The sequence below is a fragment of the Biomphalaria glabrata genome, chromosome 2, assembly GCF_947242115.1.
Source record: "Biomphalaria glabrata chromosome 2, xgBioGlab47.1, whole genome shotgun sequence".
Lineage (NCBI taxonomy): Eukaryota > Metazoa > Mollusca > Gastropoda > Planorbidae > Biomphalaria > Biomphalaria glabrata.
This window is the reverse complement of record NC_074712.1, coordinates 60,305,020-60,415,816: the sequence shown is the minus strand read 5'-3', so window position 1 is coordinate 60,415,816 and position 110,797 is coordinate 60,305,020. Positions and strand designations below refer to the sequence as shown.

The window sequence follows — 110,797 nt, the reverse complement described above, 5'->3', positions numbered from 1 at the left end:
TCTCTCTCTTTCTTTTCACCTGTCCTTTAGTCCTGTAGTTACCCTTTTTTTTTTCCCTGTGACCCCTTAAATGTATACAGTCAAAACTTGCCCTCGGACCCCGAAGTGAAAAAGCTACATAAATACATAGTATGTAAGTTACAAATGTGTATAAAAAAAACAACAAAATACAGATTGTTGAAGGAGTGTTTATTTAGATTATAATTTTGTTTAAAATAAAATTTAATAAAAATAATGATGTTTATGATTTTTTTTGTTTTATGTCTGACTTTATATTTGTGAGTAGCAACAGCAAATTCCACAAGCAACACATTTCTAGTACCGGTAGTTTTTTTTTTTTTTTTTGATGAGGTTCATTACCAGTGGCGTAGCATCCATGGCGCGAAGGGTTCAATGAACCCGGACCCACGACCATTAAGGGGCCCACACCCGTAACAGCCATGGAGCCAGGACTGGCTTTATCTCTATGCAACATAAGCTCTAGCTTAGGGCCTCCAAGAAATAGTTAGTAGTTACGTACAATATCTGGAAAATATCTCAAATGGCTTAAGGCATTTTCAACTCTAAATAAGGCTCTGCATGGCGTGTAGGGGTTTCATATCGCCTGGTCCCCCCATGACTAATGACCAATTGTGACGTAGGGAAACGTTGAAGATGTTGAATTTTTAGCTACTTATCGTGACTGAATTTAAGAGGAGGTTTCTAACAAAAAATAATTTAAGATAAGGCCATAATTACATTCAATTTAAGTCATTGGTTAATATGCATGACTAAATGCATGACGCGTAGGACGTAATCATCTTCTTTTTTGAAGTAACGTCTGTATTATATAAGATAAGATAAGATCGTGGAATAGTGTCTCTCATTTGAATGGCTGCTTTGACGTCTGGTATGTGCACTGGAAAGTCGTTCAGATGGTCTCAATGGTCTCGGGTGTATACCCTGAGACAGCACCAAATCGTCAAAAAAAAATAAAAAAAAATACACGAACACACATGTCGAGATATTTATTATATCCAATAATATTTTCAAATGAAATTTGCACAGTGTCTTCAGCATGTTATTCCAATAACAATGAGCTACAATTATTTTAGTGTGGGAACCATAAAAATGTCGAAACTGGTTGTGGTAGGGGTAAGTATTGAGGCCAAAACTTTAAAACTACTTAATAGATTGTAATTCTGGTAGCATGTTTTGTTTCAATATAGACATAGAACAAAACTTCCAAATTTCATAGCTCTAGCTTGCGACTCTCTAAACTTAGTGATTTTTCTAATGATGTTACTCTAATAAAATTTGAATAGTAGTCCTATATATCTCACAACTTTATTTTCACAGTCTTTCTCTCTGTAATTATTTTCCATGATCCGACGGACTTATTAATTTTGTTCATTTGTAGTTCAATTCTCTTTCATGATTAAACTTCTATAACTTTGTTATCAGAAAATGTTTTATTTGGTATAGAATTGAAGGGAAATGCAAGCTCTTTTTATATTACACAAATTAATGTTTATTAAAAAAAATTGGATGGGTCAAATCAACGATGGTATCGTGAAATAGGAGAGAAAGAGTTAAATAAAATACAGTCATGGGAAAAAAGAAGGAGGAAAGGATTTGATGCAATGTGGCTGCGATACAATGAAAGCTTAAGAAAAATATTAGGGAAAAAAAGGTAAATGTTCCCTTTCAGACCTTGCGATCTCTAGGGCAGATGATGTTTAGGTCATCTGCTTCTTTGACCAATGGTTAACGAGCAGGGTGTCATATGTTGCCTGAACCACTAAATTCAAAATCCCAGTATTCACCGAGATTTCAACTCAGGATCACAGGTACGGAAGCCAAGAGCTTAACCACTCAGAAGATTTAAAAAAAATGAGGATTGATACTTGAGAGAGAGAGTTTGAATTAAATAGCCTGCATAAATAAAGCCAAGGACGCTAAACAGAAAGATTACTCTAGCCAATTAACCAATTAATTAAAAAAAAAATTGCATCAATCGCATGAGCTTGGATATTTGATTCTACAGTGCTGAAAAGTGCTAAACAATTATTATATCTGTGCTATTTAGCGTCTCAACTGTATATCTTTAAATTTGCAACTTCTCATGTGACTAAATAGGCCAATCCTTGATACACATTCACGGTCTCAGCCAGGTTTGTCATTTGTAATTACAATACGTTGAAGCGTTTTCAATCATTTCCCCACGTCTACACCATCTGCTATCCATGACCTGAGCCGGATTTAAGGCTACAGCGCCAGGACCTTCACAAGAAAGGGGCATCCACAAAAGAGATATAAATATATACACATTTTCTACAGGTCAGAAACGTTTGATTTTATTCCTAACATTTTTTCGCTTTTTTTTTTTTACGGCTGGCAAAAATATGATTAAGAAGTGTACGCTTGTAGCATGCTCGGAATAAGTAATTGCAGCTTCCGATTTTCGACACTGTGTCTACCAAGGGCCTTACCCTCCACAAACTAAAAAATATACACTGTTTAAAACTAAAATATTCTTATAGATATTTTTTTGAAAGGAAAGTGAGATTAAATTTAAAAGAACAGTTTATTTCTTCTAAAATATAGAATGCTTTTAGATATAAATATTTTCATTCATAAGTGGATCTTTATTAAAGCTTTCAAAAATTTGAAGGGGCCTCCACAAAAATTCTGCCTTCACATGCTTTTATCCGGCCCTACTTGCGCTCCATGTGAGCCCATGTGGATCTATGCTGTACTTCTTTCTCCCAACTGTTGGTTTCGATTCTATATTACACGTAGATCTATATCTATATAGTTTATAAAAATACTTCGCTTATCCATACTTTCCGTCTTCTCTATATCGGACACACCGAAAACCTTGCGATTTGCCTCCATATATGAAAACTATCTAAATTTTCCCGCTAATCAATTCATAAATATTGTATAGGTCAGTGTGTTTAAATTATTTACTCCGTAGCAGAACCATAGACAGGATAATGTACTTCAATTTAAAAATATGCCAGAAAGCCATGTATTATATTTTAAATACTATTTGAAAAGTATCAGGAAATAATTTTTTAAATTGATATTTAAATAGATAAATTGAATGTAGCTATAAATTGAAATGAACATTAAAAAAATAATTACAATAAATAGTCTAAGCTTATTCAAATATTTTTCTTTAATTTTGTATTTCAAAATTTTGTCTAAAGCATTTGTTAAAAAAAACTAAATCTGAAAATATCCTTAAATTGTAAAGAGAGCAATATTTCTATAAATATAGATTTTTAAATATATATATTTTAAAATTTCAATCTCTCTCTTTCTCTATATATTTTTTAAAGTTTATTGTTAGATTTTTTTTTTTCGAATTTAAAAAAAATAAATATATATATAATTTTTTTTCTAAAGTTACTTGATCACAAGAAGAAATCTGGCAACATAATCTCGTCCATTTCCTAGCTAGTCAAGTCTGTTTAGGCACAATTTGATAAAAGTGTCTAATAGAATCTAGCAGAATAAAACTAACACAATCATGGGAAAGAAGGGCGCAAACAAACAAAAGGTAAATATTCGTTTATGTGTTTGTTATAAAGCTAAAGTATACTGCTTAGATACATGCTAGATTTAGATCTAATATGTAAATCATTAAACGTTGACAAGACGCGCAAGCACGTGTTGTAAAATAGTTTTAGTAGATTGTAACTTGTTAGTATACAATACAGACACCCACGTGGCTGTGTGACAGTGTGTCGCGTGTTGAAAGATTTTAAAAAAAAATAGCTGATCTAGATCTAGAACTAATCAAAATATAGTATAGAACTACAGCTTATTTAGAGTAGATATAATATATAGACTGAATATTTGAATTTGGGCTTTGTAACACTTTGTTTAAATTTAAAATTAGATTAGTTACAGTAACTTACGTTTATCGAACAAGTTAAGCTCATTCGCCGACATTTTTTATGTTTGAATTTGTGTATCTCCGTAAAAATTAGACCTAGAAAAAAACTGATTGTATCTGTGAACTCCTCATCCATTTTTCTTAAAAAGTAGACACGTTTTATTCTATTACTACTCATAGTTAAACTTATATTTGATGTTAAAATGGGTCAGGTTGATGATTTCAAAAGCTTAAATTATCGAACACTTTTTTAGCTTTATCTTATCTTATCGAACATATGAAGAACTTATCGAACACACGAGAAGTATGGTGTTTTAAAAGTGTTATAATCCTAAAATTTTGTGAAAAGTATGGTGTTTCAAAAGTGTTATAATCTATATTTTTTTTTATTTATATCATTTTCTCTTTACGCCATGTCAAGAAAGACAGATTTTTAGTCATTTTCAAATGGTCCACATCGAAGGAATCTATCACTGATCAGCTCTGCTTAGAAACTGACGGTGCTAAGCCCAGTAACGCATTACCGTAGTACTTATTTAGGTCTAAGCTATTTTGAGACATAAGGCCATTAATAAATTAAATCCAGATATTATTTATTTGAGGGAGAGCCTAATAAGCTTTGGTAGCCAATAGATAATCCCGCCCTCCCCAAGTCATTGCAGGACACAACAGTTTACTTGGTTGACCTAAAAACAGATACGGTACGCGGCCCTACGTAACTAGCCGCCGATCTAGCACGCTCAGTGTATGTAACAGCCTAAAAGTCAGTGCTAGATATTTTTCGATCTGGGCGGGGAGGGGGGGGGTGCTGAAAAGCTATGGTAGCTTGCAAGCTGTGTTACCTATAGATGTAGATAAATCCGCCCTCCCTAAACCACCTGGTTGACCAAAAAAAAAACAAAAAACAACGTATTTTAGAGCACGCTTAGTATTTGTCACACACACAAACAACATAACTATATATACTACGTATCTATCATGCCTAGTGTTTGTGACCTAATTAGCGGCTTGACCGTAGGTACTCGACTGATGGCTCCTCCCCCTTTCCCCTCAACATTGTTCTTACTACAACTTGAACAATGTTTTGGGGCTGTGTTGATGGCCTGGTTTACACCTGTGTGTTACGCTATCACTGACCATTTTTTTTTTTTGTTGTGTGTTAGTCTGGTGGCTGCGTTTGGATTGAGTCTTGAAATTTACGTTGTTACTTTGCACTGAAAAAGTGTGAATGTTGGAGAGTGGAAGCGCGGGTAAGGGGGTGTAGGCAGAATAGGAGAGTGGTTAAATGCGTTATTGTTATTATTTTTGTGTATTTGTGATGTTTCAAAGGAGTGTCTTTGTAGCGCATTAATATATATATATACAGGGTTCGTAGCGCTCCTAAAATCTCCTAAAAAATGAAAAGTCTCCTAAAATCCTAAAATTCTCCTAAAAATTGCCGAAAGTCTCCTAAAATTTTGTCCACTCTCCTAAAATTTTTACCCAATATTTTTTTAAAATATAATTTTGCTTATTTCTTGCTAAAAATGTGAGGGGAAAAACAACAGCGTAACTAGGCATTCTGATCGCATGACCTTACGGGCTGGCTGTGTTAATGAGCTGACCAGTGACGCGTCTACACCGCCTTTCACCTTTAGTGAAGCGCGACCTCGTGATTGAAGATGGCCTTGGCTCAAGCAAGCATTTCACCTGGCAGTATTTTTCTGAAATCATTTATTGTTACCACTAAAGACGCGCTAGATCTAGTCTGTAGTGACTATTGCCTATAATTAGAGCAATTACAAGACTAATTTGTAGGCTACACTCCTCCGGGCCCTCCCTCACCTAAAATCTTCTTGTTGTAAGTGTAAGACTAAGAGTGACTTCGCGTTGAAAGTCCGTAAATCTTCTAGATCTAGCTAGTATCTAGTAACTGTAATAGTATTTAGATTTAGATCTAATTTAGATCTAGTGAAGATAATTCGCACCTAACCTGAAAACTCCGTGAATTTTTGTCAATTTAATGATCTCGATACATCTAATGTCTAGATTACTCTAGAAATACGCTAGATTCTAGATTTACGCTAAATCACTTTGAGTCTAGTGAAGATAATTAGCACAAAGAAGTGAAAAGCCCGCAAATTTAGACTCTAGATCTACGGTATATCCAGTGAAGATAATTCGCATACTGCCGCGAAAAGTCCGCAAATTTTTGTGACTTAGATCTAGACTCTAGATCTACGGTATATTCAGTGAAGATAATTCGCACACAGCCGCGAAAACTCCGCGAATTTTAGTGACTTATGTCTAGACTCTAGATTTACTCTAAATCACTAGAATCTAGTGAAGATAATTCTCACACAGCCGTGAAAAGTCCGCAAAAATTAGTGACTTAGAGTTAAAGTCCGCGAATTTTAGCGAATTAGCTTTAGAGTCTAGATCTTCTGTAAATTTAGGGAAGATAATATTCACACAGCAGTGAAAAGTCCGCGAATTTTCGTGACTTTGATCTAGACTCTAGATTTACGCTAAACCACTAGAATATATATTAGTGAAGATATTTCTCTCACAGCCGTGAAAAGTCCGCGAATTTTAGCGACTTAGATCAAGAGTCTAGATCTACTGTAGATTTAACGAAAATATTTCTCATTCAGCTGTGAAAAGTCCGTAAAAATTATTTCACTCGTAAAAAGCCAGGGAAACTATATGGTTGAAAATGATTCTGCTAGGAAAAAAAAACGCGAATAGGTCTAAATCCCCCCCCCCCCCCCAATCCAAAAGCCATTTTTTAGTAAGCAAATGTCAACTAAACATTCAAATAGGTCAATATTGCCCTATATATTACTGGCTCTGTTTATGAAAAGGATTTAAGTTAACTAATAGAAGAATAAAACATTACCTCAAATGCACACCATGACTCTAGTATCTATAAGATACACATAGGAACTAAAAATGTATATTTCCATCACAGAGAATATACATCATGAATTAGGCATCTCTAAGAATGTTTCTAGTTTAAAAAAAAATTGGAAAAGTAACCATTTGTAATGTTTTTAAATAAATCTTTGAAAAAAAAATGGTTGTTTGAGGTTTTGGGATGACAGTCAAGTTGTTACTAGATTAAAAGATAACTTTCATTACATTTTCTGTGGACATATGCACAGCTGATAACATTGTTTCTGTGGCATATTGACAAGATATTTATTATTTTAAAAATCAAATAACAATAATTGATTTGATAAATGCTTAGTTTTGTGTATGTTTTACTATGTATCACACAAACGGATAGGAAACACACACACACATCATACATTTCATCCTTAAAAAACCTCTTAAAATCTCCTAAAATTTTTTCATGGAAAAGTGCTACTAACCCTGTATATATCTATCTATATATATAAATAATTTTATAGACCCGGTGCCACACGTCTAGATCGAGAAGCACAACTGACTCTATGTATTTGAGGCTGACGTCACATTCTAATGGTCGATCAATTATTGATGATCTCTGGATACAGTGTCTTGACTGTTTCTCTCCTCCCCCCCCCCCCCCCCCCCCCCCCGTTTTATTAATATCTCTTCACATCAAGCACATGCGCTAGGTATTGGTTTATAACACATAATTCAGAAGTTAATAGAATGGGGCAAATTCAGAAGTTAATAGAATGGGGCAAATTCAGAAGTTAATAGAATGGGGCATCTGAAAAAGAAACAACAACTGAATACATTCCACTGTGTTTCTCCCGGCGGCATGGTATTGATACTATTAGCATCTAGCTATAATATATGTCATAAAATCAAGCTTTTAAAATGGGTACAATTAGTGCATATATCGATGTAAATCTATTTACTTAAAAAAATATAGCACATTTACGGTAAACCACAAATAACTGATACAAATTGTAACATATGATTAATTTATATCTGTACTTTGCATTACATTATTTAAAAAAATAACAATTAAAAAATATATAATTTAAATATTTTGTCTTCTTTGGGTTATATCCCTTTGATGTTTATTTTTAACATTAAAATGGCGTTCGATATCTTACGAAGCTGAGATTGCTTATATAAAAACTGCTATTATCGAACACCCCCTTTTTAAACCTCAATTTTCATGTTTAGGTAACAAAGGACACTTTCAAATAAATAGTTGTAAATATTTCTCAGCCTAATTAGAAGCGTATTATATAGTTTTTTTGAGCTGAAGCATCATTAGCATTAAAAAATACCCTTAACCCGAGACTCACTCCACTCTTCCCAAGAGTTCAAAAAATGTGAAATTTTTATACCAATATTACCAATGCACTTTGAATATAAGTAAAAAAATGATCCTCGGGTGAAAATGAAACTAATTATAACTTAACTATAAAGAAATGGACGATGCACAATAAGAATGGACTAGTTTCTTTATAATCATCGAAATAAAGGTGAATTTTAAAAAATACAATGGGGTGTTCGATAAGTACCTTAAAACGAAGGTGTTCGATAGATGTAAGTTACTCTAGTTAAGTCTTGACTCTAGACACTCTCTAGAGTCTAGTCAGACGACTAAGTCTAACTAAGTGATAAGTGTCACTAACTTCACTAAGTTAGTAACTTAAGTAGATCTACTAAGAGTAAGAAGGTCTACTAGACTGAAGAACTAGTCTGTGACTCTCACTAGTCTCACTCTGTCTAGTCGACTAGTTACTTATTAAACTGTTCAAAGGCTAGCTCTAGAATAGTTTATTTAATCTGGACATCACATTACATGAATTTGAACGCTTGCTGTTTTTGTGGTCATTAAATTTTTATTTTGATATTTAATATGAAACTAGTGTGCTGTATAATGTACTTGTCTTGTCCATTTTCCAATGATTCTGACCCAATTTCCTTCCATTTAGCTGTCTTTTTATGTAAGAAAAAAGAATTTCAAATGTGTAAGTTAGGTTTTTCTTCTCTGTGTCGCCTATGTTACCCGGATGACTACCTCTTCAATCTTGGCTCTTCCTAGCAGACCTAGGGTTAAGACTATATTTTTTGGTTGGCATAAGTCTACTATGCTAATGAGCCCACCAATATTTATTGTTTTTGGAGCTGTTTTATTTGATTCATAAGTCAAGATGTTTGATTCCATACAAAAAAAAAATAATAGCCTAATAGGGTGTTAGAATTAAATTACAATTTTCTTACCAAAATTTATTTCTAACAGCAAGTTTTGGACATCAATGTTAAAGATCTCATATATATTATATATATATATATATTTTTGTTTGTTGTTGTTTTTTTATAGAAAATTAATGGGCTAATGTTTGGAGTAGGCTTGGTACATTGAATGAAGTTAAATGCCTAGATTCTAGATCTAGTCAATAATAGATAGATCTAGATTTATATAGAGAGAAAATAAACTTAAATAGCTATTTAGGCAAGAATGGCTATCCTAACCTGTACTATACTACAAAAGATCATCTGTATTAGAAATTTATTAAATTAATAAACAAAAAGCACAAACATTCAACATGCAAACATAAAATAAGTCTAAAAGTCTGTGTAGAAGTCATTATCCCAGTTAGCTAATTTTGGTAGAATATGTGTGTTCATACTTTTATTTTTTTGTGTTCCTGTTTATGCATTATTTGAAAACGTTTGATTTCGTGTGAGGGGCTATCCTGGTGATCTTAAAATTTAGTTAACGTAAATATAGAATTAAAATCAGAGTTTATTGATACCTAAATATAGAGACTGTCTGAAATAAATTATGGTGTCCGGTATCAAATTATGTGGGTCAACTTTGTCTGAATTAAATGAAAACACATGGCCTCTTTGACCTTAAATATAACAAATATAGGTTAGGGGTACACATATAAGTAGTCATCCTTATTCTAGAAGATTTTGATACTTCATTTTCTTTTCTATGTCGAACCATTGTCAAAATAATACGCTGTCAAAGTCATTGAAATTTTGGCCTATAGGTGTCCGAATAGCATAAACTACTCAAGAATCTAGTGTCTAGGAGAGCACAGCGAGTACTGTATAGTCATGTGAAATACTGCATTCCTCATTAATCTTGACAAATTTTTTAGATTTAGAAATTTTATAGCTTTAGAATCCATCTAGTCTAGATCTAGATGATCACAACCAAACATGACTAACACTCAGTGTGATAAATAAAAAGCTGGCACAGACTGCATAAGAGCTTAGATAAGATCTTGCTCAGCAACAAAAAAGCTAACAAAATATCTATACTGTCTAGTCAAATCTAGTGTCATCTTGATTGTCTATATCTATCTACATTGGATTGAACTAAAGAAAATAACTCACAGATTCTCAGATCGCTGGTATCTCTGATTGCAGAAGCACAATCCAACAATCAATCAATATCGCTGATAAAAAGAAATAATGTCACAATCTCTAAATCAAATTTACATATCCAGATTCACTAACATAATAGAAAACAACCCTCAGTCAAGAAATCCAAAATAATTGAAGTTATTTAAACACTAGTTAAGGTCATTAATGCCCAACAGCATAAACATAAATCACCCAACTTTGCAAGTGGACAAAATGGTTAGTCAGGGAGGAACAGGGCTACAACAATACATTAAAAAATAATGACAGAAAATTGTAAACTCTACACTAGTAGATAATTTTCTTTAAAAATGATTTTGATTCTTAGTGCAATAGTCTAGTAGTAGTTGGTGAGTAACCATTTCATGGGTGACCATTCCTTGTCAGTCCTGTCCCCAACAGAATTGTAAATAATTTCTAAATTGCTTCTCAGGCGGCAGCAGAGGCTCCTAAAGCTAAAAAGGCAGTACCAGTTAAGGCTGTTGAATCAGATGAAGAGGATTCTTCAGAAGAGGAGGAAGTAAGTTTGTTTTTCCCTTTTTGTTGAATTTAAAAGCTTAAAACAAAGGTGGGATAATAAGTTTTTCTTTTGCACTGTATTGCTTATGCATAATATGTTTTTTGCCTGTTTAACAGTTAGTTTTGTAGTGATATAAAATTATTTTTTTTTGTAGCATTTTTTACTTTATTTAAAATACAAAATTTAAAATACAATGCATTATTTATAATTATAGGAAGTTGTAAAGCCACAAAAGAAAGCAGTTGCTGTTAAACCTGCTAAACAAGAAGAGAGCAGTGAAGACAGTGATGACAGTGAAGAAGAAATGGAAGGTTTGTCTCTCTCTCTCTCTCTTTTTTTTTGTTGTTTTCAATCTATTTGTTAATTTTTACTTTAAAATTCAGATCAGACACAGATACCATTTTTTTCAGCTCCTAAGAAGCAGACTGTGGCAAAGTCAATTAAAAAAACAGTAGTAAAAGATGGTTTTGATAGTAGTGATGAGTCTTCAGAGGAAGAAATGCCACCAACCAAGAAAGCCAACATCGTTAAAGTGGCGAAAACACAAAATGGTACTATGTGTATTGGATGTGTAATTTGAATGACACATTTGTGTAGTCATCTTTGTATACATTACACACATGAAAATACCTGTATCATCTTATTTTTTATTTTATTTTTGCCTAAAAATATTTAAGCATACATGTATCTCTTAGTGAACTGACAGCACCACCTTCAACATTCTACTGCCTATCCATCTAATATGTAGCCTCTCATTAGTCTAAATTGCACTACCTGGGGTATTTATTGAATACCCATTAACCTCAATTCTGAGTGCAAATTTTCAATGTAATTTTTTCTGCTTTCTCTTATTAATGTACAGCCTGTGCTTTAGACACTTCATAGCATATTCTTGTAAGGTTAGCATTAGAGGGTTGTTGAGGTTTACAATGAAATAAAAAAAATTTTAGCTATCCTATTGTTCCATAATTTTTCAGCTATGATTCTATCGATATTTTAAAGATAAGATTAGATATAGTTAACATTTCTTTCAGCCCCAAAGAAGCAGACTAAGGCACAACCCACAAAAAAAGTAGAAAAAATGGATGTTGATGATGATGAAGATAGTAGTGACGAATCTTCGGAAGAAGAGAAGCCACCTGCTAAGAAGACGAATGTTGTTAAAAAGGCAGAAAATAATGGTACTAAAAGTATTGGATGTGTAAATGAGTGATACATTTCTGTAGTCATCTCTAGTTTGCATTACACACATGAAAATACATGTATCATCTTTGAACTTGAAGAAACAAACTAAAAAAATATTTTTTTTAAGTTGTATTTTTGCTTTCCATTTCAGTTCAACAGACTAAAGTATCTCCCAAAAAAGCCAATGCTGGTACGTTACAAATTTAAACAAATTATTTCTTTTACCATAATTTTGCAAACATCTTTATTGGGTGACTAGGTGGATACGACCCGCATCCTGTGAGCCTCAGTTTGGGTATTAACCCATTAGCTCCTTCTGCAGATGGAAACATTTTCCCGTTTTTTGTCCTAAATAGTTGTAGAGCGTTTCTAAAACCCCCTATTTATACTTGATTTAAACTTTAAAAAAAAATTTACTTCTAGTCTCGTAAGCGTGATTACAAATCATTTTGGTGATTACCAATTCTATTTTTAATAAAATCGGGAAGATTTTTATTGTTAAAATAATTTTTCAAAAGTACAGGCCCATAACCCACCATGTGGGAAAATGGGTATTTTGAAGCTTTTTTGAATTATTATAGTATTAAATGTATATATATTTTAAAACTAGACATGTTCACATTGCTCATTTTCATCTGCCCCATTTTCTCTATTATCTTCTTTCTTCTATTTTATAGGCAAAGCTGCCAATGGAGCTAAGGGCAAAGCAGCACCTGGTAAGTTTTTAATCATGAAGAGTATTGTTTTCTAAATCCTTACCTTGTTTTATATGATTGCATTTCACTAGGTAAATCAAAGTAGCGTTTGGTTTATGTGGGTTCGTTTACTTTTTTGAAACTTGAAATAAAATATTTAGTTATTGTTTTTAAAATCAGTAATTCAAGCTAGTTGTATTTCAACTATTGACTTAACTGTTTAGTTGGTATCCTATGTAAGTTCACTAAATATAAACATTTTAAAGCAATTAGAACTTTCATTTGTTACAATGTCAGCTGACTTGCTTGAAAAGAAAATGGCTGTTGTACATAAAGCAGACCTGCATACCGTTACGCAAAATGCATATTCATTACGCAAAATCTCCCAAAAATGACAGTATGCAAATACGCATTTAACCTGTCGCGTTACGCATTTCGTATCTTTTTTTCCCCCCTCTCTTGACTAGGCCTACGAAAATTTGGAGTAGACCTACGTTTGTAGCTGATCTTGAGCCCAGATCTAGAGTAGATTATATTCATTATATAGACATAGAAAATGACATAGATCCAGATCTAGTCTAGATATCATCTCTATTGTCATATTAATCTAGATTTAGATTGTAGATCTTATCATGACATTTAGATCTAATCTGGTGCCAGAATACGCATTTTGACCATCAGCGTTACGCATTTGGACTTTTTTTTTTAGTAGGCAGGTCTGATAAAAGTGACTACGATATCAATCATTCTGATAATCTGTTAGAGAATTTTCTTAATTTGATACTTGTAAATAATCTTAAAAACTCAACATGCAAAAATCTTTTTTTTTTTCATCTTAGCAAAAGTTGTAGAAAAAGACAGTGATGATGATGAGGATGATGACGATGATGATGAAGAGGAGGAGGAGGAGACAAAACCAGCACCCAAAGCTAAGGTTACACAAGGTTAGAGATTTTCATTAGCTTTTCAGACATGCCTAATGTTTTGCCTAACATCCAACAAAATCACCAAAAATGTAGAGATGTTCTGCATAGTTCCTATGACTTCTATATTTTAGATCTAAAGATGACTACTCTATAGCCAAAGAATTAGATCTAAATTTAAATCTATTCTACAATGCTAGATCTAGCATTAAATACCTGAAGATTAGTCAATAGATCTATATTAGATTCTATAATTTTTAGAATATTCAGATCTAGAATCATTTATGTTCTATTAAGTAAATCTAGATATTTTTCTGAAATTTAAATCTAAGGTGTAGATCTAAAATGTCTTATTAGACTCAATATTTATGTATTATTTAACCATTAGATCTAGTTAAGGCAGTTAAACACATTATTTTTATATATATATATTTATATATATATATTTATATATATATATATATTTATATATATATAGTTTGAACTATCGATTTCAAACATATGACATAATTATGATACTTTAAACAGGTATTCATAGATTTTTATACTAATTACATCTAGTATATAAGAAGCAAGCTAGCGTTGTTATTTATGTAATAAAGTTTTATATATTTATCTCTTATTTAGAGGAGGAAGAAGATGATGATGATGATGATTCAGATGATGAGGAGGAGGAGGAAGTAAAAGCTAAGCCACAAGGTTTGTAACACATAATTTTGTAGTGTGCATTGGAATCTCTTAGGCTCATGTTTAATCTAAGTATACATTTATCTACTTGAGAAAATGTTTTATCAAGGGAAAAAAAACAACTAGTAACAATGAGTTATAAACATGCTGACCAGGCTTGTGATGCATTGTGGCTTTTTAATTACAAGGATGTTATTTAATCTTGAGTTTCTAGCATGAGCAACTATGTGCCTTTTTTTTTTTTTTTTTTTTTCTGTTAATTGCAAATAAGATTTTTAACCATTCTTGATAATTACTTTTGTTTTAGGTAAATCTGCAAATGGTAAACAAGTGAAAGCTGATTCTGATGGTAAGTTAATGCATTAAGATTAAAGACACTTTACATTTAATTGTAAAAGTTATAAGAAAAAAGAAGTTAATAACTTTCATAACTAATTTTAGATGATGATGAAGATGACGACGATGAGGAGGAGGAGGAAGAAGAAGAAGAGACAGTGAAGAAAGCAGATTCTAACAAGAGAAAAAAAGAGAAATCAGAAAAGAAAGACAAAAAAGCCAAAAAACAAAAATTAGATGGTAACTATTTTTCAATTCAGATAGCTCTAGTTAATTGAATTCAATACTGGAAATAAGAATGAAGTGTGCCTTACAAACAATGTTGTTTTTATTTCAGAATCTGTAAGTGGCGAAAGTGTAACATTATATGTAGGAAACTTAGATAAAAATACCACAGAAGACGAAATCTCAAATTTTTTCAGTGAAAAAGACATCACAGTTAGTGAAGTTCGCAAAATACCCAACAGGAGGTATGTTTTAAATTGACACATGTATATTTATATTTTTACTATATCGTACCAACTGCATCTCGGTGAAAGGAAATGTAGTAATAGTTATTCACCTAAGATTGCAACCTTTTATTTATGCAGAAATTCTTTTAAAAAAAAATATTTTTACCTATTTGGATTGTTTTTTTTTTTTTTTTTTTTTTTAAGAAAAGTGTTTATGCTCATTTAATTGGACACTTTTTTTTTTCAGCAATGGTTTTGTGGATGTTTCAAGTTCAGATGCTGAAAAAGCTTTGGCCTTAAGTGGAAGCTCATTTGGTAAATTTAAAATTACTGTTGAGAAAGCAAAGGCTAAAGGTCAAAAGGAGGCCAACAAATCCTTCAATTCTCCAGGCGGGGGAGGAGATGCTAGCGACAGTAAGTTGCTTTTTTTTTTTGTTTATCTTATTGTATTATGTTTGTCTATTATACAAGATTAATATAATAAATTTTTGTGTTGTTTCTTAAACAGAAGACAGTAGAACTTTGTTTGTGAAAAATTTACCAGAAGATGCGACCACAGAAAGTCTTGAAGAAATCTTTGACACAGCCTCACAAGTTAGAATTCCACAGAAAGATGGTGCCCACAAAGGGTGAGGATTAAATAGCTTTTCTTTCCTTGCCATATTAAAAGTGTGTATTATGGACACCTATTTGCTATATTAATAGTAGAGACCATGATACAGCATATCCGAATATATAGTAACATGCTTTATATTTTTATTTTGTTTAAGTTAAACAACATATTATTGTCTTGTGCTAAAGATTTACATTTATTACAGCTTTGCTTTCATTGAATTTCCTGATGTTGACTCATTGGAAGCTGCCATGTCTGAGAAGCAAGGAGTTGAACTCAATGGCAACTCATTGTATCTAGACTATACTGGGTCCAAAAGTAACTTTAACAAACAGAGAGGTGGAGGTCAACAAAGAGGAGGCAGAGGGAATGATAGGAGAGGAGGTCGTGGTGGATTTGGAGGAGGAGACAGAAAGAGTAATTCAGGTTTGTCTACTTCTTTAAATTAGTTAACAATGGATATATTCAGTGAACAAGCCTGTTGAAATATCATTTTCATTTTTTTTTTTTCTTGTTGTAGGTTTAAGGGGTGAATCAAAAGTATTGTTTGTCAAGAACCTCAGCTACAACACAGATGAATCATCCTTGACATCTGCTTTTGATGGTGCTGTGTCTGCTAGAATACCAACTTTCCCAGACTCTGGCAAACCTAAAGGGTGAGTGTGATATGGGCATGGTCTAAAACTTTTTACTGTTAAAAAAATTTATGATATATTTTTGGACACATGACCATTGGGCTTTCTCTTATCTATTATGTTCTTTAGGTTACACTTCTTTTACTAAGTCATAGCTTTTCTGAATAGTAAATAGCACATGTTTAAATCAAATATATAGCTTCTTGAAACAAACAATTTTGGACTTCAGCATGTTAATCTTTGTATTTGCTTTTCCCTCCACAGTTTTGCTTTTGTAGATTTTGAATCTGCTGATGCTGCTGCTGAAGCGTTTGACTCAATGAATGGCCAGAGTATTGATGGAAGACAAGTTACTCTAGACTTTGCTGCTGACAAAGGCAGTGGGGGTGGTGGTGGTGGTTTTAGCCCTCGTGGTCGTGGTGGCCGAGGTAAGTGATGGAACACTTAAATATAGATAGTTTTCCAGCTTGTGTGCACCAGTATCTTAATTTTTGAAAAAAAAATGTTTGTTTCAGGTGGAAACTTTGGCGGAGGTCGTGGTCGTGGAGGTGACCGAGGTGGCAGGGGAGGAAGAGGTGGTTTTCGAGGAGGAAGAGGTGGAGGAGGGGGATTTAACAAAGGTAAATATATGAATGATGTCAGGGCTCTATTGAACAAATAAATTTTTTTACCTTACACCTATTTTCAAATATGAATGACGTACAGAATTAAGAAGAAATACTTAAATTAAAAAATATTTCATTGTTATGCATATGTTTGATCCCAAACAATTTATCAGCACAAAAATATTAACTAATTCAACAGACTTGACTGTTGCAAATATGTTGGTCGCAGCCCTAGTACATACTACATTCCTCATTAATCTCCATATTCCACAAGCCTTATTATTAATTGATGACACCAGAACGCATATGCTATTAAAACAAAATTCAGTACTCTGACTAGTGGAGCTTAGATTTCCTTTAAACTTTCTAATGAAGTGGCTCATCACTTTGCATAACATGTTTTTATTGATTTGCCCAGGCCAGGCTGTATTTTTAGCAGCCCCCGAAAGAGGGAAAAGATGCTATTAGTTTTGGTGTGTCCGTCCATTCTTTTAGTAAGGCCAGTGACACCAACATCAAAATATTTTTGACCATTCAAAGGTCTGATGCAACGGCTACTTTTTTCTTTTCTGAAAGCGAAAAATCTAATTTTTTAAATCCCTTATGCAAGCATTTTTTTTTTTCATAAAAATACACCACTTTTATAGTTAGTAACAAACACTTGAGGCGCTTTATTATGGGAGGCGATTATTTACCATATTTTTAACACATTTATGCAAACAGTTGTAGTTTTTTTGTCAAAAATTATTTTTTCATTTTTATTAAGTTCTGTTATACTAAGTACTATTACTATATTTACACACAAAAAAAAAATGTTTACTATTTTTTAAAGAGAAAAAAATCTAATTAGTATGCATACATGTCAGACATAATTTAAAACAACAAATAAGTAGTTTGTCCACATTATGACATTATTGTGTTTCCGCATCAACTGTCTAACCTTGTTTCCTTACTAGTTGTTGCAAGACTAGAATATTTTCACTTTTATTTCCAATATTTCACTGCATGACTCAACAAATGTTTCTTGTGTTTTGTTCCACAGCCAGGGGAGGTATTGTGAAAAGTGAAGGCAAAAAGATGACCTTTGATGATTCTGATTAATTGGGGGAAATGTTGGGGAAAGGGGCGGGATTGGGTTTGGAGAGGGAGGGTCCTATGGGCTAAGGGTGGGTGTGGGAAGGGGGGAGGGGTTGTTGAAAGTATGAATTTTATCATATTTTAAACTTTTTTTTAATGGCATACAACATTTTGTGTTCATTTGTAAAGTCTATTCATTGAACAGTTCTTTTTAGACTATTGCCATAACTATCATTAAAAAAAAACATTTTATTTCTCAAACGCTTGTTTGTCAGGTTTTTTTAAAGTCATTGATTACTTCTTTTTTTTTTTTGGTCTTTATTGGTGCACTAGACTAACCTGCTATCATTTAAAAAAAAAAAAAAAAAGTTGTATAGACTAAAACAAAAAAAAAGGTGTGCACATGAAACACAACTTCCTTAATTTCACCAGAGTGGATGCCTTTATATTCTTATGAACCTCATTCGCCAATCGTAACCAATTTTGTCATGTGATAATATTGATAAAACAACGATAGCCATTGTGTATTAAAATTTAGATCGTAATTTGTATAGAAGAGAGAATCACGTGGCTTAATGTTGTTTGGTGAATGAGGTCCATTATTAAAGACAGTATCAAGCTCATCCGGATCAAGAAAGATGGCAGAAGAAAAGCAAGGCCAGTGGCTCCAGCTGGAATAACCTGCCTAGTGTGCAGCCGAACATTCCGGGCTCACATAGGTTTCACCAGCAACATGAGTAGGCACAGAAACCCCCTGGATGACATCATCGAACCACGATGGACGAACTATATTTATTATAGCCAAACTAAGGCCAACGGGTTAGATTTTTACATTAGAAGTTTTGCAGCTACAACGCTTTAGTTGGACTAGCTGTCGAAGCTACAACCCAAAGAGTATCAACACTACACAAAATGCACATGTTCGGCATGGGGTTAACGAGAGTTTCGGGTCATTTGAAAATGTCATTGGTCAGTCAACCATGCAACTTCCTATGACTCCGAGTCACATGCCGAAGCGTCATGATTGTGTATTGCCTATGGAAATCGTCCTGAGCGGCTCGGGACAAGGGCGGGTCCAGACTCAAATGCTTATGTTCTGGATTCTATATAGTACACCTTTGTTAGGATTGTTGTTCATCCTATTCTCTGGGAAGGTCAATAGTCGAGCTGGTCTACAAACAAAGGATTTCCCCAAAAAGGTTAAAGACGACATAAGGAATTTAGTATTAAACTTATTATGATATAATGCCAAAAATAATTCAACAATTTGTTTTTAGCTTTGCTTCATTGGAACGTCAATAATAGATAATTAAATTTATTGTTTATATATAATATTAATTTATGTAAGGTATCTTAACTAGTGTGAATACATACATTAATACTAAAAGAAAATAAAATAACTATGGTATTGATCCAAAACAAAAAAAAAACATAAGTAATTTTATCTACTACAGTACTTTTCATTGTTGATATTTATTATTAATACTATTTTAAAGTATAACACGTTTATCTTTAATAAAACAATTTACAGACAATTAAAGAGTTACCTACCTTTAACAGATTTCATCCAGAGCAAATGAAGAAACTAATAGTGAATAAAAAAAAAAGAGAAATGGACAAGCTCTCAGCCGAATCACAAGAAAGATGATGCCTATTATAAGCGATCCCGACAAGATCAACGTCTAATCTTTCGACTCAGGACCGGACACAACAGAATGAGACAACATATGTACCGGAAGCTCAAAATTGGAACCAGTGAAATCTGCCCATGTGGAGTGTCACCAGAGAATGCTGACCATGTCCTTCAAAACTGCTCTCTTTACCAAGAGGCCTGTACAAGACGCTGGCCCCAAAACACCAAAATAGAAAGAAAACTATATGGAGAGCTCCCTGATTTGGAAACCACTGCGCAGTTCATCTCATGTATTGGTCTAGTCATCTGAACGCACCAACATGAGAATGGGTAGGAAGAAAGTCAGTATATTATAGGGTTTAAATATTTGTACAAAGCTTATATCAACCCACCTCTGTCTGGTAATCAGTATATATTTCTCCGTCACCCACTCAATCTCGGATCAATTTGAAATTTTGCCCTAATTTCTTTTACCTGACACCACAATCGATACAAATTAAATTAACCAATAAGTTTATTTTGCTAGGTATCTCGTACAAATGGTAATATATTGTATTTGACTGGAGTGGTGATATAAGCTGTGTTATTCCCCTTTATATGTCTCAGCTCTAAATTGAAACACTATACAACTATACAATCTTCTCTAGTAATAAGTACCCCACAAACAAGTCGGCCCTAGGATGCGAGAGCCACGTGTTGGAATTTTTTTTTTTTGGTAAATGCTTTAATTATAGCCAAATCCACACACAGATAACCCTTTCTTTCTGCCCCCCCCCCCACCTCCCCAATTTTCCCCAAAAGGTCCAAATAAGTGATAGGATCATAGCATTCTCGGTATTGAGAAAGCTAAAAGCATGAAATAGCGCTAAAAAAAATATTGGTAAAAATATTAATTGCATAGATAGGCTATATTGTTGTTAGTCTAGATCTATTACAAATTTATTGACATGACTGATTCAAACTAATTGATACCGGTGCAACTACACTTCCTATATGCCTTTTTTAAAAAAGTATTTGTTGTTCTTGTCTCGAAAATGGGACGACTTTGCCTTCAAACTTTTTGAAGAGAACCTTTTCTTCTAAAATTGACATTTAAAAAAAAAAAAAGTGGCAATAAATAGCATTAGAAATTTGTTTCTGTTTAATGCTCGGTTTCTTTTAAAGTAATCAGTTATAATCAAAAACATTTATCCTGTCAGGGTATAATAAAGGCTTTTAAAATGTCAAAAAAATGGAGCAACAACTCAAATTTTACCACTACATCGACTCAATATCGCAAGTACCGGTAACCCATTCCATTAGTTGGCCACATTGAATGTTTACAACCCCCCCTCTTTTAGAAAAACAACAACAGCAAAAAAAACGATACACTATTGAGAGAATTAAGTCTGGAATAAATATTAAGAGAAACTTTCCAGGCAGGCGGAGAAATTAAATATTCTAGGAAAAAGAAGAGGCAAGCAGAGAAAGTGATGGGGAGACAATATAAAAAGAATGGACGGGCCTGCCAAATGAAAGAGATAACTATCCAAGGCAAAAGACAGAGAGGAATGGAGAAAGACGGTCGACAAATCTTGTGTGGTGCCCCAGACACAAAGATAGGCGAAGGTACTGTGGAAACTATGGAGGAGTACATCTTCGAGGTAAAATTAAAATGTTATTCTTCAGGGGCGGAGCCATACATCAACCCTAATTTGGGGGCTAGGGGGGGGGGGGCTTGACCTCTTTGGGGGCCCTTGCATTTTGCGTAATATTATTTTTAATGTAAAAATCATTCATTTGGAGGACCGGGTGGATTTTCAAATTCTCCCCCTCATCCCCCCACCCTAGCTACGCCACTGGTATTCTTCGTTAGTAGTTTCCGTATTCCAATAAGTTGGGAAAAATATCTAAAACTTGTAAAACAAACGAAAAAAAAACCATCTAGGAATAGAAAGTCAGGGTACAGCTTTAACTTGCGATCCATAGTGCAGAGGATGTTATGGTCAACTGTTTCTTTTGCCAGCGGTTAGCGAGCAGGGTGTCAAGAGGCCGGCACAACGACCAACCGCGTTTACTTTCCCCCAACTAAAGTCAGGTACCCATTACAGTTGGGTGGACTCAGGGGCGCCCTCATAATCCCGAAATTCAAAATCCACGTCTTCACCGAGATTCAAACAAAAGACCCCAGGTTCAGAAGCCAAGCGCTTAACCACTCAGCTAATGCGCCCCCTTACAGCTTTAACTAGAGGGGAGGAAAGGTTAGGGTAAAGGGCATTTTCGTTTTAAACCATTTTTTACTGGATCTCTACTAAGTACTATATTAGAAGTGAAACAAACCTAAAACTTAACTTGATCTCCACTTGCTACTCAAAGTGTGCATGTTAAGTCTACTTCTACTGGATCTCTACTAAGTACTATATTAGAAGTGAAACAAACCTAAAACTTAACTTGATCTCCACTTGCTACTCAAAGTGTGCATGTTAAGTCTACTTCTACTGGATCTCTACTAAGTACTATATTAGAAGTGAAACAAACCTAAAACTTGACTTGATCTCCACTTGCTACTCAAAGTGTGCATGTTAAGTCTACTTCTACTGGATCTCTACTAAGTACTTTTAGAAGTGAAACAAACCTAAAACTTGACTTGATCTTCACTTGCTACTCAAAGTGTGCATGTTAAGTCTACTTCTACTGGATCTCTACAAAGTACTATATTAGAAGTGAAACAAACCTAAAACTTGACTTGATCTCCACTTGCTACTCAAAGTGTGCATGTTAAGTCTACTTCTACTGGATCTCTACTAAGTACTTTTAGAAGTGAAACAAACCTAAAACTTGACTTGATCTCCACTTGCTACTCAAAGTGTGCATGTTAAGTCTACTTCTACTGGATCTCTACTAAGTACTTTTAGAAGTGAAACAAACCTAAAACTTGACTTGATCTCCACTTGCTACTCAAAGTGTGCATGTTAAGTCTACTTCATAATTATTTTAAGTAGAAATACAGTAGCCCTAATACTAGATCATTATTTAGTCAAGACACGAACCAGACAGCAACCCTAAGAAATGACTTGTGTTTAGAAATAGCTCATCGATAGGAAAAGACAGATGCCAGACCGGGCGATGAAGTACAGCACATGCTGACAGATACTGCCGTTGATTTGATTTTTTTCATGGCGTAATGGAACTTGCAAAATGTTTTTTTTTTTTAAATTGTTTACTCTTTAATGAGTTGGGAGTGATGTCTTTGCTTTGTTCCAACTTCTAGGATACAAGATTGCGCAGTGATTATAAACCTTTTCCTTAATCTGTAACCAGGTACATATTTCTATAGCACAGCTTTATATAATTTGACAATTACCGCCTCTTGCAGTTCACGCGATAATATGAAAAACTACTTATTAATTGTTGTTTTAATTTATGTCCAACTTATATGAATACTAAATAGATTATTTCTCTTTAAAAAATAGTAAACATTTTTTGTGTGTAAATATAGTACTTAGTATAACAGGACTTACATAACTTAACAATAAAAATAAAAAAAAATAAATTTTGACAAGAAATCTACAACCGTTTGCATAAATGTGTTACAAATATGCTACATCTTTCGCACTCTTGATAAAGAGCCTCAAGTGTCTGTTACTATTAATAGTGAATAGTTGTAAAAGTGGTGTATTTTTATTAAAAAAATGATTGCATAAGTGATTTAACAAATTTGATTTTTCGCTTTCAGAAAAGAAAAAAAAGTAACCGTTGCACCAGACCTTTGAATGATCTAATATATTGTGATGTCGAATTTTCACTATCTTTTCTAGTTACGAGATCTAAACGGGACGGACGGACAGACAGACTAATAGCGTCTTTTCCCTCTTTCGGGGGCCGCTAAAAATATCTACCTCATATGGTTTGAAAAACAATGGCACAAAACATTCTGAATAATACACAAAGATAAAAGCTAATTTTTTTTTAAATTCCATATATTAGAAAACATTACTATTCTGGAAACGGCCACATGCTTCCGTCCCGAGTTTGTTAATTTAAAAAGTAAAGTATCTGTTGAATGAGAATATAGTTGCCTATCGACCCCTGTAGACAACGGCTTTGTCTGCGTTAAAGTAACGGTGCCACCTGTCAGACCTTGCGATCAATGGGGCAGATGATGTAAACGTCATCTGTTTCTTTGGCCATGGTGTAACGAGCAGGGTGTCATGTAGCCAGCACAACGACCAACCGCTTTTTCTTTTCCCTAACTAGTGTCAAGCACTCATTAGAGCTGGGTGATCTAAGGAGTATTCTAAAAATCTCGAAATTCAAATCTTAGCCTCCACCCAGATTTGAACCCGAGACCACTCATTTCGGAAGCCGAGAGCGTTACTACTCAATCTCCACGCCCCTTATGTCTGGGTCAAAATATAGAAGATTTACATTTCATAGGTCTTATCGCCTGTATTGTGAACCTGTCGATATCTTACTAAATAACTTCCAAGTGAGATTCATAACAAACGAATGTTCACATTTAACTAGAGTAAAACCTTTACTAAAATCACTGAATTTAGAAAGCCTTCAGGATAGAAGACTCAAAAGTAAAGTAGCAATTATACATAAAACACTAAACATACTCTTCAAATGACACAAAGATAAAGGCACGTTCTTAGTTCCATATGCTAGGACAAATTTGTACAAATATTCCTTCTTTCCTAGCGCTATTAGAGCATGGAATGGGTTTGAGCTAGCCAGGAAAACCAGTGACTTGGCAGAATTTAAGTCATTGGTTAATATGCATGACTAGATGAATGATGAGTAGGCCGTAACCATCTTCTTTTTTTGAAGTAACGTCTGTATTAAATAAGATAAGAAGATAAGGGTTTATCCCCGTATTTATTAAAGTTTCCATTTCAGAGCTTGCGATCTATGATCAGATGATGGTCATCTGTTTCTGTGACCAACGGTTAACGAGCAGGGTGTCATGTGGCCAGCACAGCGACCAACCGCCTTTACTTTTCCCAACTAATGTCAGGTACCCTAAAAATCCCAAAATTAAAAATCTTAGTCTTCACCAGGATTCGAACCCGGGATCCTACTGTTCGGAGACCAAGCTCTTTGCCACTCACCCACGCGCCTCCAAACAAACAACTAAAACAACAGTCAACAAACAGCTCCTACTAAAACAATAGAGTCATGTTTTGTGTTTGACAAGATTCCAAGTCTGGGTCGCTCACGCTGATCTTTCCAGCAAACTCGAATCTAACGCCCCTCCCCTGCGCTCATCTTTGTCGCCTCTCGGAGCACGCCTACACACGTCACGCGGGTAGATCGATAGTGTCCATGAGTCATGTTGTCTCAACTAGGTCGGAACTGGCAAAGGCATCAGTAGTTTTTTTTTTTTTTTTTTTTAAAGATGCTCCAAGAAATTAAAGGGAAAAGGGTGAGGTGGGTGAAGGGAGACTTCAGAGCCTGGCAGGTTTGGGGGGGGGGGGGGGCGGGGATGGTGGGATTCTGATATCCTTGAAAGTCTGTTGAACCTGAATTTATTGGAGACAAGTCTCCCACCCCCCCCCCCCCTTTTTTTTCTCTCTCTCGGTTCGCTGTCATGCGTGGTGACGCTGCAGCTTGCCGGCGTGTGTTCGTGGGAAGCGAGTCTTTGCTACACAGCACCACAAGTACTGACATTGGCCGAGACTGACTCCTAATGTGTGTGCGTGTGTGTGTGCCTGTGTGTGTGTAAAAGAGAGATAGACCGACAGACAGAAAGGGAAAGAAAGAATAGTGAAAGATATATTAGAGCTAAAGAGTCATACAGGATTAATGTACTTTTCAAAGCGTGTAAATTAGGAAACAAGACATTCGATTCATGTTATTTCCACGTGTATGGTTAATGTATCAAGTTGAAAAGTGCATCATTCGTTAAATTTGTTCCATTTACCCTGTCACATTCTTATCTCCCTTATTTAGTACATGAAAGAACATCAGTTACAGGTATTTACAATCAACAAAACAACAGCTTGATGGATGATAATGTATCAATAGAAGGTAACAGATTTAAAAGATTCATTTCGACTGCAACAAGAGATGATACAAGGCGCACGAAGATACAGCAGCATGTAGAAATGATTTTTTTGTGTGTGTGTGTTCTACACCCAATGCAGGGGCGTAGCTAGGAATTTTTCATCGTTCGGGAGGCTTGACCTCTTTGAGGGTCCCTGCATTTTAATATTCAATTTTTAATGTAAAAAACAACAACACTCATTTGGTGGCCTCCGGGAGATTTTCAAATTCTCCTCTCCTCCCCCCCCCCAGCTACGCCACTGACAATGGTTGACTTGGTGAAGTAAAGGCAGGTCTTCGGGTATGGAGACGAAAAAAGCCCTGGGTAGATCTGAATGGAAAGAGATGTTGAACTAGTCTTGGCCCCTCCGTGGGCTGCTCTGCCACTGGAATGAATGGTTATCCAAAGCTCAACAGCATTTTCCCACCTGCGGGCCGTAAAATGTTTCTGATACATTTGTTGCGGGCCACATCAATGTTAAAAAAAAAAGAAAGCGTTGAGTCGAGACCAATCGTTACAGAAGGCCTGAGCACTAAAGTGTCGACGTCACCGAAGACCGGCGAAACTTTAGGCTCAAGACAACTAGTGTGTACTGTGTTGTCTACAAGAGTGAAACCGCTTTCTGCACACGATGTGTAAATGTTTCTCTTCATAAGATTAGAACCTTGTATACTCTATGTGTTTTATCTGACTCGGGATGTTTGATAACACGCAGCCAGTCACAATACAAATGCCACACATGTGCCGAGTGCAAACATCACATTGACAGTACTGAATGTCACAGCTCTGAATGTCACACGTCACTTCGCTAGTGTCGTTATGACCACATGCCAGAATATTTTGCTTTCTTGGCACAACCTGAGTAGAAGTCCAGGCTATACACTGTTTTTAATGAAGGGAATGTATATATAATGTAGGGAATGTATATGTAATGCATAGGGAAGTAAATGTCATTGGGATAAAATAGAAAGGGATTCGAATTCTGGGGGAATTAAGTGTAATGGTCTAATCATCTTTTGGTTTAAAAGTGTGGGACAGTGGTTCCCAAACTGTTTTGACTCATCCACCCATTGGAAGTCTTCTTAGACTTTGGGGGGGGGGGTCTACATAGACCACTTATAGACAAATATATACATATATGGCTGTAAATGTGAAGTTCTTCCCATCAGATAAGATTTGCTTTTTCATGGAAATGAGACGAATGCCTGGGAATTAGCTATGGTCAGGACGATGACGCCCACACACCAGTTCCCCCCATCCACGCAGCTTATGTATTGTTACGATTCTCTCTCCTAATCAGGCCTTCTGTAAACACTGCCAAACACATAACACATCAACACATCAAGAACCTGACAACAAGAGCTCCACAATAATCTGGTACTTTAATAAGGGTCAAATAAAACAGCCAATATGACACAATTGGCAACACAATCAAACTGTAATGTAGACTGCATATCACGTACTAAACTCATAAACTCTACTACTGTCTCTTCCTAGACTCGTACGTTTCACCAGGACCGACTTCATGGTTGACTAACAGTCCCGGTCTCAACGCTCTCCGGTCTTGAACTGCCGCTTTCCTACACACTGTGTCTCTGGTCTGCGCAGGCCTATGATCAGATGACCATAACACGGGCGCTATTCACGTGCAAAGTTCATGCCAGTACTGTCCCTTGCCTTTCAATATAGCACGCTAAACTGTATTACTGGCCTGTGTCACCTATGTCAGCTGATCACACACAGTTAACCCTTTTGCGTCGCGAATAGGGTTATAACAGTATTATTGAATGCTGCGGCAAGTGCCGATACAGTTTGGGGGTCAGCGGCGTCGCAGGCTCTGCCAGGGTGCAGCACTGAATGCAGCCTGCCTGCATGCCGGCTTCTGACTTTTCCTCAGAATTGACTTCCAAAGTCTTACCAATGATAGGGTATAGCTGCAAGACAACAGAGGTTTGAATTCAGAGTTTTCTTTCTCCTGGGTTGGTAGCATGCCATGGCCAATGAGCCAATCCCGCCCGACGATTACTATTAGGCGCCAGTTACTCGCCTTCGCCCCTTTACCTGTAAAGGAAAACAGCCCCGCCGGCCTCAATATCTGAGCCACACGTGAAGGCCAGGAGTTGGACTGGTTGTCAGAGGCTATTTGAGACGCATGTCATTCGTAAGCATTTTATAGGTACGTAGTTGAGTGCTTATTTCCATTACCACTTTTGGCCATGACAACCTAGCGGAACAAGGTAAATTATCAGTAAGTAATGTGTTACCAGACTCGTCCAAGAAAAAGAATGACCTTTTGTGTAGTATGGGGAATTTGGTGTCGAAATCGGCTCTGGCGTTAGTGTAATATGCGGTCCATAAATCACGTACCATATTAGGTGCCTGTTCTCACAAATATGTGAAGGTCTAACTGCCTAAAACATGACGTATAAATGCGTTGGTTTACGTAAGGTAGTGTATTTTGTAGCCTAGATGTCTTAGAGTTTATTGTAGAGCAAGGTCAAGGTCCAATGGACCTCATTCACCAATCGTAAACAAACAACATTTAGCCACGTGATAATATTGATAAAACAACGAAAAAAAAACTCACGTGATATCTATTGTGTATTACGTGATTTATGTAGAAGAGATAGAGAATCACGTGGCTAAATGTTGTTTGTTTACGATTGGTGAATGAGGTCCATCGACGGCATAGTGTGCCAGCCCATTGCGCATTTGCCCGAACGTCCATATAGCCAGTCCGCCACCCATCTTAAGAAATCACGAACAATCGGGTTAAAGGTTAAAAATTTCTTTTTTAGGGGGGCGGAAAGGGGGAGGGGCGTAATTTTAAGGTCCTTTAAAAAAAAAATTAGCATTAATCTAAGTCACCTCAATTCATTTTGTTTTCACTGTTGATTTATGGAAGACACATGTCTCTTCTTGCCTAACAGTAGGGCTATTTTATCAGATATTAGAGCTGGATCTATAAACCTGAGATATATTTAGATTTAGGTCTATCTGGCATCGAATTACCATCACCTGGCCAGAACACCATCAGATTAACAGCTAATTTGAAACTCAAGCATAGTCGGGTGTGCTTCTTTTAGTTCCTACTCCCCGTGGCTTAAAACTGAAGGGCGCCAGTTTCTAGCCACAGGGTTGATCACATTGTTGGTTAATATTTCAGGACGCCCCAGCGCCGCTCTGTTTCCCTACTCTCGACCTGGTGGCAGTGGCGTAGAGGGGGAGCCCGTGGGACCGGGTTCAGGAATACGACATTTGGCCCCTCCTCGTGTAAGTTGAGTGTGACTGAACCCAAACGGAACCATTGCTCATGTGTTAGGACGGTCGTTGACTTGCGGAACCAAACTGCTGGTAGACAACTTAACCGTATTATATCTTAACTTGTAAAGCTTGAAATAACAATACTAAATACAACTTTCATTCTAATATAGACACAATTAAGTTGATATGAGATAAAATAAATTTACTAGACTTTAGTAATAATATTTTTTAACAAAATCTATCTCACTACAATAACACAACCTTTTAGTCTCACGTTCTGGAGTCGTCTCCCCTAACTAAGACCAAGTGACGACATTGCCACCTATGTTGCATCATTCACAGCCAATCGCTAACCTCTTCCCACCGTCACCATAGAAACAAATTAACACGAAAGAGTTCCCCAACATCAGAATGTCGCTATCAAAACTTGAGTGAGGCATGCTGTAGTGAATCAATTCAAATATGTCGGTCAATATTTCTTGTGATCAGCAGTGGGTGATACGCATATATTTTCCATTTGGTCGATAGAACACCAACGTCATTGTAATTGTATTAGCTGTTTACCTTACTTTTACCTATCCCTTAGTCTGGTGGACCGTTGGGGCACCATGCAGGATTCGTCGACCACCTTTCTCCATTCCTCTGTCTTTTGTGCTAGTTAGAGCCTCTTTCATTGGCAGGCCAGTCCTTTCTTTTATGTTGTCCTCCCATCGCCTTCTCTGACTCTTCTTCTTTTTCCTGGCACTGTTCCCTGATAGTGTGATACGTACAATATCTTTAAATATGTTTACTTATAAAAATAACCTTCCATTATGTTGAAATTTGACAATATTAAATAAACCACAATTTAACAAAAATAAAGACAATTATTCTTATTTAGTGGAGTAAATTTACACGGTTTATTTATTGAAAATTATCATTATTATTGTTATTATTATTTTTTAAATCTAACACGTTAGTATTTAATTAAATGCTTTTGTAACATTTTTAGTAACTTTTCTTTAATAGATTCAATACCACAGTAATAATGTTTTCACCCATTTGTTATCTCCCTTTTAAGATACTATATACCAGAATTGTAATTCAATGGCGAAAAAAATTTACAATAGTTTTAAGTTACATTATACAAGTATGTGAAATAGTAAATTGTAACAGTCGGGCACCTAATGGTCGTGGGATGGCTATCTGGTCGTGTGGATTGAGCGCTGGACTGTCGTTCGGTCGTCTCGATGGTCCCGTGTTCATACCCCTGCTCGCTGCCATCCCCCGACGTCCTGCGGGAGGTTTGAACTAGGAAGTAAATTATCATCAGATTTGATGAACACCCGAAACATGTAAACCATTTGATACAACATTGAAACCCCCTTTGAACCCCTCTTTGCGCCATGGCTGCTACGCTACTGCATTGTGGGAATGTTCACGTGTTTTGCATTGTTGTTTTTGTCGGTTTTCCAAAAATAACTTGATAGACTTAATTGTTGGTGGACGTGAATCGATAAGTAAGGCTTATAATGAAAGACCTGGGAGATAGAGAGAGAGAGAGAGAGAGAGAGGGGGGGGGGAGAAAGAGAGGACGCGAGAAGGCGAGGGAGAGAGATAGAGAGAAAGATAGTAATAGAGAGTAGGAGACTACTAGGAGACAAGGGTAGAGAGAGGGAGAGAGATAGAGAGATAGAAATTGAGATTAGGAGACTACTAGGAGACAGGGGTAGAGAGAGGGAGAGAGATAGAGAGAAAGAAAGGGAAAGAGAAGAGAGATAATGAGAGAATAAGAGAGGACAGAGCGAGAGAGAGAGAGAAGAATTTCCTCCATTTTTCTCTGCTATAGTTTAGGTTTCTATTAAGCCTAAATATAAAGTACAGTTTTACCTTGATTTGTTTTCACAGTTCATTTAAATGCTTCCTACTAAACTTCAAATACAGTTGTAATCTTCGTTGATAAGAGAGCTCGGCCTATAAGATGATACTTGATTTCGTCCAAACTATTATTTTCTTCAATTTTTAAACTATTGTATTGGTAATATTTCTTTTCGTCAGTTATCCCTAAGAAGGCCTCTAAATATATTTTGACATGGCAAAGTCTTGGCGCTATCCCCAGTTTTCAGAACCCATGTAATGATAACATCAGCTAGATCAAACGAGATAACTGATACAAAACCCTCTTAGAGGAATAATTTCATTCATAGTTGTTTATTTTTTTTATATTTTTTTTTATTATGTTCTTAATGTTTTGAGATGAGCTGATGAGATTCCAAAGTTAGTGAACTGTTTTGACCACAGACCTATATATATATTATTTCTAGACTGGAAAACGGAAACAAATTCTTATCCGCGATTCATCAACTCACAGACCTATATATAATATATATATATATATATAGGTCTGTGGTTTTAACTTGTTGACACACTGCTATAAGATGCGAAACCCCGTTCTGTTAATTGTACTTGGCGAAAGTTGATCATATTTCATTCTCTCTTTTAATAAAAAAAATGTCGTCAGTGAAAAAAGGAGTTTTGGGGGAGGGGGGAAAGAGTGATGGGTTCAACATGCAGAGGGAGGGTGAGGGAACAGCGAGCTTGGATGACTCCCCGCTAGTGGCGTGTGTATCGATTGACTGACTGCGTTTCTTTCCCGGCGCGCGCTACACGCGCGGGAGACAAGAGCACACGGAGAAATGATGGGGGAGAGACACGCGTGAGCGAAGGAGCCGATCTATAGACCAGTATCTCTTTGTAGCAAATTTAGAAACACAAAACTTGTTCCAATTATGTAGACAGTTAAACAGCTTTTCTAAATCTAAAATAACAAAGTATTTAGATTAATAAAAAAAAAAGAAATATACAATCAACATTTTGATGATGTAAAGATATATATAAGATAGATAATCTGCCCCTGCTGTTCTGCACGCGCCACTAGCGGCAAGCTCATTCACATTGACTGAGGATATCTCTTTAGTACCTTGTTTAAAACGGATTTTTTTTTCAAACTTCTTCTACCAGTGAACCACTTATGGGATGGTAGTCAAGTAGTTTTATCTGCCTGTGGACTATCTTAGTGATTTCCTCACATCTTGAAGGACGCCAGGTGTGTATTTTTTTTTCCTTGCCCTACCTAGATTCTTAAATATAAACAAATAGATAAATAAATTCAAGTATAACTTTTTTTTATATGACAGTAATTGTGAAGTCATAAAAGTAATTTCTCTCATGCAGTACTCCTAAATTTTTTTTTTCTTATAAATGTTCGTCAGTGAGTTAGTAAAATCTTGTTTCTGAGACACATTTTCAAAATAAATGGATTTTATGATTTTATGTTTTAATTTAGAACTTAGTAGGGGACCATATGTATATGTCAGTGAAGGGGGACACATTTCTAAAGGGAGAAAAATGTAATAAGTTGTTTTAAGAGTTGTAGAGTTATCTCATCCTTGCTTCTCCTATTATTGTCTCTGGTGATTACAAAATCCCTGTGTTAAAAAAAATGGACTGGGTTTTGGTGAGTTATCTACGGAACGCTTGGCATTATTAGCATGTTGTTTGGGAGGGACGGGAAAGGGATCGGCCTGTCTTGTTATGTACAATGCGCAGACGTCTTGGCGACATTAGTGACATGCCGAGTTAGTCGGGAATTTAGTTCATTGTGGTGATAATGTGTATAATTAGTTCATTGTGGTGATAATGTGTATAATTAGTTCATTGTGGTGATAATGTGTATAATCAGTTCATTGTGGTGATAATGTGTATAATTTTGTCTTGCGACATGGCCAGATATCTTCAGTATGATACTTTCGTATGTGTAGTTCTTTGTTTCTTGTCTAACCCTATTTATACCTTCCTCTAGGTTTTGTATGACCTCATCAAAATTGAATACATTTTAGAAAACAAAATTGCGATGAAAGGATATCACTAAGATTGTATAAAAAGTGTTTCGTCTTTTAATTTATTAATGACAGTCCAAGAGATTACTTCGTTTTTTCATAATCACCGTCTTGCTTCTTCTGTGCCTCTATCAAGGCTCTATCTGGGTCTTTCAGAGTAATTAAGTTTTGTTTTTGTATTTCTACACAATGGTTCAGTGTTTTATGTATTGTAGCCACTTAACTTTATTCTTATGTGTTTCTAAATTTAGTGATTTTTACTAATGGTAATCAAATGTAAAATTGTGAATATTCGTTGTTTATAAATCTCACGGCTCTGTTTTGAGTCTGTTTGTTCTAGTTTCTTAATGTTTTCTTGAGTTGAGGGCTCCCAAACAAAGGATGCATATTCTAATATTGGCCTAAGGTTAAATAGTATTTTAATTTTATGCTTCTGTTTAATTTATAAATGTTTCTTTTCATAAACCGTAATACTTTGTTGATTTTTTTTTTGGGGGGGGGGGGGAGGGGGGGTCCATAATAACTTTTCATTTGCAGACGTTTTGATGGTGCAACCAGAACAGGGCCGGAAAATGGTTGGCGGGCCGGAATGGGTTCGCGGGTCGGAAATAGTTTGCGGGGCGGATAGGGGCTGGCGGGCCGTTAAGGGCGTGACTGATCTAGAACAAAGACGAGTTTAAGCACGCGTTCCATTGCGCCTAAACCTAACCACGTGGTCTTAAAAAAAATTTGAAAGACGGATTTATCGCCCCCCAAAAAAGTTAGTGAACATGAAATCGTTTATTGTAAACATCTGCGTTTAGAATAAAACAAACAATCGGATAGTGAGATCACCTGCATGACTGGTTGGTAGTTATGTGAAACACAGCATCGCCAGCAGGTAGCAATCACATATCTCGTCTGCTTGTAATCATTATTGATTTGGGCTAACCTTTTATACTAGTAACCAAAACTTTTCAAATCAGATGTTCTAAAAAAAAAATTAATCATGACCCCCCCTTCCCAAAATCTCCAAAGTCTTCATTTCTCACCTTCAAAACATGTATAAAACAAAAATATTGTATAATCGAGATTCATTGAATATAATTGGTTTGCAAAATTTACAGTTTTACTAAATGTTCCACTTTGATTCCTGATGTTTATTATGACCAGGATCTGGGTTAGTGCGATTTGAGAATAGCTGCGGTCTAAACTACAGTCGAACGGCGTTTGATGTTTAGATAAAATTGAGTTAAAGCCTCAGGGAAGAGGCAGTGTGTTTGATACTAGATAAAATTGAGTTAAAGCCTCAGGGATAATGGGGGGGGGGTGAGGTAGTGAGGTCGAGGCGTTAGGTGGGTATCCATCAGATAATTACCACCTAAACAAACTACCGTTAAGGTTGATGTGAATACATTTCAGTTCTAGACGAAGTCGCACTTTGTTTTTAACAGACAGTTCAAAACTTCCCCATCACCTATCTCTTAAACTGTTAGACAGTTGGGGGCACCACCCAAGATTAAAAAACTAGAGATTACCAAAGAGCTCGTTCTAAAGTATCGATTGTTCTTCAGCATTATGGCGTCTTATCTTTCTGTAAACTAGTGGAATTCGGGTGAGCCTAACAGTTGGCCAACGTCTACGACGGTGTTGAGTCGACAGGTCGAATGCCTATGAGTATAATTTTCATTTGGAAAACCTTTATACAAAGAACGCATTTAAATCTTATAGTCCTCCTATCCCCGCCATTTTTTTTCTAAGACTAAGACTAAGACTAAAGACTAAGACTAAGACTAAGACTAGAACTAAGACTTAGACTAAGACTAGGACTAGGACTAAGACTAGCACTAGGACTAAGAATTAGACTAAGACTAAGACTAAAACTAGGACTAAGACTAAGACTAGGACTAGGACTAAGACTAAGACGTAAGACTAAGACTAAGACTAAGACGTAAGACTAAGACTAAGACTAGGACTAAGACTAAGACTAAGACTAAGACTGCTTTATTGATCGTTATTGAAATTTGTTGCGATTACAAGGACTCTTTTCTCATATACAGACAACACAACAGAAACATACACATAAATAGAACAGACACCACATAAAGAGTTCATTCAGCGACTACACACAGGCATCTTGGTTCATTTTCATGTTTCCTGACCAACGAGTGTCCTTCTGAAAGTAAGGACCTTTAGTTTAAAAAAAGCCAACCAAAGTTATAGTTACACTGGGTTTACGTTCAACAACAATAGTTAGACCATTTCAAATGGTTTCCTCACACTATGTAGGGCTATCATTGCGTGGACACATGGACATAGGTGGCTGCCTGGTCGTGAGGTATGCACCCAGGACTGACGCTAGGTGGCCTGTCGAAGGTCACGTTTCGAGTGAATCACGTGATCTGATAGTTGCGGTATTGTTGTTCATTATTATTGTTTAATCACAATTTATATTATCATTTACATTATTATTACTTTTAATTTGCTTTCATCTTGATTATGTGTATATTGTTATGACTTGTAGTTCTGACTGACTTTGTAGCACCTGTGCTTTGTAACAAAACAAATAAAATTGTTTGGTACAAGTTTTGTACACGCTATTTCACTCACACTTGTGGAATAAGTTGAAATCCTTAGACTTAGACTTAGGTCCTCCCGTGCCGTTTGGCGCATTGGGTGGCAAGCTGTCTCCATAAAGAATAGACCATAGACATAAATAAATATAGACTGGCTGATTAAAGAGTTTTATGAAACGAAAATATGTGACTTGCAATTTTTGTGTACTTTATTATACAGCATTTATGAGCAGTGTAGTTTTGTTTAATTTCTAAGACTGAAGATCATGCAACTTTTTCAGGATTCGGAAATCCGACAACAATAGATACACATGTTTTCAAGTGACATGAAGCTATTTCCTTTTTCCAGTCTATATTTATATATGTCTATGGTTGAAACTTTACACAATTATTCATGGTACCTATTAAAATATTTGAGCGCTTCAGAGGCAATAATAATAAGGCTTGTTTTCAATTTCACCCCTGGCTTTGCAGTCTTACATATTGTAGCACACCCAAGGCAGACATAACCGTTGTCCGTTAGTTGGTCGATTTAGGCAATAACGAATAGAAATTTACTTAAAAGAACTTCTGAACGAGAGAGATGACCTCTATGTCAAAATAGAAAAGCCTGTAAGCAATATTCACTGATTGATGAGTCTCGAACGTGACCCTCTTAGTCTACCAACCTGCCCCTTTCCTCCCTTCCCCACTTTATGTTACCAGGGCCATACGTTCAATGGTCTGCTCTTGGAATAAATTATTCACATGACCTCGCGGTTTCAAATTCCAGACGAGAGCTCTTCTTCAGCCTCTGTCATTCTTTCCCTCCCTCCCTCCCTCCTTCCCCCATTTACTCCACTTCCGTTCTTTAGACCTCTCAAGTGCCAGGGACATCAGCACGCGAACGTCTCGCGGAATACCTTACTTCAGGGAGTCTCACGCTGTCTGCTGCTGGCTGTTACAATGGCATTTGGGGGGGGGGGTTGTTATAGAGCGTGTGTGTGTGTGTTTGTAAGGCAACCACGAGGAAAGTAGTGCGGATGTTTCTGATGAAACAACGAGCTGGTCTGTCATAATGGATGTTAGTATAAGTCACGTGGGTGAAAGCCTGACGGGAATAATTTGAAAATTCCCCCAGGCCCCCACTTGAGGGGGGTCCCCAAAGAATGTCCGAAATGGTGTTTTTACATTAAATATTACGCCATTGTCTCATGTCATGATGTCGAATGTCAACACGCAGGGGGGCCCCTAAAGAGGTCAAGCCACCCCTCGGCGCCCAAATCCCTAGCTATGCCTCTGCGGGAAGACTAGGCGAGAGACGTGAGGCAGAATGGACATGCATTTTTGTAATGAGTTAAATTTTGTGTAAATATCATTTCATTTTGCTACTACTAGACCTACATCTCATTTCTAGTTAAATCTAGGTATATGTATAAATAAACGTTGTGTTCAAGTGTGTTTTAGCAAAGAAGTTTATTTCAAGCTAAATATAGGTAGGCCTATATTTATATATAAACATTGTGTCCAAGTTTGTTTTAACCAAAGAAGTCTGTTTAAGTTTTTTTCAAGCTAAATCTAGGTATATTTATATAAAAACATTGTGTCCAAGTCTGTTTTAACAAAGAATTTTATTTCAAGCTAAATCTAGGTATATTTATATATAAACATTGTGTCCAAGTCTGTTTTAACAAAGAATTTTATTTCAAGCTAAATCTAGGTATATTTATATTTAAACATTGTGTCCAAGTCTGTTTTAACAAAGAATTTTATTTCAAGCTAAATCTAGGTATATTTATATATAAACATTGTGTCCAAGTTTGTTTTAACCAAAGAAGTCTGTTTAAGTTTATTTCAAGCTAAATCTAGGTATATTTATATATAAACATTGTGTCCAAGTTTGTTTTAACAAAGAAGCTTGCTTAACTCTATTTCAAGCTAAACATTGAGAACTAAAAACGCCACATCGGTTTAGTTGTAGTAGCTGTTTGGAGCTACAAACCATGGAGTGACCAACAACAGCGGCTTAGAGATACACTTATATTTAGGAACTTACTGCAGAGACGCTCATTTCCCTGTGTTGCCAGAGATTCTTCGTTAAGCGAAGAAATTACATAATTCCTTTTCAGAATAAAAATAATCATGACAAGCTTGAACACATTGACAAGCTTGAACACATGACAAGCTTGAACACATTGACAAGCTTGAACACATTGACAAGCTTGAACACATGACAAGCTTGAACACATGACAAGCTTGAACACATAACAAGCTTGAACACATGAGAAGCTTGTACGCATGGCGAGCTTGAACGCATGACAAGCTTGAACGCATGGCAAGCCTGAACACATAACAAGCTTGAACACACACTTTACACCAAGCAACAATAGTGTTATATACTATTAGTACTAATACGTTAACAACTTCATATTCAAAAATAAATTCCCCAAAATAGACTTAATATGAATCTTGAAACTTATTGAAAGACCCCCGCTTAAAGTCTTTCCTTGTAATTATATCCTCTCTAAAATTAACTTCTCCAACAGAAGTACTAGAGCCCTATTTTTGACTCCCGTGGCTATTTTTATTACTTTTAGAAATTTACTGTTGTTTCTCGAAATGTAAACATTCTATGTATTGTTTATAGAATTCAAATAACCTTGGCTATGAATCTTATAATTACTTGACACAGGGTAATAGTGATTTCCACAACACTATCTACTAATTTTTTATTATCTATGACTTGTTCGAACCAGGTTACCACTTTGAGACTCACTGATTCGGTTTTTTTTTGTGTCTAGGCCACTCTAGGCCAGTACGCTTTGAACTATTTTTCTTAAGTCAGATTTTCAATTTTTTTTTTAAATCACGCCAAACATTCTTTTTTTGTATGTTCCCAGAAATTTTGTATTTTAGTGTGTATTGTTGAAGGATTCAACTGTATGTAGTCTATAAGCCAATAACCATGACCGGCCTTAGATCATTGGAGGCTCTAGGCCAGTGATTCCCAAATTGGTCTATATAGATCCCCAGGGGTCTACGAAGACTTCCAAGGGGTCTACGAACGTTAAAAAGGGAATTGGGGGTCTATGAGATGTACACGGGGGTCTAAGATAAAGAATCTCAATTCAGAAGGTCGTGACTTTAATTTTGACAATTGGAATTTTTTCATAATCACATTTATGATTTGTACCTTAGGAAATTCTTAAAATTTGTATCTTATATAATAATCCTGCTGATTGAATGAAAAATTGTTTTTTTTTTAATTTAATAACAATATTTAAAGAGTATAGTTTTGTCTAGTTATAACTTTAACCAAAAGAAATGTAGACTGTACAGTGTTAAGTATTTGAAAATGAACTTCATTACTTCCTTGTCAAACAAGCGAGTGTTAATGTGCCATTTGTTTATGATGCTATGAAACCAATTAAGCTGGAGGATCATTTGAGATGATGCCTCCCTGATGTAAAGGTTTGCAAATCTTTCAAACACTCACAGATAAAGTTCAGGATACACACACACAAATCCCTCTTTGACCTGACATTGAGAAGATGATGATTAGTGAGCGTTTTACTATATCTCGTTACTTATAGTCAAATACTGAAAACCTCACACGATAGGCATATTATTGATTTTACCAGCCGTTGAAGAAATTGTAAAAACTCTTCCACAAACTTATATCATTACAAGAATTTCATGTTTGCGTTTTGTGGCCGGTGTCTTGTTTTGGGCCTCTTGATGAAGAATGCAATTGTGAAGACATGGTCGGCATTATCTGGTGACACTCCAAAAGGGCAAATTTCAATGGTACCAAATTTGAGCTTCCGGAACAAATGTTTTCTCATTATGATGTGTACGGTTCTGATGTGAAAAATTATAGGTGGTCCTATCGGGATAGTTTATAATAGGTGTCATCTTTCTTGTATATCGAATGAGAGCTTGTCCATTTCTCGGTTTTACAATTTGCTATTAGTTTCTTCATTTCTTCCGGATATAATGCGATGTTCAAGTGTGTATTTGTTTTCTCACATTTGGCAAGTGTGGCAGCCTTCTATTTCCTTCTTTTTTAGCATTTGAGAACAGTGTTTTTGCTGATGTTGTTGAGCTTGACAAGGTCACATAATTATGTTTTGTACAAAATCTTTTGGATGTTCCTTCAGATTATGTGGATAATTACATCCTAGCCCCAAACCTCACGACGGGAGATGCGAGCAGGCAAGGTGACCACCGAACGTCAGTCCAGGCACATAAGTTGTTTTATTTACGAGGCATCAGAATTTGTCAAGCTTTGAAGGACTATTTTTATATTGGTCAAGGAAAAATTTACCTGTTTGGCGAAATTGGCTGACTCGCTAGCATGGTAGCTGTTAGTTCCAGTGCTCCTATTTCTTCTCTGTGGTTGTCATAGAGCTTATTAGTTACAATGAACTTTTTAAAATTATTTTTCCCCATTGGGCCATTCAATGAGTATTCCAGCTCCTCCGTTTGTGGTGGCTTTCTGAGAACCATCCATTTAAACTCTGACCCATTGGTTGTTAGGGCAATGGATTTGTAGAAGAGTTCACTAAATTCTTGAGCTGTGTTGGAATATAGTCAAATAATTCTTTCTTCTTATATAAGTCTTTTGCAAACGACATATTTCTGCAATCAACATATTTCTTTATACATCTGGCTGAGTCAACCTTGTCTGGTAATGATGTATTTTTTAATTCAAATTATTATGGCTCAAGAAATCCACGAAAAACTGCTCTTTGTGAAATCTTTTACTATGATACTTAAGGCACATTAATGTTTAATGTTTTGAAGAACTACTTCATAAAACAACAAATCTGTATATGAAAAATAATCTCTGTAGCAACGGATGGTGAGCTTGCAAGACAATTAAAACAAAAAGTTTCTAATGTGTTTAGTGATTGTATGCTACACGTATTATAAAATGGGTGTAGATTTGAACCTTGTGGATACATTTATTTTAAAAAATAGATTCAACTTAAAATGTAATTTTAAATTACTTTTTCACTCCACGTGTCACTGGTTAGAAATTATTTAAAACAAAACGTGTAATTTGAAATTAATGAATTTTCACAAATTCAATTTAACTTAAGCAAGGGGTCTACGGAAAACCAAAAAAAAAAAACAACAAAAAAAAACAACAACATGGCAAGGGGTCTACGAGACAAAAAAGTTTGTGAACCGCTGATCTAGGCGTTGTGAATTTGGTGCCCTCAAATGAAACAGAAAAATAAAAAAAAATTATGCAATGTATTACAAACCTAAATATACTCCAACAATAATAACATTTGACAAGTTTCCCAATTTCTTCTCTAGAGCGGCACACCCCAAAATACCCATGCGAGGCGTCGCTCAGTTGGAGATCCCTGTAGGCTGCCCAGCTAGCCTAACCCTAAGGCAGGCCCAGCACTAACCACTGGGCGTCATAAAGCCGTCAAGAGACTCTTTGAACTCCAGTTTCTTGTGTCCTTCTAATTTTGATTGATCGCTTTCTTTATTCATAATTATTATTCCAAGCCTCTAGAATTGCTCAGTGCGGCCTGGTCCATCTCTCAGGTGAACATGTGGAGAGGGGGAGTGGGGTGAAATCTGGGAGAATATCGCGTGCTGTCTGCGTACAGACCCTTGACTTGGCTACGAGCTATTGGTCCAAACTGCAAACAGGTTGTGACGTGGCAGGTCAGTGTTCAGGCCTTCTGATTGGTCTCTCTCCGAAAGAGTATCTCGTGGTTGCATCATAATTTATCCAGCAAGTGCGAAAACAATTTCTACCACATTAGTGCTCATGGTTACACCAGAAAACCGCGCACGCACACATAACAGTTTATCATTTTCTTTTTTTAAATATTTAATGTCATTTTTCTTTGTCTTCAACTGTCTAGAAGTCTAGAGGAATCTCCATAGGATAGGGCTTGCTGGACACAATATCATTTCCTCATCTTCTGTCTAGCTATCAAAGCTTAGGATTTCACATCGTGTTGACATTGTCTCAATATCTTCCCAGATCTTGTGTCGCCGTGTGTCTGTGCGAGTGTGTGTGTGTGTGTGTTTGAATTACTAACGGTTACATCACAGCAATTTATCAAGGGAATTAATTACACGGGGAGGCAACTCGCGAGAATTGGGTCTTCTGCTTGACGAGCCCCGCGACGCGGGATGTGAACGAGCTGCACTAGATGTGCCATTAGTCTGCGTCAGTGCCTTGCTGTACAATCATCTAGGCCTGGTGAATAGTTTGAGAAAAGGCGCAGAAAAAAAAAGGCGACCAGACACTGCTGTCTTCAGATGTAGCTGAGACGATTTGCACACTAATGTGTGACATTAATTCAAAAAAAAAATACTGAATTTTTATTCATAATTTGCATGATAACAGAAATCACACAAAAAAAGAAGCAACAACACAATATTAATCTTTACAAATGTAACTATTCACATCTGTAAAAGATTTATTTCTTTTAAAGGCAAAATCTTGTCTTCGTTATTTTAAACACAACTTTCTCATCTGTTTGTTTTTTTGTTTTACAGTCAAAGCGTGCAGGGGCGTAGCTAGGAAATTTCCATCGTTTGGGGGCCCGGGGGGATTGACCTCCTTGGAGGCCCCTGCATTTTGCATAACATTTAATTTTTAATGTAAAAAAACACTCATTTGGGGGCCCCTCTCAAGTGGGGGCCCGTGGGGATTTTTCAAATTCTCTCCCCTCCTTCCCCCCCCCCCAGCTACGCCACTGATAGCGTGATGATCTGATCAGAGGCGTAGTGAGCAAAACGTGCGCCCGGGGCAAGGTACATTATTGGCGAACCCCCCCCCCCTCCATTTTCCGTGATCACCATACAGAAATATAGGCTGCATGTGCTCCCGGGCATCAAGCCCCTCTTTGCTTCCCCGTTACGCTTCTGGATGTGATCAGTGCGCTCTGTCTTTTGTGGACAAGATGGGGGGCGAGGGTGATTCTTTGTGTGTCCGATGTACAGAAATCGAAAGTGTTGATAAACGTTACACTTTTAGAGCCATGTCCAAATATTTTTTGGCAATTTTGTTTCGCACTGTAGACTCCAATAACAAAAACTCAATACGTAAATAATACGATTACCGTGAATAAATTTTAGTTTGAAATTTCCCATGAAACTAAGACTACTAGAGTAAACAAAAAGTATGCGAACTAAAGTTACCCTTTCAGATCGCGCCTCCTGTAGTAAATAAAATGATAGGCTACTCTTGAATGTTATTTGCCGTAAGAGTTATTGTTCTTTTTTTTCACCGCAATATTCGTTTTCAATGACTATTTACTGAAGACTCTTTTTCTATAGCTTTCTTTGCTGTCCAGATCTACTAGCTTTAGTGCAGTGTTTCCCAAACATTTTTGTTACGTAGACCCCTTGGAAGTTCTCGTAGACCCCTTGGGGTCTACATAGACCACTTTGGAAATCACTGTTCTAGAAGAAGACAAGAATTCAGTCACCTAACACCTCTCACTGGACACTTCTAGACCCTCTTCCCTCGCCCCCAACATACACACTCGCGTATAGTTACTGCTACTGGTACTAATCTTACTCACCTTCAGGCTCACACCTTCCCTCACCCGGATACCACACCTAGAGCCACGCATTCCTCAGCGTCACTATCCATCAGAGTCTGACTCGCGAGATAGACATTCACAAAGGTGGTCTAATCCGCTCCAAGCTTCTTTACAGATAATCCAGTTTGTCATTTGTGGGCTGCGCAACAATGTTTTCATCTTTTCTGCTAGGCTTGAGTCAAAGTTTAAAAATAGAAGTGTGAACACCTACCTAAGATTTATTTTGAATGGTGTAGAGTTAGTGGCTCAATGGACCTCATTCACCAATCGTAAACAAACAACATTTAGTCACGTGATAATATTGATAAAACAACGGGGAAAAAAACTGTCACGTGATAGCCATTGTGTATTAAAAATCAGATCGTAATTTGTATAGAAGAGATAGAGAAACGTGGCTAAATGTTTTTTGTTTACAATTGGTGAATGAGGTCTATTAAAGAGAAATTACTCATTCTTTAAAGAGGCGCGTTAAGGCGCCTGACTTCCGAACCAGGGGTCCCGGGTTCGAATCCTAGTAAAGACTGGGATTTTTAATTTAGGGATCTTTGGGTGCTTCTGAGTTTACCCAGCTCCAATGGGTACCTGGCATTAGTTGGGGAAAAGTAAAGGCGGTTGGTGGTTGTGCTGGCCACATGACACCCTCGTAAACCGTAGGGCACAGAAACAGATGACCTTTCCATCATCTGCCGCAAGGTCTGAAAGGAGAACTTTACTTTACTTTTTGACTCATTCTTCATCTGAAGAACGCCAAAGACGCGCATATTGATAAGTAGGCCTAATGAAAATAGTTAAAGTTAATTGATATATCTCTTTCAGAGTCGCGATCTATGGTGCAGATGATGTTTCTACTTCTTGTTCTCTTCCTATTTATCCTCCCAGTTTCAAACATTCCCTCCCCCCCGGATACCTCACGTTATCTTTTAATGAGGGTGTCATGTAGCCAGCACCATACTTCCTCAACTTATGTCAAGTACCCATTAGATGGGAATCAGGGACGCCCTAAGAACCCCGGAGTTCACATTCTTCACTAGGATTCGAATTCAAGATCCCTTGGGTCGTAGGCCAAACGCTTTAACCCCCCCCCCACACACACACCAGCCACCACGCAAGAAAAGTAATGAAATACATTAATACTGTAACCCGAATTGACAACGTAGGGCCTACATTTCAGCTTAATTTTATGATGGGCGGCTTTAAATGATGATGGCGGCTTAACCATTTACCCCGTCCAAAGTCAGTGACAGGGGCTAGTAAAACATTTGCATGTAACAGTCATTACTTGACATATAGAAAGGAGAAGAGCATCGGGAGTTTTGTAATTGGAGGCCCAGGGCCGGATTTTGTGTGGAGGTCTCTTCCTTTTCAATACACTTCAATACACTTAATGATATTAATAAATCCAATGGCATGACCTATGTATGAAGAAAGAAATACAGTAGATGTAAATTTAGTATCATTAGGTATTTTTTTTTAATATGGAGGCCCCCTCTAACAGTAAGGTCCTAGGCAGCCTAACAGTCTTTGCGCTTTCGTAAATCTGGCCCTGGATTTCTGGTAATTTGTTGAATGTTTCCGTAAAATGCGAACTTTAAAAGTCTTTCCTTTGGTTTTCTTCTTCTTCGCTCTCATTGTTATGTTGGAGTGTTCAGATGACTAGACCAATATATGAGATGAACTGTTGGAGTGTTCAGATGACTAGACCAATATATGAGATGAACTGTTGGAGTGTTCAGATGATTAGACCAATATATGAGATGAACTGCGCAGTGGTTTCCAAATCAGGGAGCTCTCCATATAGTTTTCTTTCTATTGAGGTGTTTTGGGGCCAGTGTCTTGTACGGGCCTCTTGGTAAAGAGAGCAGTTTTGGAGGACATGGTCAGCATTCTCTGATGACACTCCAGGTGGGCAGATTTCACTGGCCTAAATTTTGAGCTTCCGGTACAAATGTCTCATTCTGTTGTGTCCGGTCCTGAGTCGAAAGATTATACGTTGGTCTTGTCGGGATAGGCATAATCTTTCTTGTGATTTGGATGAGAGCTCGTCCATTTCTCATTTATTCTATTCACTATTAGTTTCTTCATTTCTTCTGTATAGAGTGCAATGTTTAATTGTGTGTTAGTTCTCCTACTCTTGGCGAGTGTGTCAGCCTTCTCATTTCCTTCTAGTTCTATATGAGCTGATATCCATTGAATAACAGTTTTTATGCTGTTGTTGTTGAGCTTTGTGAGTGCTGTCCTGAGTCGTTTTATATAGGAGGAGTACGAGTTTCCCAAGCTTTGGAGGGTTGTTTTCGCATAGGTTAGAAAGACGATCTGACTGTATGGGGAACTTGGATGATTTGCTAGCATGGTAGCAGCTAGTTCTAGTGCTTCCCTTTCTTCTCTGTGGCTGCCAGTTGCAATGGATTTTTTCAAGTTTTTCTCCGTATCATTTGGTTGATAAAGTTTATTATTGTTTTAAACATCTGAGCTTATAATTTTTCATGTGAGCTGGATAAAAACAGAATATATATTCTTGAAACGGAAATGAAACTGTTTCCTAGTTTCCTACAAGAGTGCTAGCTTAATTTTTAACGTCATTACACCTAAATATTATTTATTAAATCTTTAACTAAACAATAGGAAACTAAGTGGACGAGTGAATCGTAGTAATTGGCCTTATTATTTCATATTGAAAGACTTGGGATCCAAACCTAATTAAAAAAAGAAAATTTGATTTAAAAAATTAAAACTGAAAAAAAAAAAGTATTCAAAGTCACACTAATATTAATAACCCCATTAAGTAATAGATTTGTTTTGCATTGGCCTAAACAAAGCCAAAGTGTTGTTTGCTCTGGGGCAAATGATTAGGAGCGCAAATGTAGACTGTAATCAGTCAACTAGCTATCGCGTCATCAATCTTCAAGAATTCAATCCTTCGATTGCCTGGTATGACTCTTTATTCGGGTCATTGCGACTTTGTTCCGTACTAAAAAAAAAAAAAAAAACTACAAATGTTACGTTTTCGCCTGGGTCAGCTCTTTAAGCTCTGGCTTTGTCTGACGGGTTTGGCTCCAGTCCGAGCCAGGTTCATTAAGTTTAGTGCGCCTGCCCAGGGAATACACCCGGCTGTTTTCGACGGCTGCTTTGGGAATACCCACCCGAGCCATTGAGCCATTGTTAAGCATGGGGAGGCTGGTGAGGCTCTGGTGAGGCTCTGGTGAGGCTCTGTTGAGGCCGGTGTGAAGGGAAGGGCTTTCTTTTTTTATTGCCTCGGCCATCGCCCGTCACATTTCAGGATAGGCCTAGAGTAATATATTAAACATCTGGTGTCTTACCTATATGAGATCTCTTAATTTGTCGCCTAAATTTAAGTGTTCGTGATCGCTCTTTTAAGCAATGCATACATTGTAAATAATAAGTAGACTATAAAATTTATAGCAAGGTCTTCTTTTTTTTTGTTGACCAAGAGAATGTTCAGTCTGATGGTGGTGTTTAAGATTGTTTTTTTTTTAGTATATGTTATTGAAAATGCAAAACAAAACAAGTGCCATATAAATTGAATTATTTTTTGTGATTACTTAAGGGAAAATATTTTTTTAAAATCGTTCTTAAAAACATAGATTTGTCTAAGGGTAAAAACCACAGAATCACTGCCATATATCTAAACAGTGCACGAATAATCTCCTTTTTTACATAAAACAAAATTAATTACCACTAATTGATTAACTAATTCGTTAATTGTTTTCATTATTCACGTATTGTCTTGTTTCGTTACGTACCACAAATAACTGTGTAAAGCTTCCACTTGATCCGAGAATGGGGTGTTGGAGAAATAACATGTACAAACATTGTACTAGACAGACAGAGTGAGTTAATAGAAGCTTTGTCAAAAAAGTCTTTTAAAGTTACACTTCTTCATTTTGGGGAGGGGGGGGGGGTTTAAAGGGAAAAAAAAAGAGGGAGGGGTCGCATAAAAAAACAACCTTTTAGCAGGTTAAAAAAAAACGTCATTCTCCAAACATCATTCTCCCCACATCATTCTCCCCACACCATTCTCTCCACATCATTCTCCCCACACCATTCTCCCCACACCATTCTCTCCACATCATTCTCCCCACACCATTCTCCCCACACCATTCTCCCCACACCATTCTCTCCACATCATTCTCCCCACACCATTCTCCCCACACCATTCTGCCCACATCATTCTCCCCACACCATTCTCCACACACCATTCTCCACACATCATTCCCCACACATCATCCCCCACATCATCCTCCCCACATCATTCTCCCCACATCATTCTCCCCACATCACTCCCACACCCGTTTACAATTCCCCACTAAAGTACTATCGATAGTTGGGTGAGGAATGGGAAAGCGCGAAACCACCTTTAGGCGCTGTGTCTGCAGCGGCTGCCCCTTCTCGTCACCCCCAGCTGCAGCTCTGTGCAGCCCTACTTAATAATTCAACTACAGTGTCAGTAATGGTAATGTAAGTTCTATGCAGAGGCGTAGCTAGGGTGGGGGAAGGGAGGGGAAGAATTTGATAATCGCCCCAGGCCCCCGCTAGAGGGGGCTTCCAAATGAGTTTTTTTTACATTAAATATTACGCAAAATACAGGGTCCCCAAAGAGGTCAAGTCTCCCAGGCTCCCAAATGATGGCAAAGTCCTAGTTATGCCACTGGTTCTATGTAAAAATGTGTCTAGTAGGCCTACATAGTTTACATTTTCTGTTACATTGTGTAATGTTTCTGGTAAATGGCATTGTGCATTGTGAACATTGTCTAATACACTTCATAGTGTGTCTAGCACAGGGGTGTCCAACCTTTTTTCTTCAGCATGGAGTCTACATACATGTCTCGGGTCGAAGAACATTGTTTGAGTCATTCATATAGACTGCAGTCAGAACTTTGATGGGCTGTAAAGCGTAGCGTCACTTCCCAGATGTTAGCAAGCGTACACATCGCTCCTAATTGCAGACATACGAGGGTCTTCATCAGGTACACGCGCATTCTCTGTCCACAAAGCGAGGAGCCGGCATCCCCACACAAGTTCCTTTCACGGGCCTGCACACCCACACAAGTTCTTTTCACGGGCCTGCACACCAATACAAGTTCTTTTCACAGACGTGCACACCCACACAAGTTCCTTTCACGGGCCTGCATCCCCACACAAGTTCCTTTCACGGGCCTGCACACCCACACAAGTTCTTTTCACGGGCGTGCACCCCCACACAAGTTCTTATCACGAGCCTGAATCCCCACACAAGTCCTTTCACGGGCCTGCATCCCCTCCCCCCCCCCACAAGTTCCTTTCACGGGTCTGCATACCTCAAACAAGTTCCTTTCACGGCATACACCCCCCCACACAAGTTCCTTTTACGGCTACACCCCATACAGGTTCATTTCACGGGCCTGCAAACCCCCCCCCCCCACACACACACACAAGTTCCTTTCACGGGCCTGCATCTCCACACAAGTTCCTTTCACGGACCTGCATCTCCACAAAAGGTCGTGCCACGAGCCTGTATCTAATTTAGAGTTAATATGGCACATCAGAATTAAGTTTCTACCTAATGGCTATACATCGACATCATACGTTTTAGTTGCATACATTTATGCAAAACAGAAAATAATTCCATCCTACGCGTATCCATGAAAGGAAAAAAAAAAAAGATGACCCCGACGTGATTTGAACACGCAACCTTCTGATCTGGAGTCAGACGCGCTACCGTTGCGCCACAAGGCCAGCTCTAAATCATGTTATAGGTCGGTTGAATTAAATTATTTATATACACCAATTCCGCACAAGAAACGTTAGGTCGCTGGAAGTTTTAGAGCTGTGTCTTCTAATGACAAAAAAAAAAAAAAAAAACACAACTTGTTATAATTTAATTTTTATTTCACTTTACTGGCTGCCTGGTCTTGTAGTATGCGCGCTGGACTGTCGTACGGACTTGGCAATGGTTCCGCTGCCATCCCCCGTCGTCCTGCGGGAGGTTGGGACAAACATTATTTTCAACTCTGAAGGAACATCCGAAACATGTCAGACATTTTATAAACAAACAAACTATATTATATATAGTATGTAATCGCATATCCATAAAAATGGGGAAAAAAAAAGAAAAAAAAAGATTGATGACCCCGACGTGATTTGAACACGCAACCTTCTGATCTGGAGTCAGACGCGCTACCGTTGCGCCACAAGGCCATCTATTTCGGTTATGTTAATGATCGGTGGGATTACATTATTCCAAGATACCTCTTCCACACCTGGCGATTGTTATTTTTCAAGAAAGAATTGAACTCACTCCCCATTGATCTCAGACTTCGGCCAACTACACTACATTCAAGAAGAACATTAAGCAGGGGTGGACTGGCTATATGGGCATTCGGGCTTTAGGCTGGTAGGGCCACCTAAAGGGCCTCACATATAACGTATCAAATTGTTAACGCTTTCTAACATTCTCTTGTAAAAAGGGGCCCCCCTGAGCATGTTTTCTTTTTTAAAAATCTTTTACAGACTCTACAGTGTAACGCTACTTTAATATTATACATTTTCCGAACTAATGTAATAGCCTACATCCGTAGACAGTGCTACTAGCATGCTCCATCCTTTAAGGGCCTCCATACTTATGAATTAAAAAGCTACATAAGGCCTACATTTTCTATAAGGATATAATGTTAACTTTATGCATGGGTTCGCAGTTATCGATACATTATCAATCTTAACAGAATGATTTTGAGGACAGGTAGACCTAGATATTGATGTCCATCATATGATATACATTTTGTGGGCTGCATTGTATAGAAATGCCCGGGCCGATTTTAGGACCCAGTCCGCCCCTGACATTAAGGCCTATCTGTTGAAAACTTTTTAAGATTAGCTTTTCATATTAGCTCTCGTGTTTATGTTTGAAATGCTATCACAGCGCCTTGTGATCCTACATTTTGTTTGTCAACAGCGCTCTATATATTAAATTATTGTTATTATTATTATTATTATTATTATTATCATAAGATAAGAAAATCGATTTAAAAAAAAGTGAAGTTTCTAGATCTAATTGGTACATTATAACTTCTCCACTAATTTCAAACAACACGAAAGCAAAACATCTAGAAGTTATGAAAAAACAATTTAAAAGAAATTATTTGTGTTTTCTAAGCCGCGTGTTTCTGGCGAGATTAAAGGTATTTTGAAATTGTTGGATTGTAGGCGTTCTATTTAAAAAATCCAAGGGACACAACTGATAGGAAGATTACCAAGGAACCACAACCCCTGCTGGCTGTGCGAGTATGTTGTCATTACGAAATAACGTGAACGCCCACGCGGTGGAGGAAATGACGTTTAATCTGAGTGACCTTCAGTGGATAAATATGTTTGGACTTAATGAGAAGGTCAATGACCAAAAAATAAAAGTGATGGCCGAACGTTGTCGCGCGTGCGTAAATATATATATACACACACACGCAATTACATGCGGCTTTATAAGTCTTCCCTGGACATTTTGTGTCTCTCTCTTCTAATCTCTCTCTCAATCTCTCTCCCTCTCTCTTACCCTCACTCTCTGACTTGTTCTCTCACTCTTCTCCTATAGTATAGATAGAACTAACGTGTATGGTGAATTATTAATGCCCTTTACTCTTATTCTCTCTCTCTCTCTTATCTTATCTTAACTTAAATGATACAACGTTACTTCAAAAAAAGAAGATGATTACGTCCTACGCGTCATGCATTTAGTCATGCATATTAACCGATGACTTAAATTCTGCCAAGTCACTGGTTTTCCTGGCTAGCTCAGGCAACCCATTCCATGCTCTAATAGCACTAGGGAAGAAGGAGTATTTGTACAAATTTGTCCTAGCATATGGGACGAGGAATTTGCCTTTATCTTTGTGTCTTTCAGAGTATTTTATTAAATTTTGTTTTTTGTATTTGAAGATTATAGTTCAGTGTTTTATGTATAATTGCTAGTTTACTTTTGAGTCTTCTCTCCTTAAGGCTTTTTAAATTGAGTGATTTTACTAAAGGTGTTACTCTAGTCAAATGTGAATATTCGTTTGTTATGAATCTCACTGCTCTATTTTGTGTCTGTTCCAGTTTCTTAATGTTTTCTTGAGTTGAGGAGTCCCAAACAAGGCCTAACCAAGGTTAAATAACATTTTAGTTTTATGTTCTTATTTGATTTATGGAAATTCCTTTCAATAAACCCTAATGCTTTGTTTGATTTTTTTTATAGTTTCATCAATATGTGGATTCCATGACAGTTTTTCATTTACACCTAGGTATTTTGCGTTTTTAGTCTGTGTTACTGGTTTGCCATGAATAAGATAAGTGGAATTAATTTGTTTTAGTTGTTGTTGTTACTCTTAACAACTGACATTTTTCTAGGTGGAAAGAGATGCTCCAATTTGATTCCCATTTCTGTAATTCATCTAATTCTCTTTGTAAAATTTCTATATCTTGTGTTTTTTTTTATTGTTCTATATATTATGCAATCGTCTGCAAATAATCTGACTTTTGTTCTTGAACTAATGCAATTTGGTAGATCATTTATGTAAATTAAAAATAGTAGTGGACCCAAAACTGTTCCTTGAGGTACACCTGAGTTTACTGTTATCGGTGTTGATTTAGAGCCATTTATTATTACAGTTTGTTCTCTCCCTATCAGAAAATCTTTAATCCACTGATGCAATGGACCATCAATGCCAAAATTTTTTAATTTTTTAAGCAAACTATGGTGGTGAACTTTGTCAAAAGCCTTAGAAAAATCTAGTAAGATAGCATCTATTTGTTCACTATTATCTAAACCTTTTGAAAAATCATCAATTAGTCCTATTAGTTGTGTTTCACATGATCTATATTTCCTAAAGCCATGTTGGTATGGGGTGAGGACATTATGTTTGTCTAAGTGGTTTATGATGTTGCTACATATTATGTGTTCTAGGATTTTACATGTGATGTTTGTAAGTGATACTGGTCTAGAAACCATCATAAAAAGGCCATCAAAAAGTACACTCACAACATTGACATTTTTAAAGGAACTTTTTGAACAAAAGTGTCTAAGGAAAATCGAAAAAATCTTGGAAGACAACGGCCACCCGCTCCATCAGAACTACGTCAGGTCGTCGCGAAGTGGGCGATTACTGTCAATCAAAACAAGAACAGAGCGGTACAAAAATTCGTTCGTACCTTACTCGGTCAGACTATTTCAACGCCACTCGTTGATCAGGAAACATGAAAAGGACTAAGATGCCTGTGTGTAGTCACTGAATGAACTCTTTATGTTGTGTCTGTTGTATTTATGTGTTATGTTTCTGTTGTGTTGTCTGTATATGAGAAAAGAGTCCTTGTAATCACAACAAATTTACAAAAGGATCAAAAAAGCAGTCTAAGTCTTAGTCTTCCTCTGTAGTTTCCTGGGTCAAAGTTTTCTCCTTTCACTCTGGCTTTTTCTCTCATTCACTATTCTCCAGTAATAAAGATAGCGCTAACATGTAAAGTGACCTATTAATGCCCCCTCCTTTCTCTCTCTCTCTCTCTCTCTCTTTCTTACTCTCTCTTTCTCAGATTGCTTCTTTCTCTCATGAATTCTGATTTAGATTCATCGTCTGTCTTGTTAGTTTCCCATATTTCTGCAGTAGTTTGTACACGTTTCGCAAGGCCGGCTCTACAAATTGCGGGGCCCAATTTAATGGATGCTTGTGAGACTTCTGTTAAAAACTAACTTAACATACCTTTTATTTATAAATATACAAACTTCTACTTGAAAGCAGATATATGTAGACAGGGCCGGCCTTCCAAACTGAGGGGCCCAATTGAATGGATGCTTGCGAGGCTATCTTCAATTATTTTTTTTACAATAACAACTATTACATTAATTAGATCACTATATCAACATGTATTATACAACATGCATAGGGAAGCAACTCAAACGCAATAGGCGCCAATGAATTAAAATTATGTCAATCCTTCGATACGCAAAATATTTTAACCTTTAAGTCCTACATCTTTAAAAATCTGTGATAAGACATCTTTAAAAGCCCGTGTTAAGACATCTTTAAAAGTCTGTGATAAGACATCTTTAAAAGCCTGTGATAATACATCTTTAAAAGCCCGTGATAAGACATCTTTAAAAGTCTGTGATAAGACATCTTTAAAAGTCTGTGATAAGACATCTTTAAAAGCCTGTGATAAGACATCTTTAAAAGTCTGTGATAAGACATCTTTGAAAGCCTGTGATAAGACATCTTTAAAAGTCTGTGATAAGACATCTTTGAAAGCCTGTGATAAGACATCTTTGAAAGCCTGTGATAAGACATCTTTAAAAGCCTGTGATAAGACATCTTTAAAAGCCTGTGATAAGACATCTTTAAAAGCCTGTGATAATACATCTTTAAAAGCCTGTCATAAGACATCTTTAAAAGCCTGTGACAAAAGCCATGACTGATAGTGATATACTAAATGTGAATTGTGGGCACTGTCAGGCGTGGACGGAGCCCAATTTGAACAATCTGAAAAATCGGCCTAAAGTATGTAGAGTTACAAATACACTAATCGTTTTATCACAATCTCACTACAAATCTATCTTTCTTCTGTTTCACTTCTCTTGTTCATCCCATTTCAACTTTCACACCAGCCCTTTTCATTCACATACGTCAGACCAGTTCGTGATTACATCAGAAACTCTCCTGCCTACACAACCAAAACATCCGCCCATCTTTCCCCACGGTTACATCAGCAATACGCTCATGCATTCCACAACTCTGCTAAGTCATTGGTTTTTACTGGCTGGGTCCAAGCAACCCGTGTCATGCTCTCGTGGCGCTAGGGAAGAAGGAGCACTTGCATGCATTTATCCTAGCATGTGTAATAAGAACTGTGCCTTTATCTTTAAGTCTTTCTGGGTATTTTATTAGGTTGTGTTTTTTGTATTTGTAAATTATACTTCATTGTTTTTATTTCTTGTTTCTGTTGTACTATCTAGCAGAGTTGAAGTAACACGTACCACTAGATGTGCCCTCGGTGTAAATGTAACGTTTAGAGACGTGCCGTTGATATAGTGTGACTATAGAGGGACTGGTCACTACTGCTGTGTCGCGAATGCGTAAAATGCTGGGTTCGTGCTTCCTGGAGTACTCTTGACACGTGACAAACATAAATACTACAGATTGACTTAAATCCGTTTCAGCAGACAAATATAAAGTTTATTTGACAAAAAAGACCACTGGCATCAACTGCCTAAAAGTTACTACCTAACTTAAATTACTACTCGACTTGTCTAAGTCGCTACTGTCTTTCTCGGACCAGAAGATAGTACTAGACCGCCCGGTCCAAATGATACCATTTGACTGACGTGACTGAACTAAAAGTCAACTTTATTTATTCTACTTCCTGTTTTCTACATCAGGAATTCCACGTGTCTTTTAACTTTTAACCTCTTAGCCTGAGGTGAACATTAAATCAGGCAATGTCAACTGAGACTGTGACAGTAGGACGTCATTATCTTCTGTTTTGAATGAACGTCCATAATTTAAAAGATAAGATAAGATGACAAGAAAGGTTATAATAAAAAAAAATCATTAATAAATATTTTTTTTCGGATAGTATTTTTTAAAATCCGTTTTTAATTTCCTGTGTAGTAAAAGAAACATGTGTAATCTATTTCCGGTTTAACTTCTCGAGTGTCGTCTGCTTTGCATATGAGAACATTCAGAAATAATAGAAACTAGTGAGGAAAAAAAAATGTGGAGGCTTATCATGTCTGAAATGAATGTACTTTGGCAGCAGACGAGAAATATGACAGGTTGGGGTGGGGATGGTAGTCGCTATGTCCAGCGATCGGATCAACACACAGTTTGACACACACAGTTTGACACACACAGTTTGACACACACAGTTTGACACACACAGTTTGCTTCTGTCTATCTGTCTGTCTCTCTGCCTGTCTCTGTCTGTCTTTCTTTCTATCTTTCTGTCTGTCTCTCTGTCGCACACAGACACACAATCAACAGATTCCTATCTAAAATTGAGACGTTTACATTTCACACTGGACTTAGATCTATTATTGAACTGAGTTTCACAAAGCTAACTGATTCAAAAACCTTCCTTTTAAAAACCCATGAATAAAAAACAAAACAAAAAAACACACAAAAAAACCCAACTTGAAATAAAAAAAATACATAAAAAAGCCCATCCAGGAGAAATAAATCCACATGTGCAAGTCACATATAATACATATAATAAATAGGCATCATCTTCCGATTCGGCTGAGAGCTTGTCCATATGTCCTCTATTTTATTCAATATTATTTTCTTCATTTTTTCTGGATGAAATCTACTTAAGGAAAGTAATTCTTAAATTGTCGGTAAATCGTTTTTTTTTTAAAGCCCAACGTGTAATGTTTTATAATAATAATAATAGTAATAATAATAATAACAATAAATATTTCAACAATGTGAATTACTTTAGTAGATAAAAGTACTTTTGTTTTTTTGTTTTTGTTTTGGATTAATAGTTATTCCCCCTTTTTATTAACCTATTAAGATACATGAATTAATATTATATGTAAACAGTAAATCTTAAACCGGTATGATGTTGCTTGAGAATATTGAAGTGTAAATACTGGGACTGGATATTCCCGTATTTCTGGAGTCATGTTTACAACAGATATGGATCGTGGAGAAATGCATTTCCACAACAAAACTATAAGACATGGAGAGAGAGGTGTATTCCCTTATCAGTTCGCCGGGTTGCAACGATTCAATGCAAACTACTTCAAAGATCAGGATGTTTATCAGAATCTTGCTTCGTAGTACCAAAGCAACTCTTGGGAGACATCAAATGTACCAAAGCAACTCTTGGGAGACATCAAATGTACCAAAGCAACTCTTGGGAGACATCAAATGTACCAAAGCAACTCTTGGGAGACATCAAATGTACCAAAGCAACTCTTGGGAGACATCAAATGTACCAAAGCAACTCTTGGGAGACATCAAATGTACCAAAGCAACTCTTGGGAGACATCAAATGTACCAAAGCAACTCTTGGGAGACATCTATTGTACCAAAGCAACTCTTGGGAGACATCAAAGGTACCAAAGCAACTCTTGGAAATATCCAATGTACCAAAGCAACCCTTGGGAGACATCCAATGTCTTGGGAGACATCCAATGTACCAAAGCAACTCTTGGGAGACATCAAATGTACCAAAGCAACTCTTGGGAGACATAAATGTACCAAAGCAACTCTTGGGAGACATCCAATGTACCAAAGCAACTCTTGGGAGACATCAAATGTACCAAAGCAACTCTTGGGAGACATCAAATGTACCAAAGCAACTCTTGGGAGACATCAAATGTACCAAAGCAACTATTGGGAGACATCAAAGGTACCAAAGCAACTCTTGGGAATATCCAATGTACCAAAGCAACCCTTGGGAGACATCCAATGTCTTGGGAGACATCAAATGTACCAAAGCAACTCTTGGGAGACATAAATGTACCAAAGCAACTCTTGGGAGACATCCAATGTACCAAAGCAACTCTTGGGAGACATCAAATGTACCAAAGCAACTCTTGGGAGACATCCAATAGAAACTGTAAAGAACTCAATCTTGCACTGAACAGTGACATTCCCTGGAGAAGCTGGAACATGCTGCTTTACCTTCAGAGCGAGATCCGAGATCTACCCGAAGATTTCAGAAATGTGCAACACCTTCGTGAGCGAGGCAGTACAAGAAACAACATTTACCTCTGCGTCAGAAAAGATGCTCAGAATCAACAGTACAAACACATTACACGAAAAGAAAACACTAATTGGTCAGGTCAGGCCAGACCATGGGGCAACGTGAATAAGAACCTTGATAAAGATTTTGACAGAACAGGAATGTGGCGAAAGAAAAAAGAAACAGCAGAGTCAGAGAGCAAAGAGTCAGTGGAAGAAAATCCAGAGGGAAGACAGGAACGCTGGAGCAGAGAGAATTGGCTCCCATGCAATGAGTTATCGCAACATTGACTGGCCATTTATTGGAAACAGGTTCCGTCTTGGAGTAACAACCAGTGGCATAGCAGTGACTGGCCCCGGCAGAACAGAGCATGGCGCTACATGTGGAGAAAGCAAAAAGAAACAGTAGATTCCGTTAGCAAAGAAACTAAAGAGCCCCTTTGAGCAGACTATGGCAGGAAGAAAGAAGCCTTGGAGCAATGTAAATTTGTTTCCTTCGTTGAGCTATCGTAATATTGACTTTCCATCCGTTGGAAATAGCCAAGTCCCGTCTTGGAGAGACAATCAATGGTACAGCTACATTACCAGAAACAGCGGCTGGCCTTGGCAGAACAGACCATGGCGCAACATGGACTCATACAGAGATTTCGACAGAGCTGGACTATTTTGAAGAAACAGAAAAGAGACGGCGGGTTCCAATGTTAAAGAAACGAAAGAGGGAGTTAACCAATCAGCAGGAAGAACAAAACGATGGGATACTATGAGTTGGTTCCCTTCATCGCGTTTATCTAATTTTGACTGGCAATACTTTGGAAACAGTCGTTTTGGGTAACCAGCAGTCCTGGCAGAATAACTTAAGACCATTCTACCCAATAGATTCTTCCCATTACTCTAACAGTATGTATCGCTATTCACCGTTCACTAAAGCAACGAGTCCAGTCAACTGGGATGCAGATTCCACAGATTCAGACCAGTCACCCAGCAGCTTGTCCTCCAGATCTGCAGAGCAATTGGAATCAAATAGCGAGCAGCAGTGAGGAGCAGGATGTACACCATAGATCGCATCAAACTTGATAATATGGACTTGATGCTGTACAGAGCTGCTGCAGACAACGGATTAAGAACGAGACTAGTAAATTGTAACCCAAAGATGACAGCATTCTATTATATATATATATATATATATATATATATGCTTGTTATTTGTTCAATGTATCCTTGACACGAAATAGGTCAGTTATTTAAAACTCTGCATTCAAAATGTTTTGTTCATTCTTGTAGACCAGCTCGACTATTGACCTTCCCAGAGAATAGGTCAACAAAGGTGTACCATATAGTATCCAGTACATTTGCATACATTCAGTCTGGACCAGGGGTGGGCAAACTTTTGAGTCGGAAGAGCCAAAAATGACAATTAACAAAATGTCAACGTTTCTAAAGAGCCTCAAGAAATTTTTGTTCTTCCGAACATTTCGTTAAGAATTATTTCAACTGAAGATGGTAGAGTGCTTTTAACAAGATGCTATTCGAAATATTGATTAACAAATTCGTGACCTCAACTATTTCGACCGGAAATGTTTGGATACAAAGCGCTTCTTGGTAAATTATTAAAAAATTTCATTGTTTAATTTTGCTCCAAAGAAACGTAGTTGCCCCTTTATTTTTCCTGCCATACTTCTGGCTTCATCAGTTGCTATTGAAACGATTTATTTATATCGCTTTTATTGTCTTCAATGTATTTTCGCACGACCTTAGCTCTATCTTTTCCTCTGGTTTGTCACGAGAGCGGTAGCAATCCTAGAAGTTCTTCTTTTGGAACTTGGGAAGACATACACCTGACAACTTGTGCCGTGTCTTTGATGTCGCAAGACTCATCTATGTCAAATGATAAGGCAGAAGAAAATGAAATATCTTCCACCTGCAAATATGTTACATTCCAAGACATGGAGGGGGGTGCGCTGAAAAGCGAGTACAAGTGGCTGAGAGATAGAGTCGAATCAGAACAGTTATTGTTTTAAAAAAATCTCTAAGAGATAACTTGGAACAAAAAAAAATTGATCCGTACGGTCCGTACGAAATGAAATGCTTTAGAAAGATACATGACCTACAAATGATTACATCTCAAAATGAATAAACTCAGAGGGTATGGTTAGGACTTCCATAAGCACTCCTACAAGGTAAAATACCAGGCTAAAGGAAGTCCAAACAAAAAAAAATGAAAATAAACACGAAAGAATAAACGGTCCTCAACTGAATGAGGCTGCGTGGGGGTGAGGCCTTGTAGTATGCGATGAGGCCTTGTGGTGTGGGGTGAAGTGATGTTAGGTGAGCCTTGTGGTGTGGGGGTGAAGTGATGTTAGGTGAGCCTTGTGGTGGTGGTGGGGGGGGGGGTGAAGTGATGTTAGGTGAGCCTTGTGGTGTGGGGTGAAGTGATGTTAGGTGAGCCTTGTGTTGGTGGGGGGGGTGAAGTGATGTTAGGTGAGCCTTGTGGTGTGGGGTGAAGTGATGTTAGGTGAGCATTGTGGTGTGGGGGTGAAGTGATGTTAGGTGAGCCTTGTGGTGTGGGGTGAAATGATGTTAGGTGAGCCTTGTGGTATGGGGGTGAAGTGATGTTAGGTGAGCCTTGTGGTGTGGGGGTGAAGTGATGTTAGGTGAGCCTTGTGGTGTGGGGGTGAAGTGATGTTAGGTGAGTCTTGTTGTGTGGGGGTGAAGTGATGTGTGTGATAGTTTTGAGGTGCCCATGTTCCCACAGCCTCTGGATCCTGTGTGAAGATATATATAACACAATACAGTAACGTCATGTCTGAAACTGAATTTATATTTGTAGATACAATTGGCGATTAATTTTAATTTCCTTAAATTCTTTTCATTAAAGTACATGTCCAGATAAAATTGTTTTGTTAATTAGCGTACCCGTCGCTCTATGCTTTTAAGATCTATAAATAGCAGTCTGTGTTTATCACGTAGATCTAATGGAGTTGCTGTAGATTTTTTCCTAAACCTTACAAAATGCCTGCTTGACCCCTCCCCCCTCTTCCCCCCCCCTCTCCCGGGTGTCCCGACTTGATCTAATCACTTCCGCAAAGTTCCTCACGTATCTATCATCTTTGGAATGGATCCTTGTTGACGCTGTACTGTTAATTATAGCTACATACGATCACGTGATAGTGCATGCCATCGGGTTAAAATACAGGTGCGTTGGAGTGGAAGAATGTTCCAAAAACAAATCTGAAATTAACCCTCTACCACCACATTTGTTTAGGGGGTCTTACAGAACTTGGGTTGTGTTTGTTCAACTTATATTAAGCACACGTACGAACGTAAAAAGTTGCATTCGTTCTTCATCTTCAGATTCAGAGACATTCGTTTTATTATTATTATGTTAAAAAACGAACGAGTATTCATTCTCCAACACTGCCAGGGTCTAGTTTCGTTAAAGAGAAACAAAATTCTTTGTAGTTCCTTTATAAGTGTCCACTAAGGAATTTTCTGGTGATGTGGCAGGTCTGACAGGCAACGAGAATCTTCTTAGGAATATTAAGGGCAATTAAGGTATCTGTGAGGTCAGTTGTTATTATCCCCTCGGTTGGTTGATACAACAATGGGGTATATTGTTATTTTAGATAACTTCCATAGCCGCTTAATCTCCAAGCCTATATTCCCATATTTTCTTTGTTTTTCCATTTCAGTTTTTCTTATATTATGGGATAGTGGTTTGGCGATGTCAATGATGCCAGCGGTTTTTTTTCTTTTTTTTTTTTTGTCAATGAACAGCAGATCAGAGTGATTAAAATCTACCTTTTGTCAGTATTCTTCTTCTTATTATTATTATGAAGCCAAACGCCCCCGCCACATTTCATTGCTAATGAGTTGAAATAGCACTAGAGCATTGGGTTGGATGGCTTCCTGGTCGAGTGGTATACGCTATGGACTGTCTTCTTGGAGGCCCTAGGTTCGAAGTCTGTCCGCTGCCATTCCCCGCCGTCCTGCGTGAGATTTCGGCAGGATATTGTTGTAAACCTGGTGGTGACACAGATGGGGGTAGTGCTGTGTGTTTTTAGCCTACTCAAATCGCCACAGTCCAGCGCAGGACGAGCGGTCAACTGTGACCAGTGACAGTATACGCCAGTTCGGCAACGACCTGTGTGTAAATATTACGCACGCAAGTCACGGCGATTGTGATCATTCTGAGTGGTCAAGAACGTTCCACCCGATTCTAGAAGGCCAGTAGAGACACTATATAAGAGAGAGTGTGTCAGAAAGACTGGACTTCACGTTACCTCGCAATGTGACCAGTACGAGGCGAAGTTAGAAAAAGCTCGGTGTGTGAAGTCAGGCGGAGCAAGGCTAGGTTTTGGACAGTTATTGTAATGTTGTTGCCAACTGTACAGTGTTTGTAATGTATTTGCAATTAAATTGACTGATACTTTGAAGCCCTGAGTTGTGAGGTTCTTTAAGTTCGTTGTGTCGTGTGGTGCAGTTGGAAGAGAGCCTGGATAGTAGGAGAGATACGTAACAATATTATAGCCCTCAACCCAGAAGGAACAATCGAAACATACGGAACAAATTAAAAAAAAAAACTCCAGTTATCAATTTACCTTTTACAATTACCTTTACCTCTAGCCCTTAGTTTGTTGGAGCACCAAGCAAAACTTATCGACCGTCTTTCTCCATTCCTCCCTGTCTTTTGCCTTGTTTAAAACCGCTATCAATGACAGGCCCGTCCATTCTTTTATGTTGTCCTCCCATCGCTTTCTCTGTCTGCCTCTTCTTCTTTTTCCTGGTACTGTTCCCTAAAAGGAAGGTCTTTGCGAGCCCCGTGGATCTTGTAATATGGCCATAGATTTTAAGCTTGCGTTTCTTTACAATAGTTAGCAGTTATCAATTATGTAAATTCAAAAAAAAATTGATTTAGAAGCCTTATGTTAAGGAGGATGTCATGTGACTAACATATAGATACTCCCTGGAACCTTCCCCTTCCCCCCCCCTTTTTTTTTCGTTTCTAGATCTGGATGGGCATATGAAAGCCCTTGAAAACCTAACCCCTAATAAAAAGTATCCTCAATAGTATTAGTAATAGTATTTGGACTCAAGACTCAGGGAGCGATATCCTGTCGCTATATCACTTTAATCAGCGATTAACATAAAAAATACGTAGGTCAGGTAAACAAAAGGAATAGCAGTCAAGCTTGTGTTAAGTCAAGCTTGTTTTTTTTTGTTGTTGTTGTTGTTGATGTGTCAGGACCATACCTAGACACACACATAGTACAACTTGACTAGAATGGGTTTTTTTTCCCTTCACAACCTCACATAAACAATAAGCTCTGCAAGTATCGACCAGTCCTGCTATGATTTTAATGCGAGGCGCGAGTTATATGATCACAACACAGAACATTGCTTAGGTCGTCATGTCCGCTTTGATGATTGCCGTTAGTCTTGTCCTCAATGTCCTCGTTATAGTACATTATGGTTTTAATAATTTGCATAATTTTCTTTTCGCTGTTTTTTTTAGTGAACCCTGAAAGAGGAAAAGACTCTATTAGTTTTGTGTGGAATGTCTGTCCGTCCGTCCCGTTTAGATCTCGTAAACTAGAAAAGATAGTGAAAATCTGACACCATAATATTTTAGACCATTCAAAGTTCTGATGTAACGGCTACTTTTTTTTTTTCTTTTCTAAAATCGAAAAATTTAATTTTTTAAATCATTTATGAAAGCAGTTTTATTTCATAAAAATGCACCACTTTTACAACTATTCACTATTATTTACTATTCATTATCCAATAAGCTCCTTAAATAGGGGAGGAAACACTATATTATATTGTTAACACATTTATGCAAACAGTTTTAGTATTTTTGTAAAAAATATTTTTTTAACATTTGTATTGCTAAGTTATGTAAGTTCTGACATACTAACTAACACATTTACACACACACAAAAAAAGTTTTTTTTTAAAGAGAATAAATCTATTTAGTATGCTTATAAGTTGTACATAATTTAAAATAACAATTAATAAGTAGTTTTTCATATTATCGCGTGAACTGAAGTACTACAACACAGAAACTGAACTTTTAAACAAAATTTTTTTAACGGAAATGTTTTTTTCTTAAGGATTTGAGTAAGAGATTAACCCTATACAAAACAATTAGATCAATTAGATATTCATTATAAGACATCTGTTAGGCCAGGTTCACATCTAACTTCACATTCACTTTCACCTATCCTTTGGTCTGCTGGACCGCTGGGGCTCCACACAAGATCTGTCAACCTTCTTTCTCCATTTTTCTCTGTCATTTGTCTTTGATAGAATTTCATTATGATGTTATTTCTGAAAATATTGAAACCTGCCTTTTTACCTGCCTGGGTGGACCACTTCGGGTTCCGATTTTGAGTTTGTGTTTCCACACAAACTGTCTTATAACCATGTTTTTTTTTTTATTTTACTACCTTATTTGGGGCTATCAAATTTACTTCGTATAGGGCCTTTAATTATCTAAGGCCGACCCTGACAGCACTTTCAAGGACCACTACTACAAAATGTTTTATCACTTCTGACGAAAGTTATGGAAATTGCCTTTAAAAAAAAAACGCGCAAAGATCGATAGATAATCTCCCCAAGGAAGCACGCTATAAGGATTCTGGGATTGCCATTCCGCATGCCACTCAACGCGGGTGGTGGCCTCTTCACACATACGCAGTCAGAGCCGCACTGAGGACGATTTGAATGGCTGGAGTGTGTGTGGAATATACGTGTGGTGGTGTGTGGGAGCGTGGGAAGGAAGGCGCAGTTTGAAGAGTGAGGTCGTGACCTTCCTTTTAGAAAAGTGTGACAAGACCACGTTGTAGACTCAAATGAACCAATGTTTTCGCCATTTTGGAGCTTGCCGCAGTCAATGAGTTATAACAGGGTTTCCCAAACTGCAATAACAAATCTGTGCGATTACAAATATTTTTATCAATTTCTTCGTTTTAGCGCTATTTCATGCTTTTAGCTTTCTCAATACGCTATGATCCTATTCCTATCACTTGTCTGGACCAGTTGAAAAGGGGTAAGGAAAAAAAGAAGAGGGTATCTGGGTGATCGCTTTTTAAATGCATTTATATATAAAAAAACAAAGAGGTGAACGACCTGAATTTGAACTGGTGGGCTAAAGTCTACTAAGCCTCTTCATGGCAGACAGACAGACAGACAAAGAGTGAGCTGATATACGTTTTTAATTTTGTGTAATATGTCGCTTGAAGCAGATATTTTGATGACCTACCACTCTTTCCACTCACTAACCACTCTGCCCGGGAATCGCTTATGAAAATAGAAGGTTTTATAGTTATCTATTGTTAGCTTAAGTTTCTATAAATTATAAAGGGGGCTAATGCAACTATTCTATTCCATTCCCATGTTCGAGATAGCAAACAAAATAATTAATTACCAATAGATAATAAACCGTAAATTTTAAAAAATTGATTCTTGCTTTTTCAGGTAAAAGGAATAATTGTGCTAAATTTCCGCTTGATCATGGCTTGATCCGAGATCGGGTGTGGGAGAAATAACTTGTACAAACTTTAACCAGACAGACAGACAGAGAGTGAGTTGATAGAAGCTTTGGGTCAGAGTTTGCCAAGTATCCATATACATTACACCAGCAAAAAGTTTCGAAAATATGTGGATTTCAAAAATAAAATAGGCTAAAAACTAAACACACACACACACAAAAACAACAACATAAGAAGGGGCTCCTACAGCATAATGGCCGCTTTTTGCCATGTGACATGTGATGTCATGTAGAACGTATGACGTAACAAGTGGCCCTTGTTTCCACCACTGCTCATCTCGTTCTGGCTCACAGGTCGTCAATGACATGCCACCACCAAGTGACACCAGTGTGCACGACACGTTGAGAACATCGTTTGGTGCTCGAGCACTGCCCCCCCCCCTTCAACGTGAGCACCGCGCACCGAGGGGTGAGCAGTCAGAAATCGAACACGCTCCAGCGTTCTTTGTTCTGGCTGTGTGTTATCGATCAGGTGACTAGTTAAATATTGAAACATGCAGCTAGGAGAGGCTGTGTTCAAACCGAAACATTAGACTACACATTACACACAGCACGCGACACCAGGGCCCAGGTGTGTTTACTTAACTCCGTCCTTTAATTTTGTTTTCTATTTGAACTCTATTTGAACTCTATTTGAACTCTATTTGAACTCTGTTTGAACTCTATTTGAACTCTGTTTGAGCTCTATTTGAACTCTATTTGAACTCTGAACTCTATTTGAACTCTGAACTCTATTTGAACTCTATTTGAACTCTATTTGAACTCTGTTTGAACTCTGGCATATTCTGTTCATAAATAATGGCGGAATAGTCTCTTCACCTGGCAACAAAAATCAATGTTTATAAAGGCAGTGGTTCTCATCACACTTTTGTATGGCTCTGAGACCTGGGTGCTTTAGGGCTCTTCTAACACTTCCATCAAAAGATGCCCTCCCTTCATGATGGGCATACGCTGGCAAGACTACATCATAAACAACTATGTTCTGCTGGAGGCCATATAGAAGCACTCATTACCATTCGACAGCTGCACTGGTTCGGACACTTATCCCGCATGGGAAACGACCGCATGTCAAAGACGATCTTCTTTGGCGAGCTCAAAGGAGGACGGCGTAACGGATGTCCCCCCCCCCCCCCCGACAGAAGACGGAAAGAAAACTTGAATAGACCGCCAGCGAAAAAAGGCTTTGTCTGCATGAGATGCGGGAAAATATGTAGGTCGCAACTGGGAATTACTGCACGCATCCTTAATCTTCGGAATCGAAGACATTGTGCTATTATTATAATCTACTTCAGCATGATGTTTGTTTTGTATATGAAGATTACAACACCCTATCCCCAACATCCTGCTGCAAGGAAGGAGATGTCAGCGGGCAGGATTCGAATTCGGGACGATCATGACGCCAGTTCGAAGCGCTTACATCACGATCAGGCAGCCATCTGGATGCATCGAGATAGAACGTGTGCTCTGTTCACGTGTAAGTCCTAACTGTTTACCATAACGAAGGAATTTCACGTGGAAATATGTAGATGAATGTTTGGGGCTTGGCATTTACATATTTAGTACGTGAAGTCGACCGGGCAGGACCTAAGTTCCTTGGTCTAAAGAACTTGCACCGATGGAGAGCTGCTTTTTTTTTGTGTTGATTTCTTAGGAATCTATGACACTGGAAAAGGGTCTACTGTTGGAACTAATGGAAAATCTAAATTCCCAGGAATAATGAAGAATTACTGAATAACTCGCACTCAGAAGGACCACAACATTTTCTTTGTTTGTAGTGGCGTAGCTAAGGTGTGGGAGGAGGGGGGAGAGTTTTTATATTAAATATTACGCAAAATGCAGGGGCCCCGGGGCCCTCCCAAAGAGTTCAAGCCCCCCCCCCTCCGGGCCCCAAATTATGAAATATTCCTAGCTACGCCCGTGTTTGTTTGACTTGTATTTTCAGGCATTGTAACAGTTTCTATATGCTAAATAAAAAAATGAACTGGATCTCAAGGAGTATTTGTACAAATTTGTCCTAGCATATGGAACGAGGAATGTACCTGAGCTCTTGAATATGTAGATTTCTCTAGAGTCTTAGGTTCATTACCTGGGACATAATCCAATTCATAATTAGCTTTGCATTATTTGCACATATATATATAGTAAAAAAAAACAAACCATAAGGTAAAGAGTTTTTTTTTTTAACTTATGAATCTAATTTTTTTTTCCTTTTGCCTGTCTGGCTGCAGTCTCCATATGTTGTTATAGAGACAGAGAATTTTTTTTTTTTTGGGTCGTTTGATCGACGCTCCACTAGCCAAATCATTAATTATTCATATCTCATTTCAACTTTTAATCACAAGATTACAAACTCTCTTCCCTTGATTGTTTAGATTACACAAACTGACGGGGAGCAGGGGGGGGGGGGGTAGGCGAAGGCCCGGGCGGTGAAGCGTAAGGAAGAAATGTCACGAAAAAATAAAAAGTCATTTCTAGTTTTAATCAACGAAATATCGACTAGACAGTCGCCAGGAGAACTAGAAGAGCGGGCCAGATATTCTGGAAAACTTTGTTGCCGTGTCACCGTAATGTTTCGATATGCTGGAAGGGCTCACGTGATCCCCCGGTGACAACGTGAATTTTTATTGTGCTATCAAATATGTCGATACAGGAGAGAATCTTTTTTTTTTTTTGTCTTATAGTTTTCTGATATTGAGTTATTGCGAGAAAGAAAAGTCTCAAAGTTAATTATTGAGAGAGAAGGTCACTCAAGTTGATTGGAAGATGTAGGCCTGCTTGACCAAAGTTGGACACTTCATTGCAGTCTACCTTCAGTTTTTAATATTAGGAAACGAAAAATAGTTTGGAAATTTAAAAAGTGAAATAAAATTAAATTCGAGATGTGTGGGGTGATAAAGTTTGTCATTGTTCAATCTTTTCTGACCAATCAGACTTTTAGAGGATAATTTGTTTATTTCTTATTTAGAATATGACAAAGTAGATGTATAACTTTGTTGTACCAGTTCTTCTTCTTTTTCTTCGTTCTCATTGTTATGTTGGAGCGTTCAGATGACTAGACCAATACATGAGGTGAACTGCGCAGTGGTTTCCAAATCAGGGAGCTCTCCATATAGTTTTCTTTCTATTTTGGTGATTTGGGGCCAATGTCTTATACGGGCCTCTTGGTAAAGAGAGCAGTTTTGGAGGACATGGTCTGCATTCTCTGGTGATACTCCACATGGGCAGATTTCACTGGTTCCAATTTTGAGCTTCCGGTACATGTGCTGTCGCATTCTGTTGTGTCCAGTCCTGAGTCGAAAGATTAGACGTTGGTCTTGTCGGGATAGCTTATAGTAAGCGTCATCTTTCTTGTGATTTGGATGAGTTGTACCAGTGAGTAAAAACTATTTTATAGACAAAAAAAAAGGGAATCTATCTATCTATCTATCTATCTATCTATCTATCTATCTATCTATCTATCTATCTATCTATCATCAGCGTGGGCTATGTAAAAAAAAGAACACTGGTAAAGAAAATGTTCGTGAGGGCGCCAATGGCTCCATCCATATTTATGGACTAAACTATTTGGAAAGTATTCCACTGTGCAGTTCTTGCCACGAGATGTAACAGAAAACAGGAAGTGAATGTTGTCTTAGACCTCTGACCTCTAAACTTGATCATGTATTGGCCTTGGACACTAGTCCATACTATGTCGTCTGCTTGTGTTAAGAGAAGGAAGAGAATGTGACATTAGATAAAGGCTAATATTTACATAAGATTTTTACCAAATTATTAAATTTTTACTACCTTTACTATTTTAACTGTGAATAGACCTTGTTTTTAATGATTTAACTGTATAGAATTTAACCCTTGTTATATTAAGGGAGAGTGATAGTTAAAGGATTACGGGCACGACATGGCCTAAATTGTGCCTATGTGCCGAAACTAAGAACTCACACTCAATCAACACTTTCGAACTAGACTCTATATTTAACTCGTATATTGTTAATGGAAAAACATATTTTAAGACTTCCGCACTTAAAGCACCAAAACTACTTTTGAAATTTTCTGTCCAAATTCAACTTAATTTTTTTATTCCTCTTTACAATTCACATTTTCTAGTTGTTTTTTTTTTTGTTTGTTTTGTTTTGTTTTTTTGCCGCCTGTTTACTTGTCAGCCCTTGAAAGACAGATATTGATGTTCAAAATATTTCTTGAAAAGAACAGCGAAAACGTCACAATTAGAAGAAGTTTCAATGATATATATGGGCCGCGGGGATCAAGTGACATAGTGTTGGGTATTCGAACCGTGGGATCATCGGGACCCCCGGTTCGGAAGCCAAGCGCTTTACCAATCAGCCACCGCGCCTCAAAATTATTTGAGGCAACCTGTTAATCTGATTGATTTGATATTGGTGTTATTTTTATCGATCTAAAAGGGCAGTAATCAGCCAGGAATACCCAAGTTGACGAAAGCTAGGCAGGATCGTTACGGCTTAGGGGCTGTTCAAGTTCCATCATTGCTATTTTAATAATTGAAATCACTGGCTAGGAAAAAATAAATTCTCTCCCCTTTCTATGCACGCAAGCAAATTCTCTCTCTCTCTTTCTCCTTCCATGTTTTCTCACTTTCTGTTACTCTTTCTACCATCCACCACTTTCTCTCTTTCTATCCCCCACACTTCTTCCTCTCCTTCTGTGAACAATTTTCGCTCTGCCTCTTTCTCTCTCCCTCTGTCTCTTTCTCTCTCTCTTCCATCTCCCTCTTTCTCTCTTTCTTTCTCTCTTCCATCTCTCTCTTCCTCTCTCTTCTCACTTTCCTTCTGTCATTCTTTTTCTCTCTTTCTCTCTCTCTTTCTCTTCCATTTCCCTCTTTCTCTCTTCCTCTTTCTCTCTTTTCCATCTCCTTCTTTCTCTCTCTTCTCCCTCTTCCTCTTCTTTGATTCTCTTTCTCTGTTCAACCTCTCTCTTTGTCTCTCTTTCTCTCTCTCCCAACCTTCTTGTTTGTCTCTATATCTCTCTTCAGTCTCTCTTCAGTCTCTCTTCAGTCTCTCTTCCACCACAGTCGCCCAGTTACTGAAGCACCCATTAACAGACCACACGCCAAAACGAATGTCATCGATTATTGGATTCATTGATGTGCGACATCCATTGACCCCTCCCCCCCCCCCGCCTCCAATTTCCTGTTCAAAGTGTTTCGCACCTAACCTTTTCCAGTTCACCCGTGGTTAAGTGTGTGTGTGAGTGACAGTGTGAGACTGTGTGAGGTTGTGTGTGTTAGTGCGTGTCTGACCAGGGAAATGCATGAACTGAATAGAAGAATACCTCAATAAAATGCAGAGAGAGAGACAGAGACAGAGAGAGAATGAAAGAAAGAGAAGAGAGATGAGAAGAAAGAGGAAGATGGAAATGGAAGAAAGAGGGAGGTGATAGAGAGGTAAATGGAAAAGTGGGGGATAGAGCTGGAAGAGAGAAAGAGACAGACAGACAGACGCATGAGATAGAGATCGAAAAAAAAAAAGAAAATATAATTAGATTTTTTATTCAACATATTTCATAAAGACTTTGAACTAGTTTTTTGAATGGTCTCCCTTGCATACCTCCTTTGCTCCTGCATACCTCCCTTGCTGAGGCCTTGCTCCTGCATCCTTCTCTCATCCCTTCACCCTCTCCCCGCTCCTGACTTTAAATTCCAATCAAAAGTAAAAACACTTTTCGATGTATCCCCCACAGCTGTCCCCATGCTAGTAGTAAATAGATCTATACTTTACTCTCTAAGACTGATGGGACACAATTGATCAGTGGCTCTACGTTTCAACCCGACGCCAACGTTCAAACATTATTAACAACTAGATCTATCAGTCTTCAAAAAGGCTGTAAAAGTCTCACTCGGATTCCCGGATTTCTACCGAGATTTCGTTTACATACGAGTGGTGATGGCCCTCTGACGGATAAGTGTGGTAAGTTATAGGAACAAGGAAGAACCGCCTCATGGGCTCGGTCTCCGGCCTTAGCTTGTGAGGAGAAACCCATGTGTTGGCTCGAAAAGCCGTATCTCAAGATAACCGATGGACTTAAAACGATCATCTAGTTGATGAGGAACCTTCTGACAGAGGGATCGCTGAAGAACTATCTCTCCTTCCTGGCCTGTGGGTCAAATCCTTCCCGTTGGTCAAAGGATTAAAAAGTAGGCGCAAGATCGATCCTTACTGGACACTCATTAAATACAAAAAGAATTGAGCTACAATTTCAACCTCAATGAGTGGCTATGGACTTTCGTATCAAATTTTAAAAAACGCTAATTAGTTGCCCATGTGTTTTACGATGAGTTTGAAATGAAAGTCTACTGCTTCTTCCATAGTAACATCATAGTAACATCATAGTAACATCATAGTAACATCATAGTAACATCATAGTAACATCATAGTAACATCATTTTTGAGCCTCGAACGGAAAGCTTGGTAGACAATTATATTCCGTAGAACTAAAAAGTAAAAAAAAAAAAAGTTTACAAAAATATCTTTTGAAAAACAAATCTTATCAGAACTTGCTTAATTTGGACTGCGTGTGGCAAAATATGTAGGTCACAGCTAGGGCTGCGTAGCCACGGGAAATACTGCATATCTCATTAATCTTCGGACTCGAAGACAAGCCTTATTATTATTACTTGTTACAATGGTTATGCCTGCGTTAGGTGTGGCAAAATATGTAGGTCACAGCTGGGGCTACGTAGCCACGGGAAATACTGCATACCTCATTAATCTTCGGACTCGAAGACAAGCATTATTATTATTATTTGATACAATGGTTATGCCTGCGTTATCTCTGGCAAAATTTGTAGGTCACAGCTAGGACTCGAAGACAAGCCTTATTATTATTATTTGGTACACCAAATGCACCAAAAACAAGCTAGCTAATTATAGTTTCCTATTTCCAGAAGAATAAAAACAAACTGACTTCGAAAGCAACATTATCCGTTTGTTTTGCAACCCAACGCCCGTCAAACAGGACAGCATCAAATATTCATCTAATTCAGGGGTTCTGAACCTGTGTGGGTATACGGAGGGGGGGGGTCGCGGCAGAGTTGGGGGTGGGGGCTGTAAAAAGGGGTCGCCGAGCCTAAAAGGTTGAGAACCACTGATCTAATTGATAGCCAACTCTATAGAAATTTCTTTTTCTTTTTCGTGCATTCTATACATTGTTTTCTCATCCAGATTATAGTTTCAATGTTGTTTTTAAACTATTTTTTAATGACAGCTGAATATTCTTCTATTTTCAGAGCTAAGATCTCCCTACGTCAAGATCCATACATCGAGTTCTTCAGTCAATAAAGCGCTTTGTGAACTATCCCTACACACAAAAGACCATGGGTCGAGCAAGGAGGCTGCTAGTCTACTGGTCTATTACCACATGTGGCCAATTTGGCAGATAACCAAGAGCTCTTGGTAGGGAATCAATGAGTACGCCCTGTCTCCCGTGTGCTTTGTCGTATGATGAACGTCTATTTTTAACCCATTTCCTCATGTGCGATGTGACATAAATGCAATAAAATAGCTTAGCGAAGTATGAATATATATATATTTATTAAAGTTTATCTTTATTTATCTGTGCAAAGATTATGCCTGTAACTAAAGCCTTTTTCGTGTGTTGATATTTGCTTTTACAAAATGAATTTATCAAATATCTATTATTTTAAATAATTAAACTAGTTACACTAGCTTTCTTTTAGTATCTGACAACAGGCAGGCTAATTTACTTGATTTAAATGTGGTGCGCGAGGGAATGCATAAGTTCAAATACAAAGAACGCGAGTGAAAATACCGGCTGAGTGGACAGTAGCAGTGATGTCTACAATACGAAAAGCGTATATGGAGATATCAAACGGTATTCGGGGGCTTCGGTTCCACAGGGATCAGTCGCCCAGCGGGGCGGCACAGCACGACGGAAACGCAAAGATGGACGACTGCAAGTCGGTAACGACGCGCAGCTCCAAGAGTGTGGTGCACACGGAGGAGACCACGCCCTCCCGGACCCCTGCACGGGTGATCGTGACAGAGGACAGCGCTGTGTCTAACGCTGTGGCGCGGCTGTTCCCCAACAAGGCCTCCTCAGCCCTGCTGGCGACCAGGGGGGACTATTCCAGGACGGTGGACAGCAAGAACTCCGCCAACGCTCACTCTTCGTCCACCACTGCTTCGACGAAAGGTCAAGGTCAGTCACCATTGGTCTCGTCCAACAGCTCAACAGCTCAGCCATCAGTTTCAACGACATCGACAACATCCTCCGCGACGTCCGCGGATCAGAACAGCGCCAAGCAGACCAACGGGGACGTCGCCAACCTCAACGGCAAACTGAAACGAACGAACAAAGATGGGGTCTTCTCCACCACGAAATTAATCGGTTCACCCAAAGCCGGAATCGCCAGCCGGATCCGGAAGCTAAACCTCAGCATGACGGGGCAGAAATGGGAGTCAAAGGCGGAGACCATCTCGGAGCTGATGATGGACGAAAAATTTCTGGACCGTTTTTTCTTTTATTTCTCTTCCGAGGATCGGAGGCGGCTGTGCCAGGTTTGTAAAAAGTGGAAAAATATTTTGTATCAAAGTCTATACTGGACGGGTGTCGTGCCCGTTATAAATTTCAAAGATTGGGTCAATGACAGTGGAAAACGCAAACTATGTTTTGAGAATTTTCAGCTGCGAGGATTCGACCAGGTGTGCCTGGTATCCGCAGTGGACAAAGACATCACGGAGTTCATTAATAATACGCCTAATTGTAAGAAAACGCTACGTACGGTCAGCATCCGTTGCTCCAACATTTCGGACAACGCTCTAGAGAGCTTGATACGGAAAATGCCGGCTATAAACAAGCTAGAGCTGTCCAACTGCAACGAGGTCACAGGGTCAGGGCTGTGGGCGTGTCTGAACCCAAAGATCATCGTGTTGACAATCACGGACTGCATCCACATTGCGGACGACACCATCGGCGCCATTGCGCAGCTCCTTCCCGCCCTGCACGAGCTGAACCTGCAAGCGTACCACGTGACGGACAACGGGCTGGCCCTGTTCGACTCCAAGCTAAACTCCTCCCTGAGGGTGCTGAGGCTCAAATCGTGCTGGGAGATCACCAACCACGGGGTGGTGAATATCATCCACGCACTGCCCAACATCACGGTGCTGAGCCTCTCCGGCTGCAGCAAGATCACGGACGATGGCATTGAGATCATCGCTGAGAACATGAAGAAGCTGAAGAGTTTGGACATTTCCTGGTGCGCTAGAGTGACAGACGCCTCTCTGGAGTATGTAGCTTGTGACTTAGGAATACTGGAGGAACTTATTTTGGACAGGTAAGGTCTTTTTTTTTTAATGTTCTACTCTTTTATTAAAATATTTTTTTTGATCGATAAAGTCTTTTTTGGAGGCGCGTTGGCTGAGCGTTAAAGCTCTTGGCTTCTGAACCGAGGTCTCGGGTTCGAATCCTTGTGAAGATTTTTTTTTAGGGATCTTTGGGCGCCTCTGAGTCCACCCAGCTCTAATGAGTGCCTGACATTAGTTGAGGAAAAAGTAAAGGCGGTTGGTCGTTGTGCTGGCCACAAGACACTATCGTTAACCGTAGAAACAGAGGACCTTTGCATCATCTGCCCTATAGATCACAAGGTCTGAAAGGGGGAATTAAGGTCATTTTTATGTTCTACTCTTAAATCATTCATCCATCCACTCTTTAATTTTTTTTTCAGCTATGTCTTTGTCCGTCCTATGCTAGTCAAACTTCCTGCCAATTCTCTGGAACACTTTGCTGTTTTTTTTTAAATCTAATAGAATGTCTTGGATTGCAATTTCTTTATACCTCTATCACTAAGTTAACTTATACATACTGCCAGATCATTAATCTAATTAGAGCTAGTAATGCAATGAACCAGCGTGACTTTCAGAAGACCCACAAGTGATTTGATTTTAAATTCCTAACGGCAGTATTTCAGATCAAACCCATTTCAGGTTATTATCTTGTAGCTTCAGGACAGAAACCTGTAATTTGGTAGGGAGAGGGGTCGAGGGGTAGACTTTTTTCACTAGAATACCCCTCGGGGCGCCAGCTAGTCAATTTCCACCCAAAAACTAATTTAAAAAATCAACAAAAAAGAAAATTTGGTGGTCTGAAAATTTGTGATCCGCGTTAAAGAGTAAGCGTACTTAGAACTATATGTCGTATTAGTTGTTGATTAGAAAGTGGTGTTGTCCTCATTAACACGTTGAACTGACGAGGTAAACACACATACGTCAGGACCACATAAGATTGAGCCAGATGGCTGCCTGGTCGTGCGGTTTTTGCGCTGGACCGTCGTTCAGATTTATCGATGGTCTAGGGTTCAAAACCCTGCCCGCTCCCATCCCCCGTCGTCCTGCGGGAGGTTTGGACTAGGAATAAATTATCTTCAACTCTGTAGGAACATCCAAAACATGTAAAACATTTTTTTTTACCTATCCTCTCAGAATGCTATATTGCTCAAAACACTCTTGAAGTTATTGTATGGTTCACATTCACCTATCCCTTATGTCAGGGGCAGGTATGGTGAGAGAGAGTGTGTTATTTCTTTGGTACTATTTTTGTATGAAAGAGTTACATCCCTTTGTTTATACCCCCCCCCCCCCCAGGTATGAATGTGAACAGTATACACGGGATGGTTTCGAATGTCAGTTTTCCTTGTAGGACAGAGAGATATTTATAGTCACTAGTTTTCTGAAAGTGAAATAAAACATGTGTGTTGTCATATGTCCTTTTGGATTAAGATCTTAGTTTTTATGGATAGCTGGAGTTTTGTGAAGTTTATTTAGTAGTAATTATTCGATCTTAAGTTATCCCTTGAGCCAATTAAGAAAAGAACCTGACAACTTAGTCTGTTAGACGGTTGGGGCACCATACTAGATCTGTAAACCGTCTTTATCCATTCCTCTCTGTCTTTTGCTTAGGATAGAATGTATGGTTGCCAGTGTCAAGGTGGGTTTTACGGGTCTAGATGGGGGGATATAGGAGGATGATATAATAAACCGGGTTCTCAACCTCGAAAGGCTAAGCTGCGGTTCTCAACCTTTTATGCTCGGCGACCCCTTTTTACAATCCCACACTCTGCCGCGACCCTCCCCCCCCGCACACACACACACACAACAATAGAAGAATAGACAAAACAATCTATTTTTTCGATGGTCTTAGGCGACCCCTGGCAAATTGTGAATCGACCCCCCCCCCAAGGGGGTCGCGAACCACAGGTTGAGAACCCCTGGGCTAAGGTGTTCATTAAAGAACAACATGAAACCAAGTTACATAATAACCGAAATAAGTGGTCAACTATTTAATACTAAATACAAATAATTGATATTCAGAATATGTGATAAAAAACCTTCTCCCAGATAACTTCCCCCCCCCCCTTTTCATCACAAATGAGTTTGGACCATTGCGCTCTGGGCATGCTATAGACATGAAAATAGCGCTATAATTTTTTTTTATTTTAAGGTCTAATGAAATAATGGAAATCCTCTTCGAAGGACTGAATATTTAAATAAGTGAAATCGAAATCCTCAAATGAAGAAACACTTACACACACAATATTCTCATTAAGAAGTCACACTATACTTTTATTGCAATAACAGATTCACAGAAACAGATTCAATAAGGAGTTTAAAACTTATAGACCGTCTAAAAAATTTTTTTTTCTATTTATCCTCTTTCTTGCGAAGTTAATCCTAGGAATCAACTGAACACTCCAGCAACGGAAGTCAAATTGAAAGTGTTTTAGTTTTATTACCTCCCCTGAATTATTTATGTCTTCTCTGTAAAAGCAAGTATTTTGTTGTCGTTATAAAACCTTGACCCATTTTTATTATAGGACAGATTTTAATACTACGTAAATATATATATATATGGCTTGTCTTCGAATCATAAGATTAATGAGGAATACAGTATTTCCCGTTGCAACGCAGCCCCAGCTGTGACCTACATGTTTCGCCACATCCAGGGCAAGCATAACCATTGTCCGCTGGTGGTCGATTAAGATTTTCTTTTCGCCGTCTGCGTCTGTCCTCGGTAGCGGTTTTTCTTTTGGTCTCAAATATGTATCACACGGCCTTTGTGAGTGACCTCCAGCTGTCTCGTTCTGAGGCCGCATGCAACAAGGTGCTCTCTTCTATGTCAGCTAAGGCAAGTTGGCGCCTAAGCTGGCCTTTAAAACGTTTTCATGGGGCACCTCTGTTTCGCCGACCACATTTAAGCTCACCAATAAAAGACTGCCTCTTGCATCAACTTCCCTTGAAAGCGAGGCGTCATTTGATATTGCCTCTTTAATATTATATATAAAAAACTTATGGCGTCTAATTAATGAATCCTATTGAAGGAATACTTTTTATTCTCGGTTTCGTGACGACTAATGTTTGTACGATTAAGCCATTTGGTTGTTGTGTCGGCCACATGGCATCCTGTTAGATACTGGCTACAGAAGTAGACAAATTTAAATCTTCCGCCATATTGCCAGCATCAAGTTACTGTCTCCCAGATAATATATCCTCTGAGCAACATCTGACTTAAAGCCCTACTTTACGTAGTACTATAATCTTCTAATAAATTAGCCCCCCCCCCCCCTTTAAACGTATTATAACTAATTTATAACTGACTTAGCTGATTAGATCTATTCTGGACCCAGACAATTGCACCTGACTGCCCTAATGGCTGTACTTAATCTCCACCAGTCTACTGGAGCTAGAAACAGGAAGTTAATGAAACCTAGCAACAGCCAATGAAGCTCTAGTAAGACTGGCCTCGGTCATGTGACCTTTACCCCTAACAGTTCACGTCTGCGTTCTAAAAAAGAAAGGAGGTACGGTCAGCAAGGGCTTTATGGTCAGTATGTCATCTCATTTACTGGCTTAGCGCCGCCAGTTAAGTCATCTTGTGTTTGGTCCATCGGTAGTAGCAAATTGTTTTGGTGTTTAGTATTTTGAGAAAAACATTATTTAACTCTTTAGCTAGCACAGACAGCTTTATAATGTTACAACTTTTAATAGTGCAGCTTATGTGGTAGCCGTGGCTTGGCTAGGGATTTTGGGTCTGAGGGGTGGCTTGACCTTTTAAGGAGCCCCTGCATTTTGACATTCGACATCATGACATGAGATAATTTACTTAATATAAATATGTCTAGATTCCTATTGGTACAGTATATAAGTAAAATTAACATAACGTAATCTCGCTGTGGCATTATATGTCTCGAGACTTCTTGTGTGACTAAAGAGGCCAATCCTTGATACACAGCTGCGGTCACAGGTTGGGCTTATATAATCACCAGGCGCCGTTACATTTTCACCTTTCTTTCTACTACTGTTGTGTATGACATCTGTAATCTGGGACCCTTCCTTTATGCTCGCTCTCCATGTGGATCTATCTAGCGCCACTGCTAGTGTCGATTTTGAAGAGCTTCGTGTCGTGTTTGCATACATCCGTATAACGTAAAAGTGGGTGACCAGCGGCTCTCCTTCCTTCTATTAGATCGCCATACAGAATGTCTTGTGGAAGTCGACCTACTGGCATTCTATGAACGTGGCCAAGCCAGCCAATGCGTCTGCTGATAACATAGCGGATGTCCTGGCATCCTGCTCTTCGTAGTACTTCCTCATTGGTTATCCTATCTTGCCACCTTATTTTTACCTTATTTTACTCAAGGCAGGAAAAAAAAAGCTGAATGTCTTCCACCTCCGATGCCTAAGGCGGATCTTTAAAATAAGATGGCAAGATAAAAAAAACAAACCAATAAGTCTAATTTTAATAAATAATACCTTTGTTTATTGGCGAGATAATGCACAAGTGACAAATCTCAATCCATATCGCCTCACGCCGTGCTTTCTGTTCAGTAAAAGTCATCTATAACATCATCTAGCTATAACATCATCTAGCTATAACATCATCTAGCTAGAGCAATGCTGTCTAGTGTTTTTGACTCCGCGTGAATAGCAAGATTTTATGGCAGTGTCGTTATATTTATTGTAAAAAAAAAATAATAGGACATTCATTTGGTGGCCCCTCTCAAGTGGGGGGGGGGAATTTTTAATTTGGACCTTCCTTTCTCTTCACCCTAGTTACGCCCCTGTGTGGTAGTTCACTTATATGTGTGCTAATACCTTATGACCAACTGTAGCGACCAGTTTCTAAGTTTTGCTTATTCTGCACGCGCAACAAACCAGGAGGGGGGACTTAGTTAACGTCAAGATGGACCAATGTCCTTGACCCGTTCCATCAATGGCTGTCCATACCATGTTGTTGAGTCCAATGTCATCAAGTATTGACCACGCCAACAGTGTCTGAGCTCTCCGCCACACGCATTGACCACTCTAGCATCCTCTTCCGGCAGTGTCCATAATGTGAGCTCTCCAGCCATCTTGATCCTGTCAGAAGACAAGAAAAAAAAAGTTCATCACCTGTCCCCCCACCCCCATTCACGCCTCCCCCCCTTTTCAATGTCACTCTCGCACAAGAGCTGAAACATGACGAGAATAGAAGCCAGCTTATGACAGGACCGTGTCTGATGAGGGTTCTCACTAAGTCTTATATAAAGGTACACACGCACTACAGAATAGAAGCCAGCTTATGACAGGACCGTGTCTGATGGGGGTTCTTACTAAGTCTTATATAAAGGTAAAAACGCACTACAGAATAGAAGCCAGCTTATGACAGGACCGTGTCTGATGGGGGTTCTCACTTCTCACTAACTGTTATATAAAGGTACAAACGCACTACAGAATAGAAGCCAGCTTATGACAGGACCGTGTCTGATGAGGGTTCTCACTAAGTCTTATATAAAGGTACAAACGCACTACAGAATAGAAGCCAGCTTATGACAGGACCGTGTCTGATGGGGGTTCTCACTAAGTCTTATATAAAGGTACAAACGCACTACAGAATAGAAGCCAGCTTATGACAGGACCGTGTCTGATGAGGGTTCTCACTAAGTCTTATATAAAGGCGCAAACACACTAAGAATAGAAGCCAGCTTATGACAGGACCGTGTCTGATGAGGGTTCTCACTAAGTCTTATATAAAGGCGCAAACACACTACAGAATAGAAGCCAGCTTATGACAGGACCGTGTCTGATGAGGGTTCTCACTAATTCTTATATAAAGGTGCAAACGCACTACAGAATAGAAGCCAGCTTATGACAGGACCGTGTCTGATGGGGGTTCTCACTAAGTCTTATATAAAGGTACAAACGCACTACAGAATAGAAGCCAGCTTATGACAGGACCGTGTCTGATGAGGGTTCTCACTAAGTCTTATATAAAGGTACAAACGCACTACAGAATAGAAGCCAGCTTATGACAGAACCGTGTCTGATGAGGGTTCTCACTAAGTCTTATATAAAGGTACAAACGCACTACAGAATAGAAGCCAGCTTATGACAGGACCGTGTCTGATGGGGGTTCTCACTAAGTCTTATATAAAGGTACAAACGCACTACAGAATAGAAGCCAGCTTATGACAGGACCGTGTCTGATGGGGGTTCTCACTAAGTCTTATATAAAGGCGCAAACGCACTACAGAATAGAAGCCAGCTTATGACAGGACCGTGTCTGATGGGGGTTCTCACTAAGTCTTATATAAAGGCGCAAACGCACTACAGAATAGAAGCCAGCTTATGACAGGACCGTGTCTGATGAGGGTTCTCACTAATTCTTATATAAAGGTACAAACGCACTACAGAATAGAAGCCAGCTTATGACAGAACCGTGTCTGATGAGGGTTCTCACTAAGTCTTATATAAAGGTACAAACGCACTACAGAATAGAAGCCAGCTTATGACAGGACCGTGTCTGATGAGGGTTCTCACTAATTCTTATATAAAGGTACAAACGCACTACAGAATAGAAGCCAGCTTATAAGAACACAGTCTGATGGGGGTTCTGACTGTGTGTAACATATGGTGCAAGTATCAAACGCACTCTTTTTCTTCATAATGAAATTATTTCGGCAGTGGCGTAGCTAAGGATTTGAGGCCCCAGGGGGCCTTGACCTCTTTAGGAGTCTCTGCATTTTAATATTCGACACCATGACATGAGATAATGGCGTAATATTTAATGTCAAAACAAATTTCGGACACTCATTTTGGGGCTTCTCTCAAGTGGGGGGGGGGGGCGGTGGGATTTTCAAATTTGGACCCCCTTCCCCCATCATAGCTACGCCACAGTGTTTCGGCGCGTATATTATTTTTCTCTCTAAATCCACTTACTGCGAGACAGATGGGCACTTGACGAATGAACGGGAAACGCTCATTATTTGGAGGGTGGCGGGAAAAGAGGGGGGGGGCTTCCGAAGCGACGTGTCTCGTGTTCAAATCTCGATGAATTCTGGGATTTTGAACTTCGGTATAATCTTAGGGCGCCCGTGAGTCCACAAAACACTAATGGGTACTTGACGCTAGTAGGATTAACTCTTTCTCTCCGTAATTATTTTTCCACATTTTGAAGGAATTCTTCATTTTGCTCATTTCACTACCCCTGTTATGATTGGGCTTCAATAGCATTGTTGTTTGTTATCAGAAAATGTTGTATCTGGTAAAGAATTAAAGGGGAATGCATGCTCTTTATTTATACAACACAAAGTCAAGTTTAAAAAATTAAACATTGATTTAATTAAATGAAGTAAAAATCAACGATGGTATCGTCGATTAGGAGAGAAAGAGTTAAGGACTGTTAAATGTTATGTTTGTCTTATAACATTAACTTTAACCGTCGGCCATAGAAACAGATGTTCACATCGTGTGCCCTATATAGACAGCAAAGTCTGACAAGGGAACTTTTACTTTTTATCTAAAATGAATGTAAAAATTGTGTAGAACTTCTTACTATTCAACTCTATGTTTTCTTGATATTTCTTGAATATTGTAATAACCTAAGTGAGGCAACTCAACGAGACATAGATGTTTATTTACACGACACCACAGGCACACAAAACAACATCTATCTTAGGCACAGTCTTTTCACTCCGGCTCTCGACTTGAACGGAGATCGTTCAATGTCTTGTATCTAGGCCTTCTCCCCTTTCGTTGAGGATTCCACTTCTGACACCAATTGCTATAACTTAAGTGAGGCAACTCAACGAGACATAGACGTTTGTACACAAAACAACATCTTCTCTTAGGCACAATCTCTCCATATTGGCTCTCTCCTTGGGCGGAAATCGTTCTCTTCTCTTCCTAATGTGGACATTCTTTTAGGTCTAGTCTATCACAGTGCGCACCTTCTAGCACTAGCCTGGATGGCGGTGCGCATTGCAGAGTTATAACATTATCAAATGAAATCTAGAAATATAGTTTCGATGAAGCCAGTTTTTCTTAACTCACTCGCCATTGATCTCAGACAGACAACATGCTACACCTCTTTCAAGAAGAATATTAAGACCTATCTGTTTAAAACTTTTTTAGATTAGCTTGTCATTGTAGCTGTCGTGTTTGTAATGTTATTACAGTGCCTTGAGCCTACATTTTGTTGGTTAACAGCGCTTTATAAATAAAATTATTATTATTATTAACTATATCATTTCACGAAGTGGATAATTACTTCCCTTTATTTTGATTTGTAAGCCAATAAACACAGATTAATGTCCCGCTCTGAAACAAGAAACTCAAAAAAACATAGGGGAGGCTGCCAGATTGTCTATATCTAGTTTTCTACCCCTCTGGCTAATCTCTAACAATTTTAATAAAAAACTAATTTGTTGTGTTCTTCGTCTTTCAAAGATGCCAAAAATATCCAGACTAATATTCGTGTTTTGTTTTTTTTTAAAGTTGGCCGAAAAAGAAAACCCCATAAAAACCCAACGTTTGCTACTAAAATGAAGGTTTTTAAGAGATTAAAGGGCAATCACTCCGCAGACGTTAAAGTGAACTTCACCTCCCCACCCCCCTTTCCTTTCTAACCTTTATATCCCTGATTTAGTGATTTCCCTTGCCAGTTCCGGAAGCAGACTTTTACAGGGATGACTGAACTAAGTGAATAATCTGAACATTTGCCTAGAAATGTTCAGTTCATTGTTAGAAAGAGAAATGACAGAGCTTAAATAGGATGAAAACTAAACATTAGGACATAATTGCATTAGTTCAGGAACAAAAGTCAGATTATTTGCAGATGATTGCATAATATATAGAACAATAAAAAAAAACAACAACACAAGATACAGAAATTTTACAAAGACAATTAGATGAATTACAGAAATGAGATTCAAATTGGAGAATGTCTTTCCACCCAGAAAAATGTCATTAATTAAGAGTGCAAAAAAAAACAACAACAACTAAAACAAATGAATTCCACTTATCTTATTCATGGCAAACCAGTAACACAGACTAAAAACGCAAAATACCTAGGTGTTATAATAAATGAAAAACTGTCATGGAATCCACATATTGATGAAACTATTAAAAAATCAAACAAAGCATTAGGATTTATTAAAAGAAATTTCCATAAATCAAATAAGAACATAAAACTAAAATGTTATTTAACCTTGGTTAGGCCAATAATAGAATATGCATCCTCTGTTTGGGACCCCTCAACTCAAGAAAACATTAAGAAACTGGAACATACACAGAATAGAGCAGTTAGATTCATAACAAACAAATATTCACATTTGACTACAGTAACACCTTTAGTAAAATCACTAAATTTAGAAATCCTTCAGGACAGAAGGCTCAAAAGTAAACTATCAATTATACATAAAACACTGAACCGTAATCTTAAAATACAAAAACAAAGTTTAATAAAATACTCAGATAGACACAAAGATAAAGGCACATTCCTCGTTCCATATGCTAGGACAAATTTGTACAAATGCTTCTTCTCCCCTAGGGCTATTAGAGCATGGAATGGGTTGCCTGAGCTAGCCAGGAAAACCAGTGAAACTTGGTATAATTTAGGTCATTGGTTAACATGCATGACTAGATGCATGGCGATAGGACGTATTCATTTTCTTTTTTTTTTTTGAAGCAACGTCTGTATTAAATAATATAAGAAGAAGGTAAGATAAGATAAGATAGAGACTGGGAATAAAATCGTGTCCTATTTTGAACTCTGTGTGTCCAGGATTTTGAATATGTATTCCGGCCCTTCTTCCGGCCCATTCCTAATAAAAATAACGCAATTCATCATACAAAATTTTAATTGTAAGTTGGCAGACGACATCTCAGATTCATTGTTTTCCTTTGCGCTCCTCAGCTTATAACATAGCAACAATGTTTTCCCACTCTGGTTTCTCAATGGCCTTTTGCATATTAACCAATGATCTAAATTCTGCCAAGTCACTGGTTCTCCTGCCTAGCTCATATTTATATATATTGTTACAAATGAACAGTGATAGGTAGAGGTCAACGTATGACCCCGGCGAGATGACACAGCAGCTAGTGTTCCCTGGAATCTACATGTACAAACAAAGACAGGATGTGACGTGTCCTCACGTGTTGTTCCAGGGGACGAATAGATCTAAGTAGAGGGACAGTTACTAATGAACAGTGACAGATAAAGGTCACTACGTGTGACCCCGACTTGATGACACTGCAGCGAGTGTTTTCTGGAATCTACGTGTATAAATAAAGACAGGATGTGACGTTTCCTTACGTGTTATTTCGGAGGATACTAGCCGTGTTTGTGCAACTTTGGACAAGCGATTAGGGACTCTATATAAGCCAGAGAGTTAATGTGAAAGTCAGTCGTATGGAGTCGTGAGTGAGCCGTTACAGTCGATACAGACGATGTAAGACGTGTGCGGCTCTGTGGAAGAGAAATGTGTACGACTCGATGCAAGTTAACTAGGGTAGAGTTAACTGGAGTGAACTACTGTCGTTAAAGTCTATACAGCGAACTACAGTGGACTTGAGCCGTTACAGTCGATACAGTCGATGTAAGACGTGTGCGGCTCTGATGTGGTAGACTAGAGTACGACTTGGTTCAGCTTTGGGAGACCTGGAGCGACACTGGGAAGTGTGTCGTTGGTCTGTTACGACTTGGTTCAGCTTTAGGAGACCTGGAGCGACACTGGGAAGTGTGTCGTTGGTCTGTTCTGTGGAATACGGCTCGATGCAAGTTGAGAAGAGATGAATTGCAACGAAGTGAAGAGATGAATTGCAACGAAGTATAGCTAACGGTAAACTGACAGATATTGTACAGTCTTCTACGCTACATGTTACAGTAACGAATTGTTAGAGTTAATAGTCATTAAAGTTATATGAAACTGAAAGTTTAGTCGTCAAGTTCTTTGCTGTGTTTTTATTTGTGTGCCTACTAATACTTCTAGCCAGAAGATTCAGAAATACGTAACAATTGGTGTCAGAAGTGGGATATTGCTGGCTAGAATGTGTTCCATCAAACTTCTTATTGAACTTGACATGAAAGAACTTAGACAAGAGCTTCGAGAAAGAGGTCTACAGCTTAACGGAAATAAGGAAACGCTAACAGCACGTCTCAGACAAGCCCTGTTGGAGGAAGATGAGAATCCGGACACTTGCCAATTTGAAATCAAACCTAATACGATGGAGCTCCTGAGAACCTTGCAATACAAAATGAACTCGGTGAAAGAGAGCATTAAGGAGATAGAATCAGAAATCAACACTAGATTTTCTTCATTTAACCAGTTGATCAAAGCCATGAATGAGAATGAACAAATAGCTACCACGCCCAACAAGACAGAAGAACAAACAGATACAATAAAACATCAAACGAGAATCATGATGAACGAGCTACTGAACACTCAGCAGAATCAGATTGAGTCGACAGATGAAAGAACTACACCATTGATGAACAGCGAACAATTGTCCAACCAAGAATGTGGCGATACAGACAATTACGATAGGGATGCTGGTAATGGTTGTGCTGTCTGTGACTGTGATAGCAAACCAAACGAATGTGGCCCACAAGAAATGAAAAGAGACGGTAGCTGTTACTATTTCAACGAGAAGCAGAATGAGACCGCTGAAGAAACAATAGAAGAGACCTATAGTTTGACCGAAGCTTTAGCTATAGATATACCTGATATGAGTACCTTAACTAGCCAAACAGATCAAGACAACGTTGGGTCTGAGTCCAAGCCTGTTGCTGTGGGCCTTAAAGACTTCTGTCTATCTGCCAGTGTCTACGAGAGGAACTCGAAGCTTGATTATTGCACTCATGCGTTTGACAAGAACTGTACGTACGTAGCTATGCAAGAAGACTGTGAATGCCAAGAAATACACCAACAAGCTCTAGACCTAACAGAAGCTTGTACAGCTATCAAGGTAGGCGCGAGAAGCCCTGGTGATAGTCAAGGAATTACAATAGAAACTGATGCTGAAGTTGATGGACCTTTGCACGTTGAATGTTATCAACCTGCCCCACAGTCGAGTCATCCAGACTCGGATGAAGGTGCTGACGTGTTTGACAACTTGCCTTCAAGTGGACTTGCAGCTCATTCGCAAAGCACCTATCGAAGAATAATGCTGAAGCAACTTGTTAGATCAACAGTCTTGATGACTACAGCTATGAAATACAATGCCTTCCTATGTGCTAAGTCGCTGCCATCAGCATTGATCGACAGGAAAGCAAGACAACGACAACGACATCAACGCAACCAAAGAAATATCAAATTGAGGAGGCGGAGAAAGCGACATATGCAGAGTGCAACGTGGATGGCTTCGACAAGATCAAGATACAAACCCACCCCTTCTCCCACTGATAGACCCCCACCTGCATTTATGAAACTCCATAACCCATGTTGTTAGAAAACAAGCCCACCACTTCTCCCACTGATAGACCCCTACCTGCACTGATGAAACTCCACAGCCCATGTTTTTAGAAAGATTCTGTCCGGAACCATCAGACCAAAGAAGAAAGCCTTACGAATCAGTTGAAAGTGTGAAGCCACCAATGAATAATCTAAGAACATTCCTCATGAGAATAGGTTGATGGAGTATAACAGAGGTTTTAGAAGAACGCTAATTAAGTCAAAAGCAAGAAGGACAGAAAAGAAGTAGTTTAAGATGTCAGAACTGTAGTGAGTAACCATCTGTGACAGAACTGTACAAGAAGATCAACCCAACATCGTACAAACCCAAAGTCAGTTGCTGTTGTAAGAAGAACATGTGAATATTGCTGTACTGTTATGAACCTGTGTATCTCTGAAGAAGCTCTGTAAAAACATGCTGGAGAATGTAAAACTCAGCCAGTGAAGCACGAACTCGTTAGAATGCTGATGAATTTTCTCGACAAGAGTGCCCAATGTCGTCATCTGAAAGTCGATGTTTCCATACCAAGATTGATGAAAACATTTGTGAGGAACTGCTGAAAAATGAGGATTTGGCTCCCATTCTTCTATGGAAAGAAGATGGACAACTGCCAGATTGAAAGAACATCTCTGAGAAGGGGGAAACCACCAAAGCTTCCTACTTGATCGTCGATCGATTTCATCAGTATCGTGATGAAGTAGAATCTGTTCGGGACGAACAGATCTAAGAAGGGGGCAGTGTTACAAATGAACAGTGATAGGTAGAGGTCAACGTATGACCCCGGCGAGATGACACAGCAGCTAGTGTTCCCTGGAATCTACATGTACAAACAAAGACAGGATGTGACGTGTCCTCACGTGTTGTTCCAGGGGACGAATAGATCTAAGTAGAGGGACAGTTACTAATGAACAGTGACAGATAAAGGTCACTACGTGTGACCCCGACTTGATGACACTGCAGCGAGTGTTTTCTGGAATCTACGTGTATAAATAAAGACAGGATGTGACGTTTCCTTACGTGTTATTTCGGAGGATACTAGCCGTGTTTGTGCAACTTTGGACAAGCGATTAGGGACTCTATATAAGCCAGAGAGTTAATGTGAAAGTCAGTCGTATGGAGTCGTGAGTGAGCCGTTACAGTCGATACAGACGATGTAAGACGTGTGCGGCTCTGTGGAAGAGAAATGTGTACGACTCGATGCAAGTTAACTAGGGTAGAGTTAACTGGAGTGAACTACTGTCGTTAAAGTCTATACAGCGAACTACAGTGGACTTGAGCCGTTACAGTCGATACAGTCGATGTAAGACGTGTGCGGCTCTGATGTGGTAGACTAGAGTACGACTTGGTTCAGCTTTGGGAGACCTGGAGCGACACTGGGAAGTGTGTCGTTGGTCTGTTACGACTTGGTTCAGCTTTAGGAGACCTGGAGCGACACTGGGAAGTGTGTCGTTGGTCTGTTCTGTGGAATACGGCTCGATGCAAGTTGAGAAGAGATGAATTGCAACGAAGTGAAGAGATGAATTGCAACGAAGTATAGCTAACGGTAAACTGACAGATATTGTACAGTCTTCTACGCTACATGTTACAGTAACGAATTGTTAGAGTTAATAGTCATTAAAGTTATATGAAACTGAAAGTTTAGTCGTCAAGTTCTTTGCTGTGTTTTTATTTGTGTGCCTACTAATACTTCTAGCCAGAAGATTCAGAAATACGTAACAATATCTATATCTATATCCATGTATCAATTATTAAGAGACTTAAACTCTACTAACTCGTTGGTTTTCCTGCCTGATTCAGGCTCTAATAGCACTATGGAAGTGAGAGAAGTTATTAAAAAAAAATTCTCCTAGCATAGGGAATACACAATGTGCCGTTGTTTTTATGTTTTTCTGAGAATTTTGATTACACTGTACTTTTGTAGTTGGAAATTATGTTTCAGTATTGTTGCTATTTTAAATTTTAGTCTTCTGGCCTGGAATTTATCTCTAAGTTTAGTGATTTTACTAATTAAATTAATATTCATTTTTTTTTAGAAACCTCAAGTTCTAGTTTTCCTCACTTTTTGGGTCCAACCCTACTCTTACTTTTACTACCAAGCTTATATCAACTGATCTTCGGACTCGAAGACAAGCCTTATTATTATAATTATTATTATGTCAACTCACTCTCTGTGTGTCTGTCTGCTGTACCTAACAAAAAACGAATTAATTTCAATTAATACAAAACAATAACAACAATTAATTATTATGTTTGGTATCAAAGAAGAGAAATAAATGCTACTTATTGAGATCAGTGGCTGTATAGGTGTAGTTATTCCCCTTAAGTTTTGCATACGTTTTTTTCTCCCACTTCCCGCGTTTGGAACAAGTTAAAATTTTGCTAATTAATTATAGTCGATAACAATACACGAATCAATTAAAGAAAAACAACAACAATAAGTTAATCAATGAGTGGTAATTAATTAACTGTGTTTATATATTTAAAAAGCTTATTCTTCCCCTTAGATAAGCTTTGTATTTAAAAAGATTTCACAATTTTATTTTATTATTCATTTTCTATTTCAAAGTCTTCATTATTTCCAGGGGCGAAGCAAGATACGATGGCATTGAATTAATATTTAATGTAAAAAAAAAATGTTTACACTCATTAGGGGGAGACTCAAGTGGGGTCCGGGAGGATTTTCACATTTGGACCCTTCTCTCCCCACCCTAGCTACGCCACTGTTTATCTCTGTATCACATTGTAGAAATAAAAAAAAACACCCTTTGGGTCAGGATTTTGGGATTTTACCATCACAAAAGAGATACAAGACACCGATAACAAAGACAGACACAAACACTCTTTTGTTCCCCTGGCAATTAAATCATTAAATAAAAACTATCTGATAAAAACTTTTCACATGCCAATTATGAATTTGTCTGGTGTGAATGTAGGCTACATTTTGTTTTTTTTAAAGTTATAATGTTTTGCTTTGGTGTAATGCACAAATTGTAATACAAATTTCCTTACGGACAATATAGATTATTATTATTATTATTATCTACCACTTGGTGTAAATGTTTATCTCTTCAATTATCAACAGGTGTACGCATGTCACTGATATCGGCGTTGGCTACATATCGACTATGACCTCATTGACCAGGCTATTCATCCGATGGTGCATCCAGGTGGGAGACTATGGCCTTCATCACATCTTTTCCATGAGAAATCTGAGGGTCCTCTCCATCGCTGGTAGGTCTTGTACTTTCACGTGACAGCCAGTCTAGCTTGTGGGCATTGGGGATTTTCATTTAGGGCAGAGGGCTATAAATAGTTAGCTATCATGTGTATCCGGTGTATAGATAATAGCAGCTGCTGATTAGTCACGTGATTTAGAAAAGTATACTGTTAAGTCAACTCTCTAAGCTCTGTCGCTTGCGGCACAAAGTTTTATTATTTAGCAGAAGTGATCTTGTATCAGTCATATGGAGCTGTGTGGGTATCATTCATCGAAACCAGATCGTTCAGCTTCTGATCGCCCTAAAAGTTGCCATTAACTATATTCCTTTCTTAGTTAAATCAAAAACGTATTTTCAAACCACCCATTCAGCAATGTAGCGTAACCGGACTGTTAAACATAGTCAGCGGTCAACAATTGTATATTAAAATGTAAACACCATATAGATAATAAAATATGCTCATAATCTTATTTGAAAATCTACTTTTTTTACTTTTAAATACGGTCAACATGTTTTTGAATTTTTAAAATTTCTTTAAGCGCTGTTTCGTATAAAGTTCTTAATAGTTTTCTACCAATGCTAATACAATCTTAATGTTTAAATGTCAAATCTACTGGAAGTTAAGTAACTTGTATAAAAGATTGCATATAGTTATATGAGGACTTATTTCAAATAGTGCGTAGCACATTTCACCTTCCCCCCCCCTCCCCCCATATATAATATATATATAATAATAACGCTAGTCTTCGAGTCCGAAGATTAGTGAGGAATACAGTATTTCCCGTGGCTGCGCAGTCCCAGCTGTGACCTACATATTGTGCCACATCTAGGACAAGCATAACCATTGTCCGCAGGTGGTCGATTTAGATTTTCTTTTCGCCGTCTGCGTTTGTCCTCGGCAGCAAATTTCCTTTTTGTCTCAAATGTGTATCCCGCGGCCTTCGTGAGTGACCTCCAGCATGCAACAAGGTGCTCTCTTCTATGTTAGCTAAGGCTTAAAGATAGCATATATGTCATATAGGGTAGCGTATCTATCCTAAAAGAAGCAGATATTTCATATCTCTCATAAAAGTAGCACATATCTCAGACAGTGTAGCACATATCTCAGACAGTGTAGCACATATCTCAGACAGTGTAGCACATATCCCATAAAGATTTGGGCAGTTGTTTGAGACAAACATCTATAAAAAAAGCTAACAAGATCCTCGAAATAAAGAATCACCCTTTGTGTCAGGATTTTGTGATTTTACCATCACAAAAGAGATACAAGACACCGATAGCAAAGACAAACAGACAGAAACACAAACACTCTTTTGTTCCCCTGGCAATCAAATCATTAAATAAGAACAATCTGGTATAAACTTTGTCACATGTAAATTATGAGTCTGCGTCTGGTGTAAATGTACACTTTGGTTTCTTATAGTTATAATGTTTTTTGTTTGGTGTAATGCACAAATTGTAAGACAAATTTCCTTACGGATAATAAAGATTATTATTATTATGTCGGATAGGGTAGCACATATCTTATAAATGTAGCACATCTCTCGTAAAGGTAGCACATATATTTATAGCGGTGTTGCTAAAACGTTACATGATGGTATTGTTTTTGTTCTTGATGAGAAAAGAGAGAGAGAGAAAGAGAGACGTCACAACCTGTGGGCAATTTAGACCAATGGCTCGTTGCCACGTCACAGTTTGCTACGTCGCATGTAAGTGTTCAGGTCTCCTAACGATTGGTCTCGTTTCAACTCACAGCCATCTGTAATTATGGTTGGATCAATGTTTTGATCAATGTTTTGCATATCTGTTCGTTATAGTACGGTAATACCTATATTTGTTGTGTCTGAGCCTGTGTGTAACGTTTTTGTACTCTATAAGTAAAGTAATACTACTATAGTCTACTACAATTTTTTTTTCTTTTTTAAAGGATGTCGCCGACTGACCAGTAACGGCCTCTACGGTCTGCGCCATCTCCAAAGACTCCAGGAACTCGAAGTGACAAACTGTCCCGGGGCCAACTCGGCCGTCTGCAGGTACCTCAAGGACAACATGCCCAACACCATGCTCATCGAATGACCCAGCAGACGTTAACTTAAAGATTGACCCATCAGACGTCTGCTTAAAACTGGACCATAGAAATATTTCTATAAACTATCCTCAACTCGAATAGTACTCGCTAAGTACGACAACTGGACAGCGGATGACCTTCATCGAAAAGGTTCTTTATCTTACAGTGGAATGGGAATGCTTGAACTCTGAAGCCATATAAATCTAACAAAGAAGTGTAAGAGTTATTTGCTCTTGCTGAATCTAGATGTAAAAAAAAAAAAAAAAAAGCGGAAGTTGTAATTAAGGAAGAGCTGTTTTCTGTTGTTAAGTGTACATAAAACAGGCGGAAGAGGTAACTAGGGAAGCGTTAGGAAAACGCTTATTATATAATTAGTCGTCTATGTGCATTTTCAAATGACTCAATTTTTTTTATTTTTTAAAACCACTTTAAGATCACGAATGCAATTGATTTTTTTTTATTATCTCCGAAAATTGACAAAATTTGTCTTTTATTGATAAACTCTACATTGGAGACAATGAATATATTTTAAAACATGCACAAGTTCTCGGTATAGAGCAGATATAGAGCAGTTGTGGCCGAGTAGTCAAGCACTTGGCTGCTAAGAAGAGGGTCTGGATGTTGTTGCTGCGATTTGATTAGGGGTTTTAAGGAGGCACGCCTAAGTAGTTGACATCTCTTGCGGAAAAACGGATGGCTGCTTGCTTGTGTGGTATGCGCTCTGGACTGTTGTCTCGATAGTCCCGGGTTTGAACCTAACCCGCCGCATTCCCCCGCGGTTCCTGCGAGAGGTCTGGAACATCCGAAACATGTAAAAACAAAGTAAATGCGTTGTGCTGGGCGCATGACACTCTCGTTAACCTCTAGGTACTGAGTTCTAGTGAAAAACTTGACATCACGTGATACACAAGCCCCGGGGGTCAAGTAGAGAAATGAGCTTGCATATTTTATTTAATACGTCTGCACGACTTTTTTTTTGTTTGGGGGGAGGGGCTATGAGGGTATGGTAATTGGGTCAAGGGTATTTTAATGATATCAACATATCAGAAACACACTCCCCACCCCTTCGATTATGTTATACAGGGAGAATGCCCCTCTTCCATCCTGCGTTTCCTATCACCTATTACAAGCCCACCCTCCACCCGGCGCACAGCGTAGCCTATTAACATTCCTCTTGTGTTTTCGTTCTTTGAAGCTATCAGCCCGGTCACAGAGAATTACTTTTAAGTATAACATATAATTACCTCAGCCTTTGAGGAGTTCTCTCCCTTGTGCCCCGTGCGTACACCAAGACGTCAATGTCGCCGACAGTAGTTTCACGTGTATCATTGAAATGCTAAAATAACGATGTAATCACTGCGTCAATACACTAGAGTTAGGTTCACCACTTGTTCACAAAGCGGGAATTTTACTCGATAACATAGATTTAATGTGCAGTATTATGGCTCTGTGCCTCTTGTGGCTTATTTTGGGATGAAAGTTATGTTGGCTGACATTTTAATAAAGAAAAAAAAAGGGTGACGATAGAGAAAATATATTTACTTCGATTCAAATAATTGTTTTTAAGGTTTTGAAGTAAATTTCAAATTGTGACACCAACATTGGAAATCTGATGGCAAACTTTATTTTAATTACTCTTAAGTTGACCTCCGTTTTGAGACAACTGCCAGAATTACATTTCTCAATTAAATAGACAAAAAAGAATGAGTGGCTTCCCTTTGAAATAATCATTTAAAAAAAAGGAAAACTAACTACAGTGTAACTATAAAAACAAGCTTTCTTTAAAGATTATTAATACGAAGACAAGGATCAAGTGTCATAACAGATATTGATGTGTCTTGTATTCTATAATAACCGGGCCTCTTGCTGGAAGTATATCATTTAGAATTTAAAACTATTTTGGTTAGATACTTTGCACATATTTTGATTTCTTCCTGTTATTGGCTGTTATCTGTTGTACTGTTCATGCCATATTGATTTGCTAGATGTTGTAGTTTTAAAAATGGTCTGAGGTTGTTTTTTTTTTGTATTTTTTTTTAGTAACACATTGAACCATAGTTCTGACCGTATTCTTTAGTTTCTTTTTTTATTGTGAAAGTTTATTTATGAATTATAAATTAGCATATTCCTAGTTTTCAACGTTGATAATTGGTGCCCCTTTCTGGTAATTAGGTGGTATAGTGTTCATATCAGTGGCGTAGAGAGGTCCTCTCCAGCCCTGGTACAGGCAGACGACGTTAGGATTCCCTCCTGTAAGTGTGACTGAACCCAGATTGAGCAATACTGTATCTAATGTGAGAGCATATATACAAGAAAATAGGATATAAGACTGACCATTACTATAGAGAATGTGTGTGTGTGTGTTACTGATGAAATTACGAAACTATGGCCGATATTTGGTTTGCATTAGCTGAGTAGAATCTGATGTAACCATAAGTAAAACTAAAGAAAAGTAAAAATAAAGTTCCCCTTTCAGACTTTTTGCGATCTATGGGGCGGATGATGTTATGGTCATCTGTTTCTTTGGCCAACGGCTAACGAGCAGGGTGTCAAGTGACCAGTACAACAACCAACCGCCTTTACTTTCGCCCATTTCGTATCCATTAGAGTTGGGTGGACTCAGGGGGCCCCCTAAGAATCCTGAAGTTCAAATCCCAGTCTTCACCGAGATTCAAACCCGGGACCTCTGGTTAGGAAGTCAAGCGCTTAACAACTCAGCCAGTCGTAGAAAGATAAAATCTTTACTTGTCTAATGGGAGTGTACAGCTGGGGAATTCTTAAACCTGTGTGTCTCAATCTTTTATGAGTGACGTCCCCCTAGAATAATAAATCTACGTTCGCTCCTCATTACCCACCCAAGGGATAGAGTTCTATTGAAGTGCTGCATTAACAATCGACTACACCTACAGCAGTTTAGTTGAGCAAGTTTTCTGGAGCTGTCTTGAGCTACGACTAGCCTACGACCCAATGACTGAGAATCAACAACACTACGCAAAAAGCACATGTTCCTTGGTGGGGACAAAGAGAACGAGGTCTTGGGGGTCTTTTGAAAAGTTTAGGTCATTGGTCAACCGTGTAACTTTGCCAGGATTCCTTGTCACATGCCATATTGTCACATATTCTGAATGTGTATTGCTCGTCACTGGCATGGGAGACTGTAGAAATTGTCCTAATGGGCTCGGGATAACAAAAAACAAGTGACTGAAACTCCGATATCACAGTTTTTAGATATTTGAGATATTTAGTATTGAGGCACCGTTGTTCAGATAGTTGTACCCACTAGGAAGTCAACTGCGATGTCGAGATGAAGCCTCAGAGGATGCATTTCTAAATTATTTGTTCACTTAATGATCTAATTTACTACAATGGATTCATCGTTTAATACAATTTGTGAAGATGTTGTTATTTTTTTCCAAAAAGATATATTTTTTTATTAGTAAGGTGTACAAATTGAATAGTTACATTTTAAAATACAATGATTACATGAAAATGGAAATAATTACATTAAGGTTTTCTTGACATTTTATCGTTATAAGTTGCTTTGTATGATGTAGATTTTTTCTACTCAACAGTTCACATTAAAATTATTAGTTGAATGATGTAAATATTATAACCACAGTTAAAAGATTAAACTAGCAAATAAGAATGCGATTTGCTTTTAATTTAAAACTATAATTTATGTATCTTAACAAGTATTTACATACGTAATCTAAACAAAAGGAGAAAATAATAAAACGTACAAACAATGTAAAAAAAAAAATATTGATCAAATAGGGAAGGGAGGTATTTAAAATACTGTCACATTTTATACATCATAAGTATTATAGTATTTAAAATCGAACATGTTACAATTTTAGAGTTATCTTTCTTTAATACAATCATATACTATGTTATTATAAATATCCATTCACTGAAAGATATAATTGAGAACAACTAATCTATGGTTTTAAGAACAATAAGTTAAATTGTGAAAGATTTATATTCTTACGGTCGCCATTTTGTTCCCTTTTATCAGTCAATCATAATGCCCGGGCGCAATGAAACACTTTTCGCCGGGGTTGTTACGCCACTCCTTTGTAGGCTAAGATATTTTGAAGGATATATTGAATTCAAACCCAGCCCACGGTCATCTGCAAGAATCAGGCAAGAACTTTATCATCTTCGTTTCTGAAGGGATGACAGATTGGCGCCTTTATCATATACACATAACTGACTATATATAGTCGTGGTATGCGCTATGGATTGTCGACTCTATGGTCCCGGACAAGAACACATCCCGCTGAAATACCTTTTTGCCCTGCGGAAGGTTTGGGCTAGCTGCCTGGTCGTAAGGTATGAGCTCTGGAGTTACAACCCAATCGTCCCGGACAACCGCTAAAATGCCCCGCGGAAGGTTTGAGCTAGTTCTGGACTGTCAACCCAATCGTCCCGGACAACCGCTAAAATGCCCTGCGAAAGGTTTGGGCTAGTTCTGGACTGTCAACCCAGTCGTCCCGGACAACCGCTAAAATGCCCTGCGAAAGGTTTGGGCTAGTTCTGGACTGTCAACCCAGTCGTCCCGGACAACCGCTAAAATGCCCTGCGAAAGGTTTGGGCTAGTTCTGGACTGTCAACCCAGTCGTCCCGGACAACCGCTAAAATGCCCTGCGAAAGGTTTGGGCTAGTTCTGGACTGTCAACCCAGTCGTCCCGGACAACCGCTAAAATGCCCTGCGAAAGGTTTGGGCTAGTTCTGGACTGTCAACCCAGTCGTCCCGGACAACCGCTAAAATGCCCTGCGAAAGGTTTGGGCTAGTTCTGGACTGTCAACCCAGTCGTCCCGGACAACCGCTAAAATGCCCTGCGAAAGGTTTGGGCTAGTTCTGGACTGTCAACCCAATCGTCCCGGACAACCGCTAAAATGCCCTGCGGAAGGTTTGGGCTAGTTCTGGACTGTCAACCCAACCGTCCCGGACAACCGCTAAAATGCCCTGATGAAGGTTTGGGCTAGCTCTGGACTGTCAACCCAGTCGTCCCGGACAACCGCTAAAATGCCCTGCGAAAGGTTTGGGCTAGTTCTGGACTGTCAACCCAGTCGTCCCGGACAACCGCTAAAATGCCCTGATGAAGGTTTGGGCTAGCTCTGGACTGTCAACCCAGTCGTCCCGGACAACCGCTAAAATGCCCTGCGGAAGGTTTGGGCTAGCTCTGGACTGTTGGCCCAATGGTCCCGCTTCATACCCTGCTCGCTGCTTTTCCTGGTCGCCCTTCGTGAGGTATGGGCGTGGATGTAAACATTTTCAAACCTGAAGAAATAAACGAAACTTGTAAAACAAAAGAAAAATATGCTCGTTTTTTTAAAAAAAGTTCATCAGTTTGAAATGTGATCTTAGTTTCTGTCTGGTATTGTATTTTTCTGACATTCACAATTCAGACAGAGAGAGAGAGAGAGAGAGAGAGAGAGAGAGAGAGTTCTTTTAACTCTAAGCTACTGCTATTATATATCATACAAGGTCTTGGGTTTCGTATCCCATGAAATAATCGATGTCAAAATAAATATAAGGCAACGACTTTAGTTAGCACAAAGTTAAGTTTAACCCTTTGGCACTCGTGTGTGACATTTGCTGTCTCCAGGAAGATACTTGTTAGCGAAATGTTACCTTTATACCTTGTCGTTATATATATATATATATATATATATATATATATATATATATATATATATATATATATATATATATATATATATATATATATATATATATATAATACCGCTGTAGGTTGTCCTTGACTTTATCATTTTAAGCTGGATAAAAATAAGGCATTATTACCTCCCCCTCCCACATACTTTTCCACGACATAAAGGCGGTTGCGTAGCAACGTAAACTAGAAACCTAACAATAATAGAACTAATTTCGCATTAAAACTGGTTGGTGAAGTCTGGGTTCTTTCTTTGTTTTTATTCTCAGATCCGGTTTCCGTCTAGCGTCGTTTTACTAGGGTTTTTTTTTTGGAATATATTTATCCCTTTTTAAAAAAACTGTTCTTCCGAAACCGAGGAGACTCAGGTTCGAATCTCATGAAGGCTGGGATTTTGAACGTTGAGATTTTTAGGATGCCACTGAGTCCACCCAACTTTATGGGTACCTGAACATTAGTAGTAAAACACGTTGGTCGTTGTGCTGGCCACGTGACACCCTCATGAACCGTTGGTCATAGAATTAAATGACCTATACGTTATTTGCCGGATAGTATCGCTAGATCTGAAAGGGGTACTCTACTTAATTAGTTACTTTTTAAAAATCCAAATTCAGAAATGAAATATCAACGGAATAATTTAAAAACAAATTAACTTAATAATTCGGTCAAATTGTTTCGTTGTATTTTTGTGGTGATTGTATCAGAATTTGCAGAACTGTTGCTTCCCCTGCAGTTAGTGCCGTGATAAAAGTAACTTGCTTTCCTGGTCAACTCCACCGGACTGCCAAGTAGGGTGTAGGTTATGTTGCGTCGTTGATGTAATAAAATCAGGGTCAGGCTAGACTTATAACAGTTCAAGACTGTTGCCAAGAGGTCACCCTAAAAGGGCCTCAAAATATAGAAATTAAAAAAAAAATGATGATATTAAATATAAGAAAATAATGGAAGTAAGATTAATTTTACAGACCCTCTACATCGTATTTCCCAATTATGGCATTCTTTTAAATGAGGTAATTATTCCAGTAGTTCGGGGAACAGAACTCGCGGAACACTAGGGTTCCTCGGAACACAGGAAAACACTGTTAGACTGTACATACAATCTATAGTCATTTATTAATAATTCTATAGTATCGTATAGAAATTCAAGTATTATTTTTTTTAGTTTTGATTCATACAATGTCACACCTTTTTTTTGGGGGGTTGAATTAATTTTAAAATCTTTGTATTTATCATACGCCTACCTACAGCATTCTGCAAGGCACGAGTTATATCTCTAACGGTAAACAATGCTAGCACTATTCTTGGCATATTTTGTCTGTATAAATTACAAGTTGGCAACACTTTCCTACAGATTTTATGTCTCTTTAAAACGCAGCTATTACCTGGCCGCTGGGACTTGGATCTTGTAGCCAGGTTTACGAACATCTGGCTTTCATAGTACAGTCATCGAGAAGTTTGCCAAATTGTCTCTCCGAGTGGTCTGTTTGTTACGAGCGCATTCTTGGCTACAGTCTTTTTATAAATATTTATATTTGCATATAGATCTATATTATTTTTAGTGTAAAGAGGGCAAAAATAGGGAACTGTGATGATAAGAATCATAATAGTAATTTTCTTTTATGTTGTGATCATATCTGTATCTTGTTATTTTTTTTTAAACATAAAGTTTTATATTTTACATGTATTTAAAATTTGTTTAAAGAATTATTCTCTATATTTTCACGGTCAATGTTTAATCTTTTTTTTTTTCTATTCCTGTTAATAATATGGATGATCGTTCGCAATGCAGTCATTGTACATAAAAATCAATCGAACACAAAGTGTGTCACTGGGCTATTTATTTCACGAAGTATGCCGTGGTCTAGATCATGTCATCTCTGTACTCATTGAATGAAAGATAGTGTTTATATATATATATATATATATATATATATATATATATATATATATATATATATATATATATATATATATATATATATATATATATATATAGGTGCCGGTACTCAGTGATTAGGTGCCGGTACTCAGTGATTGGGTGCCGGTACTCAGTAGTTGATTGCCTAACCTTTAGCTACTAAAAATTAACGAGATACGTTAAAATACAAGAAAAGTAATTTTTTTTTTTCAAAAAGGTGCCCGTACGCCGTACCGGTGCACACCGTCACAAAAAACAACAACCTGTATATATATATATTACTTACGAATTAATTTTTGTTAGTATCCACACCACTGTACTGACTGTCCACTAAAAATATCCTCATGTTTTAATTAAAACGGGTAAAAAAAACAAACAACACATTTAAGATTGGCCTAGGCGCCCCTTCCCTTTTTTTTTTTACAACCAGGTGTACATATGTTGGGGCTACAGGTAAACACTTAGGTTGACTTGTTCTTAGATGCATAAAGATGTCTAAAATAATTTTTTTTCTGAATGAAATAATCGGTAGTGCCCTGGTTAGGACAAGTCCTCAGTGAATTATTCAGTTTTTGCGAACTCTAATTAGACTTGAAACAGCTCGTTGACTTATAGAATTTTTTTTTAAATAATTGTCAAAAGTTCTGATATAGGCTGCTTTAAATTTTAATTGGTTGCAACTATGAAAAAGCGAATCTATTTGTTAAAAATAAAACAACTCACAAACACTAATTCGCATCAACACAGAGAGTTGGTATGATTAACAAAATACATTGAAAAACTTTGTATGTTATTTTATCTTATAGACCAGATGGAAAAGTCCTGAAGTCATTGTGAAACTGTGAAACGAAAGTACCCCAGGCAGGAGTTGAGAGATTGAGGAGTTGAGAGATTGAGAAGTGGAGAGATTGAGGAGTTGAGAGATTGAGGAGTGGAGAGATTGAGGAGTTGAGAGATTGAGGAGTTGAGCGATTAAGGAGTGGAGAGATTGAGGAGTGGAGAGATTGAGGAATTGAGATATTGAGGAGTTGAGAGATTGAGGAGTTGAGGAGTGGAGAGATTGAGGAGTGGAGAGATTGGGGAGTGGAGAGATTGAGGAGAGGAAGAGCCACGCAGTAAGAGTGAACGTTGAAAGATAAAGAGTGAGAAAGGGAGAGAGAGAGTGAGGAAGACACAAATGAATGTTCGTGAACATTTTATCATTGAAGAGTGGAAAAAGGGGGGGGGGTGTATAAAGACCTTTTCCGTTTTTCTAATGTCCACATTTTTTTGGTGTTTTTCTTCTATACGTGTCTGCAAAAAAAACAACAAACAACAACAACATCAAGTTAGAGATAAGAATGATTTAAAAATCAAATTTGAATTATTTTAAAAACAAACAACACCCACTCAGTGGAGTACAGTCCTAGACAGTATAAACTTCCATCCAGTAATTTACGACCATATTTGCGCTAATTATTGCTTTTGGTTTTAAGATTTAAAAAAATGGAATGTTCCCTGGTTTAGGATTAAGAACGTAATTCTTAAAAAAAATAAATTAAAAAATCCTGATACATTTTATGTGTGTTTGACATTTTTCAGAAAAACCACTCTGGTTATATCCGGGTTACACTTTCATCTAGTAAATTTTGAAAGGTGTCGAGATTTATAATTAGCTTGAAAAGTATCCTCCCCTTTTCAACGTGTTTATGGAACGAAATAGGAAAGAAAAACAAAAAAAAAAAAAAAGACTTGCGTCATTTTTGACCTTCAGGTCATAGGTCAAGGTACTCGGTTAATTTTAAGTGTTTACCACTCTTACCCCATCTCTTCGTCGCCATTATTTAAAAGCCCGAGCATTTCCAGTCCAAGTTTTTTTTAACACTTGCAATCTCTCTCGCCACCTCACAACATTGCCCTTCCGGTCACAGCAATCTAAATTTAAACTCTCGTCTGCTTCCACGAAATGCCCGTGAGCATACCATACCCTCCTATTTCCCCGCTCCATCCTTCACGTTTTCTGGTCCTCTGTTTTCATCGAAGGCTGTTTCATTGTGTGAGTTCACTAATGAGCCACTCATAGTAATAGGACCCTCGCTTTTATCAATTACTTCCATGTTCTTGTTCGTGGAAAAAACGATTATTACGTTTGACTGTAAATCATCCGTTAATTTGTACTATTTTTAATCATTATTTTGAATGTTGTTTTGTTACTGTATTCAATCGCCTTGTGTTTGATCAAGAAGAGAAAAAAAAAATTATTCTAAAAATAAAAAAGTTTAATTGAAACAAAAAAATATCGTGTAATCGATTTTTCCCCTTGTGTTTGTTTTGTGTCAGCGGTTGTTCTACTGGTTGCTTCCCTTGGGCCATTTGAAGCATAAACACAATGAAATTGATCCATTTCTAGAGTTTTTTTCTCTTCATTTCTTTCACTCGAATGTTACGGAAACAAACTGCAAAAGAATTTCCCAAATCTTCTAGCAAGCTTTTTTGCGATCTCTTAAAGTTTGAAGGGCTATTCGATATGCGGTTCCATCTAGCGCTACCTAAGGAGGAAACGCTCTTCTATTAACCCATAGAATTGATATTCTGCTTTAGGTTATCAGAATTTGTTTGAGCATTTGCAATTATTTTCAGTTTTCCTTTATTCTGAAATAATATAATAATATAAAACACGCATATTGAGCAGACATCGAGCAAGCCATAATCTACATTCTCGATCACACCAATCTGTCCCTCTCTGTGACGTCTCCAGAAAGGATTTGTTTCCCTTTTCAGCGTCTCATGCGTCAAAAGAGAACAATTCATTTTCTTGATGCGCAATAGCGGTCACGTGATGGGCATCGGAAGTCACCAGACCCAGCAGCATTTTCACCATTCTTTCCATTACTGGTGTGTACACTGTCAGGGTGGGTGTATCTAGGGTATGACATGCTCCGCCGGGTTCAACACATCAACGCTTTTATTAACTTCCTGTCGGGATTGTAATTTGGCCGTGGCTGATCTGCCCGGACACCCCTCCCAGTCTATTAGTTAATATGTTAGATAATTATACAGAACAAATAATGGTACTAACTTATCATATATAAGTTAACAACAAGAGTTTAACTGACAACAGTTTAATGAATAGATGATATAATATGACATGAAAGATTGTACGTAATAATTACAAGGTCTTTAATACAAGTTAAGAAAATCACTCAGTCTAAATATAGCACACCCTAAGCACAATGCAACAGTTCAAGCTGGCCTCACGATGGCCACAAGCCAATGCCATGGATGATAGACAAGTAACGCATCCCACAGGTCAAGCTTGGCTCCAGCAGAGTCCCAAGCCTGCGTCCCCAATGATGGGGAAGATAACAACAACAAAGAGCTCCATCAAAAGAACTGCTATCCCTCAAAACAAACAGCAATGACGCCAACATAGCGAGTCCCTAGAAATAGCGCACAAACTATTATAGTGCATAAAAGAAAAATATCAAGCAAGAAGCAACTCTAGATGCGCAAGACATACACCAACTGCAATCTAGGACCCTTCCTTTATGCTTGCTCTCCATGTGGATCTATCCAATGCATCCTTCTCCCAGGTGATAGTGTCCATTCTGAAAAGATTCATGTAGCGCTTGCATTGCATACATCATTATGTCTTAAAAGTGGGCCACTTCTTCTGCATTCTATTTGATTACCCTACACAATAATCTTGTAGGAATCGACTTAATAATGGATACCTGACATTAGTTGGGGAAAGTGCTGGGCACATGACACCCTCGTTAACTGTTGGTAACAGAAACAGATGACCTTAACATTATCTGCCCTATAGATCGCAAATGTCTGAAAGGGAAACTTTTACTTTATTTCATCTAGTCTTGCACATCTGCACATCATTCTTCCTTATAATAAACATCCTTCCTCTAGCCTTGCGCATCTACAGAGCATTCTTCCTTATAATAAACATCCTTCCTCTAGCCTTGCGCATCTACAGAGCATTCTTCCTTATAATAAACATCCTTCCTCTAGCCTTGCGCATCTACAGAGCATTCTTCCTTATAATAAACATCCTTCCTCTAGCCTTACACATCTACACATCATTCTTCCTTATAATAAACATCCTTCCTCTAGCCTTGCGCATCTACAGAGCATTCTTCCTTATAATAAACATCCTTCCTCTAGCCTTACACATCTACACATCATTCTTCCTTATAATAAACATCCTTCCTCTAGCCTTGCGCATCTACACATCATTCTTCCTTATAATTAATATCCTTCCTCTAGCCTTACACATCTACACATCATTCTTCCTTATAATAAACATCCTTCCTCTAGCCTTACACATCTACACATCATTCTTCCTTATAATTAATATCCTTCCTCTAGCCTTGCGCATCTACACATCATTCTTCCTTATAATAAACATCCTTCCTCTAGCCTTACACATCTACACATCATTCTTCCTTATAATTAATATCCTTCCTCTAGCCTTGCGCATCTACAGAGCATTCTTCCTTATAATAAACATCCTTCCTCTAGCCTTGCGCATCTACAGAGCATTCTTCCTTATAATAAACATCCTTCCTCTAGCCTTACACATCTACACATCATTCTTCCTTATAATAAACATCCTTCCTCTAGCCTTGCGCATCTACAGAGCATTCTTCCTTATAATAAACATCCTTCCTCTAGCCTTGCGCATCTACACATCATTCTTCCTTATAATAAACATCCTTCCTCTAGCCTTACACATCTACACATCATTCTTCCTTATAATAAACATCCTTCCTCTAGCCTTACACATCTACACATCATTCTTCCTTATAATAAACATCCTTCCTCTAGCCTTGCTTGAGTTATTCCACGATTTATTACAGTATTAAACAGTAACAATAAAGGCCAAGAGGGTTTACTGAAAACACTGAATTCTCACTTGTCCACAAAATGAATTTCTGCCGTGTCCACAAATCCTCAGACAATAGAACTGTTAATCGGAAGTGACCACAGGGCAACGGTAAGACCGGAAGTCACTATTTCTATTTATTGAATAAAATTGACACGAACTAAAAAGCGTTAATAAAAAGATTACATTACAAGAACAACCTTTTTTTTTTTTTATCTCAGGGTGATATTTTTATTTTAAATATATTGTTTCTTGGTTTAACAAATGTCTGTAGGTCTAATAACAATAAACAATATTATGACATGAGTATTATTATTAGAATTTTTGAGAAATGTTTTATTCTCTGGCATTCTCAAGATTGAGATTTGTTAAATGAAAGTAAAACTTAATGTAGTCTCCTAGAAGGGCCGGATTTACGACATTGCCAAACTGTGCTGACCCGAGAATGTCTATATATGTTTTCACCAAGCCTGAGGCTAATATCAATATAGGCTATTATTATTTATACTATTATTAGGTATACTAGACAGCGTGAGATCTCATCCAATGAGTGTAACTTACATTTAATATTAAGTCAATGTCTTCGATCACGAATATTAGAGTGCAGTACGCTGGACAAAGCAATCAAACTTTGTTTCTCTGGCATTATGTATATAAGGCTTGTCTTCGGGTCCGAAGATTAACGAGGAGCGTATTGAAGAACTAGGAAAAGGAAGGCACATCTTTAAAAAATTCATTTAAATAGAACAAGCCCCATACGCCCACCTCTCTATACACTGCAGCCACCCTTACAAAACTGTCAATAATACCCTATTTGAATTCCCCAATTTAATAAACTCTAAGACATACTTCTTTACCAAAACAATTCAGCATAAGCAACGCCCTGTATGGCAGTACGAAACAGCTGGGATGAACACCACGCCAATTTTCCTTGTCACTGACAGCACAAGTGCGTACAGTAAAAATCTGGCTACATGAAGAAGATGAACATCCTGTGTTTCAATACTTTTGAAACTACAACAGCGAGATATACAACTTTGATGCAATCTTTGATGGAATAATTTCAAAATCGATGGTCCCGAAATTTAGAATAGCTTTGAGCGAAAAATTTAGACTTAATTTGAGCCTAAAATCTCAAGACTTAACTCGGGGCCCAAAATTTTTCAGCACGCCATTGCTGACAGACTGTTTCCTGGCAAGTGTTTCCACATCACTAACTTCTCCCGTTCTAGTTTTTACAGCTAACCGGAAATAAATTCTTCGTGATCGTCTGCTAGGGAAAAAAAAATGGCCGCGTTAACATTTGTGCAAGAACATTTTTTTGAGCCTCCTTGTCGTCTGGCAATGTTACAACAACGAATGTCTGATTGAATTAGATAAGTTTAAAGCAAGAAATGTTTAGAATTGACTTAAAAAAAAACCACTATGTTTTTAGGAAGAAACACAGCGGAGCTATAAACAAGTCTTCAGTTCATTGTTACAGGCTAGACCTTTATTTATTATCGATCCTAGACCCAGAGGCGTCGAAGGGGTAGAGTCCCCCGGTGCGGCTAGATTATAGTGTCACCTAACACTGATCTTAGACTCAGATCCTCCCATACAGCGGCAAGTTTTCTCCTCAGAGATCGGTCATCAGAGATGTCTAGAACATATTTTCAACTGATGTCACCCCTGTTAGGGAGCGTGTGTGTGTGTGTGTGAGTTTGTGTGTTTCTATGGTGACGGTGGGAAGAGGTTATCGATTGGTTCTGAATGGTGCAAGATAGTTGGCATTGTCCTCATTGGTCTTAGGTAGGGGAGACGACTCCTGAAAGGTTGTGTTATTGTAGTGAGTTCGATTTTGTTAAAAAAAAATATTATTACTAAAAGTTCTATTTAGTATTGTTCATAAGGAAGTTAAACAAGTTGTTTGAAGTTTAAGATACATTACACCTACAGCGGTTTAGTTGTCTACCAACATTTTGGTGCTACAAAATAACGACCATCAATAACTGCCTTTATCATCATTTTCCAAAATAAACTTTCCCTATAAAAGCTATCGTCAGCATTAAACATCATGTTTAGGTGTGTTATCCCGAGACCATGCGTGATAGAAGGCCTGTACACTGAACTGCAACGTCACAACCTGTGGGCAGTTTAGGCCAATAGCTCGTTGCCACGTCGTAGAGACCTGTGACAGATTTTTACTGAAGAGCAGTAATTAGCATAAGCATAGATCAGCGGTTCTCAACCTTTTAAACTCGGCGACCCCTTTTTTACAATCCCCCACTCTGCCGCGACCCCCCCCACACACACACACACACATACAGCAATAGAAGTGTAGACAATAACAATCCATATTTTCGATGGTCTTAGGCGAGCCCTGGCAAATCGTCAATCGACCCCAAGGGGGTCGCGACTCACAGGTTGAGAACCCCTTTCATTGAGGAAGGTGAAGGGTGTTAGAGAGGGTGATATGACGAATGAGGGTCTAGAATATTCTTGGCACGGGATATTTAAATAGCGTGGAGTCGCTAATCAAGTTAGTTCAAGGTAAGTCAGAGATTTAATTGGTCGCTAGACATTGTACAAGGTTCTTTGATTATTATTATTATTATTATTATTATTATTCCTGTATCTACATCGTATACACCAGCGGTTCTCAACATTTTATGCTCGGCGACCCCTTTTTTCAATCCCCCACTCTGCCGCGACCCCCCTCCCCGCACACACACATACAGCAATAGATGAGTAGTCAATAACAATCCATATTTTGGATCGTCTTAGGCGACCCCTGGCTAATCGTCAATCGACCCCCAAGGGGGTCGCGACCCACAGGTTATACACATCTACAATTCGAAATTGTTTCATGTTTGAGTTTGAAAGAATTAAACTCCTGACAGTTATATCTAACACTGTCATTTCATTGCAATTCCAGGAGAATTCCAAGAAACCCTTTAATAATAAGTTATAATGGTTTGATTTAATAATTTACACCTAGAATTCGCGCTGGGCCTATGAAAGTGCGGGGCTCAATGCGGCCGCATAGGTTGCAGTGGCCTAAGACCGGCCCTGATTTTAGGAAGAATAGCGAAATGTAAACAGACTACTTTTGACAGGTTTAGAGAGAGGCAATTTTTAATGGACGTAGAGATTTAGCTTGACAACATTCGACAGTTCCCTTCAATATTATTAAACGTCTGGTTCAACATTTACTATCAGCGTCGACAAACTTATACTGTTGGCCTTTCGACTGTGTTATTGGATTTCGTTATTTGAGAGTTACTTCCGTTTGACTTATCTGCATAAGACACAGCGCGAAAACTCCGAAAAACTGGAGACCCCGCTAGTTGGCTGCCCATTTATTTTTAAAAAGCTCTGAGCTGCGCCACTGAGATAGAGTGAAAGTAGAAGGCTTACTTCATTACGAGTTGATTTTCTGCTTGAAATGGAAGAGCTAGGAAAATTGGATTCTGCGGGGCTAAAAAGTGCTCAAAAATTATCATATAGCTTTTTTAAAAAAATACTTCTTTTATTTTTTTATTTTTTTTACACCGGATACGCCAAAAAAGCTCACTATTTATAGTTTTTACTCTATGTTTGAAAAATTGAAAGTCTCCAATACATATCAATGTCGCCAAAGACATGACCGTGTTAACGATAGAAAGGGTCCAGAAAAGGGAGGAAAGCCATCTAATAACTGCGAAAACAAAACAAATGAGTAACATACACGGTTCACTCCTCCTGAACTATGAAATTACTGAAAATTATTAGTCTGTAGTGAAGACTTTGAAATATTGTTGCCCTTAACTTCAAGACTCTATAACATTGTGATGTCTCAATTTGACTTAGTATCCAGGTTCCCAGAAACTCTTTTGCGTCACGCCAAGATAAACCAAATTTTTCAATGTCTACTAAGCCTACCTACTAAATCATCCTTTAAAATCTTTTTCAAAGCCTAACTTAAGATGAAACTAATTAAGCAGTTGCCCTCCTCTCTCTAAGTAGATGGTGTGACCAAAGGCACTGCAGATACCAGATACGATACCCGATAAGCGACATCGCAGACTCTGCCAGGATGTAGTACTGTGTGCTGCGAACTTCCTATTCCTATGGATCACGGCTGCTGATTATTGCCAGAAGTGGTTGTGGAATTAAGTACCTCACTACCTATAAAATGTTTCCAATGTCATTTGTCATAAATAGCCCTTGACAACCTGTCCAACTCCTGGTCCTCACCTGTGGCTCAGATTTTGGGTCCGGCGAAACTTTTTTTTTCATCACTGACAAGAGAAATGACAAAGGGAACTAACCAAACAATTTCTAGTAATGTACCTCTAAATTCTAAATGATTATTAAACTCTACATTGTAAGAACAGCGTTTCAATAAATTCCAACGTGCTTTATTTTCAATAGTAACTAATCACATATTATTCGCAGACCGCGGGTCTTAATTTGCGTATCACTGATATAGTCCCTGATTTAGTGTATAAGAAACAATAAAACAACATAATAATGTTATAAGTAAAGCGAATGCGTGAATGTCAAATTAATATGAATGGATCTATTAAAATGGCTTATCGATCTAAACCCATGTTTTTAATTAAAACATTTGCTTGTAGGCCTAAATATATTTAGATAGAGTCTAGATACTATTATAACTGATGTAGACCTACTATCCTACGAGTGAATGAAGGGCTCAATATGCTTATTAATTATTGTATATCGAATTTGTGGCGACACTAATGGAGCTATTAAAACGTCTGTCAAGACGGTCTTGTTTCAGGTAAACATGGGTATATGACCTAGATCCATGAAACAGTAATACTCTCATCAAGTTGGGTATTTTCTTTTTTGACGGTTTTAAGTTTGTTTTAGGGCTACTTAGTATGTGTTAATTTTTCAGTTAGTATCCAAGGAACATTTATGCCAAGTTTTATCAAGATTGGACAAACGTCTTTGATTTCTATTCGGGGCATATGTACATATACAAATATATAATAAAGACGCCTTACTTTCTGCTTTGTTATATATGATATATGTTTAAACAATATAAGTGTTTAATGTTATTAAAAAATATGTATGTATATATAAACTAATTTAAGTACATAAATTAATAGTATAAGTTAACTGTAAATTTCACATGGATGTTCCAAAAAAAGTGGCCAAATTGGTTATGAGTGCTGACAGCACATCTTCCAACAAATAATCCTTAAACCAGTAACATTCAGTTGAGGGCCTGGGGATTTCTCTGCAATTTATTACACTTTTGACTGTTTAAAATTGAACCAACTTTCTACTGTGCTTGATAAAGATCGAACAGTCTCGACATTTGGGATCCAATAACCTTTATTTCTATTTATCTCTATTTATTTATCTCTATTTAACTCTATTTATCTCTATTTATCTCGAGTAAAGCAGATCTCGTTACACGTCCTCAGAAGTCTTCATCACATGATTTTGTAGTCTTCTGTGTTTCGTATTTTAATGTTAATGTAATCAATATTCATGAATAATAATAATAATTAAGCTTTATACAAAATGTTTTTTTTTAAAAAAGGATAATCAAACCGTAGGGTTCCCAATAGCACATCGTTGCCCACATTTTGTTATTGAATTCCAGTTCTTCAAAGTCTGTGCAGATATTCTTACAAAGCTGATATAAACTGATTCTGTTTGTATGTCTGTCTGTCTGTCTGGTAAAAAGGTTGAACAGATTTGTTCTTCCATCCCCCATTCTCGGATCAAATTAAAACATTGCACTGATCCTCACAAGACATGAATGATTTGTAAAAAATTTACCAGTTAGTTAACTTATTATGGAGGATTAATTACTTTGAGATCGAAATAAGGGGAATAACTGCAACTTGATGAGAGATGTTGATGTATATATGGATTTAATCCACTCATTACGTTTTTACACGTTTTCTTTCTCCCTCTTTCCATTTTCGGATCAAGTTGAAATTTTTTTTTAATAATTAGGTCATAGTCGTTAACACGTGGGCCACAGAAACCTTTGACCTTTACATCATCTGCTCTATAGACCACAAGGTCTGAAAGGGGAACAGAGGGAGACAGAGAGAGATTCAGAAAACAGCACACTGCATCAATGTTGTGAACACATACTTGTGACGTGACGCAAACTTAAAAAGTAATTTGTAAAAATACTTTAACCCCCCCCCAAAAAAAATATCTACAAGGAAGAACTCCATATTTACAGCTATATATCTCAATAATATAGAAGTTATTTCTCTTTTTCGATTTCAACAACACAATCAATTACCAATAATTGACTAATTGATTAAATTTTTAATATTTTTAATTGGTTCATGTTTTTCGAGGTACAATAAATAATTGTAAGCCTCTACTTGGGTGTAAGAGAACGTTTTACCAGACAGACAGACAGACAGACAGAGTCGATATAAGCTTTGTGAAAAAGTAGTTACCTACACAAAAAGTTGCTTCAAAAACTTTTGTCTTCTATGTAGTTGATGGTGGCTAACTTTAATCACAGAGATTCTTTTATCATGCGGTGAGGGCGGCCAACCCCCCCCCCCCCCGATGAATGTGTTGGACCAAATCCAACTGGACCTCCAATGCCCAATACATGGCAAGCCCTTCAATGCAAGGAAACCGACCCTAATGGTATACGAATCGTAAGAACCCTGAACCAATGCGGTAAACTGGCCCAACTTTGAAGAGAGTTTGACATCTACCGGCTGGACATCCTTGGAATCTATGAGATGCGTTGGACATCAAGAGGCTGATACGAGGAAAGTGTAAACAGTGACGTCCTCGTATAACTCGTATCAAAACATCAAACAAAGCATTAGGATTTATTAAAACAAATTTCTATAAATCAAATAAGAACATCAAACTAAAATGTTATTTAACCTTGGTTAGGCCAATAATAGAATATGCATCCTCCGTTTTGGGACCCCTCATCTCAAGAAAACATTAAAAAACTGGAACAGAGACAAAATAGAGCAGTGAGATTCATAACAAACGAATATTCACATTGACTAGAGTAACACCTTTAGTAAAATCACTAAATTTAGAAAGCCTTCAGGACAGAAGGCTCAAAAGTAAAGTATCAATTATACATAAAACACTGAACCATAATCTTCAAATACAAAAACAAAATCAAATAAAATACTCAGAAAGACACAAAGATAAAGGCACATTCCTTGTACAAATG

General features: G+C 37.9%; 2 protein-coding genes and 2 non-coding genes across 6 annotated transcripts; 2 read left to right on the top strand and 2 right to left on the bottom strand.

Moving 5' to 3' along the window:
• Positions 1–3,393: 3,393 nt before the first annotated feature.
• LOC106062182 (nucleolin-like) lies at positions 3,394–18,184 on the top strand. Of its 3 annotated transcripts, XM_056021750.1 has the most exons (19): positions 3,394–3,547; positions 10,629–10,715; positions 10,930–11,026; positions 11,126–11,266; positions 11,750–11,896; positions 12,052–12,090; positions 12,578–12,616; positions 13,435–13,539; positions 14,146–14,217; positions 14,513–14,554; positions 14,647–14,781; positions 14,879–15,011; positions 15,241–15,407; positions 15,502–15,622; positions 15,812–16,032; positions 16,127–16,262; positions 16,506–16,669; positions 16,757–16,861; positions 17,889–18,184. In XM_056021750.1, exons 1-19 carry the CDS (start codon positions 3,518–3,520, stop codon positions 17,945–17,947), a joined length of 2,040 nt encoding a protein of 679 aa, XP_055877725.1. In that variant the 5' UTR covers positions 3,394–3,517; the 3' UTR covers positions 17,948–18,184. The 3 variants fall into 3 exon arrangements, with proteins under 3 accessions (XP_055877725.1, XP_055877726.1, XP_055877727.1); XM_056021751.1 differs by lacking the exon at positions 11,126–11,266; XM_056021752.1 differs by lacking the exons at positions 11,126–11,266; positions 11,750–11,896.
• Positions 18,185–31,410: 13,226 nt separating this feature from the next.
• On the top strand, positions 31,411–93,740 carry LOC106062291 (F-box/LRR-repeat protein 16-like). Its single transcript, XM_056021749.1, has 4 exons — positions 31,411–31,933; positions 71,366–73,432; positions 88,945–89,093; positions 91,008–93,740. The coding sequence occupies exons 2-4, from the start codon at positions 71,931–71,933 to the stop codon at positions 91,154–91,156; spliced, it is 1,800 nt and encodes a 599-aa protein (XP_055877724.1). The 5' UTR covers positions 31,411–31,933; positions 71,366–71,930; the 3' UTR covers positions 91,157–93,740.
• Positions 48,511–48,582, bottom strand: Trnaw-cca (transfer RNA tryptophan (anticodon CCA)). The gene has a single exon. It is a non-coding gene; the product is annotated as a tRNA-Trp (tRNA).
• Trnaw-cca (transfer RNA tryptophan (anticodon CCA)) lies at positions 48,973–49,044 on the bottom strand. Its single transcript has one exon. It is a non-coding gene; the product is annotated as a tRNA-Trp (tRNA).
• Positions 93,741–110,797: the final 17,057 nt, after the last annotated feature.

Bases quoted from the DNA above. Each gene is read 5' to 3' on its own strand.
- LOC106062182 (XM_056021750.1), top strand. From the start codon at position 3,518: ATGGGAAAGAAGGGCGCAAACAAACAAAAG. The intron at 16,033-16,126 runs GTTTGTCTACTT...TTCTTGTTGTAG, and splicing joins AGACAGAAAGAGTAATTCAG to GTTTAAGGGGTGAATCAAAA. The intron at 16,862-17,888 runs GTAAATATATGA...TTTGTTCCACAG, and splicing joins AGGAGGGGGATTTAACAAAG to CCAGGGGAGGTATTGTGAAA.
- LOC106062291 (XM_056021749.1), top strand. From the start codon at position 71,931: ATGTCTACAATACGAAAAGCGTATATGGAGATATCAAACGGTATTCGG. The intron at 73,433-88,944 runs GTAAGGTCTTTT...AATTATCAACAG, and splicing joins GAGGAACTTATTTTGGACAG to GTGTACGCATGTCACTGATA. The intron at 89,094-91,007 runs GTAGGTCTTGTA...TCTTTTTTAAAG, and splicing joins GAGGGTCCTCTCCATCGCTG to GATGTCGCCGACTGACCAGT.